Genomic DNA, 144,179 nt, shown 5'->3' with positions numbered 1-144,179 from the left:
ATTTTTCACAACTATCAAAAGTGTAAAAAAGTACCTCAACATCTGCTAAGACTTTCATGGGAAAATTGTATAAAAACCCATATGTTATAGATACAGAACGTTGTAGATTGAAACATTTTCTCAATAAACTCTATAATGTGTTATCATACATTCTTGTCCTTATCCACAAACCATACTATGAATCCGAAGCCAAATAACAATGACTGCACTACTCATAAATGTAGAGGAATGGTGGTGAGCAATTGAAATAAGTAGGGAAGCTTGTTCGATTAAGTCAGTAAAAGAAGAGTTGCTGGTATACAGCACCAATGGGCATCTCTGTGAGCTGCAGTGCGTGAGTACAGCTGTGACATACTGATTACATAAGTTAGGAATAATTAAATTTCCTTACTTCCAATAATAGTGTTAACATGTGACACTATGTAGTGAAGGTTACCTTTTGAAATGAAAGCATGAACTTCTTCGTAACACAGCCACCCTCTACACACATAATATGTTTTTCGCACTGCGCACCTATGACAGTAAAACTGAGACACCCATATATACACTAGCTGATCAAAAATATCCTGACATTCCTATGAAACTCGTAATCGACCACTAAATGTCACGAGAGGCAGACACGCCAGTATGAAAGGAGGTGGGGAATATTGTGTTGTCAGCAGACACCCGTAACATGAGAACGGACTGGGCAGCAGACCTCAGTGACTAGTCTCACTGGATGTCATCTGAACAAGAAATCCCGTATGTGACATTTCAACCCTTCGAAACCTGCCCAAGTCGATTACTGGTGAACTGATTATGAAGTAGAAATGCGAGGAAACAACCACAGGTAGAAGAAGACCGGGAAGACTGGAAGTACTGATGGACTGAGACCGTCGAGCACTACAGCGAGAGGTTGTACAAAATCGCATGAAAACAGTTGGAGGAGTGCCTCACGAGCTGCAAAGTGCTACCAGCAGTGCAGCTGTGCATAGGAAGCTAAAAAGAATGGGGTACAATGGTCGAGCAACTTTTAATTGCCGCTAGCCCCGCGGTCTGAGGCACCTTGTCACAGTCCGAGCGGCTCCCCCATCGGAGGTTCGAGTCCTCCCTTGGGCATGGGTGTGTGTCTTGTCCATAGCCTAAGTTAGTGTTAAGTTACATTAAGTAGTGTGCAGGCTTAGGGATCGATGAGCTCAGCAGTTTGGTCCCATAAGACATTACTACAAAATTTCCAAATTTCCAAACTCCTCATGAGCCACACATTTCTGTCGTTAGTGCTAAGCGACACCTGAGGTTGTGTGAGGACACTGGACAGTGGATGACCGGAAACAAGTGGTTTGGAAGATGACGATGATATTTGGTTTGTCGGGCACTCAATCGCACAGTTATCAGTGCCTACACAAATTCCCAATCTTTTCACAGCCCACTCATGCCACTTTTCCCGAATGATGTTGAAATGATGAGGCAACACAAAGACCCGGTACCCAGGTGAAATGATTTGCAATGATGAATCACGCTATACTGTGTGGCTCCAGATGGAAGGGTTTGAGTTTGGCGAATACCTGGAGAACGTTACCTGCCATGATGTTGTAATGATACCTGAAGTACGTAACCACTATGGCACCTCACCTCAACCTCTCGATACCAGCAATATTGTACTGTGTTTCTGTAAAGTGGTTAACATATTTCTGAGACAACATTCAGATCTGATTTCATTAATGTGGAAGTACTTTGATTCATCGATATGTTTATGTTGCAATGATATTATTCTTATGTGTATTCTTTCTTTTGTCGCTATGATCTTTGTCGTACTTGTAACTCTGATTTTTGGGCGCGTAAGCGGTTATTAGATAGTGAAGTCTTGGTCGTCATGTTGAAAAGACGCAAATTGTAGTCAGTTTATAAAATGTGAACTTTAACAGTGAGGAAGATATTTTCAAGTATGTTTTATATTGTGAAGTGATGTTTTGTGAGTTACGTGATATTGCAACAAAAGTAATAAAAAAGAAGTGTAACTTCAATTCGGAGTGCTGATTACTTTTTTACATCACCATTGTGCTAACTTGCAAAAGTTTAATCTTCAAGAATGGTTTATGAAACACATCTATAAAACTTTTGAATATCGCAGAATAACACCTAGGCCTTTTTGTATCCGAGCTTGGAATCATCACCACCTACATTTTCGACGATTGAACCATGAGTTCACAAGGAGATCAGCGTGGGAAACACAAAAAAATGAGTGCCTACTATTTCATGAAATAACTTTATTAACTGCGCTCAATGACACCTGCCACATAATGTAACTTTATTGTTGCCCGAAAATGCAATATTTAGCAGCGTGAGCAACACTAGAATCATAATTAAATTTTACCTTTGTTGTGGTAGGGTTGTTAGAATGTGCAATGCCAACAGTGAATTATGGAAGAAATGGGGTGTTTTTTGATGTAAGATCGTGGTCCCCTTATAGTTTACGCTTGAGGAAACGCTTATGAATAAATTTTACGGCACTGTGTGTTGCTTACGGTAGGAGAACAGTTTGGGGAAGATGACTGTACGAGCATGACAGTGCAGCCCGTCAAAGGCAGCATCCAGGGGCGCAGTGGTTTTCAGCCTGCCCAGAGTCCCGACCTGAGTCCAATGGAACACCTTTGCGACCAGACAGAACGTCGACTTCACCCCAGGCCCCACTGTCCTACATCGTTACATCCTCTGATTTCGGCTCTTGAGGAATAATCGGCTGCCATTCCTCCACAGACATTCATACACCTCACTGAGAGTGTCAGCATGATAGTTCAAGCCGTCATAATGGCATAACGTGGACAGACCCTATATTAATGTCCACTATTAGGTGTCCGAATACTTTCCAACAGATAGTGTGTCATATATGTTTTAATATTGCATAAAATGCCTTCACTGAGTTGTATGTAGTTCCTGCAATAGATCAGAAATTGTTTCATCATTGACTTCGTCAACAAGAAACTAACCAACCGACAGCACGTCACAACAGTAACTGTATAACGGTATGAACTGATGTAGGGTTATCGCATATTATTATTATTAGTGGAAGTCATCAAAAACAAAGCATTGGCATCCTGAAGTTTTCCGTTTCAGAGGGGAGTCCAGCAATCAAGTGATTTACAAACAGTAAATATAGAGCACAAATTGTAATTTGGTTCATTTCAATTGGGGATGCAGGAGGTGCGTGAAGCAAGTGTCGCTAGGAAGAGAAGTGGTGCAGAGGAAGCATGTTTTGCATCAATTGTCTACCCTGACTGTAAACAGTTAGCTTCGTTTCCTGAGAGGAGTCGTAGTAGCACTTATGATGTACTACGAATTGCTTCATCAGTCTAGTAAAGGTCGTTAGACATTACCAGTAGCAACTTTATAATTGACTCGTTTGGTCGTGGTTTGATGAAATACCTACATAAATTAAATAACATTTGTCTTTCAACATTTTAAAAATGAAAGGGATGAAAGGTAATTTTTTATATTCTAAAGTACAGTTAGCGTTCATTCTGTACTGCTGGCACAAAAGCGGAGAGGAGGCGAACTTTCTTCAATAGTTGGCTAAAAGATCGACAACCAATGGAACATGAACGAACAGCAGTACAGAACGCTTTCATCTGCTGCTTTCTTTACTTTTCTTGTTCTTGACACGAGTTCTGTGAGCGATACAGTGGTCGATAGAGAATGTCATGTTGCTGATAGAAGAGTACGTGGTGCTCGAATCCAAGAAATCCGTAGTACAAATTTCGAAGGAAAAGAAACGTGATGTTAATAAAATATCGGCAATATCGACAGCCGATATTTTTATTTTCCATTTTTTCACCATTTTCGGTAAATATTCGAATTTTTTAAAAAATTGTACTAGAATATAATTTTACTTTCACTGTGTGAAGGAGTCTTACTACTTTCTGAGCTTTCATCCCGTCCAGTCTTTCCCTCTGTGTGAAGCAAGTATAGGTGGTAGAAAGAAGAAACGCAAATGAATGAGGGGGAAGGGGGATGGTGATGTGAATGGAATAACGAGATTATCAATGTGAAGAAATAGCATACGCCAGCCGCGGTGGCCGAGCTGTTGTAGGAGCTTCAGTCCGGAACCGCGCAACTGCTACGGTCGCAGGTTCGAATCCGGCCTCGGGCATGGATGTGTGTGATGTCCTTATGGTAGTTAGGTTTAAGTGGTTCTAAGTTCTAGGGGACTGATGACCTCAGATGTTAAGTCCCATAGTGCTCAAAGCCATTTGAAATAGCGCACCAGTTACGTTAAAAAAATAAAAAATAATAAAATTAACGCGTCTAGTGTGCAGTGTCTTCTCATTAGCATTGTTCAAAAACAGATGCTGAAAATGATGAGCAAAAATATAAATGACAAGATTGGTCTTTGCAGTGGGCGGGACGTGTGAGGGGAAGTGCTGACGTAATCGGTACTCGGCTCTACCAACAGAAACTGCAACGTTTAACTTCTCCATCCAGTTTTGACACTACAACTGCTGGGTCTCTGGCGCTGAAAGAAAAAAAAAAAAAAAAAAAAAAAAACAGGTAAATCAACATGAAGTGTTCCGGACAAATCCGGTATGTGACGAAACCGAACGACGGACACGTTTTATTGTGCCACTTACGTGCAGTTACGATTGTTAGCAAAGTAGTTATCGCCAAGCGTGAACGTGCATTCGTTTTCCTTTAAATTCTTGCTCTAAGGGGATAAGCAGGCTATGACCTTGTTGATGTACAGAATATCTAATAATAAGTCAAAACTTAAATATACAACTCTAAAACTGGCAGTGTATTTACAATGTGGAGCAGATATATCTATAGGCCTGTATGTCGATTTTTTCGATATTTCGATATAGCCAGAGCCGATAATAAACTTCTTTATAATATCGACATATCGAAGGCAAAATATTTAAAGAATGTCACCAGTCCTAGACTGGGCAGTCTCCTTTTCCTTGAACACATCCGCACACTATATATTGTCCGCCACATTGATCCCCCTCACCCCCTGGCGTCTCCCTTCCTCTCCACCCCCAACCCGTTGCTGCTCCTTTACCGTTGTGTCCCACCCTCTCTCCACCTCCACATCCTCCACATCCTTTCCCAAAGCAACTTCCACCATCTACCCCTCCCGGATGATGAGCTTCGTCCTGACATCTACCTTTCTTACCAACTCTAACCCCATCTTCCTCCTGTCTCCTCATCAGGGCTCCCTCTCCTCCCCCTCCCTTCTCCTGAGCGGCTTCCTCCTCCTACTCCCCCCTCTCTTGTGCTCCCTTTCAGTGTCTCTGCATTCCCTCCTGCCTTATCTTCCCTCTTCATCTCCTGCCCCACCTGTCTTCTGCCTCTTAGTGTACCCACTGACGCCCGTACTCTATTCATCCTGCCACCTCCCCTGCTGCCTCTTGCTCCCCCCTCCTTTCCCATCCTCTCTGGCCTCTCCCTTGGCAGGTCCCACGTGGCAGTTCTATTCTTCAATGTGTGTGCTCGAAGTGGGTTTTAAATGTGTTGCTCTGGAATGTATTTAATACTATGACCGACTTTTAACATGTGCATGTGCATTCAGTGTCTTCTTTGTGTTTTAAGAATCGTCAACTGTGTATTTTAATTTAATGATGACTTTTTTAACTGTCCCCCCATGAACGTCTCCATGTCAGTGTATTTTTACCTCCATTGTCTCCCCTTACTCTGTTTTATGTTCCCTTTTTTATCGCCTTACATGTAACATTTTATTCTTGTCTTAGTTGTCATGTCCCTCGGCTGAAGACCGGCGGATTGTGCCGCTGACAGCCCTCCCCTGCCCATAGGGGGAATGAAATCACAATAAAGGAAAAAAAACTACACGGGGCAGTACTTACGCCTACGGAAGCGGCAGACAGCCCTGTGCCAGGCGCAGCAGTGGGGGAAGGTCTGCGGCTGTCCGGCCTCGCAGCGTGCGCACACCGGGTCGTAATTCTGCGCGCACTGCTCGGGGCACTCGCAGCGCACACACGCGGCACTGCACTTACTGCCGCAGTATGCGGGGCACTCCCAGTCTGGCTCGACCGGCCTGTAGAACCATGGCGGGGTGGAGTTGTCCATGTGGGCTGCCGCGTAGCACGCCAGCGCTCCTGCAGCAATGTGGGCCACGTGCAACAGCTGGTACACTGAGTGTAAGCCTTCTGCATACCAAACTAGAAAAGCAGCGCAACGTACCGAGGGGGCACCAGAGTACCCCAAAGCAGACTGTACTCTTATACGTGGTACACATACAGAAACGAAACTATCCAATCACAGTAATAGAGTAATGGAAAAAGAATAATCGTTTTGCGATAACAGTCTAACGAAAAACATGTCGCACTACAATTGTGTCAGTAACGAATTATGTAAATTAACCCGCCAGGTTACCCGAGAGCACTAATGCGCTGCTTCCTGGACTCAGGTATGCGCGCCGGCCCCGGATCGAATCCGTCCGGTGGCTTAACGATGAAGGCCAATGTGCCGGCCAGCCTGGATATGGTTTTTTACGCGGTTTTCCACATCCCACAAGGTGAATACTGGGCTGGTTCCCACGTCCCGCCTCCGTTAGACAGCTCGCAGACATCTGAACTCATTCGCACTATTCCATAGATTACAGACAGTTGGGGTACACTAATTCCGTCCCAGGGGGTACGGGGTGGCGGCAGGAAGGGCATTCGGCCACCCCTTAAATTAACCTTGCCATATCCGATTAACCATGCCGACACTCCGTCATTGCAGGAAAAAGGCACAAGTAAAAGATGGAAGAAGAAAAGAAAGAGGTAACGAATTATGTAAATTATTGTTCGTTGTTTCAAATGTAGCATCTGTTGGTAACTACTACTGAAAGGATTTCAACCTGATAGAACTCGCACATTTAAAAGTTACTCGACCGGTCGCCCGTCGAGCTTTTTGCTCACACTCAACAAGCAGTCTGCAATGTACTCAATATGTGTAAATTATGTAACGTCCCCTTAGAACAATTTATACATGACTGTGCTTAAACTGACATACAATATTTTTAGCGCAACGCAATCTGCCTATCAAAGATCCCTGCAAAAGAATGGCCCTGAGTAACATTAAACTATACCTTTCAGAAATCACTTACCTCACAAAAATCTTCATTACTCGAACTACTGCAATACAGCGAGCACCACTACTGCCAGCTAAATAAAAGATTCAAACTACGGAAGTCACTAACTACTGATAGGGATAGTTAGCAAATGAAAGATTTTAATAGAGAACAAACACTGTATTTACCTTAATAATCATAATATATATAGCAGTTCAATTTCAAAACTTCCGCCATCTCTCTCCCCACATCCACCACTGCTGGCGGCTCACCTCCAACTGTGCAACGCTACGCGCTGTTCACATCCAGCTGCCGCTGCCTAACACTACAATGGCAGACAACAATGCAAACTAGCCACAGACTGCACACAGCACAGCCAGTGATTTTCTTACAGAGCGCTACGTAACGTTGCCAATAAGAAAACATAAACAGCCTACTTACATAGCCCCCATGCTCACCACAAAAAATTTTACAAATTCTTTTGGGCAGTGGCCAATACAGATTTGAAAAAATTTTTCATAATTACAATAACCAAGAAATCAAATGCACACACTTATTTATATAATGTTGGTCAAACGCTAAAATTTTCTCACAGTCCATAAAGACAGTCCAGATTGTTCATCACAGTAAAATTTCAGTGTTTTTTTTTTCAAAGTCTGAGCAGTAAAAGACAATGCACACGGTAGTAGTGGATTTCCATGCAGTCTTGAAGAAGTAGTGTTGTCCTTCCAACTGAAAGACAGTGCTGACTCTTGACATGCAGACAGGTAATGGGCCACAACAGAACAAGCCCACAGCAGAGTCATTCGACGTTTTGAAGAAGATTGGTAGGTAGGTCATCACAGAGCAGACCCACTGTAGTCCTGGTAGAGATTGTGGTATTGGTGGGCCACCAGAGGTGCAGACCCACTGCAGTCCTTGTAGAAATAATGGTATTGGTGAGTCAGCAAAGGTGTAGACCCACTGTAGTCCTTGTAGAAATAATGGTATTGGTGAGTCATCAAAGGTGTAGACCCACTGTAGTCCTTGTAGAGACGGCCAGCAGCCATCTGTTGCGACTGTGCAGGTGCACAATCACCATCGAAGAGTCTTGCAGAGAAGATAGCAAGTCCATAAACCACCACTTGTGCACGCACAAAGTTTTTCGAATTGTCCTTAGAACCAGCAATGCTGTTATCCAGTCCCTTGCTGAATTATTAACACACGTGCAAACACTAACAGTCCCTACTTCTCACATATTGTCCATATACTATGACCAACAGAACGTGTACAGTGAAATGGAACTTACAAGTTACTTAATTAGATGAACTGGTGTCAATTACAATATTATAACATAAGAATACAATTACAAAGATACAAAATACACCATTAAAGAACATAACAATACAGATAACATTTGTAGTACAGGCTTTACAAAAGAACTGAACTAACATATACATCAGTGTTACAGGAATTATGAGATAAGTACATACATAAAAGATCAGAACCACTTTCGAAACATCAACTTCACACATGAGCATTAAAACAGAACAGAATACATAATGTCTAAACATCTTTACAAAGAAAATATCATATTATTAATGCCAATTATATTTGAGGATAACAGTATTCCTCATCATAGTGAATGTAGCTTAATATTAGAAGAAGAAAAAGTTCTATGAAACTACACAGAGACAGGAAGAAAACAAATACACAAGGGTACACAAACACGTAGTGGGATAACACAAAAGGAAAGGACAGGGTTTGTTTTACTGCAGTATTTTGCAAACAAAACTTTCTTTGCTTCTTGGAGATCTCCCTTCATTCATCATTATTCCCAAAAGTCCTATCTAAGCCTGCCTTTTGTATTCTGTTCACATCCTCTGTCAAAAATAGTTTTTCTCCACTGTACAGTATCCTTCTTTTTCGCCCAAACCATTTTCATATAGCTTCTCAATACATTTCTTCCAAGTCATCATAGTTAGTTTCTTATATAGTCTACCCCTCTTAAGCTAACTTAAATCTACTGAGCTCAGATATATATACCAAGGGTCGAGGCAATGCAGCATCACATAAAACAATTAATATAAACAGCAATGAAAAAAAACGCAGATTTGCGAAGCAAGCAGCATTAAGAAATTAGCAAAGCAAGCAGCATTAATTAGCAAAGCAAGTGCAATATTACAACTAATATAAGGCAATGCGCAGCAAACAATAAAAATAAGCTTAGAAGAGTAACACAAAGTCAAATTCAGTAACACTATGCCTGGCAAACAGCAGTAACTTATACCTAAACATGACATAGCTCAAGCAGAAAAAATATTACAGTAAAAACAACAATGCAGAAAAGGAAAATGTATATTCACATCTTAATGTCTATGTAATTAAAGTGGTGCTCCACAACAACTTATTGTAAAAAAAATATTACCATGTACTTGAAAAGAAAATTATGTGTCCAGTTACTGTTACTAGTCCCTTCTTATTGTTCTTTCCTTTCCAAGTGCTCCTTTTTTAAAGAATGTGGATTACAAAATGTCCTTAGGTTAGTAAGGATTAAGTAGTTCTAAGTTCTAGGGGACTGATGACTTCAGAAGTTAAGTCCCATAGTGCTCAGAGCCATTTTAACCATTTTTGAAGAAGGAGCCACTGGCTCCGAAAGCTTGCCTAATTATTACCTTCTTTTATGTGTGATCTGCCGTCGCTTGGTGAGTTGATTTTTTATCTATGCAATTACATTATTTTGTCAAAAACTGGCTGTTTTCGTTGTTATATTAGTATATTTTTTGTTATTTTTATAATAAAGCACTCATATTTTACAACTTAAAATATTTGTTATTTAAAATGATCAGTACATCTCTATTGTCCATAGTAATCTTAGAACAATTCAAATCGCCAGTCTTCAATGCACTTATAAAAAATTTTAAAAAAGGAACAAGTATTTCTTATTATTTAACTTTTGTGACTTGATCTTCGTCATATATCTGAGCTTTACACATATCAAATAACGTTACAGCATGTTCATTACACAAAAATTTTTGACAGTGAGTACATACTGGATGACAATTATTGTACTATACGGAATAAGATCGTCACAACTTCTGAACGGTTTGCGTTAGGACATTCAAACTGCACGGTTGGCCGATGTATGATTTGCTTCAGCGAACAGGCTCACTTTCGTTTGGATGGGTTCGTCAGTAAGCAAAACTGCCGCATATGGGACACTGCGAATCCGCATTTCGTGATCGAGAAGTCTCTTCACCCTCAACGGGTGACTGTATGGCGTGCAGTGCCCAGTCAAGGAATAACCGGTGCGATATTTCTTCAAATGTCCAAATGGTTCTAAGCACTATGGGACTTTACATCTGAGGTCGTCAGTCTCCAAGACTTAGAACTACAAAACCTAACTAACCTAAGGACATCTCACACATCCATGCCCGAGGCAGGATTCGAACCTGCGAACGTAGCAGCAGTGCAGTTCCGGACTGAAGCACCTAGAACAGCTCGGCCACAGCGGCCGGCCAATATTTCTTCATGACATGGTGACTACCGAATGCCATGTGCAGGTTTCGAAAGATGTTTTCATCCCCGTTATCGAAAGTGACCCTGCTTTCTAGATAATTTTGTTCATACAAGAGGTAGCTTGACCATATCGAAGCAGGAGAGTGTTAGATGTCTTGGAAGAGCACATTGCGGACCGCATTCTGGCTCTGGGGCACCGAGAGGCCCATGGCCTCGATGGGGCGCCATATTCCCTGGAACTGGACACTTGCGACTCGTTTTTGTAGGGCTGTATTAAAGACAAGGTGTAGAGCAATAACCCGAAAACCACCACTGAGCTGAAAACAGCTTTGCAGGAGGTCATCGACAGCATAGATGTTCCGACACTTCAGCGTGTCATGCAGAATTTCGCTATCCGTCAGCACCATATCGTCGCCAATAATGACAGGTGTATCGACCATGTCATAACCTAAGTCCGACTATTTGTAGTGGCGTGCGTGCACGCCGTAGCTTGAAACTAATTTACGTGTTTGTCTGTATAGTTCAATAATTGTCACCCTGTACATCTTTGGCTTTCGATTTTTGCGTCTCGGACAGATTTGACATACACCACTGGGTTTGCAGCGCTTGGAATTTCAGTTAGTGGGTAAATCATTTTACAACGTGCTGTAGAGGATAAGACAGATTTTGGATTGTAGTCCTACGCCGAAATTCTTTCTTCTTGTACATCCATCTCCAAAAATACAAAATAATGTTATTTTATTCATTTCATATATTCTTAGCCGTCATAATACACACATCAAAAAAGTTTTGCATCACCCCGTTTCCTAGAACTCCTCAAGACAGACGTTGACTGTGGATATTGTATTACAGACACAGTCCATTTGACTGTTCAGAGATGTCACTAAAACCGCCCAAAGATATAAACAACCATGCACGAGCAGCGCCTATTAGACGGAGGGAGTCCAACAGCCGATCAGTGCTTCACCGATGAGTGCCGCATATGCCTTCGACCAGATAATCGTCGGAGACGTGTTTGGAAGCAACCCGGTCAGGCTGAACGCCTTACGAACACTGACCAGCGAGAGCAGAAAGGTGGAGGTTCCCTGCTGTTTTCGGGTGCCATTATGTAGGGCCGATGAACGCCGCTGGTGGTCATGGAAGGCGCCGTAACGGCTGTACGCTACGTGAATGCCGTCCTCCGACCGATAGTGCAACCATATCGGCACCATACAGCCGAGGCATTCGTCTTCATGGACGACCATTCGCGCCCCCATCCTGCACATCTCGTGAATGACTTCCTTCAGGATAACGACATCGCTCGACTATAGTTGCCATGTTCTCCAGACATGAACCATATCGAATATGCCTGGAATAGATTGAAAAGGGTTGTTTGTGGCCGACGTGACCCACCAACCACTCTGAGGGATCTACGCCGAATCGCCTTTGAGGTGTGGGACAATCTGGACCAACAGTGCCTTGATGAACTTGTGGATAGTATACCACGACGAATACAGGCTTGCATCAATGCCAGAGGACGTTCTACTGGGCATTAGAAGTACCAGTGGGTACAGCAGTCTGGACCGCCACCTCTGAAGGTCTCGCTGTATGGTGGTACAACATGCAATGTGTGGTTTTCATGAACAATAAAAAGGGCGGAAATGATGTTTATGTCGATCTCTATTCCAATTTTCTGTACACGTTCATGAACTCTTGGAACCGAGGTGATACAAAACTTTTTTTGATGTGTGTAATAAAAAAGTCACAATAAACCAAGAGCAATAGACATAAAATGACATTTTAAAAAATATGAATAGCAAAATAAATACGTGCGTCGAGAACTGTGCCATGAGCTAAACGTCGCAAGGCGATAACCGGCGAGTGACACGCGCATACTTAGCAACTGTAACAAGTTTGCGCGGTATGGGAGACGTATGAAACCCAGCTGCTGAGGGAACGAGAATCCTATACGCATTATTGACAAAATGCCGAATGTTTTAAAATTTCTGTGTGCAAAGAGCTCTTAGAGCGAGAGTTCGCGCATTAAGGTACAAATTGTGGTCAGCTAATGTGAGAAAAAGGTTCCGAAAATATTAATACACGCAAAAGGGTGCGATAAAGCTATTGATGAGATTAATTTATTTAGATTTGAACCAGCTACATTAACTTTCTTCGTCCCATTTACATGGTTCTGTTATACTGGATCACACACATCGTTTCAATGTTTTTTTGACGCTGAGTCGCTAGTACTTTGAGCTCAACAGTTGCTAATGTATGGAGAAACTCAGCTCTGCGTTTATAGAAACGAATGGAGCATATCTTGTCAGCATCCGTAAAGGAGTTTTAGTGAGAGTTCCCAAGACTTCCACATCTGGATTGTCTTAAACTTTAATTCGAATCTGTCAGTAGCAAATCCATCAGGCATGTTCGTAAGATGCCTCAAGGTCTGCCGCTGTGCCTCCTACTACGTACCTTCATCTTCTAAACTCTGAATCACGTCAGGCAGATACTTTTAGCCACACAGCGCAAAAAAATTGTAACTCTAGGTCTTTGTTGTTGACCAATTGTTGGTCGTGCTTGATGAGTGCTGCGTTTATTGAGTCAAGGGCACAGAGGAAGTGTTTGATTTCATCGAAGTCTTCGCACAAGAAGACTGTGCATCTTGTCCACGTATCCCACCTTGTGATCACGGGAAATTGTGATTTCTGTCATTTCTTGATACAAAACTCGACGACTGGGAACCTTTACCAGAATCTTCTTCAGAGCAGCATTAATTCTCCCTAATACTTGCAAAAGACGGCCTACGCCTCACATGGCTGAGGTTGGGGTACGTACTCTTCAAGCGTTGGGAAGCCGAAATCCTGTAGCGTACTTGATCAGTCACCCCATGCCTCACTTGTTTGTGTTGTGTTTCTCCTGGTCACCCGTTCGTACATGGTTCAAATGGCTCTGAGCACTATGGGACTCAACTGCTGAGGTCATTAGTCCCCTAGAACTTAGAACTAGTTAAACCTAACTATCCTAAGGACATCACAAACATCCATGCCCGAGGCAGGATTCGAACCTGCGACCGTAGCGGTCTTGCGGTTCCAGACTGCAGCGCCTTTAACCGCACGGCCACTGCGGCCGGCGTTCGTACATGAGTCGGTGGATGACTGCATTAAGGTGCGTTTACACTGCCATTTGTATCAGCACATGTATGAGATACATGTATATGCGACTTTGCGAAATATATCGCGACTTGTATGAGTTGACAAGTATCAACCTCATACATGTATGAGCGTGCGTTTACACTGGTTGATATGTATCACTGTGCGATAGCTTTCGACGACGATTTGGAAGATTTAACATTTTTATGTGCTGGTACACTTGATCTTTTGGAAGATGATACGAAGAAAAGGCGGAGGAAGCGTAGATGGTGGCAGAGAGAGTTTCTCGCGAATTAACGCTAAAGGATGGCGCATATTTTTGAAATTATGTTAGGATGAGTATGGAGGATTTCCGTGGTTTGTTATCACTTGTGGCTCCTCTTGTGTCCAAAACCAACACAAACTTTCGGGAAGCGATTCCACCAGAGGATCAGTTGGCAGTAACACTCCGTTTTTTGGCCACTGGGGATTCCTCTTGAAACGAAGATTTCATTACAAAACATTTGCATTGTCGCGCGATTGCTAATGCCAACGTCTCACACACGATTGTCGGCATCCGTTGTCAACATTATCACACGAGGCCGCCGGAATAATAGCAAAAAATTGATATACGTGCCAGATGCATGAAAAAATTATAGAATGTATTACATACTCTGATATATATAAAACTTTTACCTTCACTTCTTGGAATAAAACTTGCACAATGGCCTCGCAAACACGAAGAATAATGTTGCATATGGCACTTTTTGATGTTCTATGCAGATACATTAACGTCAAAACAATAGTCGGCACCTCCAAAACTCAAACAGCCGCCAAAGAGCCTGGTACTACGCATGCGCTAATCGTCAAAATAAGCGGCAGACGACAAGACGACAGGAAATGATAGTACTGCGCATGCGCGAGTTCAAATGTCGCTCATACATGTCGTGTATATGGCCAAAAAGCGATATACAAAATGTATACGCGACATGTATGAGCTCGAGGGTCCGCATACAAGTTCCGTGAATTTTTGTATGAGGTGATGTATCGCGACATGTCAAATTGACATGTCGCTCATACATGTCGCGATACATGTATCCCAGTGTAAACGTACCATTACAGTGAGGTGACAAAAGTCATGGGACACCTCCTAATATCGTGTCGGACTTGCTTTTCCGCCTGTAGTGCAGCAACTCAGCGTGACATGGACTCAATAAGTCGTTGAAAATTCCCTACAGAAATATTGAGCCATTTTACCCCTTTAGCAGTCCATGATTCCGAAAGCGTTGCCAGTGAAGGATTTTGTACAGGATCTGACCTCTCGATTTATTTATTTATTTATCGTGTCAAAAGTACAGAAATATCAGAGACCTCTCGATTATGTCTCATAAATGTTCGAAGGGACTCACGCCGAGCGATCTGAGTAGCCAAAACATTTGCTTGAACTGTCCAGAACGTTCTTCAAACCAATCGCGAACAACTGTGGTCCAGTAGTACGGTGCATTGTCATCCATGAAAATTCCATCGTTCTTTGGGAACTCCGTGAATGGCTGGAAATGGTCTTCATAACCACTGCCAGTCAGCGATCGGTTCAGTTGCACCAAAGGACCCACTCCATTCCATGTAAACACAGCCCAAACCATTATGGAGCCACCAGCAGCTTGCAAAGTGCCTTCTTGACTACTTGGGTCCACCGTTTCATGGGGTATGCACCTTACTCGAACCCTACCTTCAGCTCTTACCAACTGAAATCGGAACTTATCTGACCAGGCCAGAAATCGGTAGTCATCTGACCAGACGACGGTTTCCCAGTTGTCTAGGATCCAACCGATATGGTCGCGAGCCCAGCGGAGGCGCTGCAGGCGGTGTCGTGCGCTCAGCAAAGGCACTCGCATCGGTCCTCCGCCGCACTGACCTAATGGATACATCCGTCGTACGTTCCATGTCGATATCTGCGGTTGTTTCACGCGGTGTTGCTTGTCTGTTGGAACTGACAACTCTGCGCAAACGCCACTGGTCTCGGCAGTTAAGTGAATGCCGTCGGCCACTCCATTGTCCGTGGTGAGAGGTAATGCCTGAACTTTGGTATTCTCGGGACACTTGTAAGTAGGCTGTTTATGTTTTCTTATCGGCAACGTTACGTAGCGCTCAGTATGAAAATCACTGGCTGTGCTGTGTGCAGTCTGTGGCTAGTTTGCATTGTTGTCTGCCATTGTAGTGTTGGGCTTATTGACCTGTAAGTTCCATATCACTGCACTCGTTTCTGTTGGTCATAGTATATGGACAATATGTGAGAAGCAGAGACTGTTAGTGTTTGCACGTGTGTTGATAATTCAGCAAGGGACTGGATAACAGCATTGCTGGTTCTAAGGACAATTCCAAAAACTTTGTGCGTGCACAAGTGGTGGTTTATGGACTTGCTATCTTCTCTGCAAGAATCTTCGATGGTGATTGTGCACCTGCACAGTCGCAGCAGATGGCTGCTGGCCATCTCTACAAGGACTACAGTGGGTCTACACCTTTGATGACTCACCAATACCATTATTTCTACAAGGACTACAGTGGGTCTACACCTTTGCTGACTCACCAATACCATTATTTCTACAAGGACTGCAGTGGGTCTGCACCTCTGGTGGCCCACCAATACCATAATCTCTACCGAGACTATAGTGGGTCTGCTCTGTGATGACCTACCTACCAATATTCTTCAAAACGTCGAATGACTCTGCTGTGGGTTTGCTCTGTTGTGGCCCGTTACCTGTCTGCATGTCAAGAGTCAACACTGTCTTTCCGTTGGAAGGACAACACTACTTCTTCAAGACTGCATGGAAATCCACTACATCCGTGTGCATTGTCTTTTACTGCTCAGACTTTGAGAAAAGAAACGGCAGTTTTACTGTGATGAATGATCAGGACTATCTTTATGGACTGTGAGAAAATTTTAGCTTTTGACCAACATTGTATCAATAAGTGTGTGCATTTGATTTCTTTGTTATTGTAATTACAATTATGAAAATTTTTTTCAAATCTGTATTGGCCAGTGCCCAAAACAATTTGTAAAATTTTTTGTGGGGAGCATGGGGGCTATGTAAGTAGGCTGTTTATGTTTTCTTATCGGCAACGTTACGTAGCGCTCAGTATGAAAATCACTGGCTGTGCTGTGTGCAGTCTGTGGCTAGTTTGCATTGTTGTCTGCCATTGTAGTGTTGGGCAGTGGCAGCTGGATGTGAACAGCGCGTAGCGTTGCGCAGTTGGAGGTGAGCCGCCAGCAGTGGTGGATGTGGGTAGAGAGATGGCGGAGTTTTGAAAGTTTGTAAAAATGGATGCCATGAACTGCTGTATATATTATGACCTTTGATGACTATTAAGGTAAATACATTGTTTGTTGTCTATCAAAATCTTTCATTTGATAACTATGCCTATCAGTAGTTAGTGCCTTCCGTAGTTTGAATCTTTTATTTAGCTGGCAGTAGTGGCGCTCGCTGTATTGCAGTAGTTCAAGTAACGAAGATTTTTGTGAGGTAAGTGATTTGTGAAACGCATACGTTAATGTTAGTCAGGGCCATTTTTTGTAGGGATTTTTGAAAGTCAGATTGCGTTGCGCTAAAAAATATTGTGTGTCAGTTTAAGCACAGTCATGTATAATTGTTTCTAAGGGGACGTTTCACACTCTTCACACCGTGGATCTCGCATTACTGAATTCCCTAACTATTTCTGAAATGGAATGTCCCATGCGTTTAGCTGCAACTACCATATCGCGTTCAAAGTGTGTTAATTCCACTGTTGCGACGATAATCACGTCGGAAATCTTTACGCATGAATCACCTGAGAATAAATGACAGTTCCGCCGACGCACTTCCCTTTTATACCTTGTGTAGCGGTATTACCACCCTCTGTATATGTGCCAATCGCTATCCTGTCATTCTTACCACCTCGTCGTATCGTGTGGGCATTTATCTTCTCGAGTTGGTACATCTTAAAAATCATAGGTTTTACCCATTCACCAAGTAATGAAAAAAAAAAACCAACACATTCAAAATATATCTGTGCAGCTGATCAGCAGTTTCATCTAAAAGAATACCATTTCATTTTTACCGGTAACCTCTTTTATTTTCTCTGAAACGTTCTCATCAAATGGTTGTATCTAACTTTTTCGCCGAGTGTATATCTTCGTATGTACTTCCCACTAAAGGTTTGACTGGGAGATTGTTTTCCATGCGAATTGCAGTTCCTGGCTGGACAAATACTACGGAAAGATCCGCACTAAACTCATTCAATGACCGTTGTTTTTCAGAACATGAAGTGAAGGCGTGTATCGGAGTAGTTTTCTTAGTTTTCGTCATGCGAAGTGGGGAAGTTGAGTGTTCTGTAAATGTTTGTTGTTTTGGATCTGCTGACTAATTTTGTTCAGATGGGTCAAATGGCTCTGAGCACTATGGGACTTAACATCTGAGGTCATCAGTCCCCTAGAACTTAGAACTACTTAAACGTAACTAACCTAAGGACATCACACACATCCATGCCCGAGGCACGATTCGAACCTGCGACCGTAGCAGCAGCGCGGTTCTGGACTGAAGCGCCTAGAACCGCTCGGCCACAACGGCCGGCGATTAATTTTGTTTCTTCGATGCTGCAAATATGGACTTCGCAGACGGCATATCGCAGTATGCCATATTCCATTTATATTGTACATTCCATATGCCATATTCAGTTCAGATCCTATAAACTGGTTCTTGAATTCTTCACAGTAATTCTCTTTCATTCGAATATTGAACAGCGCGCGGAAGAAACAAACACCTATATTTTTCCGTGAGAGCTCTGATTTCCCTTATTTTATTATGATGATCGTTTCTCCCTATGTTGGTCGCCGTCAATAAAATATTTTCGCATTCGGAGGAGATTGTTGCGAATGAAATTACGTGAGAAGGATCCGCCGCAGCGGAAAACGGCTTTGTTTTAACGATGTCCACCCCAAATTCAGTATCATATCAATAACACTTTCTCCCCTATTTCTCGATACACAAAATGTGCTGCTCCTCGCCGGCCGGTGTGGCCGAGCGGTCCTAGGCGCCTCAGTCTGGAACCGCGTGACCGCTACGGTCGCAGGTTCAAATCCTGCCTCGGGCATGGATGTGTGTGATGTCCTTATGTTAGTTATGTTTAACTAGTTCTAAGTTCTAGGGGACTGATGACCTCAGATGTTAAGTCCCATAGTGCTCAGAGCCATTTGAACCATTTGCTGCTCCTCTTTGAACTTTCGCGATGCACCCCGTTAATCCTACCTGGTAAGGACACCACACCGCGCAGCCCTCCAAAAGAGGGCGGGCAAGCATAGTGTGGACAGTCTCTTTAGTAGATCTATTGCATCTTCTAAGTGTTCTGCCACTAAAACGTAGTGGTTGGTGCGCCTTCCCCACAACATTTTCTATATGTTCTTTCCCATTTAAGTTGTTCGTAATTGTAATTTCTAGGTATTTAGTTGCATTTACAGCCTTTAGATTTGACTGATTTATCGTGTAAACGAAGTTTAATGGATTCCATTTAGCACTCTTGTGGATGACATCACACTTTCCATTATTTATGGTCGACTGCCAACTTTCGCACTATACAAATATCTTTTCTAAATCGTTTTGCAATTTATTTTTATCTTCTGATGACTTTACTAGACGATAAACGACAGCGTCATCTGCATACAACCTAAGATGGCTGCTCAGATTGTCTTCTAAAATGTTGATATAGATAAGGAACAGCAGAGATCCTATAACACTCACTACCTTGGGGTAACGCCAGAAATCACTTTTGTTTTACGAGAAGACTCTCCGTCAATTACTACGAACTGTGGCCTCTCTGACAGGAAATTACGGATCCATTCACGTAACTCAGACGATATTCGATAAGCACACTATTTGAGTACACGCCGCATGTGAGGTACAATGTCAAAAGCTTTCTGGAGATCTAGAAATAGGGAATCAATTTGATATCCCTTGTCAATAGCACTCAACATTTCGTATGAGCAAAGAGCTAGTCGTGTTTCACAAGAACGCGGGCATGACTGTATAGCAATAGACCATTCTCTTCGACTTACTTCATAATGTTCGAACACAATATACGTTCAAAAATCCTGCTGCATATCGACGTTAATGATATGGGCCTGTAACTTAATGGATGACTCCTACTACATTTCTTGAATACTAGTGTGACGTGTACAACTTTCCAGGCTTTGGGATCGGCTATCCGGCCGGGCTCATCCTGCTTACTTCATGTTACAGAAGACAGAAAGCGGTACCTAGCGTCATATCCTGCATGTGCTTGTGTTCAGGAGAAAACTTTCGACCGAAACTGTTAATTGTGATGTCACACCTCTCTCTCTCTCGCCAAATTAACTGTATTTTTATGACTTCCCAGCAGCTTCGTTCCGAGTGTCTAAATTACAAACATTGTATTTTTTAAAATGCTTCTGGCGACGAAACCTGTGATCCGGTCTCTACTAGCTCTTTTGGATCGACATGTCGCAATGTGGCGGCCTAATGACTGTAGGCCTCGTACGTTTTTGCCATCTCGTCGATTTAGTATATGGGGAACCGTGGTTTATGGAAAAAGATTAGATCCAACGGCTCCACATTTTTAAATTTATAACTTACTTCGATGTTTCCACGCTAAGTCCAATCATCTCATCCTTTCGATTTGCCATGGTAGGCGTCTTATCAACAATAACAGAATGGTTGGAAGCATGATCAAGAACAGTTGTTGACTACGTGTGTACGTAACGGTCAAACCATTTAGATCGACTGAAGTCATAAGCAAAGAACGACGTCGAAAATTTCCGCTGAAGAATGTTTGATAAACTTACTTCTGACATTGTTTTTCGGTAACTGCGTTTTGCCACAGTTTAAAATCGCAGTTTACGCGTTCACAACTTGTATCTCTCCGCAACCTTAAAATACGATTTCTGCTATTTATCACCGTAGTCAAGGAACTAACAGTCACTGGTGTTAGCAAGTACGAGGGTGAGCTGAAAAGTAATGCCTCCGATTTTTTTTTTGTGAATACTCTCAAAGCTTTTTAAATAAAGAAAACTTAATTAGCATTCTTCGTATTCGCCTGGACACTTGCAGTCCTGTGTCGCTAGGGGGCTCAGGATTGTAGCTTGTAATACGGCGGTGTGTAACGTAACTAACCCGGTGCGCGGGTGAAACAGCGTGCTGTAACCGAGTTTCGAATTCGCACCCTCTCCTTCAGCATGGGAATGCCAAACCACAAGCGAACGTTGCCTCATCTGCAATGATCCGACGCCTTGGCTTCACTGTCATCGATCATCCTCCACACACTCCCGATATGGCCCCATCCGATTTCACCTGCTTTCAAAACTTAATAAAACATCCCCGAGCACTTTGACAATGATAAACCAATGCAAGTGGAGTAGAGGTGATGTTGCGGGTCCGTCAACAAAGTCATACACCCTACAGTGACGGTATCAACAAACTGGTCTCTCGATGGGAGAAATGTCTTCGTCGCCAGGGTGACTATGTCCTGATACAAATATGTAGACATGAAGAATAAAGATGTAGAATGTAATGTGAATTACATTGAGGTGGCAAAAGTCATGAGATAGCGATTTGAACATTTACAGATGGCGGTAGTATCGTGTACAGGAGGTATAAAAGGGCGGATTTGTCGTTAGTATTCAGGTGATTCATGCGAAAGAGTTTCGAACGTGATTACGGCCGCGCGACGGGAATTACGATATTTCGAACGCGGAATGGTAGTTGGAGGTAGACGCATGGGACATTCCATTTCGGAAATCGTTAGGAAATTCAGTATTCAGAGATCCACTGTGTCGAGAGTGAGCCAGGAATACCGAATTTCAGGCATCATCCTTCAACACGGACAACGCAGCGGCCGACGGCCTTCTCATAACGACCGAGAGCAGCGGCGTTAGCGTAGAGTTGTCAGTGCTAACAGACAAGCAACAGTGCGTGAAATAACTACAGAAATAATGTGGGACGTACGATGAAGGTATCCGTTAAGACAGTGCGGTGAAATTTGGTGTTGATGGGCTATGGCAGTAGACGACTGACGCCAGTGCCTTTGCTAACAGCACGACACCGCCTGCAGCGCCTCTCCTGGGCACGTGACCGTATTGATTAGAGCCAAGACGACTGTGAAACCGAGGCCTCAGTCCCCGTTTCAGTCGGTAAGAGATGAAGGCAGGCTTTGAGTCTGATGCAGATCCTACGAAGTCATGGACCCAAGTTGCCAACGCGCACGCCATTGGAGACTCCATAATGGTGTGGGCTGTGTTTACTTGGGGTGGGCTGGGTCCTCTGGTTCAACTGAACCGATCATTGACTGGAAATGGTTATGTTGGGCTACTCTGACCGTTTGGAGCCATTCATGGACTTCATGTTCCTAAACAACGATGGGTTTTTTTTTTGTGGATGACAATGCACCATGTCACCGGGCCACAGTGGTTCGCGATTGGTTTGAAGAGCATCCTGGACAATTCGAACGAATGATTTGGCCACCCAGACCGCCGAAATGAATCGAAACGAACATTTATGGGACATAATCGAGAGGTCAATTCATGCACAAAATCCTGCACCAGCAACACGTTCGCAATTATGGACGGCTTTAGAGGCAGCATGGCTCAATATTTCTGCAGGGGACCGCCATCGATTTCTTGAGTCCATGACACGTCGAGTTACTGCACTATGCCGGGCAAAAGCAGGTCCTACACGATTTTAGGAGGTGTCCCATGACTTTTTGTCACCTCAGTGTGTGGTCATGCAACGGAAGTGATATGTTCTCGCTTGTAAAGTACGCAAACTGAATATATCTACAGTATATTATTGAAATCATTATGCTATTTGAGAGGCTTGGTAAATAACTGTGAAATACACTGTGTGTGAATAATGAACATTCCATTCTACTCTTGTTAAAGCCGCCACATACCTCTTAATTTTCTGCCAAGTCTTACTGATAAAGACTTGGGTAGGTGTTCTAAGGTTGGGGATTTTCAACTGAAAAGAGTGGGAAGTACGGATTTTCCAGTTGACGTCGGAAGTAGTTTAAATGCAATAGTTGATGATACACACCAAATCTTGTTTATTATAGTGCTGATAAAATATCCATCTTGTAAATACACTACTGTTAAAAGCTTGGTAAAAAGTTACGTGGTGGATTCCCGTTGCAGTTTTCGTAGTTTATGTACGATATATCTGTGCAATACGCGTCAAATTTCTTGTCGGAGCTTTGTCAAATATGTAATATACGTTTCCTGAATTTATCTTCAAATTTCAGTTTTTGTGGTGAAAAGAGACTTAAGTGTGTTTAAATAAGGAGCAAACGTACATCTTGAGCTAAGCTATAAGTCAGTTTGTTACCACAAGTTTTATTTGACATTTAGATTCGTTGGCTTCACCAACCCTCGAGCGAATAATCACCTTTCAACCTAACCTTGACCTCGGGCTACGCTACACGTCCAAGACTTAAGGGCGGTTGTGGCTGAGCGGGTGGGGGGGGGGGGGGGGGGGGGTAGTGGACACGTCCAATATCACACGCTAGCCAAACATGTCAACGCTAATGCTAGATAAAATTCCAAGGGTAAAATTTTTCTCACAACACATTAACTTCTTGGTTCATTTCTGCGACCGTAAGTAGATCATATGCGTACAGCCATAGCGCGAGAACGAAGTACGAACGTCAGTCAACAGATGTCACACGGCGAAGATTGTTATAATGCTCAAATGCTACTTTTAGTTGGTTCTTGTGACTTCTGGTTGTGACGGAAATCGCAGCCAGATACTGTAAGGTTGTTGTTGTGCACACTGCGCCTTCTCAGTCACTGACATAAGTAACAAATGCCTGATTTGTTGCACACCCCGAGTACCAGGACACACGGCCAGTGGCGCGATGTTTCGACGGTGCTCGGTTAGCCAATAAGAATTCGGGTAATACAACTTCTGTTAAGAGTTACTCAATCATGCAGCACCGGTCTTGCAGGTACTCATGAATCAGCTGTGGTCAGTAAGCTGCTTAGCGCGTTACAGGTACGCTACAGCACTTTAACGTTTCGGGTCTCCTACGGCCTTACACAGGATATCTAGCTTTTTATCAGGTAGCAACGTCTTAAGCAATGCAATGTACATTATGTGATCAAAAGCATCCAGACACCTGGCTGAAAATGACTTACAAATTCGTGGCGCCCTCCATCGGTATTACTGGAATTCAGTATGGTGTTGACCCACCCTTAGCCTTGATGACAGCTTCCACTCTCTCAGGCAGACGTTCAATCAGGTGCTGGGAGGTTTCTTGGGGAATGCAGCCCATTTTTTACGGAGTGCTGTACTGAGGAGAGGTATCGATGTCGGTCGGTGAGGCCTGGCCCGAAGCCGGCGTTCCAAAACATCTCAAATGTGTTCTAGAAGATTCACGTCAGGACTCTGTGCAGGCCAGTCCATTACAGCGAATGTTATTGTCGCGTAACCACTGCGCCACAGGCCGTGCATTATAAAACAGGTGCTCGATCATGTTGAAAGATGCAATCGCCATCCCCGAATTGCTCTTCAACTGTGGGAAGCAAGAAGGTGCTTAAAATATGTAGGTCGTGCTGTGATAGTGCCAAAAGAACAAGGGGTGCAAGTCTCCTCTATGACAAACACGACCACACCATAACACCACCGCCTCCGAAATTTTATGTTGGCACTGTACACGCTGGCGGGCGACGTTCACCGGGCATTCGCCATACCCACACCCTGACACCAGATCGCCACATTATGTACCGTGACTCGTCACTCCACACAACGTTTTTACACTGTTTAATCGTCCAATGTTTACGCTTCTTACAGCAAGCGAGTCGTCGTTTGGCATTTACCGGCGTGATGTGCGGCTTATGAGCAGCCGCTCGGCCGGGCGGAGTGGTTGAACGGTTCTAGGCGCTACAGTCTGGAACCGCGCGACCGCTACGGTCGCAGGTTCGAATCCGCCTCGGGCATGGATATGTGTGCAGTACTTAGGTTAGTTACGTTTAAGTAGTTCTAAGTTCTAGGGACCTAATGACCTCAGCAGTTAAGTCCCACAGTGCTCAGAGCCATTTTTAGCAGCCGCTCGACCATGAAATCCAAGTTTTCTCACTTCCCGCCGGTCATAGTGCTTGCAGTGGAACCTGATGCAGTTCGGAATCCCTGTGTCACGGTCTGGATAGATGCCTATTACACCTTACGACTCTCTTCAACTGTCGGCGGTCTCTGTCAGTTAACAGACGAGGTCGGCCTGAACGCTTTTGTGCCGTACGTGTCCCTTCACGTTTCCACTTCACTATCACATCGGAAATAGTGGGCCTAGGGATGGTTAGGAATGTGGAAATCTCGCGTACAGACGTATGACACAAATGACACCCAGCGTAGTGCCCCATTCTGCTCTGTCACGATGTCTAATGATTACTGAGGTCGCTGATATGGAGTACCTGGCAGTAGGTGGCAGCACAGTGCACCTGATATGAAAAACGTATGTTTTTGGGGATGTCCGGATACTTTCGATCACACAGTGTATATTTCCTATACCGGAAAGACATTTTATTCCGCCGAGATATGCTAGTTTTGATTGGTAATTTACTACCCCATCGGTTACTATAGCACTAATTTCTGAGTGCAACTCACCAAACACTAGCAGTGTACAGGGACCCATTGTGACGCACTGGCTGCGCCCTTCTGCCTCAAAACTGGAGTTATATGTGCCGAGGGCAGACAACAGTTTCGGTCGCGTTTAAACGTTTATGGCCGGCAAGTGGCAGGGCGTCAGGTGTGCTTTATCTGCAACCACAGGAGGTGTCCGGACTGGAAAGTTTGGAAACAGAGTTACTCGAAAGCATCACGTTTCTGAGACTATGGGTGATTTGACACAAACACTTTTTTTCCATGAAAGGCTTAAAAAATTTGTAGGAGAATTTCTCGCTCGAAAATATTGTTTTTGACATTTTCAGTGAATTCTGCTGCTAACTAATTTGGTTTGACACTGATGCAACGTTGCCCAAAATGATCGCGGTTGAGTACCTACCTCAAATAGTTACTCCTACAGTGCTCCTTCGTGTGCTCCTACAGTTCTGCATCAAGATCTGTGTAGATACTCCGCAAGTCATCGTACGGTGCGTGGCGGAGGGTGCCTGTACACTACATGCCATTTCCTTTCCTGTTACACTCGCAAATAGAGTGAGGGAAAAGCGACTATCTGTATTCCGGCGTATGAGCCCTAATTATTCGTATCTTATTTTTGTGGTCCTTACGCGCGACTTATGTTGGTGACAGTAGAATCATTAGGCAGTCAGCTTCAAACTGCGATTCTCTAAGTTTTCTCACTAATGATTGCCGGAAAATAACGCCGCCTTCCCTCCATGGACTCCCATTTGAGTTCCCGAGGCATCTTCGTAACGCTTAGTGTTCTTCTAACCTACCAGTAAAACACTTTCTGAGAATATAACCTTCCAATAGCAATTCCACGGTCACATGCAAGGTAACTGAGATTTCACCCAAAGTTTCCGCGACTGATACAAAACTCTCTGGGTCACTGTAGACCGGAACAGTCATCTCTCGGATTTTCGAAAAACATCTGCTGCGCACATCAATAGCCCAGAACGCGCCCTGCATCTTGGGTCGGGCCGTGGTTCAATAATCACTTTCCCCAGTATCGAGCACCGTCCTAAATTCTTTAACATTTCAGCCTTTCAGCTAATCAGAGCGATACCTTGCAGTTTCGTCGCTCAGGATTTTCTCACTTGTTCTGTTCACCCTTGCAGCAATCAAAAGCCTTTTGAGCAGCTCTCGTGCTTTTGTTTACCATTATAGCCTTACGAAACGTTTGTCTCACACGCGAGAAATTCCTCTGGTAACCTAGCCAGGAAATACGCCGGTGTCGAAAATTAAAGCAACAAATCGCTATTTTCCCGTCCTGTATCTAATTCACGATATAATCATACAAACTATCAACAGATGTACGATCGTATTGTGAACGGAAGATGGCAGTCCGGTCAACGGATAGCCTCCCCAACAATGATATCGGGGCACCTATCAAACGGGGTAATGTTTGCCACAGACGGTGCAATATTGCACAGAGAAGATGCCACCAGACGCTCTGCGATGGGGGGCCATGGAAAAAATGGAAGCAAGACAGTCGGAAAACGATGTAGCTCGATAGTTTAATGTGAACCGCTCTGTTGTTTCTTGGATGTGGCGACAGGTTATAGAGACCAAAAGTGTATTACAAAGACCAGGGCAAGGCCGACCACATGTGGCATCAGAAAGAGAGGACCCTTATTTGGCTGCAGGGCCACGATGGTAACGCCTTAGTGCTGCACGGCAACTGGCACCTGACCTCACAGCGTCCACTGGACGTGCTGTATCGAGACAGGCGGTGTACAGAAGGCTTCGAGAGAGTGGCCTTTATTGTCGGAGACCTGCTGTATGTATACCTATGACGCATCCACAGAAGGGAACGTCTAGAGTGGAGTCGTCAACATGCCATCTGGACGGTCGAAAAGTGGGCCCATGTTCTTTTCACAGATGAGCCCCGATTTGGTCTGGAGAGTGATTCTCGACGGGTTCCCATCTGGAGGTAACGTGGAACACGATTTTGAAACCCAGACATCGTGGAAAGAGACTAATATCTGGGAGGAGCGCTAATAGCGTGGGCAGTGATTGTGTTGACCACTCGAACACGTCTTTATGAAATTGTACGGGGGTATCGGCATGGTTTAACCACTGTCAGGTACCGCGACGAGATCTTGGGACCTCAGGTGCGGTTGTTGCGAAGTGCTGTGGCTCCAAACTTCGTACTGATGGACGATAATGCTCGACCTTATAGAGCCCAGGTGGTCGATGTTTTATTGGAAACGGAAGATGTTACACGCATAGTGTGGTCCCCTTGCTGTCCCGATTTGAACCCCCAAGGAACATGTCTGAGATGCACTAGGGACAAACAGCGTCACGTCAACATCCACCAATCACTCTCCAACGCTTGCGAACAGCTCTGTAAGAAGAATGAGCGCTACTACTTCAACATGAGATGATGACATCATTCAAAGCATGTCCCGCCATCGTCAGGCTTGTACTGCTGCCAGTGGTTGTCACACCCCGTACTGAGCACATTAACAAGTTGTCAGATTGTGGGTGCTGATCCGTTACGTTGGAAAAAACGAACAACATTTTCGTCTACCATTTTGCACGTTGCATTTGTTTACGTCCAGTATTATTTACATTGTTCCTACTTTACTATCAACTATTTATACTATTTTGCGCAAAAATAAACGCAACGTAGAAAAAATTCGTTTGTTCCTTTAATTTTGGAAACATGTGTAGTACTGGTCACTGATGGCAACTTCGAGCCAGCCTCGAGAAACCCAGGTCATTACTTAAGTATTTCTGGTGACGGCAGCATCCCAGACAGACCTACACTATCTCATGAAAAGTCTCCGGTTACCTGTTAGTGGATACTAATAAGGGATGTGTCCAGCCTTCTCGCTTTTATGACGGCTTGAGCCCTGCTGCAGACACTTTGAATGAAGAGTCTGAGTACCTGTGGAGGAATGGCAGACAATTGACTTTTATGAATCGAACTGAAGGAGATACACTGGGGTCTGGAGCGGAGTCGACGTTCTAACTCATCCCAAACGTGTTCCATTGGGTTTAGGTCAGGTCTGTGAGCAAGCCAGCCAATTTCAAGAGTTTCGTAGTCCAGAAACCACTGCCTCACAGATACTGTTTTATGACAGGGTGCATTGACATGCTGATACCAAGAGCCATCGTCTCTGAACTCTGCTGTACGTGATACACTATGCTGTAAAATGTGTTCGTATCCTTCCGAATTTAGTGTTTTCGTAAGTGCAGTAAGGTCTCACACCCCAAGCACTGAAGTTATTCCCAAATCGTACGATAACACCACCTCCTCCGCACTACTTATTACGGCAGAAAACGTTCTCCACGAATCCCCAAACCCAGACCCTTCCATGGGATCGCCTCAGGCTACAGCGTGAGCCGTCACTCCACATCGCTTGTTTTCAGTGGCGTCGAACTTGAGCGTAGCTTCGCATTGACTACAGAAATGTGTGGCATACGAGGAACTGCCCGAGTATTGTACTCCCCACTCATTTTAACTGCCTACGCACAGGCATTGCGGTAACTGGACTACGGGCAACGTTTTGAAGCTGACGAGTGGTTCTGTCTGCTGATTTATGTGGTTTTTTTCCCCACTGTCTTCTGCAATACTTGACAGTCCCTGTCTGTCAGTAATGAGGTCAGCATGGTTTGGGTTTGGCTGTGGTTGTTTCTTTGCATTTTGACTTCACAATCACATCACCAATTGAGCTCACCTGATCGACCATTCTGCTGTTACTGCTATTCTACCGACGATGCAGTACTCTCTGCTTCCTTTTATACAGACCAGTCGGACTCACCTGACATCTAGCAGTCAATTCTTCACAACAAAGTGGTGTCTGGTTACTTTTGATCAGATAGTGTTAGAGGTGGCATGCCTTTACGATGCACACAGTGACTTGCCCCCTCTCATATTTATATCTTACTCTGAGTAATTCGATTTGGGGAAGTATAACCTAGTATGATCATTACAAGGCTAGTATTGAGAACTCAGAAGTTATGAATATTTTCCTCTCTAATTGCATGCAGTGATAAGTTGCTATTCCTTCACACGCGGACTTCCCATGCAGCGTCTCTCGTTATCCGGGTGGCCCAGTGGCAGGCGGGTTCTGTCGATCTTGAAAGGGTTATGCCGACGGGTGTGAGGCAGTCGAGTGGATGCTGTCCAGACGCCGATATTGTCATAAGAGCGGGGGCGACACGCCCACATGGACCTGAAGGAGCGGCTGGGATTAGAGATTCCGTTACTTCGCAGAAACTTAGTGAAAACATTTTCTGGCGGGCTACCAGCGAGGCGTGGGAATGACTTGTGTTCCCAGGCAGTCTTGGCGGGCAAATTCCCGCATTTTCTGTAAAATCATAACTGTGATTGGCTTTCCCAGGGGATAGCTCCGTGACGTAGCATAATCGGCGCAGAAATTGGCGCCAAGTATCTCCATTGGTGTAATAGTAGTGCTTCAACAATAGAGTGAAATTTTCCGGCGGTTTTCAAGTTGCTGATTGGCTCGTTTAACCACGGCCACTGTGACAGGGGCGGTAACGTTGTGTACTCGGGTTGTACGGGTGCTCTTGGTAGGGGAGTCTCGCCGTTCGATCGGAGTAGGTTACAAGACTGAGCTCTCGCCGCTCTGGGCAACCTCCTTCCGTTGGCTGTTTAATATACGTGACGAAGTTGCTGAAGTTTCGACTTCAATGTAACTTTCCGAGTACAGTTGACAATTGAGCGTTCTGCGTACAAGCGGCCTAGGTTATCCGTCTTGAGCAGTTTTGGCTGAAGTTGACTGTATCGGAGTTATTGTGTGACCATCAATGATTGTGTGGCGAGCCTTCTTCGTCTGCCTCAGAGGCGCATTTGTGTTGCTAGGACGTCTTTAGTCTCTAACAACCAGACCAGGGTAATTTGTTCCGGGCTATACTCGCGACATTATCATCACCACGATGGGACGTCAAAGCAACCAGCCATTGCCTCCGGTACCCCAGATCGTGTCCTTACAGTTAAGAAGACAGCTTGGTAATGTATGTCCGCAGCACCGGCAGATTAGGGAATTCTGCTATGGGATAATGAGAGCTCAGCAGAGCGCGACTGATCCCGTCTTTTCTAACGTGGTCCTGTCTTGGGTGGTCACTGTCTGAGTTCTCACTACTGTAGCAGCAATTAATGTTGGGTTCGCTGGGTGTTTCTCTTAAGATTTGAGTTGCAAGGAATTGGCTCCACATACCACTTGGACATAAATGTCACAAGCTAGTTTATGGTCAACTTCACCTTCACAGCATTTATTTGAGTATCCAATTTGATGTATTGTAAATGTTTCATGTGTTTTGTTTATTATTTTGAGTTTACTCATAATAAATAAAATTGATGTTTTGGACAGAACTTCATTCTGTTAATCGGCAGAGCAACCCTTTCATTTCTCACTACGTTAATTAAACTTTCCTTTATCAAATTAATTTCTATCAAATTAAATTATTGCAGGTGCCAAACTCTTTCCTACTCCACTTGCAGGGTCGATTACAGTTCGTGTTTCTTCTTAATCCATGTGCAACAGCGAAAGTCGGAGTTAGAAAATGGGGGGCTTAGAGCATCCTTTACATATGAATATTCTAAAAGAATTTAGTGTTAAACACACTGCTAGCTCCGGCACCTCGCAAGTGTACACACAGGGGAAACAACAGCGGCGGTACTACTGATTCCTAAGGGACACCTTATCTTCTGTCTCCCCCCTGCTACTTCGAGATTTGCTTCATCACGCGCTATAGGTGGCCTGTAATACTTGAGTTTCCTCATAGAACACGGATTTCTAATGAGAGCGTTAAGAAAACAAAGTCTGAGCGGCTTACGAAAGCGAGCGGCCGAGCAGCGTGCGACAGCGGACGGTCACGCACGCGTGATAGCTGAACCGTGCTCGCCCGCTGTCTCCTGTCGACATAAGGCAGTGGCTAGCGCCGCGCGCGCCCACTGTCCCTGCAAACACCATGAGGGCGTGCATCCTCCTCGTTCTCGGTGAGTTCAAACGTACAGCAGCGCCTCGGCCCTCTTCCCTCACTCCGACAGTCTGTCCTGCTTTATATTTTGCACGGTACAGAAGGAATCCCTCAATGAACGTGACTAATGCACCGATGAGTCATCTTGATAGATGACTATCTTCATGAAATTGAGCAATACAAGTTATGAATTGGTAATTACTATTAAAAACAGTCTTGATCACGATTTATTTAACAAGATGACCGGTTTCGACCACTACTGTGGTCATCTTCAGACCATTGAGTAGGAACCTCTTTCTATTGGATTCTCCAACAGAAAGAGGTTCCTACTCAATGGTCTGAAGATGACCACAGTAGATTAGGGAATTCTGCTATGGGATAATGAGAGCTCAGCAGAGAGCGACTGATCCCGTCTTTTCTAACGTGGTCCTGTGTTGGGTGTTCACTGTCTGAGTTCTCACTACTGTAGCAGCAAGAGTAGGAACCTCTTTCTGTTGGAGAATCCAATAGAAAGAGGTTCCTACTCAATGGTCTGAAGATGACCACAGTAGTGGTCGAAACCGGTCACCTTGTTAAATAAATCGTGATCAAGACTGTTTTTAATAGTAATTATTTACAAGACATTGATCACTGCTGTTCCCATAATGCATTCAAAAGTAATTATGAATTGGTGCCAAAGCATTTAAATGACTCTTACCTATGCTCTACAGGGTGAAAACTATTTAAACCGACAAACTCTGGGAGGTAGTAGGGGATATCACAACAAATATTTTTCCCTAATGTAATTTTTTCCTATGAGGATTATTTAAACCGGTGGAGGCTGTAATACGCTCTTCAGTTGTTAGAGGCCGTATTACGATCTTTAGTTGTTAGAGGGCGTATTACCCTCTTCAGTTGTAGGCAACTGCTGTCCACCAGTGTAGTAGTGCATTGTCTCTGTTTACTAATGGAGCGATACACCTGGAGTGAGTACACTGATGCGGTTGGTGCGTATTACGTAGCGCACCACAACGGACGAGCCGCACAGCTGATTAATCAACAACAAGTGCGGTTCTTCGTTAATGTGTGAGTCGGTGTGGTTGGGGACTGTTTAATTGGGCCGTATCTGCTACCTAGGCCATTAAATGGCAGGCACTTTTACAATTTTCTCGGCAGAGCATTTCCAGACTTGCTGGAAGACGTCCCGCTCCCTACAACACAACGCATGTTGTTCCAACATGAAGGGGCGCCAGCACATTTCAGTCATCGTGTGCGTCGAGTCCTAGACCGACGGTTCCCAAAACGTGGATTGGCAGAGGTGTCCTGTACCATGAACTGCTGGATCCACAGATATGTCCCATCTGGACTTTTTTGTGTGGGGAGATGAGCAACCTTGTTTACGCAACTCCTGTTGCATCAGAAGAGGATCTGGTAGCCGGGATAGTAGCAGCAGCAGGAACAATTCAAGATACTCCTGGGGTTTTTGCCAGTGTCAGACAGAACATGATCCGACGGTGTAAACTTTGTTTACATGTCAATGGAGGCATTTTTGAAAATCTACTATAATTCAAATTGGGTTGTGTTAATGTGTTGTCTCTTGGTCATAAAAAAATGGAAAAGTGTTTGTTGGTTTAATTAATTTGCCGCCAGAGAAATCTTCCTCTACCGGTTTAAATACTCCTCATAGGTAAAAATGACATTAGGGAAAAATATTTGTTTTGATGTCCATTACAACCTCCCAGAGTTTGTCGCTTTAAATACTTTTCACCCTGTATAGTCCATACATCAGCCATCTACGAGGGAGAGACAATAAATAAGTCGTAAACTGGGACAGAGACATCAGAGCCACGTGTACGAGCCTTTCCAGCATACTACCCTTGTGAACATAAACACTTACCCCACCGACAAGGCGTTAAAAGCCTGTGTATAGGCTACCTTCCAGGCAACATGTGCTGCCACCTTCTAGATACGTACAGGCACGAAATTTAAAACGATATGCGGTACTCTGGCGTTTGCGACTTATTTGTTAACTCACCCTCGTACATCTCCAGGTGTCGGGCAGATATGTAGAAGCATCAAAACACATTTCCAGTTACTAAAAGGTGTATTCCACTGGCACTCAAAACAGCTTCCAGTCATCTCGGAATGGATAAACATGGTGGTCCATTGATAGTGACCGGGCCAGATATCTCACGAAATAAGCATCAAACGAAAAAACTACAAAGAACGAAACTGCTCTAGCTTGAAGGCGGAAAACAGATGGCGCTATGGTTGGCCCAATAGATGGCGCTACCATAGTTCAAACGGATATCAACTGCGTTTTTTTAAAATATGAACCTTCATTTTTTATTACATATTCGTGTAGTACGTAAAGAAATATGTATGTTTCAGTTAGACCACTTTTTTCGCTTTGTGACAGATGGCGCGATAATAGTCACAAAGTATAAGTACGTCGTATCACATAACATTCCGCCAGTGCGGACGGTATTTGCTTCGTGATACATTACCCGTGTTAAAATGGACCGTTTACCAACTGCGGAAAAGGTCGATATCGTGTTGATGTATGGCTATTGTGATCAAAATGACCTACGGGCGTGTGCTATGTATGGTGCTCGGTATCCTGGACGACATCATCCAAGTGTCCGGACCGTTCGCCGGATGGTTACGTTATTTAAGGAAACAGGAAGTGTTCAGCCACATGTGAAACGTCAACCACGTCCTGCAACAAATGATGATGCCCAAGTACGTGTTTTAGCTGCTGTCACGGCTAATCCGCACATCAGTACCAGACAAATTGCGCGAGAATAGGGAATCTCAAAAACCTCGGTGTTGAGAATGCTACATCAACATCGATTGCACCAGTACCATATTCCTATGCACCAGGAATTACATGGCGACGACTTTAAACGTCGTGTGCATGGATAACTGGCCCCCATTTTATCGATGGCAGTCTAAATGGTGCAATGTATTCTGATTTCCTACGTAATGTTCTACCGATGTTACTACAAGATGTTTCACTACACGACAGAATGGCGATGTACTTCCAACATGATGGATGTCTGGCACATAGCTCGCGTGCGGTTGAAGCGGTATTGAATAGCATATTTCATGACAGGTGAATTGGTCGTCGAAGCACCATACCATGGCCCGCGCGTTCGCCGGATGTGACGTCCCCGGATTTCTTTCTGTGGGGAAAGTTGAAGGATATTTGCTATCGTGATCCACCGACAACGCCTGACAACATGCGTCAGCGCATTCTCAATGCATGTGCGAACATTACGGAAGGCGAACTGCTCGCTGTTGAGAGGAATGTCGTTACACGTATTGCCAAATGCAATGAGGTTGACGGAGATCATTTTGAGCATTTATTGCATTAATGTGGTATTTACAGGTAATCACGCTGTAACTGCATGCGTTCTCAGAAATGATAAGTTCACAAGGGTACATGTATCACATTGGAACAACCGAAATAAAATGTTCAAACCTACCTACGTTCTGTATTTTAATTTAAAAAACCTACCTGTTACCAACTGTTCGTCTAAAATTGTGAGCCATATGTTTGTGACTATTACAGCGCCATCTATCACAAAGCGAAAAAAGTGGTTCAACTAAAACATTCATATTTATTTCCGTACTATACGAATATGTATAAAAAAATGGGGTTTACTATTTAAAAAAAAACCAGTTGATATCCGTTTGACCTAAGGCAGCGCCATCTAGCGGGCCAACCATAGCGTCATCTGGTTTCCCCCTTCAAGGTAGACAAGTTTCGTTCTTTGTAGTTTCTTCGTTTGACGCTTATTTCGTGAGATATTTGGCCCGGTCGCGATCAATGGGGGACACTGTATACAGGTACAGTATTCATGGGTATCTTGTACCATCGCTCCTACAAAATTGTCCCAAGTTCAGGTAACGATGATGTAAGTGGACAGCAATGACCAACCCTTCTCCCCAAAGTAGATCATGAAGATCAATAATATTGACATCTGGTGTATGTGGTGGCCAGGGGAGCTGCAAAAATTCATCATCTTGCTCACATCTGTGTGAACAGAGGTTCTAACATCTTGCAACACAGAGGCACTATTGGCGAACAAACATCGTACCATCAAATTGACCTTACCAGCCAAACCGGTCACAAAATCCTTGTCAGTAACGCGATGTTACAGTGCAAGCATGACGCCCACGGAGCATCACGACTGGCTGTCCAAATCCTCACCAAATGGCCGCCATATTTCACTTTTGGCGGCAAGCAGTCTGAATCGTAGACTTTGGACGACGTATGGCAAACGGAAACTTGGCTAGAATTTGGAAACAGTGTGAAACGAGACTCATCCGACAAAATTAATGTCTTCCATTGCTTATAGTCAGTGTTCAGAAGGGATAGATTAAATACAGTTGGTGGTGGAGTATTTATTGCTGTCAGAGGTAGTTTGCCTTGTAGTGAAATTGAAGTAGATAGTTCCTGTTAAATAGTATGGATAGAGGTTGTACCTGACAATCGAACTAAACTATTAATTGGATCGTTTTACCGACCTCCCGACTCAGAAGATATAGTTGCTGAACAGTGAAAAGAAAACTTGAGTCTCATTTCAAATAAGTACCCTGCTCATACAGTTATAGTCGGTGCTGACTTTAATCTACCGTCGATATGCTGGAAAAATTATACGTTTAAAGCCAACGGCAGGCATAAAACGTCATCCGAAATTGTACTAAATGCTTTCTCAGAAAATTATTTTGAACAATTAGTTCATGAGCCCACTCGAAGCGTAAATGGTTGCGAAAGCATACTTGATCTATTAGCAATAAATAATCCTGGACAAATAGAGAGTAACGTGATTAATACAGGGATTAGCGACCACAAGGCAGTTGCTGCTAGACTGAATACGGTAACACCTACAAACATCAAAAAGAAACGCAAAGTATATCTATTTAAAAAAGCTGATAAAAATGCTCTTAACGCCTTTTTAACAGACAATCTTCACTCCTTCCGATCTGATCATGTTAGTGTAGAAAAGTTCTGGAACGTTTTCAAAGAGATAGTATCGACAGCAATTCAGAGATATATACCACATAAGTTAATAAATGATGGTACTGATCCCTCATGGTGCACAGAAAGGGTCAGATCGTTGTTGCAAAAGCAACGAAAAAAGCTTGCCAAATTTAAAAGAACGCAAAATCGGCAAATTTGGCCAAGTTTTACAGAAGTTCGAAATATGGCGCGTACTTCAATGCGAGATGCTTTTAATAATTTCCACAACGAAATTCTGTCTCGAAATCTGGCAGAAAACCCAAAGAGATTCTGGTCATACATAAAGCAGACCAGTGGCAAGACGCAATCAATACCTTCACTGCGCGATAACAACGGTTATGTCACGGATGACAGTGCCACTAAAGCAGATGTAATAACATGGTTTTCCGAAACTCCTCCACCAAAGAAGACGAAGTAAATATTCTTGAATTCCAATCAAGAACAACTGTCAAGACGAGAAAATAGAAGTAGATATTCTCGGAGTAACGAAGCAGCTTAAATCACTTTATTCACCAGATTGTATACCAGTCAGGTTGCTCTCAGAGTATGCTGATAAAATAGGTCCATATTTAGCAATTATATACAACCATTCGCTCACAGGATGATCCGTACCTAAAGACTGGAAAATTGCTCAAGTCACACCAATACCAAAAAAGGGAAGTAGGAGTAATCCGCTGAATTACAGGCATATATCAGTAACGTCGATTTGCAGTAGGGTTTTGGACCATATACTGTATTCGAACATAATGAAGTACCTCGAAGGAAACGATTTATTGACACATAGTCAGCACGGTTTCAGAAAATATCGTTCTGTGAAACAACTAGCTCTTTATACCGACGAAGTAATAAATGCTATCGACAGGGGATGTCAAATTGATCCTATATTTTTAGATTTCCGGAAGGCTTTCGACACCGTTCCTCACAAGCGTTTTCTAACCAAACTGCGTGCCTACGGAGTATCGCCTCAGTTGTGCGACTGGATTCGTGATTTCCTGTCAGAAAGGCCACAGTTGGTAGTAATAGACGGAAAGTCATCGAGTAAAACAGAAGTAATATCCGGCGTTCCCCAAGGAAGTGTTATAGGCACTCTATTGTTCCTGATCTATATTAACGACATAGGAGACAATCTGAGTAGCCGTCTTAGATTGTTTGCAAATGATGCTGTCATTTACCGTCTTGTAAAGTCATCAGATCAAAACGACTTGCAAAATTATTTAGATACGATATCTGCATGATGCGAAAAGTGGCAATTGACCCTGAATATGGAAAAGTGTGAAGTTATTCACATGAGTAATAAAAGAAATCAGCTAAATTTCGATTACGCGATAAGTCACATAAATCTGAAGGCTGTAAATTCAACTAAATACTTAGGGATTACAATTACAAATAACCTAAATTGGAACGATCACATAGATAATATTGTAGGAAGAGCAAACCAAAGACTGCGATTCATTGGCAGAACACTTAGAAGATGTAACAGGTCTACTAAAGAGACTACTTACACCACGCTTGTCCGCGCTATTCTGGAGTATTGCTGTGCGGTGTGGGATCCGCATCAGGTGGGACTGACGTATGACATCGAAAAAGTACAAAGAAGGGCAGCTCGTTTTGTATTATCGCGAAATAGGGAAGATAGTGCCACGGACATGATAAGTGAACTGGAGTGGCAATCATTAAAACAAAGGCGTTTTTCGTTGCGACGGGATCTTCTCATGAAATTTCAATCACCAGTTTTCTCCTCCAATTGCGAAAACATTCTGTTGGTACCCAACTACATAGGGAGAAATGATCATCACGATAAAGTAAGAGAAATCAGGGCTCGCACAGAAAAATTTAAGTGCTGGTTTTTCCCGTGTGCCATTCGTGAGTGGAACGGTAGAGAGACAGCTTGAAGGTGGTTCATTGAAGCTTCTGCCAGGCACTTTATTGTGAATAGCAGAGTAATCACGTAGATGTAGATAGTCCAGGTTTTACGGCTTCGGCATTACGTTTTCCTGTTCAAATGGTTCAAATGGCTCTGAGCAAAAAAATGGTTCAAATGGCTCTGAGCACTATGGGACTCAACATCTTAGGTCATAAGTCCCCTAGAACTTAGAACTACTTAAACCTAACTAACGTAAGGACATCACACACACCCATGCCCGAGGCAGGATTCGAACCTGCGACTGTAGCAGTCCCGTGGTTCCGGACTGCAGCGCCAGAACCGCTAGACCACCGCGGCTCTGAGCACTAGGGGACTTAACTTCTGAGGTCATCAGTCCCCTAAAACGTAGAACTACTAAAGCCTAACTAACTTAAGGACATCACACACATCCATGCCCGAGGCAGGATTCTAACCTGCGACCGTAGCAGTTGCGCGGTCCCACACTGTAGCGCCTAGAACCGCTCGGCCATTTTCCTGTTACGTGGCTGTTGTGTGGTTTTGGCGTTCCAGCTCGCTCTGCAGTTCCCAACTTATGGAGCTCGTTTCGTTTTGTCTTGGTAGTGATAGTGTTGTGGAGTGACTTTTGCAGCTGACGTTCTCTTATTATTCGTCACGGTCCTCTTCAATGACTGTTTGTCACGATCACACTTTTGGTCACGTTGTGACTTAGCGGACAATGTTTTACTGCTTTCACTGTACACAGAATAAATCTTCGATGCGGTGTCTCTTGAAACAGCCAGCACTTTGGCTACTTTGGTTACAAAAGCACCTACTATACGAGCACCAAGAGTACGTCCAACTTCGCATTCACTGAGTTTCGACACAAAGTCCTCGCAACTACACAGAACGCTGTTCTGACCACGATTGGCACTTCCAGCAAATCGAGGGCACTGCACGTTTGCCGTTCGTGGTCAAGTACAACAGTGCAACGTGCTAACTCGGTTAGAACCTGCGTTTATATTCGAGCATGCATTGCTCTCTGTGTTTCCGTATTTCTGTTCAACCCCCGTATCTACAACCGTACTATGCAAAACGCTGTGAAGCGCTCGGCAAAAGATACTTTCCACTGTACTATTTATTAGGTGTTCTTCCCCTTCCATTCGCATACGGAGTGTGGATGAGATTTTTATTACTAAACATCTGAAATGATCACCCGGTCACGCCGGCCGGAGTGGCCGAGCGGTTCTATGCGCTACAGTGTGGAACCGCGCGACCGCTACGGTCGCAGGTTCGAATCCTGCCTCGGGCATGGATGTGTGTGATGTCCTTAGGTTAGTTAGGTTTAAGTAGTTCTAAGTTCTAGGGGACTGATGACCTGAGAAGTTAAGTCCCATAGTGCTCAGAGCCATTTGAACCGTTTGATCACCCAGTGACAGCTGCAGACTGCCTATCTAACGACTTCCAGGGGCAACAAAAACTAGTTTTTCAGTGTTTCATACAATTACTGTCCATACCCGCCAGGTTAGCCGAGAGCGCTAATGCGCTGCTTCCTGGACTCGGGTAGGCGCGCCGGCCACGGATCGAATCCGCCCGCCAGATTAACGACGAGGGCCGGTGTTCTGGCCAGCCTCGATGTGGTTTTTAGGCGGTTTTCACATCCCTCTAGGTGGATACCGGGCTGGTCCCCACTTCCCGCCTCAGTTACACGACTCACAGATATTTGAAACACATCCGCCCTTTTCCATGATTTACACTAGATGCAGACAGATGGGGTACTCTGATTCCATCCCAAATCCGAATTAACCACAATGCGGGACGAAGGCGCAAGCGATAGATAGATAGAATAGATACAATTACTGTCCATAGCTCGTAGTCTCTGGATAGCATCGATGCCGCTGGATCGAGAGGTCCCAAGTTAGATTCCCGGCCAGATCGGAGATTTCTTCGCTGTCCTAATTGTTTCAGCTGCTCTTCATCATAAAGACGCGCGAGTCACCTATGTGGCATCAAATACAAAAGGTTTACACAAGCCGGCTGAACATCTCTACACAGGGTCTCCCGGCCAATAACGTCATACAATTATCATTATTATTATCACTAACTGAAAACCCGGCGTTGCCCAGGTATTTAGTTATAGCTATGTCCAAAATTTCCCATGCTTGGAATTTATTTTTGATTTATAGAGCTCCTTTGTACGCAACATTCTAAGTTGTATGGCTGTAGACATGAACGAAGAGCTTGTTTGCTCCGCTAGCATGGGAGAGAGTCATGGAGACTGGCCTTGTTTGTAGTCAGGGCTTAACATAAGCTCAACAGGAACTTTTACACTTTGAAAGCGAAATTGTAAGTTGTTAGGAATAAGCGGGATTCAGGGTATAAAAGCATGCCCGCCCCTGCACCGCTTCCCGTCAAAATTTCCACTCCCAATATGTTACGTTGGATGGAATTAACTTCAAGCCTCTTTGAGTCAATGATTCTGAGGAACGAGATAATACGAGGGTTGTCCTGAAAGTAAGTTCCGATCGGTCGCGAAATGGAAACCGCTGGTAAAATCTGGTAAAGCTTTGCACCGGCAGTGTCTCTAGTACGCCCGTCTATCGTGTCGAGTCGCTCTTTTCAGTTTTGAGAGAACAGTGAGCATGTAGAGATGCATAGGGAATTGCGTCTCCCTCCAAGTATGAGGGCCTGGTTAGAGATTTCGCCTGTGTCAAGCAGCCCACATAACACAACTGTCGAGCAGTTCATTCTTCATGACACTTCTCGGCCGCACGCTGCAGGGGCAATGAAGACGCTCCTACAGCGTTTCCGATGAGAAGTGTTTGATCACCCACAATACAGTCCGTAACTGGCTCCCCCTGAGTTTCATCTCTTCTCACAAGAACCGCTGGCTATGAAGACACAATTTTTCCACAGACAGCGAGCTGCAGACCAGTGCAGATAACTGGCCGAAAGCACAGGCGGCTGCTTTCTACGACGAGGATATTGGAAAGTTGATACAACACTACGACAAAACTCGAAATTGGAGTGGCGACTATGTAGAGAAGTAGGTGGAAAGTGTACCTAACTGTTGCAAATAAAACATTTCTGGTTTTCACTGTGGTTTCCATTTCGCGACCGATCGGAACTTGCAGGGTGTTTCAAAAATGACCGGTATATTTGAAATGGCAATAAAAACTAAACGAGCAGCGATAGAAATACACCGTTTGTTGCAATATGCTTGGGACAACAGTACATTTTCAGGCGGACAAACTTTCTAAATTACAGTAGTCACAATTTTCAACAACACATGGCGCTGCAAGTGATGTGAAAGATATAGAAAACAACGCAGTCTGTGGGTGCGCCATTCTGTACGTCGTCTTTCTGCTGTAGGCGTGTGCTGTTCACAACGTGCAAGTGTGCTGTAGACAACATGGTTTATTCCTTAGAACAGAGGATTTTTCTGGTGTTGGAATTCCACCGCCTAGAACACAGTGTTGTTGCAACAAGACGAAGTTTTCAACGGAGGTTTAATGTAACCAAAGGACTGAAAAGCGATACAATAAAGGATCTGTTTGAAAAATTTCAACGGACTGGGAACGTGACGGATGAACGTGCTGGAAAGGTAGGGCGACCGCGTACGGCAACCACAGAGGGCAACGCGCAGCTAGTGCAGCAGGTGATCCGACAGCGGCCTCGGGTTTCCGTTCGCCGTGTTGCAGCTGCGGTCCAAATGACGCCAACGTCCACGTATCGTCTCATGCGCCAGAGTTTACTCCTCTATCCGTACAAAACTCAAACGCGGCAACCCCTCAGCGCCGCTACCATTGCTGCACGAGAGACATTCGCTAACGATATAGTGCACAGGATTGATGACGGCGATATGCATGTGGGCAGCATTTTGTTTACTGACGAAGCTTATTTTTACCTGGACGGCTTCGTCAATAAACAGAACTGGCGCATACGGGGAACCGAAAAGCCCCATGTTGCAGTCCCATCGTCCCTGCATCCTCAAAAAGTACTGGTCTGGGCCGCCATTTCTTCCAAAGGAATCATTGGCCCATTTTTCAGATCCGAAACGATTACTGCATTACGCTATCTGGACATTCTTCGTGAATTTGTGGCGGTACAAACTACCTTAGACGACACTGCGAACACCTCGTGGTTTATGCAAGATGGTGCCCGGCCACATCGCACGGCCGACGTTTTTAATTTCCTGAATGAATATTTCGATGATCGTGTGATTGCTTTGGGCTATCCGAAACATACAGGAGGCGGCGTGGATTGGCCTCCCTATTCGCCAGACATGAACCCCTGTGACTTATTTCTGTGGGGACACTTGAAAGACCAGGTGTACCGCCAGAATCCAGAAACAATTGAACAGCTGAAGCAGTACATCTCATCTGCATGTGAAGCCATTCCGCCAGACACGTTGTCAAAGGTTTCGGGTAATTTCATTCAGAGACTACGCGATATTATTGCTACGCATGGTGGATATGTGGAAAATATCGTACTATAGAGTTTCCCAGACCGCAGCGCCATCTGTTGTTGAAAATTGTAACTACTGTAATTTCGAAAGTTTGTCTGCCTGAAAATGTACTGTTGTCCCAAGCATATTGCAACAAACGGTGTATTTCTATCGCTGCTCGTTTAGTTTTTATTGCCGTTTCAAATATACCGGTCATTTTTGAAACACGCTGTACTTTCTGGACAACCCTCGTATACGACACTTTCGATGAGAGTTACGTTGCGCTACTTTCGGACGGAGTTTCCAGAGAGTTAAAGCCTGATGTTCTCAAGTTTCGCCAAGTCTCACATCACGATCTTCACTGAATTCGTGACGCAGCACAGTCCTCAGTCTTTTAGCCGTTCTGGTGTACACAGACAAGACTCGACGGTCGTCTAAGCATTTTTATTCATAATCAAAACGAAATAAAAATGTAATGAGTAGGCACCCAAATCACAAAGCCAACTTAATGAATTCGTTTTTAACTAGCAACGTATTGGAAGGGGAAAAGCAATGTCGTTATGTTTTTAACGGAGAAAGAGGAATTAGTAAATCCTGGCCAAGTAAGTTCGCTATTGGTTTGTATTCGTAAAGATAAGATTGTGGCGCTTAATTCTGGGATTAGCCGAGCGATCTGGGGCGCTGCAGTCGTGGACTGTGCGGCTGGTCCCAGCGGGGGTTTGAGTCCTCCCTCGGGCATGGGTGTGTGTGTTTGTCCTTAGGATAATTTAGGTTAAGTAGTGTGTAAGCTTAGGGACTCATGACCTTAGCAGTTAAGTCCCATGAGTTTTTTTTTTTTTTTTAAATTCTGTCACTGACGTAAACTTGCGAAGATAAACCTGTCACAGCGTTAAAAAACACATGTATTGGTTCTTTGGCGTACTACGCCATGTTGATTGAACATCTGATCTATTAAACTGTCGTGAGGTTACTTATTAAGCACTGCCAGACTGCGGCAGAAATCGTTATGGCTTCGACTTAACTACACAGTGAGGGTTCATCATACATAGCGGATCACCTAGACTTTTCTGAATTCTGTGTGGTGAGAAAATATGTTTGCATCTAGGTGCCTTTGATCACTGACTTTCCAGAAATTGCAAGGGAACGTGGAGCATGAGACGGTATAAGGTTAACACTGGATGAAATGTATCATAAAATATTGTTTCTTTAGGGTCCCTTACACACTCACACACACACACACACACACACACACACACATACACACACAGAGGAAATATTAATGAAATTTCTTATAGGCACATCGCGAAAGGATTAGGTCACAACTTCTGGTAACTATCGACGAATGAATAATTCTGTATCGTGCCTTGAATGATGATTCACACATCCGGAAATTACAGTAAATTACTACACAGTATATTAATACAAAAAATCCCTTTGATCACCTGAGTCACAAAGGAAGGATAGGAGTCGAAGACCATTACGCCCGACAAAAATGCTCCACCCCAAAACTTGAAATTAAAATATATATATATATAACAGCTATTTCACGTCTTTGGGGTGTTTACTCTTAGATTTGGCTGCATTCGAATTACAACTACGTCTACGAACTATTTAAAGATGGACAGCACGAGGGACCATGGCGGACCGACAGCTGCCAATGTGGTCAAGGTAATACCTGTCTATCAGAGACCTGTATCTGATAAACTAGTGGCAAGATGAACTCATGACAGGACACAAAATGTAAATGAAAGTTTGCACAGTGTCATTTTTCCAGACGTCCTAAAGGGAATAAAAGACCGTCTGTGTCTTGTAGATGTTGTTTCTCAGTTCAGTATGGCATGTTTGAAGACTGAAGAAAGCAAGAGTCCCAGCACTCCTTTTCACCCTCCCGGAAGAAGATCTGCTTAACTACAGATCAACAATGGAACGAGCAGTCCTCAAGATTCTGCCTGAGTGGAAAAATTCAAGAAAAAGACAACCCAGGTCTTGAAATTACAAGAAGAAGAACCCTTACAGGAGCCGGAAGGGAAAACGTATGGTACTGTTGAATCTTAGTGGGTATGCGTCTTTTACTTATGCCAGAAATTACTATGCCGCCAATAACCCATAGTCGAAGATAGCTGGACTAAATTCAACATTTCTACTTATGACTCCGCGCGCTTTATTCTCGGAACAACGAAACCAGGACGATGAAGGATCAGCAAAGACATATGGCTTTGGAACGAGGATGTTAAGGATGCCGTACGCAAGAAGAAAAAATTATACCATGAGTTTCTTGTAGACAAAACACTATCGCATTGGAATGCCTAGAAATAAGCCCATAGAGAGGCAACGAAGGTTATTGCAGTCACAAAAGCAGACAAGTATTCACATCTCTACACGAAACTAGTCACACGCGAACGAGAACGTGACCTTTATCGACTAGTCAAGTCAAAATCGGGAAAGAAGAATACATTCAAGAAAGAAGAAGACATTCAACACTTTTATGTCGTCTACGACGAAACAGGTCTGCTGTTTGTCGACCGGAAGAAAGCAAGGGAACTCTGGCGGACCTACTTTGAGAGAATTTTGACCTATAAATTCGCCTATCCACCAATATCAACCATGTCAGCTGTTGAAGGATCAGTCAAGGAAATTAATGATACCGAAGACGAGGCTGTTCTCAAGGAGATGAAGAGAGGGAAAGCCACTGGCGCCAGTGACCTCGCAGCAGTGGAATGTGGTAGGTTGGCTAACAGATCTCTTCAACCAGATCATCGAAGAAGGTAGAATACGAACAGATTCGCAGGGGAGCATCACTGTACCGATCATCAAAAAGAAAGGAATCCCTGCTTACTGTTCTAATTACCGCCCGATCAGATTACTGAGCCACACAATAAAGATTCTTGAACGAGTTATTGACAAAAGGATTCGCGATGTAGCTCAAATCACAAGAAACCGAGCCGGATTTGTGAAAAATTGTGGCAAAACAGATACAATCCACTCTGCGGGGCTGCTTGCTGAAAAACACAGCGAAAAGGAGAAGCCACTGCATCTTGCTTTTCTACATCTCGAAAAGGCTTGTGATCCGGTATCACATGCCCTTATCCAGTTAGCGCTTCGGGACCACGGCATTCCGGAGTACCTCATTAACTGGATACGACTTCTGTATGTAGAGCAGAGGAACTATGTCCAAGCGGCCTCAGGAGCGTCAGATGACTTCCACATCACAGTGGGTCCACCAAGTCTTGGCCTTACCACCACTGCTGTTCATTCTTGTGGTAGTCTCTGTTACATGAGACCTTTCATGGACACTTCTCTATGCTGATGACGTTGTGTTGGCTGCAGAGAAAAGGTTCGATCACCAGCACCAAACAGAAGAGTGGAACGATCGACTCTCGGTATATAGCCTGCGTGTCAGCAGAAAGAAAACTGAGCACATGACATTAGATCAACGAGAAGTTGGAGCTATCAACGTCGACGGGGAACACTCGTCGAGAGTATTAAAGTATAGTGTAAAGTATCTACCAACTCTAGCGATTGCCAGCTTACAGCCGATGTCAACGCAGGATGAAGTGGCGAAAGGCAACCGGCGTCACCTGCGATCGTCGGATTAAGGATCGTGTGAAGTCAGGAATCTATACCGGACTGTCACCCGTCCTGTTGCTCTCTACTGCACCGAAGGTTGGCGCCGGCCAGAGTGGCCGAGCTGTTCTAGGCGCTTCAGTCTGGAACCGCGCGACCGGTACGGTAGCAGGTTCGAATCCTGCCTCGGTCATGGATGTGTGTGATGTCCTTAGGTTAGTTAGGTTTAAGTAGTTCTAAGTTCTAGGGGACTGATGACCTCAGAAGTTAAGTCCCATAGTGCTCAGAGCCATCTGAATCATTTTTTGAGGATTGGCCGGCTACAAAAGAGGTGGAACGACAGATGGCGGGAGGGGGTAATGGAGACTAAGATCCTTAGACAGAAAGTTGGCATCACTCGACTGGATCAGGTTCCGAACGACTCTCTCAGGAAACGTTCCTGGGGTGCACCGATCCATAAGAAAATACAAGAAAGCTGTCTGCGATTTTTTGAATATGTGCTTCACGCGGAAGACGATACCATCGCAAAGGCAGCACACGCAGTGAAAGTAATGGGAAAGAAACTCAAGGGACTTCCTAGGTAGCCTTGGGACGACAGTCTGCACAGTGACCATAAGGTTTTAAGTCATCATCGTAAGTACCATTTTTTTATCCCACATATTAATCAGTCTCAATGAAATTTATGCAGGAAGTAGGCTCCAGATATTTGCATACCTCTATATATTAATATTATAAAAAATGTAGTTTGTCTACTTGATTACTATATTTATGTACCCACAATTAAAGAAAATTTGTTCCAAATTTGAAAAAATGTTGAAAGTAAATCAGTAAAATTTCTTACAAAATTTTCGCATAGAACAGTTCAACTATGTCTTGCGAATGCACCTAAAAATATCTGGAATGTGGAGCTTGAGGTCTGAGTATCAAAGCTAGTTATCAAAAATACGAGTAAAATCGTATCAAAAACTCAAAATTCAAAAACCAGTGACGTTCTGGACTTCAAAACTAGAGTATTGTTGTATCTTTGTGTGATAGACATGATTTAAAATTTCGGCTGAAACCGCCAAAATAGAAGAAAATTAAAATTTTATGGGTGAAGTCTCACCTTAAATCTGATAAATCTCGATGTATGGAAAACTACTCTACATATAGGGTTTCGTTTTGTCCAGGAAAATTGGCACTACGTGATCAGAGAGACAATTTCTGAAGTTATAAATGAAGTTCACAGCCAAGCGGTGAGAACAGAATAATTTCAATCAAACCTGATTCGTGTAAATGTTACCATGTTCGTTTTATTCAGTAAGTTTAGGACAATCTAATCGGATGTTCCCCGACGGCAGATAACAGATTCTGTTACGCGTGGTGGTTCGGCACCACTCAAAGGAACAGTCCAATCTAGAGAACGTGTGATAGTAAAAACATGATAAACCAGAGGGAATCGCACGTAAATGTTACGAGTAAATCGCTGAAGGCGATTAATTAACAGCATGATTAGAGAACCTTACTCTCAGTGCGGAATTTGAAACTTTCAGCACGGGACAGGAGCATGTAGAGGAACCATGGCTCACGTTTAAAAGAATAGTTGACCGTGCACTGGATAGGTATGTACCCAGTAGAACAGTTCATAACAGGAGGGAACCTCCATGGTATACAGTCACCGTAAAGAAACCTCTAAAGAAACAGAGCCTACTCCATAATATGTGTAAAACAAAGTGTAGGATGATGATGATGTATGGTTTGGCTCAAATGGCTCTGAGCACTATGGGACTCAACATCTTAGGTCATAAGTCCCCTAGAACTTAGAACTACTTAAACCTAACTAACCTAAGGACATCACACACACCCATGCCCGAGGCAGGATTCGAACCTGCGACCGTAGCAGTCCCGCGGTTCCGGACTGCAGCGCCAGAACCGCTAGACCACCGCGGCCGGCGATGTATGGTTTGATGATGTTTGGTTTGTAGGGCGCGGTCATCAGCACCCGTCGAAGTCCCAACTTTTACACAGTCCAATCTAGCCACTATCACGAATGATGATGATGATGATGAAGTGATGAGGACAGCACAAACACCCAGTCCCCGGGCAGACAAAATCCCCAACCTGGCCGGGAATCGAACCCAGGACCCCATGATACAGAGGCAGCAACGCTAGACACTAGACCATGAGCTGCGTACAAAACAAAGTGTAGGACTATAAGCAGAGTCATTGTCAAATGTAGAAGTAACTTCGGTTGTGTCCCAGGGAAGTGTGTTGGTGTTTATATTGTATATTAATGATCTTGTGGACAATATTAATAGTAATCTCAGACTTTTTGAAGACGATGCAGTTATCTGTAATGAAGGAAGGTTTTGATAAGATTTCAAAGTGGTGCACAGATTGGCAACTTGCTTTAAATGTTCAGAAATGTGAAACCGGGCAAGTCAGGAAACGAAAAAATATAGTATCCTGTAACTGCAATATACTGCAATATCAGTGAGTCACAGTTGGAATCGTCCAACTCAAATAAACACCGGGGTGTAACACTTTGTAGAGATACGAAATGGAGTGATCGCATAGGTTCAGTCGTGGATAATGCAGGTGGCAGACTCCGGTCTGTTGGTAGAATACTGAGGAAGTGCAATGTCAACAAAGGTAATTGGTTACAAATCACTTGTGCGACCCATTCTAAAATATTGCCCAAGTGAGTGGGGCCACTACCAAATAGGATTAACAGGCGATATTGAACATGTACAGAGAAGGGCAGCACGAATGGTCACAGGTTTGTTTGACCCGTGTGAGAGTGTCACAGAGATACTGAAGGAACTGAACTGGTAGACTCTTTAAGATAGATGTACACTATCACAAGAGAGTCTAGTAACAAAGTTTCAAGAACCGCCTTTAAATGATGACTCATGGAATATACTACAAACGCCTACGTATCGCCCAAATACGGATCGTGAGGACAAGATCAGAATAATTGCAGCACGCACAGAGGCATTAATCATTCTTCCCGCGCTCTGTACGTGAATGGAACGGGAGGAAATCCTAATAACAGGGGTTGTTGGACGTACCCTCTGCCATGAACTTCTCGGTGCTTTGCGAAGTATGGGTGTAGATGTAGCGATGTACATACTGCAACTCATGATACGTTAATCATGTCATGTCCGAAAAATGACATTGATATTACACACTCCAACAAAAGACGCGTTTCATGACCATGCGTTAATTACTAGACACAAGGGAAAACTTAGGCAAAACGGATATGCTGAGAGGACACGGTCTGTTCTGGACTACGAACAAAGCACAATCACAAGTTCGTGCATTATGAACCAGTTTTGTTAGAACAAAATGCAATCTTCACTACAAATATTGTTGACTGAAAAACCGATACAGCTGCATTGGTTCCCTCATGGCAAACCGTATTTTACACGACACAAAACAGTCTTACAACGGACCACGTTGGAAAGAACAGCAATACTCACGAGTCGGCGGCCGGAAGAATTGTGGATGACTCCATTTTGTGGACATAGCCAGTGCTTTTTTTCTAAATAAAAGTTTGAGGGTACTCCGACATGGGATATAATGTAGCGAAAATTAGTTATAACTGAAGCATGGGATACCACCCGTCTGCTTTTAGCCATGACGTCATCAACATGTCGAACTAAAAAAAAGTGGTATCGGACTCTTCAGTTGACTTTACTACAGCTCAAATGAAGCAGGCGGTACCGAGAAACCCACAAACATACAAGAGAATGTGGTATCGAACACTTCAGTTTACATCATCTCATATGAAGCATGCAATTTGAGCGTACGCATATCCGTTTAGCACTACCACCGCCCACTATTAGCAGGAGAGGGCACTACATGCTTGTCGAAATGGCTGCCAGCGATTTAGCTGTCGAGAACGGTTACCGCAGCTTCGAAATGCTTGAAACAGTCAATGACATCGATTTTTCCACCGAAAACTGCACTGGTATCGTTCGTATTGCAATTACCAAAATAAAAAAAAAGAATTTAAAAATTTACGTCCGTGAAATAAATCTTTGGCACTCTTCCAAGTTCTCAACATCGTAAAAAAATTGCATTGTGACGAAAAAGTTTAGGGGTACACATCCTCCAGCGTTCCCACAGAAAAACAGTACTGGACATAGCCTATCGAACGAACCAAACAAGCGGGAATGCTCTGAGTCTATAGAGCGCTAAGTTACTGGATATTTGTTGAATGGACCCAGTGAGGTTGGTACTCCTTTACCTTGACAAAATGAAACTTCTCTGACCCCCGTCACCAACGCAGCCACATACCACAGAAATCATTCAAGAAGCGGGGCAGGGAAAAGGAAGAGGTTGCTGATTTGAAAAGAAATGAAACAAGATCGCTCCGTCGTATTCTTTTCCTTAAACGAGAGATAATAAGGCATGATGCTAGAAATATTGTAAAAGGGAGGCTAAAACGTATCCCTTTCACTTTTCGACGGTTTCCTATATACGTATTGGAACTACCTACTCTCGTGTCATCTGTTCTTCCACATCTGACCATTTATCAGCTACTGACAAACTTCCTTCACTACAGCAACAAATGATCGTGTTGTTACTTACAATGTATCCGTAGTGCGGAAGATTTCCAGTATTTCAGAAACATCTGTACGCCGTAAGAATGCATCCACCAGTGTCTGCTAATGTACACCTGAACACATTAAATATAAGCAATATTGTAACAACCAAAGAGAAGGGCACAAATGGGCATTAAGGCGACGAACGTGTGGAACGTTAAATCAGGTACAAGAATGACTGAGTCAGACTGCAGAGTAGATATAAGGTGAGCAGCTCCTCTGTCTTGTATGTCAGAGTTACATGAACTTAATGAAGAGTCATTAAACAGAGTGGACCCGAGAAAGCAACATCCAGCTGACTTTCTCGACGTCAAAAGATCCAGTATCAGCTACATATGATCCGTGTCTAGGAAACGCGTTCCTCTTAACGTGATGTTTGGGCTTGTAGAGGCATAGTGGTATGGTATTAAAACATGCAAGCGACGTTCTCAGTAGGTTATCTTGAGCCGCCCAGACATGACTTGCTCAATTTTAACACTTTCCTAGCATACATAGTGAAAGAATTTAGTCTGTTTGACACGTGGGAGCAATAAAACGGCGAGGAGCCTGACTCCTCTTCTATTTTTTTTTTTGGTCATCAGTCTACTGACTGGTTTGATGCGGCCCGCCACGAATTCCTTTCCTGTGCTAACCTCTTCATCTCAGAGTAGCACTTGCAACCTACGTCCTCAATTATTTGCTTCGCGTATTCCAATCTCTGTCTTCCTCTACAGTTTTTGCCGTCTACAGCTCCCTCTAGTACCATGGAAGTCATTCCCTCATGTCTTAGCAGATGTCCTATCATCCTGTCCCTTCTCCTTATCAGTGTTTTCCACATATTCCTTTCCTCTCCGATTCTGCGTAGAACCTCCTCATTCCTTACCTTATCAGTCCACCTAATTTTCAACATTCGTCTATAGCACCACATCTCAAATGCTTCGATTCTCTTCTGTTCCGGTTTTCCCACAGTCCATGTTTCACTACCATACAATGCTGTACTCCAGACGTACATCCTCAGAAATTTATTCCTCAAATTAAGGCCGGTGTTTGATATTAGTAGACTTCTCTTGGCCAGAAATGCCTTTTTTGCCATAGCGAGTCTACTTTTGATGTCCTCCTTGCTCCGTCCGTCATTGGTTATTTTAGTGCGTAGGTAGCAGAATTCCTTAACTTCATTGACTTCGTGACCATCAATCCTGATGTTAAGTTTCTCGCTGTTCTCATTTCTACTACTTCGCATTACCTTCGTCTTTCTCCGATTTACTCTCAAACCATACTAAGTACTCATTAGACTGTTCATTCCGTTCAGCAGATCATTTAATTCTTCTTCACTTTCACTCAGGATAGCAATGCCATCAGCGAATCGTATCATTGATATCCTTTCACCTTGTATTTTAATTCCACTCCTGAACCTTTCTTTTATTTCCATCATTGCTTCCTCGATGTACAGATTGAAGAGTAGGGGCGAAAGGCTACAGCCTTGTCTTACACCCTTCTTAATATGAGCACTTCGTTCTTGATCGTCCACTCTTATTATTCCCTCTTGGTTGTTGTACATATTGTATATGACCCGTCTCTCCCTATAGCTTATCCCTACTTTTTCAGAATCTCGAACAGCTTCCACCATTTTATATTGTCGAACGCTTTTTCCAGGTCGACAAATCCTATGAAAGTGTCTTGATTTTTCTTTAGCCTTGCTTCCATTATTAGCCGTAACGTCAGAATTGCCTCTCTCGTCCCTTTACTTTTCCTAAAGCCAAACTGATCGTAACCTAGCGCATTCTCAATTTTCTTTTCCATTCTTCTCTATATTATTCTTGTAAGCAGCTTCGATGCATTACGAATATCTAAAAGAAAGGATATCTCTTAAATGACCACATTAAATATGGAACGACAAAGTACCCACCGAGCGCGGGGATATTGGAAAGTAAACGGGGCTCGAGCATGTACAAGATGCCACATGTCGTCAGCGGTTTAGCAATATTTGGGAGGAATGTCAGAGGAAATTTACTTCTTATACCTCTGTTCTGACAAGGAGCCTTCACTCTGACAAACCGAAATTAATCAAACTCTTAATGGACTATTCGCACGAAAAAAGCTTTTGAAACTGCAAACGGGAAAATTTTGTTACCAGTGTCTAAAGAACATCCATTAACTACACTGGTGTCCAAATTTAAAGTAACAAACCGCTATTTCCCCATCCAATGTCTAATCCACGATATAATAATATAAAATGTCCATAGCTGTCCGCACGATCGCGTTCTGCTCTATAGATGGCATACACCGTCAACGGACAACCACACCACACCAATGACGACGTCATGGCACCTATCAAAAATGGTACAAATGGCTCTGAGCACTATGCGACTTAATTTCTGAGGTCATCAGTCGCGTAGAACTTAGAACTAATTAAACCTAACTAACCTAAGGACATCACACACATCCATGCCCGAGGCAGGATTCGAACCTGCGACCGTAGCGGTCGCTCGGCACCAGACTGTAGCGCCTAGAACCGCACGGCCACTCCGGCCGGCTGGCACCTATCAAACCGGGCAATGTTTGCCGTGTAGCCCCACATCTACAGTCGCTGTTTACACAGTCACAGACGTTGCGGTATGGCACAGAGAAGATGCCTACTAGACTCCCCCAATGGGTCACAGGAAGAATGGAAGAAGAACACTCGCAAACGGATGTGGCCGACGGCTTTATGTGAATCTTTCTGTTATTTTGTAAGTAGGCTATTTAGGTTTTTATGTTGGCAACGCCACGTAACGCTCTGTATGAAAATCACTGACTGTGCTGTGTGCAGTCTTTGGCTGGTTGGACTCATTGTTGGAATATTCGCTTGTGTACCGTTGGGCTGTTGAATGTGAACAGCACGTAGCGTTGTGCAGTTGGAGGTGAGCCGCCAGCAGTGGTTGATATGAAGAGAGAGATGCCAGAGTTTTGAGAACGGACGATCTGGACGTGTGTCCGTCAGAAAAAGGAAATTTGTAAGACTGGATGTCATGAACTGATACACATATTATGACTTCTGAACACTATTAAAGTAAATATATTGTTTGTTCTCTATCAAAATCTTTCATTTGCTAACTATGCCTATCAGTAGTTAGTGCCTTCAGTAGTTAGAATCCTTTATTTAGCTGGCAGTATTGGGGCTCGCTATATTGCAGTAGTTCGAGTAACAAAGATTTTTGTGAGGTAGGTGATTCATGAAAGATAAAGGTTATTGTTAGTCAGGGCCATTCTTTTGTAGGGATTTTTGAAAGTCAGATTGCGTTGCGCTAAGATATTGTGTGTCAGTTTAGTGTTGATCGGAATAAGTAAAAAGGAAACTGTCTGAGTACGTTGAGTTTTGCTTAGCTGTTTGTAAATCAGATAACGAAAGAGGTTTACCAGCACAGTAATTCATAATTTTTCTAAATTTCTCAGATATGGCGACAGTTCGTAGAGATCGAAACTGTATCCTGAAGACCAGAGCAGAGCCGACCACGCTTGTCATCAGAAAGAGAGGACCGTTATTTGGCTGTAAGGGCACGGCATTACCGCCTTATTTCTGCTTGGCAACTGATGTCTAACCTCGCAGGATCCACTGGACATATTGTATCGAGGCAAACGGCGTACAGAAGGCTTCGGCAGAGTGGTCTTTATTGTCGGAAATCTCCTGTATGTGTAGCTCTGACGCGTCTTCACTGTAGGGAAGGTCTAGAGTGGAGTCATCAGCATGGCATCTGGACAGTCGAACCGCGAACCAATGTTCTTCTCACGGATAAGACCCGACTATGTCTGCAGAGTGATTCTCGGCGGATTCGCATCTGGAGGGAACGTGGAAAACCCAAGTATTGTGGAAAAAGACCGTTATCGGGGAGGATCCCTAATGGTGTGGTCAGGGATTATGTTGACCACTCAAACATCTCTTCATGAAATTTTACGGGTGCTGTCAGGTATGGTGACGATATCTTGGGATCTCAGGTGCAGTTGTTGCGGGATGCCGTGGGCCCAAACTTCGTACTGATGGACGACAATGCTCGAACTTACGAGGTGCATTCAAGTCCTAAGGCCTCCGATTTTTTTTCTAATTAACTACTCACACGAAATCGATGAAACTGGCGTTACTTCTCGACGTAATCGCCCAGCAGACGTACACATTTTTCACAACGCTGACGCCATGATTCCATGGCAGCGGCGAAGGCTTCTTTAGGAGTCTGTCTTGACCACTGGAAAATCGCTGAGGCAATAGCAGCACGGCTGGTGAATGTGCGGCCACGGAGAGTGTCTTTCATTGTTGGAAAAAGCCAAAAGTCACTAGGAGCCAGGTCAGGTGAGTAGGGGGCATGAGGAATCACTTCAAAGTTGTTATCACGAAGAAACTGTTGCGAAACGTTAGCTCGATGTGCAGGTGCGTTGTCTTGGTGAAACAGCACACGCTCAGCCCTTCCCGGACGTTTTTGTTGCAGTGCAGGAAGGAATTTGTTCTTCAAAACATTTTCGTAGGATGCACCTGTTACCGTAGTGCCCTTTGGAACGCAATAGGTAAGGATTACGCCCTCGCTGTCCCAGAACATGGACACTGTCATTTTTTCAGCACTGGCGGTTACCCGAAATTTTTTTGGTGGCGGTGAATCTGTGTGCTTCCATTGAGCTGACTGGCGCTTTGTTTCTGGATTGAAAAATGGCATCCACGTCTCATCCATTGTCACAACTGACGAAAAGAAAGTCCCATTCGTGCTGTCGTTGCGCGTCAACATTGCTTCGCAACATGCCACACGGGCAGCCATGTGGTCGTCTGTCAGCATTCGTGGCACCCACCTGGATGACACTTTTCGCATTTTCAGGTCGTCATGCAGGATTGTGTGCACAGAACCCACAGAAATGCCAACTCTGGAGGCGATCTGTTCAACAGTCATTCGGCGATCCCCCAAAACAATTCTCTCCACTTTCTCGATCATGTCGTCAGACCGGCTTGTGCAAGCCCGAGATTGTTTCGGTTTGTTGTCACACGATGTTCTGCCTTCATTAAACTGTCGCACCCACGAACGCACTTTCGACACATCCATAACTCCATCACCACATGTCTCCTTCAACTTTCAATGAATTTCAATTGGTTTCACACCACGCAAATTCAGAAAACGAATTATTGCACGCTGTTCAAGTAAGGAAAACGTCGCCATTTTAAGTATTTAAAACAGTTCTCATTCTCGCCGCTGGCGGTAAAATTCCATCTGCCGTACGGTGCTGCCATCTCTGGGACGTATTGACAATGACCGCGACCTCATTTTAAAACAATGCGCATGTTTCTATCTCTTTCCAGTCGCGAGAAAAAAAATCGGAGGCCTTAGAACTTGAATGCACCTCATATAGAGCACGGGTGGTGATGTTTTCTCGGAAACAGTAGATATCGCACAGGGTGGCCTGCTCACTCTGCCGATCTGAATGCCACAGAGTACGTCTGGGATGCCCTAGGAGACAGGCTGCATTCACCGTCCACTCTCCTAGACTTACGAACAGCTCTGCAGGACATTACTGCAACAACACGAGATTGATGACAGCATTCACAGCATGCCCCTTCGTTGTCAGGCCCGTATTCCTGCCAGAGGCGGTCACACCTCATACTGAGCACATGAACCAGATGTTGGAAGTGTGTGCAAATCCATTAAGCTGTAAAAGACGAAGAACATTTTTGTCTATTGTTATGCATGTTGCAGTTGTTCATGTTCTGTATTCTTTACATACTTTCTTGTTTACTATCATCTGTTCATACTGTTTCGAGGCAAAATATATGCAACCTTGCAAAATTTCCCTTTGTTCGTTTACTTTTGGACACCAGTGTAGGTACAACAGCGATCGGGAACTACGTCCAGATCAAGAAAACGAAACCAAAAATCTCGGCTTTGAAACAAACAATCAGAACGCCACAAAGTTCGGTCGAGAACACAGGACACTGCTTCTCGGGAAGAAACAACAACAAATGAATGATGGAACCGTTTCAACCACCGCGCGGGGTGGCCGCGCGGTCTGGGGCGTCTTATCACGGTCCATGCGGCTCCTCTTGTCGGAGGTTCGAGTCCTCCCTCGGGCATGGGTGTATGTGTCGTCCTTAGTGTAAGTTAGTTTAAGCTAGATTAAATAGTGTGTAAGCTTAGGGACCGATGACCTCAGCAGTTTGGTCCCATTACCACAAATTTCCAATTTTCCGGTCGTTTTAACCACCCAAAATGAGATTGAACGAGAAACAGACAGACGTTAACGTACAACTAATGTCCCGCAATGGTGTTGGTAATCCACAGGTCGAACTGTAAAGATTTCTTCAACGGGAACTTCGTGTTACAGCTTCAGACAGTCTTACAGAGGAGACTCTGCTGTTGCGGCACATGAACCATCTTCATCATACTCCGAGAAACAAATCATGTCGGCCAAATGGCATTACTGCAGAGTTTTACCGGGTCCTCCAGCCACAAACGACACATAAATTATTACAAGTATATAACGAACATATGAATCCTGACTTCTAAGTCCCAAAAGGTTTCTTGGAAGAAGCGATTGTGTTCGTCTCTAAAGGCCCACGAAGTATGGCTGTCGGAAGCCTACGACCCCTCACACGGCTTGACAGTGACTACGAAATAATAACCCGTATACTCGCACAAAGGCCCGAAACAATAATGCATGAGGTCACCGGATGCTGTCAAGCTAGTATAGAGATTATTGACCTTATAGCTACAGCAGACGTCCATGGATTTTGAAAAGGCTTTTGACTTGGTGAACCATCAGCACCTTTTAGAGACAATGAGCGCAATGGGGTTTCCACGTCCTACATAGAATGATTGTTAGATTTTGACGTGTCAAATATCACGATATTCATATACCACGCGAGTCTAAATAATATTAGGTAGTAAGCTACTGGTTGAGATGGTGAAGCTGGGCAGTGGTTATTGCAGCTCAAGTGGCAATAGCATCACAGGGATATTTCCACTCTGTGGGCGTTCTCGGCGGGTTCATCACGTACAATAATTCAGAAATTATCATGGAGAAGTTAAGACTCGATATTAGGCCTATACATGACGTGGTAATTTTTAAAAAAGTTTAAAAACAGTAATTATAAAATTATGAAAATGTGGTGCTTTACTCTGTTTCTCGCAGTCATTTTCTACTCAACATCTATGACGACAGCAGCACTAACTTATCGACTTTTTCTGTTTTCTTGGTTATGATCGGTAGATATCGATAAGTGTATCTAAATATATTTTTTTCTACTGTTAATTTCATTCCCTTTGCCCCATATGGACAGGGGTGGGCTGTCGCCTGTATTCTGCTATTCAGCCAAGAGAAATTTTAAAAAATACAACATGGATGAGATGAAGAACGACAGGGGTGATTAACTATTTTAAATTTAAAAAAATCAAAGACAGCCATCTAAAAATTGCCATCATTGCGAACATCATGTTGTCAAGTCGAAGAAATTTGTTGAGACACTCAAGAGAATTAAGATAGGCCCAAACGACCTAATGGTTAGCCTGGATGTCGTGCCACTTTTTAAGAGGGTGCCAATACAAGATACGCTGGATCTTTTGATACAACATTTTTCATCTGGAATCATTAAGTTGTTCCGTCACGTCCTAACGACAAAGTACTTTTTGTACTGCGTTGAATATTATGAGATGACTGACGGCACAGCCATGGGATCACCACTGTCTCCAGCAATCGCAAATTTCTTCATGGAGCACTTTGAGGAGCAGGCTCTGCAAACTGGGACATTACGGCCATCTTGATTTGTACGATACGTTGATGACACCTTCCTGATATGGCATCATGGTGAAGATACACCACAGCAGTTCGTCGATCATATGAACGGTGTCCATCCCAACATTAAATTTACTGTCGAGATGGAGAAGCACGGCAAGGTACCATTCTTGGATGTTTTGCTTGAGCGTAAGGTAGGAGGCCAGCTTGGTCATTCAGTGTACCGGAAACCAACACACACTGATCGGTACTTGAACGCCAATAGTTTCCACCACCCTGTACACAAGAAAGTTGTCCTGAACACGTTGGTTCATAGAGCCAAGAATATCTCTGACGACGACCACCTACAGTCTGAATTGCAGAACTTAAAACGTGTTTTCGGGCGGATACTGCAAAAGAGACATCGCAAACGCTTTCAAGGGCCGCCAACCAAAGACACCTGGTGAATCAGTAGAAGAGGCCACACTGATTGAATTCCTGACATACTGTGGAGCAACTACCAGTAAGTTAGGACGTCTGCTGCAGAAACATGGGCTAAGACCAGTGTTCCGGTCCGCCCCCAAGATACGAGATATGTTGCGCCCTGTTAACCCATTACTGGCCAAAACTCTATCATTTTTTGCAAACTTTTATACATAAATACGTTGCATTGAGTGATTAATTGAATAAAAAGTTGTTTTGAAAATTTTCTGTTTATTGGAACAAAAACTACAGACCGTCCCATTTTTGGGACATTGGCCAAATGCGCTATCCAAATTCACAACCTTATTCTCCATGCATAATATTCTAAGAAACAACACAAACAATAAATAAAGAATGTTTTAATATTACTAAATTTGTATTCAGTGTGAAATGAAGCAAAACACTTGTCGTGTACACCAACGTTGCACCTATCACATTTTTTTTTCTTGCAGTAAGCGCATCTTTTCTGTGTTTTACTCTCTTCTGTGTTTTACTTGACACAATGAAATGAATTCCTGGATCTAGTCGTACAACTGTGCTCACCCGTCCTCCCATCAATTTGCTTCCTTGTGGGCCTCTGCATTTTGGTACTGATCCTGTTTTCTTTGATAGGTAAAACATCACCATTCTCTGTCGGACATCCAAAAGTGAGAGCTTCTCTCTAAAGTACCGTCTACATCTTGTACAACAGACTCATTTTTCAATACATTTTTGTCAATGTCTTCTTCATCTGTTATTACATCTGCATCGGGTGGAATAATCGCCAATTCTACGTCATCATCTTCATCGTCACTCTCTTGATGGTTCGCTAGTTCTGCTAGAATTTCTTCAAGTGTAAGTCCACGCGGCATGTTTTTATCCTGTTGGAATCTTAAAATTCGAATAGAACATGAAAAAAAGCAGATATAAAGAACGTAAAATGTAATTCTTCTCTGTATAATAGATGTATACAAGAATAGGACACACCAACAATAAATGATAATGTAACATGCCATTGTCCCATTATTGGGACGCATAAAATGTATCGATATTGCACTTACTTGAAAAAATCTGAAGTATACTTAATCTTACATGGACGTCCATATGTTCATAACAAACACGCCCAGACAACTAAATCACAGCTCATTGTCGTCCAGGAACTACCAGCAGACATACAGTGCTGCCAAGTGCGAGAACAAAAAATCGGCAAGTTTATAATTTTCCTGGCGTGAAGTACTTAGAAAAAAGTTATTTATTTTACATTTACAGGCATTATAGCAGTTAGTTGAACCTACAGGTGCAACAATAAAGGCTAAAAGCTCCATTGTTTGCGTAGAAATAAGTAAAATATACACGTCCCAAAAAAGCGACAATGGCCAGCAATGGGTTAAAGACGACATTGCTCTTCGAGTGTCCGGTGTGTATGGTGTACCCTGTGAATGTGGCAGCATGTACATTGGACAGACAATTCGCACGATTGCGGAGCGTTGTACTGAGCACAAGCGCCATATAAAACAAAGGGAGCTTGACAAGACGGCCATAGCGGAGCATTGTCTAGAAAACGGACATAAAATACAGTTCGAAAATACAAAAGTGTTGGCTCATGCGTCTACATATTGGGACTCCGTTATAAAGGAAGCGGCCGAGATTCGTTTAAACAACAACAATTTCAACAGAGACCAGGGATACACACACAGCAGGGCATGGGGACGGGCGTTGGATATCGAAAGAAAGCAGAGACAGACGCGCGACGCGGGAGCGGCAGTTTCAAACGTGGAGCCTCCCCCTGGCGCCACCTGACGTCACCGGTGCTGCCACGAGCTGCCCAGGTCGACTTTCGCTCGGGCCACATTGGATCGATCTGATTGGCTGCTGATGATGTCATCATGCCTGTATAAGCGAGAGACCGTAACAGCCCCCCCCCCCCAAATTCTATCAGTCCCTCCAGATCCTTGAGCGTCATGCACTCCGCCTCGCCTTCCGTATCCGCCTCCCGTCCCCCACGCGGATCCTCTATGATCTCATTCCTTTCCCCCATCTGCTCCTATTCCTCGAACATATCCGCATCCTCTACACCTCCCGCCGTCTTGAACCCCCTCACCCCCTGGTTGCTCCTCTCCTCTGCCATCCCCGCCCCCTGCCACGTCTTCACCGTTGTGTCCCCCCTACCCTCCATCTCTACACCCTGCATCTCCTTTCCCAAGGTGGCTTCCATCAACTCCCCCTCCCGGATGATGCCCTCTCTCCCTCCATTTATCCTTCCTATCAACTCTGATCCTCTCTCCCCCTCCTTTCCTATGTCCTTTCCCTGGGCTCCCTCATCCCCCCCCCTTCCGTCCTGTTTCCTCCCCACTAAACCTCTCCCTACCTCCCTTCTCCCCCCCAGCCCTTTTGTATTCCCCTCCTCTGCCTACCCCCCTCCCTGTCGCGTCTGCCCCCCACCCCTCTTATGGGTCCTCATCCTCCATCAGCTCCTTTCCCGGTTCCCCCCCTTCGCTTTTACTCTCCTTTCCCCCCTTTTTTGTTTTCCCATCTTCTGTCCAGTTTCCCCCCACCTGCTCTCGACTGTGGTGTCACATTTGCCAACTTTTTCGTGCAGTGTTCCAGTGACTAATCAGTGTTGTTTGTCTTTCTCGTGTTGCGAACAGAAACCATGCTGTCGCTGGGTGTGAATTTTATGTCTTTTGCGAACAGAATCCAGACTCTCGTCGTGTTTTTTAATTGTCTATTGTTTTCCCTGTCTGACCCGTATGTATTTTTATTAGCATCATCATCCCTCTGTTGTTTGTTTTAAGTTCCACGATTTCTTTTCGCCTTGTTACTCTCTAAGTCCCCGATTTTATCGCCTGTTTTTTATTATTATTTGTTCTCCTGATCTTTGTCACAAAATCTGTAGGCTGAAGAGCGGCATACTAAGCTGCTGCCACCCCGCCCCCTTCGGGGGAATTGAAATTCAATAAAGAAAAAAAAAAAGAAAAAGAAAAAACTCCTGACGACAACGGCGGAGATGGCCATCGAAAGCTCGAGGATTTTATTTGAATTGACGCGGCTGGAAAACCGAGAACGTTCTATTCATGTATGCCGTCGCGAAAGAATCCGAGGACACATAGCCATCTAAAAAAACGGAAAAATACACATTTTAAAACCATATTACACAATGACGAAACGCCTCTAGGAAAAAGCACTGAAGTATTACACTTTTACTTAAAATCTGAAGGATCTACACGGGGAGAAAAGTATTTTGGGAGGAAAGAATGTGTTCCATAGCATTCAGGGATAGGGAATACTATGGAGATGAGCGTAGAAATTAAGCTGATTGAAGTGAATTTGGACAGATTTTTGGTATCTCTGGATTATTGGACCGAGGGCGAGGGAAGCAGTGTCATCAGGATACGGATGGAGGTGGACTGGTTTCAGCATATCACCAGCGTAGAGGAGGAGAGGACAGAACCTGGGGGCACTCCTTCAGTGGAACGGAAGGTACGGGAATTGGTATTGTTAACAGTGACAATGGATGGGCGAGTGGATAGGAAGGAAGGCGGGCATAGTTAACTGAAAGTGCATAGATCTGAATAGGAGAACAGAACGCCACACACTCTTCGTTTGGGCAGATGTTTTTTTTTTTCTCGTAGGCCTCACTTAATAGGCAGCTACTGTCATGATAATGGCAATTAATGGGCAATGACTATGATTACACTTACGATAATATATGGGCAACATGATGGCCCTGGCTTTTTGTTCACTCAGGTGTTCAATGCTTTTAGTCTCAAGTGATAACTGTCATTTTTAATGATGATAATTTATGACAAAAAAGGAATGATGCCCTCACCACCACCAGTGTACTGCTATTGGTCGTTTTCCTACCGCCATCACCGCCCCCATTGCCCCTTGGTGCCCCCAAGACTGTCATTCTTAAAGTGAACCTCATTCGAGCAACATTGCCACCACCATGGACCATATTCAATTTGCAGCACGATAATGCACGCCAGCACTATTTACCGATTTTCTTTAAAAAGACTATGGTTACGGAACTTAACACCTCAATGCACTAAAAAAAAATACACTCCCGCTACTCTAGTATAACGTTCGTGCAACTAACATCTCAATGCATAATCTGCAATCATGCCTAAAAAATGTCCAAGTAACGTCACACTGCACCGAAAAAGAAATACGCTCTTGCTGCTCTAAAATTACGGCAAATAACACTGGGATAGGTGAGCTATGCATTTTATTTTCTTCGTACAATGACACTGTGCTCGAGCAGTGAGCATGTGACGGGGGTGCAGGTGCCTCTGTTAGTGAGCTGCAGCTGCTGGCGGGTCAGCGGGGGTGAAAGCAGTGGCTGCTGGCACAGATGGGGTGGTCACCCTTCCTCCTCTACACTGGGCTATGAACACTCGGCCTCACCTCTACGCTGGGCTATAAAGACTCGGCCCCCGCTGTAGGATTTGAGCTTACCCAAAGAGCATACAGACATCCAAATATCTTAGTGCAGTCGGTAAGGTACTAGCAAATTCAGAAAAAAGGGAGTGGCCTCCATAATAAGCAGCTGATTGCAGCAAACCAGGCGTCCCCTTTATCCGTTTCCACGCTGGGAACAAAATTTTTAAACCTTTATCTGAAACATGCTAACTCCCATGCATTATGACCTGTGGAATCAGGTAAAAATAATGAAAAAATTCTCAGGGTGATAATTTTTCATGATCGTGCTGGTTAGGTTTTATCCCAGTCCAAATAATATGTATTTTGCTGTTCAAGAAGTGCTTTTATTTATTTTTCTTTCAGGACTGAATACAATAATATGACAAACATATATGTGTTGCAAAATAACCTACTCTCTTACAAATACCATGCACACACACACAGATCAATTTTGCATCTGGAATAAACGAAAGCAGTTTTTTTTCCTTGGATATGTACAAATATTGGTCACACTTGATGCAACATGGCTCAAAATCATCATTGTTGTCGCTGTTGAGCTCACTTAAATCGGAATCCACCAAATTAAGTTGTATTATTTCTTCATCTGTTAACCCTAAAGGGCAAAAGGATATTTTATTTGTATATAACAACTGTGCGTGTGAAAAAGTGCTTAGTGTCAAAGCTTGGCATCATTAATGCCTGAGACACGTGAGCATGCTGCTCCAAATATTACCATTTATAGAATCCAACTGGCACTTCATTCACTTATTTAGACACATTATATACGTTAAGGGAAATATTCTCAATCAAAAATAATGCAGCATTGCCTTAAATGAAGGTAAATGGAAGAAAATACATTGTATTTACCTCGCGGACGCGTGGCTCTGTCTTCTCGTCGAAGTTTGAAGTCATCTGCTGCCCTCTGCTGGTCTCATTATGAAACAAAACAACTACCAAATGCAAGTCGGAAGCTCGCACAGTCATTGCAGTCTAGAGCGACGCAGAAAAGTGATATATTTGAGGCGTTGCAAATTTAAAACCCAACTCGCACGATCGTGCGGGCCAGGGTCGAAAGGATTATATCAAAATAACGCAGTGTATTAAAATATGCATTTATTTTTCACTCGATCCCTTTTCAGCAGCCTTTATGTCACAGTTTAATAGACGGTGCACCATCAACTTCACGATCTCCGTGAAACTGAAAATGCTTGTCACAATAGCTGTACTTGGAAGTAAACTTGTCTCTCTGAAACACTGGCAGTAGCTTGTGAAATTTGTACAAAATATTACCTAAAGCAGGCATCAGTTCTGTAGGAAACAAGTAGTAATCCACTCCATTCAAATTATAGCGCTCGTCCATAAGTTTGTTATAAATAATAATATAAATAAATTCAAGAATCACCTTACATATACTTTTAGTTTTAATCATTTGAGAATGTAATATGCGTCAACACTCTCTGTCTTGTCGAATACATAGTCTTCTAGCTGAACCATCGTCGTATTACAATAATTTGGTCCATAATCGTTACAATGGCTGGACTTAGTAGGTTGCCCAAACACACCAATCTCCTGCAATCGTCACTCTCCATTAACAGACAACTAATGGTTGACTGCAGCATGTTGAAAGATGTTTCGATGCTCAGAACTTGCAGAAAACATACATTGCTTGAGTGTAAATTAACTACTAGAACCATTACTCTCTTCTCACTGCAGTTTAGCAGTGTCAAGACCTTATTCATCATATGTAATCCAATGAACTCACTGTGGCACTCTGTGCATGTTTAATTTTTTTGTACCTGAAACCATATACATAAAATTTTTTGGTTTTTCAATGTTCCATACTCTGCTGTCAAATATCTCACGAAATAAGCGTCAAACGAAGAAACTACAAAGAACGAAACTTGTCTAGCCTGAAGGGCGAAACCAGATGCCGCTATGATTGGCCCGCTAGATGGTGCTGACATAGGTCAAACGGATATCAACTGTGTTTTTTAAAATAGGAAACACCATTTTTAATTACGTATTCATGTAGTACGTAAAGAAATATGAATTTTTTAGTTGGACCACTTTTTTCGCTTTGTGATAGATGGCGCTGTAATAGTCACAAACAAATGGCTCACAATTTTAGGCGAACAGTTGGTAACAGGTAGGTTTTTTAAGTTAAAATACAGAACGTAGGTAAGTTTGAACATTTTATTTCGGTTCTTCCAATGTGATACATGTACCCTTGTGAACTTATCATTTTTGAGAACGCATGCTGTTACATCGTGATTACCTGTAAATACCACATTAATGCAATAAATGCTCAAAATGATCTCCGTCAACCTCATTGCATTTGGCAATACGTGTAACGACATTCCTCTCAACAGCGAGCAGTTCGCCTTCCGTAATGTTCGCACATGCATTGAGAATGCGCTGACGCATGTTGTCAGGCGTTGTCGGTGGATCATGATGGCAAATATCCTTCAACTTTCCCCACAGGAAGAAATCCGGGGACGTCAGATCCGGTGGACGTGCGGGCCACGGTATGGTGCTTCGACGACCAATCCACCTGTCATGAAATATGCTATTCAATACCGCTTCAACCGCACGCGAGCTATGTGCCGGACATCCATCATGTTGGAAGCACATCGCAATTGTGTCCTGCAGTGAAACATCTTGTAGTAACATCGGTAGAACATTACGTAGGAAAGCACTATACATTGCACCATTTAGATTGCCATCGATAAAGTGGGGGCCAATTATCCTTCCTCCCATAATGCTGCACCATACATTAACCCGCCAAGGTCGCTGATGTTCCACTTGTCGCAGCCATCGTGGAGTTTCCGTTGCCCAGTAGTGCATATTATAGAACGCGTGCAAAAAATCTGTCTCGTTCCGTAATTTCTCTTGTGCCCAGTGGCAGAACTGTACACAACGTTCAAAGTCGTCGCCATGCAATTTCTGGTGCATAGAAATATGGTACGGGTGCAATCGATGTTGATGTAGCATTCTCAACACCGAATATTTGAGATTCCCAGTTTCTCGCGCAATTTGTCTGCTACTGACGTACGGATTAGCCGCAACAGCAGCTAAAGCACCTACTTGGGCATCATCATTTGTTGCAGGTCGTGGTTGTCGTTTCACATGTGGCTGAACACTTCCTGTTTCATTAAATAACGTAACTATCCGGCGAACGGTCCAGACACTTGGATGATGTCCAGGATACCGAGCAGCATACATAGCACACGCCCGTTGGGCTTTTTGATCACAATAGCCATGCATCAACACGATATCGACCTTTTCCGCAATTGGTAAACGGTCCATTTTAACATGGGTAATATATCACGAAGCAAATAACGTCCGCACTGGCGGAATGATACGTGATACCACGTTTGTGACTATAACAGCGGCATCTATCACAAAGCGAAAAAAGTGGTCCAACTAAAACATTAATATTTCTTTACGTACTACACGAATATGTAATAAAAATGGGGGTTCCTATTTTTAAAAAAACGCAGTTGATATCCGTTTGAACTATGGCAGCGCCATCTAGTGGGCCAACCATAGCGCCATCTGGTTTCCCCCTTCAAGCTAGACCAGTTTCGTTCTCTGTAGTTTTTTCGTTTGACGCTTATTTCGCGAGATATTTGGCCCGGTCACGATCAATGGACCACCATGTATACTGACAGTCAGAAGTCGCAACGTCAAAAAATAATTACTTGAGAGCAAATAAATTTCGGGAATACATTCGTTTACGTACAATATTTAACTGATTAACATTGCCAGATGACAGGTTAATGTAAGTGCAAGATAAGCCATTGCAAATGTGAAATTCTGGTGCACTAATAACCGGTGTAACCGCCAGAATGTTGAATTCAAGCATGCAAACGCTCATGCATTGTGTTCTACAGGTGCTGGGTGTCAGTTTGTGGTGTGGAATTCCATGGCTGTTGCATTTGGTCGGTCAATACAGTGACGGTTAATGCTGTTTGTGGATGGCACTGGACTCGTCATGTGGTGTCCTTTATGTACTAGCCTAGAGACAGATCTGGTGATCGAGCAGGCCGTGGCAACATGTCGGCACTCTCTAAAGCATGTTCTGTTCAAACAGCGCTATGTGAGCGACCGTTATCCAGTTGGAAGACACCCCCTGGAATGTTGTTCATGAATGGCAATAGGTCGAATCACCAGAATTATGTACAAATTTTGCGGGCATGGTGCGTGGGATAAATACACCACATCTCCAGGTGTAGGTCCAGTGTGTCTAGCACGCAGAGAGGTTGGTTGCATACGTCTACTGACCTCCTAACCAATACACGACCATCACCGGAAACCAGGCAGAACCAGATTCCATCGGAGAACACAGCAGACCTCCACCATGCCTTCCAATCAGTTCTCGCTTAGCACCTCTGAAGTCGTAAATGGCGGCGGTTTGGGGTCAGTGGAGTCCACGCTACAGGGCGTCTGGCTCGGAGTAGTCCTTGAAGCGACAGATCTGTAACAGTTCGTGGTGTCAGTGTGTAACCTCCCCCTCACTTATCGACCCTAATGACAGTGAAAAATTAAACCGCGTGTACCTAATGGAAATTTGGGAAAAGCAATCGTCACCGAAGTTAAACTGTCGGTAAAGAGGGAGGAAAGGGTTACATCTAAATGAAAGGAAAAATGCAAATGAAACTGGTGGAAATTAATTTTGAAATAGGGGTAAAGTTAATAAAGAAAGTAAATGTGCGGCCGTTACGTTAACAATCAACTAGCGGTAATTAGATATTTGAGATTTGGGGGAAATTACGGTCGCCAGTCCTAAGGACAATTACTATAGTAACTGAAAAAGAAAGGTCATTACACATATAATTAGCACGAGAAGTGTGGCAAATGAAGGTTGACACGTGTAGTGTGAAAACTGAAAGTTTGTCAGAAGTAATAAATTTCGCTACACTCTGACTTAATTTAGCAAAAGAATTAATAAAACCGGAAAATCGAAAGTTAATTTAGTGACTGAAGTTAATAGTGAGCTTTTTTTCTGAAGCACATCGAAATTCAGTAAAATACGGTTAGTCTTGGACTACCTCAACAATCATTTCAAAAGCTACTTGAATCTACGCAATTTAGAAAGAAGAGATTTAAATTTGAACTTGAATTAAATGATTCTGAACAATTAACAATAGTAAAATTTAGTACGTACCAAGCTGAGCTGCAGTCACAGGTAAGCTAAAATACGGTAACAAAACTCGCACTCTTAATTCGTGCTTGTGTAATCTAAATATTGTAGCCAGCTATGAATACCTTAACTGAACTTTGAAATTAAAGCAGTGAAATGCTATATTATTATTTTAATGCTGGCGTTTGAATTTCAACGACACTCGGGTTCATTTCGGAAAAGGAAGGGACCCTGCTTGGTAATGCTATTGGGACAATGAGCAACAAAGGTTCATGCTACGTTGCTGTAATTTTGTGATTTGAACAGTTTTAAAAGCTGAGGTCTGCCATACAGTTCTAAGACTTTACGTGCTTCCAGACTTCCTTGTTGGTTGATTGAAGGTTTGAAGCCGTCGATCGAGGAGGTGGCGACAGTCACTCATTGTCGGCCGTCGCTGTTGCAGAAGCTGGATGTTGGCGGGCCTACTTCTCGACACGGTCACCAGGCGAAACGGGCTGTTGATGTGCGCCAGCTAATGCTTCCCGTCCGCGACACCATGTCAGAAACTATCATCGCAAGTCGAGCGCAATTACATGCTGCCAAACCCCGAAGGCGCGGCAACTTGCGGGTGCTTCACACAACACACCTGCTCCACTCGCTACTCCAGCCAGACTCCCTCTGCCCGCGCACCACGCGGCAGAGTTAACACTACCAAAGATCCTACACACTTTGATTCTTCACACGACCTATCGATGTAATCGTTCGATAGCAGTTTTCCCTAGGCAAGACCCAGCGTAAAAATACAAATAATATTTACGAAACAAACCAATTATACATCGACATAAATGGATAAATATATATATACAAATAGTAAAACAATTACAATATACGAAGACACAGAAATGTTATATATTCAGGTAACAAAAATAATGAAAACAAATTTATAGTACAATAAATGGAAATAGGAGGATATGCATTTCCGGCGTTACAAGTGTGGTGTCAACTACTGCTCAAATTGTTGCTACAGATGCAGTATGATGCGCCAGAGCCATACGCCCAACACAACGGTCTCCCCTCTTGGTAGTGCCACGTGGCCATCTGGACCCAGTCTCCTTGCGACCATACATTCTCATGACCACTGCTGCTGGAAACATGTACAGTGACTACATTCCAGCCGAGTCTTTCTGCAATATTTCAGAAGGAACACCCAGCTTCTCATAGCCCTCGTTCACACTCAGTGAGATCTTGATAATGGCGTCTTTGTTGCCTTAAAGGTATTCTTGACTAACACCAACTCACCACGTCCACTCTCAAAGGTAACTAACGCTCTTCACCGTTACAGTTGGTATTTAAATCAAACCTGATTTGCATCCTCATAGTGGCGCTTCTATTCCATTCTTATGCGACAAGTGCAAAATCTGAATAGACTTCATCTTTCAGATGTAGAAACATGTCTACCAAGTTTCGTTTAAGTCGCACAACTCCTTACTGGTGTTACGATTCTTTTTTTCGTGAGTGTATTAACGGTGCTTTAAAATAACTCTGAATTTGTCGAGTGAGAACTCTTAAAGGGAGAAGACGTCGAACCGCACATCTCAGCTCGCCTTCTCAATGCAGGCGACAAGTAAGTATCACTCAAGGTGGAGTTAGTAAAAAATAACAAAAAGAATAATGAGACCATACATCTATGAATCTGACACACATTTCTTTGTCTTCTTTTCTCTGAAAATTAATTAGAAAAAAATAGTTTGGAAGCCTGCTGACAATCTCCTCTTTGACGATGGCCACTTGGAAACTTGTATCGGTCAACATGAAGCAAATGTAATGACAACGCGTGCACTACAAAAATGAACTAAAACCAAATAGAAACATTTCTATGTTCAGTAATCTAGGCAGAGAGACAGCTACATCGAATCTGAAATGAAAACTCAAACGACTTAGTCCTGGAGTCAAGCAAGTGAAGGAACTGTGGCTCTAGTTTGAAGAATAGTTGACCAAGCAATGGATAGATATGTACCTAGTACAACAGTTCATGATTGGAGCGCAGACTACTTAGTATACAGCCACTGTAAAGAAACTTCAAAAGGAACAGCTTCTACTGCTCATAGTGCCATAGTAGAACATCATCGAAAGACCTCTTGCAGAACACAAAGAAATTAAAGTCATGTGAAAAAGCTGTGTAGACACTCCTAAATGCTACAGGAACCGAAATAAATTTGATCAAACCCTAAGCACAATTCTGAAGTCCATTTTCAAATCTTCAATAAAAGAAGTTGCAAGACTGTTATCCCGGTTTAATGTGCATTCCACTGGAAAGCCATCTGATCTTAAAATTATGTTATATAACGTAACCTGCAGTTTAACAACAGCCACAGGAAATGTGAGATTTTCCAGTGCTCGTTTTCGCATATCCTTAATGTAGTGATACCAGAGCCGTAATATCCCTAGATGAGTGGGTTTGCCTACACGAAATATCAATGGACATTACCACATGTTCAATGGAATTGATCAAGCTCCCTCCGCGATACTGGTTGGACGTACAGTTGCCTCAGAGGAATTCCCAAGCACATTAAAATTTATTACGGAAACGAATGCACACATCTACAGTAGTCTGAAGATGGCAAGTAAGAAACTTGCTGAAACGTTGCCGGAGAACAACGCATTGACTCGGCTGTCAACCCGACAAAGATTTTAAAATCATCAAGATTCGCCGAGAAAGCCTGTATTCTCGTTTAATGTTTGCTATTTACGCAACTCAGCATCCTCTAGACAGGATGCTAAGCTTACAGCCATACACGTACAGATTCGATGAGAAAATGGGAACAATTTGATGGAATTAGCGCACCAAACTTCAAAACCACCGGAAGAAATCATCGCCCAATTGTATCACGCATGCTGTGCTCCAACACATGGGAATATGTATGAACCAACCATGCCTGCTGTGGCCACTAAACTACGATTGTGTTTCTCGTTTGTAACGACCTGTAAATGAAAAAAAGTAAGAGCAATATGCGTCTTCTTTCTCTCTATAAATCCCCTGCATGCTAATGTCAGTTTGTAGTCATCAGCATAACTGAGTGGACAAAATATCCCTGCCACAAGAATTTCACAGTAAACGGCTGGTTTTTGCTGTGATACCGAGGAGATGATGAAGTAGGAGATCACTCCTTCCCAATTTCATTTGTACATTAATTATTGGTCCTTCAGGGTTTGGAATAACGAATTTGGTTCTATCACTGCTGACCCACCCTGAGGGAATCCACTTCGGGCATGTACAAATATTTTCAAAAACAATTTTTCAGCCCAGGCATCAGGTATTGCAGGAGATTCTGCGTGGCATTGATGGAGTAATGTACCAGATGTTGAGCGAAAGCAGCAATGTTCGCCTACCTGAAAAAGTCAATCACCGTTTTCATATCTGAAGACGTTGCTGTGCAGAACCAGAATGAAATCCGAAAATATTTCTGCTTTGGCCGTCATATGAAAGTCAATGTCTTTTATTTGAGCAGGACATATGCAAAGATCCCAAAGCAGCTGATTCAGGATAATACGAACATTATTATCACTTTCAAACAGGACCATCTAAATTTAAAGCACATTTACCAAGCTCATAGTAGGAATCACCATGCCATTCCATGAATTCGTCACCATATGTGGCGATTGCTGGAATAACTGGTAGGACGACTGTTAATGATAAATCTAGGAAATTGAAAGATAACCGGTACACTGGAAATTTTTGAGGCTCTTCTGCTTAAGAGATAGTGTACCAATACATACTCCTAACTGCATCTGTATATTGTTTGCTATGGACGGGTTCGCAAGGATACCAGAGTCATAATACCCCTAGATGAGTGGGTTTGCCTACACGAAATATCAATGGACGTTACCACATTCTAAGGGTGTTGAGCTGTGGCTGGCTCGTGTTATGCTTTGCATTAAACCTTGATTGCTATTCTGTGATAGTCTCCTGCGGTTATCGCGATTATGCTGTTATCCTCTCTCTCCGCGAGTCACAGCAGCAGCGTGTATCGATATTCGCACCCTTGTACTATTTTTCGCCTCGCACTTATAGTTTCCGGCGGTGCTATGTGCGGGCAGTTGGTCGGTTGGCGTGGAGCAGCGAGGAAGTCTCCGTGGCGCGTGTCCGGCCGGGACCGCCGGCGGCGTCCACGCGCGGTCGGAGTGTGGTGCTGTTCCCATTGCTACGAAGCCCGTGGCTCACCGATCCCGGACACGAAAGTTGAGTCTTTACTTAATCTACCAGCCAGCCCCAACTGTTCACAAACTTTCGAAATTACAGTAGTTACAATTTTCAACAACAGATGGCGCTGCAAGTGATGTGAAAGATACTGAAGACAACGCAGTCTGTGGGTGCGCCATTCTGTACGTCGTCTTTCTGCTGTAAGCGTGTGCTGTTCACAACGTGCAAGTGTGCTGTAGACAACATGGTTTATTCCTAGAACAGAGGATTTTTCTGGTGTTGGAATTCCACCGCCTAGAACACAGTGTTGTTGCAACAAGACGAAGTTTTCAACGGAGGTTTAATGTAACCAAAGGACCGAAAAGCGATACAATAAAGGATCTGTTTGAAAAATTTCAACGGACTGGGAACGTGACGGATGAACGTGCTGGAAAGGTAGGGCGACCACGTACGGCAACCACAGAGGGCAACGCGCAGCTAGTGCAGCAGGTGATCCGACAGCGGCCTCGGGTTTCCGTTCGCCGTGTTGCAGCTGCGGTCCAAATGACGCCAACGTCCACGTATCGTCTCATGCGCCAGAGTTTACACCTCTATCCGTACAAAATTCAAACGCGGCAACCCCTCAGCGCCGCTACCATTGCTGCACGAGAGACATTCGCTAACGGTATAGTGCACAGGATTGATGACGGCGATATGCATGTGGGCAGCATTTGGTTTACTGACGAAGCTTATTTTTACCTGGACGGCTTCGTCAATAAACAGAACTGGCGCATATGGGGAACCGAAAAGCCCCATGTTGCAGTCCCGTCGTTCCTGCATCCTCAAAAAGTACTGGTCTGGGCCGCCATTTCTTCCGAAGGAATCATTGGCCCATTTTTCAGATCCGAAACGATTACTGCATCACGCTATCTGGATATTCTTCGTGAATTTGTGGCGGTACAAACTGCTTTAGACGACACGACACTGCGAACACCTCGTGGTTTATGCAAGATGGTGCCCGGCCACATCGCACGGCCGACGTCTTTAATTTCCTGAATGAATATTTCGATGATGGTGTGATTGCTTTGGGCTATCCGAAACATACAGGAGGCGGCGTGGATTGGCCTCCCTATTCGAACATGAACCCCTGTGACTTCTTTCTGTGGGGACACTTGAAAGACTAGGTGTACCGCCAGAATCCAGAAAAAATTGAACAGCTGAAGCAGTACATCTCATCTGCATGTGAAGCCATTCCGCCAGACACGTTGTCAAAGGTTTCGGGTAATTTCATTCAGAGACTACGCCATATTATTGCTACGCATGGTGGATATGTGGAAAATATCGTACTATAGAGGTTCCCAGACCGCAGCGCCATCTGTTGTTGAAAATTGTAACTACTGTAATTTCGAAAGTTTGTCTGCCTGAAAATGTACTGTTGTCCCAAGCATATTGCAACAAACGGTGTATTTCTATCGCTGCTCGTTTAGTTTTTATTGCCGTTTCAAATATACCGGTCATTTTTGAAACACCCTGTACCTTCCCTGGCTGTTGACGTAAATTCAGGCAGTGTATTTTCGTCATTGTGTTGTGGCTGTCCAGGACGGCTTGTAGTTTGACAGCTGAATGTGTAATTCGTTGTGGGCGCCGATACCTTCTGCGTTGTTCCATTGAACCCCCTGTTGTGTCCCGATCGGGTGGAGCAGAAGTTACCCTGTCGCTTGGTCCGTTGACTGTCTGTCGGTTGGGTTGCCATCGAATTGAGAATTAGTTGGGCCGACTGCCTGTCTCACCTAAGCGGGCGTTAGTGTTTGAGATCCAGGCTGACCCTTGGAAACGTCTGAGCGCCGTTTGATGTGGTGCCTTTTCTTATTTGTCCTTGTTGTTTGTTTATGTATGGCTTCTAGCCAATTTTAAATTAAAGTTGTTTTGCCTTTAAGGCGTGAGATTGTTTGGGCCTTCAGCCTGATTTAAAGAAATTTTAGGATAACGCCTTCTGCCTTCTAAAATTCAAATTCCTGTTTTGAGCTGTAAGTTATTGGCCTTCAGCCGATTTTAAGTTAAAGTTGTTTTGCCCTTTCGGCGTGAGATTATTCGGGCCTTTAGCCTAGCTTAGAGAAATGTTTTAAGATAAGGCCTACTGCCTTTTAAAATTCACATTCTTGTTTTTGAGTCTTCAGCCGGTTTTAAATTAAAGTTGTTTTGCCCTTGAGGTGTGAGATTGAATGTCGCATTTAGCCGGAAATTAAGTTCTAAAATTAATGTTTGGCTTCCTCCGTTTTTAATGTTTTCTTTACTCTTGTAATGTTTGTCAAATGAATGAAGTAGTATTTTCGAGTGCAACTGACAGCCACTCATTTGGGCCCCTTTCCACAAATTAAACTATCTGTCCTGTCCTGCTGGTATAGCAGAGGATCTCAGGTGTGATGTGCAGACTGAACATCCATCTACATCTCGACACAAAAAGTGAGTCTTAGAAGCCCTATTGAAAAAAAAATCACTGAAACTCTTAAACGTTATTCTGTGGAAATGCAAACATTGAGGGATGTCCTACAAATGGTAACTGCAAAGGGTCATGAAACTGAAGTGACATTAGAAGATACGAAAAAAAACCCTCTTGTAAATGCTAAGGAAAGAAAACATTTGAACCATTCTGAGGGTAACCAGTCTATTAAATGCAAATGGTAATGAGATTGAACGAGTGCTATAAATCTGAAAGGGAAAACTATGCATTCCATATATTTAAGTTGTATAGCATCTTGAAGTCAGTGTAATACACAACAGTATGTCAACAAGACGCAACCATTCGGGTGCTTAAGGCTATTCGCCATAAACTACGATTGGTGAAATCAGGACGGTTGGAGCGAGATAATATTCAGAGAAATTTAGGCCAGTAACAGAAAGTGTTAAAAGGCTCTCACACACGGAGGATGGAGGCGCAAAACGAGTGAAGAAGTGAAGGAAGAGGAGAGGTGTACTATTACCGATTACACTAATCAGCGAAGTGCTACCAAAGTGACAGCACATGTGGAGTCACCTGTGAGAAAGCATATACATTAGAAAAGGATCCACGACGCTGAAACAGGTACTTAATACATGTTGGAGAGAAGGAGTCTGGGTGAACACCTGGTTTAGTGTATCTGATATTCTTAAAAACTTCGAATCCTAGCACATGTCTTCCCAAAGAAATCCGATCGCAGTTTGAAATATTATGCATGACTAATACACATAGACTTAAAACATGCCAGGTGAGCGAGTAAAAAACCCGAACAACAATAAATATGTGAATATTATTGAACCTGCATTTCAAGCTGTACATGGTGTGGGTAAAAGTATTGACATTGACCATAAAAGAGTGAACAAGCGACCTGTGGAATGCATACACTATGGCGACACTAAGGAAAACAAAGAACAAAGAAGAGTTACACCTGCTCACAGCATCATCAGCTGTGGGGAATACAGTGCACGTTAATAAAATTATACCAATCATCTCCGAACGAAGAGAAAGGCTTATTATTGCATAGTTATGGAAACAACTGTACAAGAGCTCCACAAACCAGTGTTAAACACATTTGAATATAGATGTGTTATTGTACATGGTTTGAATGACTTGTGTTAGGCAGACCTCGTGGATATGGACAATATTCACGCGCAAATAAATGTTCCAACTATATTTTAATGGTTGTAGATATGTTCGAAATTCGTCTGGACTTTAACCGATAAGGTGAAGACTGGTAAGGGAGTTGCAGACGTCTTTGAACAACTGCTGCAGACAGGGATGAATCGCTGCTCTGTCAATGGTTCAAATGGCTCTGAGCACTATGGGACTTAACTTCTGAGGTCATCAGTCCCCTAGAACTTAGAGCTACTTAAACCTAACTAACCTATGGACATCACACACATCCATGCCCGAGGCAGGATTCGAACCTGCGACCGTAGCGGTGGCGCAGTTCCAGACTGTAGCGCCTAGAACCGCTCGGCCACTCCGGCCGGCGTTGCCCTGACAATCTTCAAGCGATTATGGAGGCGAATTCTACAACCGCTATTTCAGACTAGTGATGGATTAGTCCAAAATACATCACTACTCGACACTTACTCACATGGAAACGAGTACTGTGGAACGTTTAAACAGAACAATTAAAAAAAACTCTATGAGGGTTTGCTTTCATCTTCGAAAATCTTATCTTGTCCATTATTCTCCCACAAATAATTGCACAATATAACAGCTCTCAACATAACAAAAATAAACTGCCCCTGTAGATGTCCATGATAATGAGTTTCTAAATACTGTATACAATTGCATTAAAATGCTGGACCCACACAGACAGAAATTTAATGTAGGCGATTCCACGCTTCTTTCAAAATACAAGACAGTGTTTGAGAAATCATTCCTACTGAACTGGTAAACGGAGATATTTACAGCTTCCAAAGTGTGACGTATAAACACAACAGCTTACAGTTTAAAAGACAGTGAAGGTGTAGAAACTGCCAGTAGTTTCAATAGAGAGGAATTACAGAGAAGTTCTAAACTTGACCTGTTTCTCAAAGAGCACATTATCAGATATTGAGATAGCATGCCAATAGTGAAATAGCTGGGCTTCCCTTCAAAGCATAACAGTTGAGTGGAGGCTGAAGACATGATATATAATAATTCGTGCATATCATCCAAGCACACACTATCATAATGCATATCTTAGGTAGTATTCCCGATAGTCTGCCAATCGAATTACATATGACATGTTCTCAAGGAGATGAAGAGAGGGAAAGCCACTGGCGCCAGTGACCTCGCAGCAGTGGAATGTGGTAGGTTGGCTAACAGATCTCTTCAACCAGATCATCGAAGAAGGTAGAATACGAACAGATTCGCAGGGGAGCATCACTGTACCGATCATCAAAAAGAAAGGAATCCCTGCTTACTGTTCTAATTACCGCCCGATCAGATTACTGAGCCACACAATAAAGATTCTTGAACGAGTTATTGACAAAAGGATTCGCGATGTAGCTCAAATCACAAGAAACCGAGCCGGATTTGTGAAAAATTGTGGCAAAACAGATACAATCCACTCTGCGGGGCTGCTTGCTGAAAAACACAGCGAAAAGGAGAAGCCACTGCATCTTGCTTTTCTACATCTCGAAAAGGCTTGTGATCCGGTATCACATGCCCTTATCCAGTTAGCGCTTCGGGACCACGGCATTCCGGAGTACCTCATTAACTGGATACGACTTCTGTATGTAGAGCAGAGGAACTATGTCCAAGCGGCCTCAGGAGCGTCAGATGACTTCCACATCACAGTGGGTCCACCAAGTCTTGGCCTTACCACCACTGCTGTTCATTCTTGTGGTAGTCTCTGTTACATGAGACCTTTCATGGACACTTCTCTATGCTGATGACGTTGTGTTGGCTGCAGAGAAAAGGTTCGATCACCAGCACCAAACAGAAGAGTGGAACGATCGACTCTCGGTATATAGCCTGCGTGTCAGCAGAAAGAAAACTGAGCACATGACATTAGATCAACGAGAAGTTGGAGCTATCAACGTCGACGGGGAACACTCGTCGAGAGTATTAAAGTATAGTGTAAAGTATCTACCAACTCTAGCGATTGCCAGCTTACAGCCGATGTCAACGCAGGATGAAGTGGCGAAAGGCAACCGGCGTCACCTGCGATCGTCGGATTAAGGATCGTGTGAAGTCAGGAATCTATACCGGACTGTCACCCGTCCTGTTGCTCTCTACTGCACCGAAGGTTGGCGCCGGCCAGAGTGGCCGAGCTGTTCTAGGCGCTTCAGTCTGGAACCGCGCGACCGGTACGGTAGCAGGTTCGAATCCTGCCTCGGTCATGGATGTGTGTGATGTCCTTAGGTTAGTTAGGTTTAAGTAGTTCTAAGTTCTAGGGGACTGATGACCTCAGAAGTTAAGTCCCATAGTGCTCAGAGCCATCTGAATCATTTTTTGAGGATTGGCCGGCTACAAAAGAGGTGGAACGACAGATGGCGGGAGGGGGTAATGGAGACTAAGATCCTTAGACAGAAAGTTGGCATCACTCGACTGGATCAGGTTCCGAACGACTCTCTCAGGAAACGTTCCTGGGGTGCACCGATCCATAAGAAAATACAAGAAAGCTGTCTGCGATTTTTTGAATATGTGCTTCACGCGGAAGACGATACCATCGCAAAGGCAGCACACGCAGTGAAAGTAATGGGAAAGAAACTCAAGGGACTTCCTAGGTAGCCTTGGGACGACAGTCTGCACAGTGACCATAAGGTTTTAAGTCATCATCGTAAGTACCATTTTTTTATCCCACATATTAATCAGTCTCAATGAAATTTATGCAGGAAGTAGGCTCCAGATATTTGCATACCTCTATATATTAATATTATAAAAAATGTAGTTTGTCTACTTGATTACTATATTTATGTACCCACAATTAAAGAAAATTTGTTCCAAATTTGAAAAAATGTTGAAAGTAAATCAGTAAAATTTCTTACAAAATTTTCGCATAGAACAGTTCAACTATGTCTTGCGAATGCACCTAAAAATATCTGGAATGTGGAGCTTGAGGTCTGAGTATCAAAGCTAGTTATCAAAAATACGATTAAAATCGTATCAAAAACTCAAAATTCAAAAACCAGTGACGTTCTGGACTTCAAAACTAGAGTATTGTTGTATCTTTGTGTGATAGACATGATTTAAAATTTCGGCTGAAACCGCCAAAATAGAAGAAAATTAAAATTTTATGGGTGAAGTCTCACCTTAAATCTGATAAATCTCGATGTATGGAAAACTACTCTACATATAGGGTTTCGTTTTGTCCAGGAAAATTGGCACTACGTGATCAGAGAGACAATTTCTGAAGTTATAAATGAAGTTCACAGCCAAGCGGTGAGAACAGAATAATTTCAATCAAACCTGATTCGTGTAAATGTTACCATGTTCGTTTTATTCAGTAAGTTTAGGACAATCTAATCGGATGTTCCCCGACGGCAGATAACAGATTCTGTTACGCGTGGTGGTTCGGCACCACTCAAAGGAACAGTCCAATCTAGAGAACGTGTGATAGTAAAAACATGATAAACCAGAGGGAATCGCACGTAAATGTTACGAGTAAATCGCTGAAGGCGATTAATTAACAGCATGATTAGAGAACCTTACTCTCAGTGCGGAATTTGAAACTTTCAGCACGGGACAGGAGCATGTAGAGGAACCATGGCTCACGTTTAAAAGAATAGTTGACCGTGCACTGGATAGGTATGTACCCAGTAGAACAGTTCATAACAGGAGGGAACCTCCATGGTATACAGTCACCGTAAAGAAACCTCTAAAGAAACAGAGCCTACTCCATAATATGTGTAAAACAAAGTGTAGGATGATGATGATGTATGGTTTGGCTCAAATGGCTCTGAGCACTATGGGACTCAACATCTTAGGTCATAAGTCCCCTAGAACTTAGAACTACTTAAACCTAACTAACCTAAGGACATCACACACACCCATGCCCGAGGCAGGATTCGAACCTGCGACCGTAGCAGTCCCGCGGTTCCGGACTGCAGCGCCAGAACCGCTAGACCACCGCGGCCGGCGATGTATGGTTTGATGATGTTTGGTTTGTAGGGCGCGGTCATCAGCACCCGTCGAAGTCCCAACTTTTACACAGTCCAATCTAGCCACTATCACGAATGATGATGATGATGATGAAGTGATGAGGACAGCACAAACACCCAGTCCCCGGGCAGACAAAATCCCCAACCTGGCCGGGAATCGAACCCAGGACCCCATGATACAGAGGCAGCAACGCTAGACACTAGACCATGAGCTGCGTACAAAACAAAGTGTAGGACTATAAGCAGAGTCATTGTCAAATGTAGAAGTAACTTCGGTTGTGTCCCAGGGAAGTGTGTTGGTGTTTATATTGTATATTAATGATCTTGTGGACAATATTAATAGTAATCTCAGACTTTTTGAAGACGATGCAGTTATCTGTAATGAAGGAAGGTTTTGATAAGATTTCAAAGTGGTGCACAGATTGGCAACTTGCTTTAAATGTTCAGAAATGTGAAACCGGGCAAGTCAGGAAACGAAAAAATATAGTATCCTGTAACTGCAATATACTGCAATATCAGTGAGTCACAGTTGGAATCGTCCAACTCAAATAAACACCGGGGTGTAACACTTTGTAGAGATACGAAATGGAGTGATCGCATAGGTTCAGTCGTGGATAATGCAGGTGGCAGACTCCGGTCTGTTGGTAGAATACTGAGGAAGTGCAATGTCAACAAAGGTAATTGGTTACAAATCACTTGTGCGACCCATTCTAAAATATTGCCCAAGTGAGTGGGGCCACTACCAAATAGGATTAACAGGCGATATTGAACATGTACAGAGAAGGGCAGCACGAATGGTCACAGGTTTGTTTGACCCGTGTGAGAGTGTCACAGAGATACTGAAGGAACTGAACTGGTAGACTCTTTAAGATAGATGTACACTATCACAAGAGAGTCTAGTAACAAAGTTTCAAGAACCGCCTTTAAATGATGACTCATGGAATATACTACAAACGCCTACGTATCGCCCAAATACGGATCGTGAGGACAAGATCAGAATAATTGCAGCACGCACAGAGGCATTAATCATTCTTCCCGCGCTCTGTACGTGAATGGAACGGGAGGAAATCCTAATAACAGGGGTTGTTGGACGTACCCTCTGCCATGAACTTCTCGGTGCTTTGCGAAGTATGGGTGTAGATGTAGCGATGTACATACTGCAACTCATGATACGTTAATCATGTCATGTCCGAAAAATGACATTGATATTACACACTCCAACAAAAGACGCGTTTCATGACCATGCGTTAATTACTAGACACAAGGGAAAACTTAGGCAAAACGGATATGCTGAGAGGACACGGTCTGTTCTGGACTACGAACAAAGCACAATCACAAGTTCGTGCATTATGAACCAGTTTTGTTAGAACAAAATGCAATCTTCACTACAAATATTGTTGACTGAAAAACCGATACAGCTGCATTGGTTCCCTCATGGCAAACCGTATTTTACACGACACAAAACAGTCTTACAACGGACCACGTTGGAAAGAACAGCAATACTCACGAGTCGGCGGCCGGAAGAATTGTGGATGACTCCATTTTGTGGACATAGCCAGTGCTTTTTTTCTAAATAAAAGTTTGAGGGTACTCCGACATGGGATATAATGTAGCGAAAATTAGTTATAACTGAAGCATGGGATACCACCCGTCTGCTTTTAGCCATGACGTCATCAACATGTCGAACTAAAAAAAAGTGGTATCGGACTCTTCAGTTGACTTTACTACAGCTCAAATGAAGCAGGCGGTACCGAGAAACCCACAAACATACAAGAGAATGTGGTATCGAACACTTCAGTTTACATCATCTCATATGAAGCATGCAATTTGAGCGTACGCATATCCGTTTAGCACTACCACCGCCCACTATTAGCAGGAGAGGGCACTACATGCTTGTCGAAATGGCTGCCAGCGATTTAGCTGTCGAGAACGGTTACCGCAGCTTCGAAATGCTTGAAACAGTCAATGACATCGATTTTTCCACCGAAAACTGCACTGGTATCGTTCGTATTGCAATTACCAAAATAAAAAAAAAGAATTTAAAAATTTACGTCCGTGAAATAAATCTTTGGCACTCTTCCAAGTTCTCAACATCGTAAAAAAATTGCATTGTGACGAAAAAGTTTAGGGGTACACATCCTCCAGCGTTCCCACAGAAAAACAGTACTGGACATAGCCTATCGAACGAACCAAACAAGCGGGAATGCTCTGAGTCTATAGAGCGCTAAGTTACTGGATATTTGTTGAATGGACCCAGTGAGGTTGGTACTCCTTTACCTTGACAAAATGAAACTTCTCTGACCCCCGTCACCAACGCAGCCACATACCACAGAAATCATTCAAGAAGCGGGGCAGGGAAAAGGAAGAGGTTGCTGATTTGAAAAGAAATGAAACAAGATCGCTCCGTCGTATTCTTTTCCTTAAACGAGAGATAATAAGGCATGATGCTAGAAATATTGTAAAAGGGAGGCTAAAACGTATCCCTTTCACTTTTCGACGGTTTCCTATATACGTATTGGAACTACCTACTCTCGTGTCATCTGTTCTTCCACATCTGACCATTTATCAGCTACTGACAAACTTCCTTCACTACAGCAACAAATGATCGTGTTGTTACTTACAATGTATCCGTAGTGCGGAAGATTTCCAGTATTTCAGAAACATCTGTACGCCGTAAGAATGCATCCACCAGTGTCTGCTAATGTACACCTGAACACATTAAATATAAGCAATATTGTAACAACCAAAGAGAAGGGCACAAATGGGCATTAAGGCGACGAACGTGTGGAACGTTAAATCAGGTACAAGAATGACTGAGTCAGACTGCAGAGTAGATATAAGGTGAGCAGCTCCTCTGTCTTGTATGTCAGAGTTACATGAACTTAATGAAGAGTCATTAAACAGAGTGGACCCGAGAAAGCAACATCCAGCTGACTTTCTCGACGTCAAAAGATCCAGTATCAGCTACATATGATCCGTGTCTAGGAAACGCGTTCCTCTTAACGTGATGTTTGGGCTTGTAGAGGCATAGTGGTATGGTATTAAAACATGCAAGCGACGTTCTCAGTAGGTTATCTTGAGCCGCCCAGACATGACTTGCTCAATTTTAACACTTTCCTAGCATACATAGTGAAAGAATTTAGTCTGTTTGACACGTGGGAGCAATAAAACGGCGAGGAGCCTGACTCCTCTTCTATTTTTTTTTTTGGTCATCAGTCTACTGACTGGTTTGATGCGGCCCGCCACGAATTCCTTTCCTGTGCTAACCTCTTCATCTCAGAGTAGCACTTGCAACCTACGTCCTCAATTATTTGCTTCGCGTATTCCAATCTCTGTCTTCCTCTACAGTTTTTGCCGTCTACAGCTCCCTCTAGTACCATGGAAGTCATTCCCTCATGTCTTAGCAGATGTCCTATCATCCTGTCCCTTCTCCTTATCAGTGTTTTCCACATATTCCTTTCCTCTCCGATTCTGCGTAGAACCTCCTCATTCCTTACCTTATCAGTCCACCTAATTTTCAACATTCGTCTATAGCACCACATCTCAAATGCTTCGATTCTCTTCTGTTCCGGTTTTCCCACAGTCCATGTTTCACTACCATACAATGCTGTACTCCAGACGTACATCCTCAGAAATTTATTCCTCAAATTAAGGCCGGTGTTTGATATTAGTAGACTTCTCTTGGCCAGAAATGCCTTTTTTGCCATAGCGAGTCTACTTTTGATGTCCTCCTTGCTCCGTCCGTCATTGGTTATTTTAGTGCGTAGGTAGCAGAATTCCTTAACTTCATTGACTTCGTGACCATCAATCCTGATGTTAAGTTTCTCGCTGTTCTCATTTCTACTACTTCGCATTACCTTCGTCTTTCTCCGATTTACTCTCAAACCATACTAAGTACTCATTAGACTGTTCATTCCGTTCAGCAGATCATTTAATTCTTCTTCACTTTCACTCAGGATAGCAATGCCATCAGCGAATCGTATCATTGATATCCTTTCACCTTGTATTTTAATTCCACTCCTGAACCTTTCTTTTATTTCCATCATTGCTTCCTCGATGTACAGATTGAAGAGTAGGGGCGAAAGGCTACAGCCTTGTCTTACACCCTTCTTAATATGAGCACTTCGTTCTTGATCGTCCACTCTTATTATTCCCTCTTGGTTGTTGTACATATTGTATATGACCCGTCTCTCCCTATAGCTTATCCCTACTTTTTCAGAATCTCGAACAGCTTCCACCATTTTATATTGTCGAACGCTTTTTCCAGGTCGACAAATCCTATGAAAGTGTCTTGATTTTTCTTTAGCCTTGCTTCCATTATTAGCCGTAACGTCAGAATTGCCTCTCTCGTCCCTTTACTTTTCCTAAAGCCAAACTGATCGTAACCTAGCGCATTCTCAATTTTCTTTTCCATTCTTCTCTATATTATTCTTGTAAGCAGCTTCGATGCATTACGAATATCTAAAAGAAAGGATATCTCTTAAATGACCACATTAAATATGGAACGACAAAGTACCCACCGAGCGCGGGGATATTGGAAAGTAAACGGGGCTCGAGCATGTACAAGATGCCACATGTCGTCAGCGGTTTAGCAATATTTGGGAGGAATGTCAGAGGAAATTTACTTCTTATACCTCTGTTCTGACAAGGAGCCTTCACTCTGACAAACCGAAATTAATCAAACTCTTAATGGACTATTCGCACGAAAAAAGCTTTTGAAACTGCAAACGGGAAAATTTTGTTACCAGTGTCTAAAGAACATCCATTAACTACACTGGTGTCCAAATTTAAAGTAACAAACCGCTATTTCCCCATCCAATGTCTAATCCACGATATAATAATATAAAATGTCCATAGCTGTCCGCACGATCGCGTTCTGCTCTATAGATGGCATACACCGTCAACGGACAACCACACCACACCAATGACGACGTCATGGCACCTATCAAAAATGGTACAAATGGCTCTGAGCACTATGCGACTTAATTTCTGAGGTCATCAGTCGCGTAGAACTTAGAACTAATTAAACCTAACTAACCTAAGGACATCACACACATCCATGCCCGAGGCAGGATTCGAACCTGCGACCGTAGCGGTCGCTCGGCACCAGACTGTAGCGCCTAGAACCGCACGGCCACTCCGGCCGGCTGGCACCTATCAAACCGGGCAATGTTTGCCGTGTAGCCCCACATCTACAGTCGCTGTTTACACAGTCACAGACGTTGCGGTATGGCACAGAGAAGATGCCTACTAGACTCCCCCAATGGGTCACAGGAAGAATGGAAGAAGAACACTCGCAAACGGATGTGGCCGACGGCTTTATGTGAATCTTTCTGTTATTTTGTAAGTAGGCTATTTAGGTTTTTATGTTGGCAACGCCACGTAACGCTCTGTATGAAAATCACTGACTGTGCTGTGTGCAGTCTTTGGCTGGTTGGACTCATTGTTGGAATATTCGCTTGTGTACCGTTGGGCTGTTGAATGTGAACAGCACGTAGCGTTGTGCAGTTGGAGGTGAGCCGCCAGCAGTGGTTGATATGAAGAGAGAGATGCCAGAGTTTTGAGAACGGACGATCTGGACGTGTGTCCGTCAGAAAAAGGAAATTTGTAAGACTGGATGTCATGAACTGATACACATATTATGACTTCTGAACACTATTAAAGTAAATATATTGTTTGTTCTCTATCAAAATCTTTCATTTGCTAACTATGCCTATCAGTAGTTAGTGCCTTCAGTAGTTAGAATCCTTTATTTAGCTGGCAGTATTGGGGCTCGCTATATTGCAGTAGTTCGAGTAACAAAGATTTTTGTGAGGTAGGTGATTCATGAAAGATAAAGGTTATTGTTAGTCAGGGCCATTCTTTTGTAGGGATTTTTGAAAGTCAGATTGCGTTGCGCTAAGATATTGTGTGTCAGTTTAGTGTTGATCGGAATAAGTAAAAAGGAAACTGTCTGAGTACGTTGAGTTTTGCTTAGCTGTTTGTAAATCAGATAACGAAAGAGGTTTACCAGCACAGTAATTCATAATTTTTCTAAATTTCTCAGATATGGCGACAGTTCGTAGAGATCGAAACTGTATCCTGAAGACCAGAGCAGAGCCGACCACGCTTGTCATCAGAAAGAGAGGACCGTTATTTGGCTGTAAGGGCACGGCATTACCGCCTTATTTCTGCTTGGCAACTGATGTCTAACCTCGCAGGATCCACTGGACATATTGTATCGAGGCAAACGGCGTACAGAAGGCTTCGGCAGAGTGGTCTTTATTGTCGGAAATCTCCTGTATGTGTAGCTCTGACGCGTCTTCACTGTAGGGAAGGTCTAGAGTGGAGTCATCAGCATGGCATCTGGACAGTCGAACCGCGAACCAATGTTCTTCTCACGGATAAGACCCGACTATGTCTGCAGAGTGATTCTCGGCGGATTCGCATCTGGAGGGAACGTGGAAAACCCAAGTATTGTGGAAAAAGACCGTTATCGGGGAGGATCCCTAATGGTGTGGTCAGGGATTATGTTGACCACTCAAACATCTCTTCATGAAATTTTACGGGTGCTGTCAGGTATGGTGACGATATCTTGGGATCTCAGGTGCAGTTGTTGCGGGATGCCGTGGGCCCAAACTTCGTACTGATGGACGACAATGCTCGAACTTACGAGGTGCATTCAAGTCCTAAGGCCTCCGATTTTTTTTCTAATTAACTACTCACACGAAATCGATGAAACTGGCGTTACTTCTCGACGTAATCGCCCAGCAGACGTACACATTTTTCACAACGCTGACGCCATGATTCCATGGCAGCGGCGAAGGCTTCTTTAGGAGTCTGTCTTGACCACTGGAAAATCGCTGAGGCAATAGCAGCACGGCTGGTGAATGTGCGGCCACGGAGAGTGTCTTTCATTGTTGGAAAAAGCCAAAAGTCACTAGGAGCCAGGTCAGGTGAGTAGGGGGCATGAGGAATCACTTCAAAGTTGTTATCACGAAGAAACTGTTGCGAAACGTTAGCTCGATGTGCAGGTGCGTTGTCTTGGTGAAACAGCACACGCTCAGCCCTTCCCGGACGTTTTTGTTGCAGTGCAGGAAGGAATTTGTTCTTCAAAACATTTTCGTAGGATGCACCTGTTACCGTAGTGCCCTTTGGAACGCAATAGGTAAGGATTACGCCCTCGCTGTCCCAGAACATGGACACTGTCATTTTTTCAGCACTGGCGGTTACCCGAAATTTTTTTGGTGGCGGTGAATCTGTGTGCTTCCATTGAGCTGACTGGCGCTTTGTTTCTGGATTGAAAAATGGCATCCACGTCTCATCCATTGTCACAACTGACGAAAAGAAAGTCCCATTCGTGCTGTCGTTGCGCGTCAACATTGCTTCGCAACATGCCACACGGGCAGCCATGTGGTCGTCTGTCAGCATTCGTGGCACCCACCTGGATGACACTTTTCGCATTTTCAGGTCGTCATGCAGGATTGTGTGCACAGAACCCACAGAAATGCCAACTCTGGAGGCGATCTGTTCAACAGTCATTCGGCGATCCCCCAAAACAATTCTCTCCACTTTCTCGATCATGTCGTCAGACCGGCTTGTGCAAGCCCGAGATTGTTTCGGTTTGTTGTCACACGATGTTCTGCCTTCATTAAACTGTCGCACCCACGAACGCACTTTCGACACATCCATAACTCCATCACCACATGTCTCCTTCAACTTTCAATGAATTTCAATTGGTTTCACACCACGCAAATTCAGAAAACGAATTATTGCACGCTGTTCAAGTAAGGAAAACGTCGCCATTTTAAGTATTTAAAACAGTTCTCATTCTCGCCGCTGGCGGTAAAATTCCATCTGCCGTACGGTGCTGCCATCTCTGGGACGTATTGACAATGACCGCGACCTCATTTTAAAACAATGCGCATGTTTCTATCTCTTTCCAGTCGCGAGAAAAAAAATCGGAGGCCTTAGAACTTGAATGCACCTCATATAGAGCACGGGTGGTGATGTTTTCTCGGAAACAGTAGATATCGCACAGGGTGGCCTGCTCACTCTGCCGATCTGAATGCCACAGAGTACGTCTGGGATGCCCTAGGAGACAGGCTGCATTCACCGTCCACTCTCCTAGACTTACGAACAGCTCTGCAGGACATTACTGCAACAACACGAGATTGATGACAGCATTCACAGCATGCCCCTTCGTTGTCAGGCCCGTATTCCTGCCAGAGGCGGTCACACCTCATACTGAGCACATGAACCAGATGTTGGAAGTGTGTGCAAATCCATTAAGCTGTAAAAGACGAAGAACATTTTTGTCTATTGTTATGCATGTTGCAGTTGTTCATGTTCTGTATTCTTTACATACTTTCTTGTTTACTATCATCTGTTCATACTGTTTCGAGGCAAAATATATGCAACCTTGCAAAATTTCCCTTTGTTCGTTTACTTTTGGACACCAGTGTAGGTACAACAGCGATCGGGAACTACGTCCAGATCAAGAAAACGAAACCAAAAATCTCGGCTTTGAAACAAACAATCAGAACGCCACAAAGTTCGGTCGAGAACACAGGACACTGCTTCTCGGGAAGAAACAACAACAAATGAATGATGGAACCGTTTCAACCACCGCGCGGGGTGGCCGCGCGGTCTGGGGCGTCTTATCACGGTCCATGCGGCTCCTCTTGTCGGAGGTTCGAGTCCTCCCTCGGGCATGGGTGTATGTGTCGTCCTTAGTGTAAGTTAGTTTAAGCTAGATTAAATAGTGTGTAAGCTTAGGGACCGATGACCTCAGCAGTTTGGTCCCATTACCACAAATTTCCAATTTTCCGGTCGTTTTAACCACCCAAAATGAGATTGAACGAGAAACAGACAGACGTTAACGTACAACTAATGTCCCGCAATGGTGTTGGTAATCCACAGGTCGAACTGTAAAGATTTCTTCAACGGGAACTTCGTGTTACAGCTTCAGACAGTCTTACAGAGGAGACTCTGCTGTTGCGGCACATGAACCATCTTCATCATACTCCGAGAAACAAATCATGTCGGCCAAATGGCATTACTGCAGAGTTTTACCGGGTCCTCCAGCCACAAACGACACATAAATTATTACAAGTATATAACGAACATATGAATCCTGACTTCTAAGTCCCAAAAGGTTTCTTGGAAGAAGCGATTGTGTTCGTCTCTAAAGGCCCACGAAGTATGGCTGTCGGAAGCCTACGACCCCTCACACGGCTTGACAGTGACTACGAAATAATAACCCGTATACTCGCACAAAGGCCCGAAACAATAATGCATGAGGTCACCGGATGCTGTCAAGCTAGTATAGAGATTATTGACCTTATAGCTACAGCAGACGTCCATGGATTTTGAAAAGGCTTTTGACTTGGTGAACCATCAGCACCTTTTAGAGACAATGAGCGCAATGGGGTTTCCACGTCCTACATAGAATGATTGTTAGATTTTGACGTGTCAAATATCACGATATTCATATACCACGCGAGTCTAAATAATATTAGGTAGTAAGCTACTGGTTGAGATGGTGAAGCTGGGCAGTGGTTATTGCAGCTCAAGTGGCAATAGCATCACAGGGATATTTCCACTCTGTGGGCGTTCTCGGCGGGTTCATCACGTACAATAATTCAGAAATTATCATGGAGAAGTTAAGACTCGATATTAGGCCTATACATGACGTGGTAATTTTTAAAAAAGTTTAAAAACAGTAATTATAAAATTATGAAAATGTGGTGCTTTACTCTGTTTCTCGCAGTCATTTTCTACTCAACATCTATGACGACAGCAGCACTAACTTATCGACTTTTTCTGTTTTCTTGGTTATGATCGGTAGATATCGATAAGTGTATCTAAATATATTTTTTTCTACTGTTAATTTCATTCCCTTTGCCCCATATGGACAGGGGTGGGCTGTCGCCTGTATTCTGCTATTCAGCCAAGAGAAATTTTAAAAAATACAACATGGATGAGATGAAGAACGACAGGGGTGATTAACTATTTTAAATTTAAAAAAATCAAAGACAGCCATCTAAAAATTGCCATCATTGCGAACATCATGTTGTCAAGTCGAAGAAATTTGTTGAGACACTCAAGAGAATTAAGATAGGCCCAAACGACCTAATGGTTAGCCTGGATGTCGTGCCACTTTTTAAGAGGGTGCCAATACAAGATACGCTGGATCTTTTGATACAACATTTTTCATCTGGAATCATTAAGTTGTTCCGTCACGTCCTAACGACAAAGTACTTTTTGTACTGCGTTGAATATTATGAGATGACTGACGGCACAGCCATGGGATCACCACTGTCTCCAGCAATCGCAAATTTCTTCATGGAGCACTTTGAGGAGCAGGCTCTGCAAACTGGGACATTACGGCCATCTTGATTTGTACGATACGTTGATGACACCTTCCTGATATGGCATCATGGTGAAGATACACCACAGCAGTTCGTCGATCATATGAACGGTGTCCATCCCAACATTAAATTTACTGTCGAGATGGAGAAGCACGGCAAGGTACCATTCTTGGATGTTTTGCTTGAGCGTAAGGTAGGAGGCCAGCTTGGTCATTCAGTGTACCGGAAACCAACACACACTGATCGGTACTTGAACGCCAATAGTTTCCACCACCCTGTACACAAGAAAGTTGTCCTGAACACGTTGGTTCATAGAGCCAAGAATATCTCTGACGACGACCACCTACAGTCTGAATTGCAGAACTTAAAACGTGTTTTCGGGCGGATACTGCAAAAGAGACATCGCAAACGCTTTCAAGGGCCGCCAACCAAAGACACCTGGTGAATCAGTAGAAGAGGCCACACTGATTGAATTCCTGACATACTGTGGAGCAACTACCAGTAAGTTAGGACGTCTGCTGCAGAAACATGGGCTAAGACCAGTGTTCCGGTCCGCCCCCAAGATACGAGATATGTTGCGCCCTGTTAACCCATTACTGGCCAAAACTCTATCATTTTTTGCAAACTTTTATACATAAATACGTTGCATTGAGTGATTAATTGAATAAAAAGTTGTTTTGAAAATTTTCTGTTTATTGGAACAAAAACTACAGACCGTCCCATTTTTGGGACATTGGCCAAATGCGCTATCCAAATTCACAACCTTATTCTCCATGCATAATATTCTAAGAAACAACACAAACAATAAATAAAGAATGTTTTAATATTACTAAATTTGTATTCAGTGTGAAATGAAGCAAAACACTTGTCGTGTACACCAACGTTGCACCTATCACATTTTTTTTTCTTGCAGTAAGCGCATCTTTTCTGTGTTTTACTCTCTTCTGTGTTTTACTTGACACAATGAAATGAATTCCTGGATCTAGTCGTACAACTGTGCTCACCCGTCCTCCCATCAATTTGCTTCCTTGTGGGCCTCTGCATTTTGGTACTGATCCTGTTTTCTTTGATAGGTAAAACATCACCATTCTCTGTCGGACATCCAAAAGTGAGAGCTTCTCTCTAAAGTACCGTCTACATCTTGTACAACAGACTCATTTTTCAATACATTTTTGTCAATGTCTTCTTCATCTGTTATTACATCTGCATCGGGTGGAATAATCGCCAATTCTACGTCATCATCTTCATCGTCACTCTCTTGATGGTTCGCTAGTTCTGCTAGAATTTCTTCAAGTGTAAGTCCACGCGGCATGTTTTTATCCTGTTGGAATCTTAAAATTCGAATAGAACATGAAAAAAAGCAGATATAAAGAACGTAAAATGTAATTCTTCTCTGTATAATAGATGTATACAAGAATAGGACACACCAACAATAAATGATAATGTAACATGCCATTGTCCCATTATTGGGACGCATAAAATGTATCGATATTGCACTTACTTGAAAAAATCTGAAGTATACTTAATCTTACATGGACGTCCATATGTTCATAACAAACACGCCCAGACAACTAAATCACAGCTCATTGTCGTCCAGGAACTACCAGCAGACATACAGTGCTGCCAAGTGCGAGAACAAAAAATCGGCAAGTTTATAATTTTCCTGGCGTGAAGTACTTAGAAAAAAGTTATTTATTTTACATTTACAGGCATTATAGCAGTTAGTTGAACCTACAGGTGCAACAATAAAGGCTAAAAGCTCCATTGTTTGCGTAGAAATAAGTAAAATATACACGTCCCAAAAAAGCGACAATGGCCAGCAATGGGTTAAAGACGACATTGCTCTTCGAGTGTCCGGTGTGTATGGTGTACCCTGTGAATGTGGCAGCATGTACATTGGACAGACAATTCGCACGATTGCGGAGCGTTGTACTGAGCACAAGCGCCATATAAAACAAAGGGAGCTTGACAAGACGGCCATAGCGGAGCATTGTCTAGAAAACGGACATAAAATACAGTTCGAAAATACAAAAGTGTTGGCTCATGCGTCTACATATTGGGACTCCGTTATAAAGGAAGCGGCCGAGATTCGTTTAAACAACAACAATTTCAACAGAGACCAGGGATACACACACAGCAGGGCATGGGGACGGGCGTTGGATATCGAAAGAAAGCAGAGACAGACGCGCGACGCGGGAGCGGCAGTTTCAAACGTGGAGCCTCCCCCTGGCGCCACCTGACGTCACCGGTGCTGCCACGAGCTGCCCAGGTCGACTTTCGCTCGGGCCACATTGGATCGATCTGATTGGCTGCTGATGATGTCATCATGCCTGTATAAGCGAGAGACCGTAACAGCCCCCCCCCCCAAATTCTATCAGTCCCTCCAGATCCTTGAGCGTCATGCACTCCGCCTCGCCTTCCGTATCCGCCTCCCGTCCCCCACGCGGATCCTCTATGATCTCATTCCTTTCCCCCATCTGCTCCTATTCCTCGAACATATCCGCATCCTCTACACCTCCCGCCGTCTTGAACCCCCTCACCCCCTGGTTGCTCCTCTCCTCTGCCATCCCCGCCCCCTGCCACGTCTTCACCGTTGTGTCCCCCCTACCCTCCATCTCTACACCCTGCATCTCCTTTCCCAAGGTGGCTTCCATCAACTCCCCCTCCCGGATGATGCCCTCTCTCCCTCCATTTATCCTTCCTATCAACTCTGATCCTCTCTCCCCCTCCTTTCCTATGTCCTTTCCCTGGGCTCCCTCATCCCCCCCCCCTTCCGTCCTGTTTCCTCCCCACTAAACCTCTCCCTACCTCCCTTCTCCCCCCCAGCCCTTTTGTATTCCCCTCCTCTGCCTACCCCCCTCCCTGTCGCGTCTGCCCCCCACCCCTCTTATGGGTCCTCATCCTCCATCAGCTCCTTTCCCGGTTCCCCCCCTTCGCTTTTACTCTCCTTTCCCCCCTTTTTTGTTTTCCCATCTTCTGTCCAGTTTCCCCCCACCTGCTCTCGACTGTGGTGTCACATTTGCCAACTTTTTCGTGCAGTGTTCCAGTGACTAATCAGTGTTGTTTGTCTTTCTCGTGTTGCGAACAGAAACCATGCTGTCGCTGGGTGTGAATTTTATGTCTTTTGCGAACAGAATCCAGACTCTCGTCGTGTTTTTTAATTGTCTATTGTTTTCCCTGTCTGACCCGTATGTATTTTTATTAGCATCATCATCCCTCTGTTGTTTGTTTTAAGTTCCACGATTTCTTTTCGCCTTGTTACTCTCTAAGTCCCCGATTTTATCGCCTGTTTTTTATTATTATTTGTTCTCCTGATCTTTGTCACAAAATCTGTAGGCTGAAGAGCGGCATACTAAGCTGCTGCCAGCCCGCCCCCTTCGGGGGAATTGAAATTCAATAAAGAAAAAAAAAAAAGAAAAAGAAAAAACTCCTGACGACAACGGCGGAGATGGCCATCGAAAGCTCGAGGATTTTATTTGAATTGACGCGGCTGGAAAACCGAGAACGTTCTATTCATGTATGCCGTCGCGAAAGAATCCGAGGACACATAGCCATCTAAAAAAACGGAAAAATACACATTTTAAAACCATATTACACAATGACGAAACGCCTCTAGGAAAAAGCACTGAAGTATTACACTTTTACTTAAAATCTGAAGGATCTACACGGGGAGAAAAGTATTTTGGGAGGAAAGAATGTGTTCCATAGCATTCAGGGATAGGGAATACTATGGAGATGAGCGTAGAAATTAAGCTGATTGAAGTGAATTTGGACAGATTTTTGGTATCTCTGGATTATTGGACCGAGGGCGAGGGAAGCAGTGTCATCAGGATACGGATGGAGGTGGACTGGTTTCAGCATATCACCAGCGTAGAGGAGGAGAGGACAGAACCTGGGGGCACTCCTTCAGTGGAACGGAAGGTACGGGAATTGGTATTGTTAACAGTGACAATGGATGGGCGAGTGGATAGGAAGGAAGGCGGGCATAGTTAACTGAAAGTGCATAGATCTGAATAGGAGAACAGAACGCCACACACTCTTCGTTTGGGCAGATGTTTTTTTTTTTCTCGTAGGCCTCACTTAATAGGCAGCTACTGTCATGATAATGGCAATTAATGGGCAATGACTATGATTACACTTACGATAATATATGGGCAACATGATGGCCCTGGCTTTTTGTTCACTCAGGTGTTCAATGCTTTTAGTCTCAAGTGATAACTGTCATTTTTAATGATGATAATTTATGACAAAAAAGGAATGATGCCCTCACCACCACCAGTGTACTGCTATTGGTCGTTTTCCTACCGCCATCACCGCCCCCATTGCCCCTTGGTGCCCCCAAGACTGTCATTCTTAAAGTGAACCTCATTCGAGCAACATTGCCACCACCATGGACCATATTCAATTTGCAGCACGATAATGCACGCCAGCACTATTTACCGATTTTCTTTAAAAAGACTATGGTTACGGAACTTAACACCTCAATGCACTAAAAAAAAATACACTCCCGCTACTCTAGTATAACGTTCGTGCAACTAACATCTCAATGCATAATCTGCAATCATGCCTAAAAAATGTCCAAGTAACGTCACACTGCACCGAAAAAGAAATACGCTCTTGCTGCTCTAAAATTACGGCAAATAACACTGGGATAGGTGAGCTATGCATTTTATTTTCTTCGTACAATGACACTGTGCTCGAGCAGTGAGCATGTGACGGGGGTGCAGGTGCCTCTGTTAGTGAGCTGCAGCTGCTGGCGGGTCAGCGGGGGTGAAAGCAGTGGCTGCTGGCACAGATGGGGTGGTCACCCTTCCTCCTCTACACTGGGCTATGAACACTCGGCCTCACCTCTACGCTGGGCTATAAAGACTCGGCCCCCGCTGTAGGATTTGAGCTTACCCAAAGAGCATACAGACATCCAAATATCTTAGTGCAGTCGGTAAGGTACTAGCAAATTCAGAAAAAAGGGAGTGGCCTCCATAATAAGCAGCTGATTGCAGCAAACCAGGCGTCCCCTTTATCCGTTTCCACGCTGGGAACAAAATTTTTAAACCTTTATCTGAAACATGCTAACTCCCATGCATTATGACCTGTGGAATCAGGTAAAAATAATGAAAAAATTCTCAGGGTGATAATTTTTCATGATCGTGCTGGTTAGGTTTTATCCCAGTCCAAATAATATGTATTTTGCTGTTCAAGAAGTGCTTTTATTTATTTTTCTTTCAGGACTGAATACAATAATATGACAAACATATATGTGTTGCAAAATAACCTACTCTCTTACAAATACCATGCACACACACACAGATCAATTTTGCATCTGGAATAAACGAAAGCAGTTTTTTTTCCTTGGATATGTACAAATATTGGTCACACTTGATGCAACATGGCTCAAAATCATCATTGTCGTCGCTGTTGAGCTCACTTAAATCGGAATCCACCAAATTAAGTTGTATTATTTCTTCATCTGTTAACCCTAAAGGGCAAAAGGATATTTTATTTGTATATAACAACTGTGCGTGTGAAAAAGTGCTTAGTGTCAAAGCTTGGCATCATTAATGCCTGAGACACGTGAGCATGCTGCTCCAAATATTACCATTTATAGAATCCAACTGGCACTTCATTCACTTATTTAGACACATTATATACGTTAAGGGAAATATTCTCAATCAAAAATAATGCAGCATTGCCTTAAATGAAGGTAAATGGAAGAAAATACATTGTATTTACCTCGCGGACGCGTGGCTCTGTCTTCTCGTCGAAGTTTGAAGTCATCTGCTGCCCTCTGCTGGTCTCATTATGAAACAAAACAACTACCAAATGCAAGTCGGAAGCTCGCACAGTCATTGCAGTCTAGAGCGACGCAGAAAAGTGATATATTTGAGGCGTTGCAAATTTAAAACCCAACTCGCACGATCGTGCGGGCCAGGGTCGAAAGGATTATATCAAAATAACGCAGTGTATTAAAATATGCATTTATTTTTCACTCGATCCCTTTTCAGCAGCCTTTATGTCACAGTTTAATAGACGGTGCACCATCAACTTCACGATCTCCGTGAAACTGAAAATGCTTGTCACAATAGCTGTACTTGGAAGTAAACTTGTCTCTCTGAAACACTGGCAGTAGCTTGTGAAATTTGTACAAAATATTACCTAAAGCAGGCATCAGTTCTGTAGGAAACAAGTAGTAATCCACTCCATTCAAATTATAGCGCTCGTCCATAAGTTTGTTATAAATAATAATATAAATAAATTCAAGAATCACCTTACATATACTTTTAGTTTTAATCATTTGAGAATGTAATATGCGTCAACACTCTCTGTCTTGTCGAATACATAGTCTTCTAGCTGAACCATCGTCGTATTACAATAATTTGGTCCATAATCGTTACAATGGCTGGACTTAGTAGGTTGCCCAAACACACCAATCTCCTGCAATCGTCACTCTCCATTAACAGACAACTAATGGTTGACTGCAGCATGTTGAAAGATGTTTCGATGCTCAGAACTTGCAGAAAACATACATTGCTTGAGTGTAAATTAACTACTAGAACCATTACTCTCTTCTCACTGCAGTTTAGCAGTGTCAAGACCTTATTCATCATATGTAATCCAATGAACTCACTGTGGCACTCTGTGCATGTTTAATTTTTTTGTACCTGAAACCATATACATAAAATTTTTTGGTTTTTCAATGTTCCATACTCTGCTGTCAAATATCTCACGAAATAAGCGTCAAACGAAGAAACTACAAAGAACGAAACTTGTCTAGCCTGAAGGGCGAAACCAGATGCCGCTATGATTGGCCCGCTAGATGGTGCTGACATAGGTCAAACGGATATCAACTGTGTTTTTTAAAATAGGAAACACCATTTTTAATTACGTATTCATGTAGTACGTAAAGAAATATGAATTTTTTAGTTGGACCACTTTTTTCGCTTTGTGATAGATGGCGCTGTAATAGTCACAAACAAATGGCTCACAATTTTAGGCGAACAGTTGGTAACAGGTAGGTTTTTTAAGTTAAAATACAGAACGTAGGTAAGTTTGAACATTTTATTTCGGTTCTTCCAATGTGATACATGTACCCTTGTGAACTTATCATTTTTGAGAACGCATGCTGTTACATCGTGATTACCTGTAAATACCACATTAATGCAATAAATGCTCAAAATGATCTCCGTCAACCTCATTGCATTTGGCAATACGTGTAACGACATTCCTCTCAACAGCGAGCAGTTCGCCTTCCGTAATGTTCGCACATGCATTGAGAATGCGCTGACGCATGTTGTCAGGCGTTGTCGGTGGATCATGATGGCAAATATCCTTCAACTTTCCCCACAGGAAGAAATCCGGGGACGTCAGATCCGGTGGACGTGCGGGCCACGGTATGGTGCTTCGACGACCAATCCACCTGTCATGAAATATGCTATTCAATACCGCTTCAACCGCACGCGAGCTATGTGCCGGACATCCATCATGTTGGAAGCACATCGCAATTGTGTCCTGCAGTGAAACATCTTGTAGTAACATCGGTAGAACATTACGTAGGAAAGCACTATACATTGCACCATTTAGATTGCCATCGATAAAGTGGGGGCCAATTATCCTTCCTCCCATAATGCTGCACCATACATTAACCCGCCAAGGTCGCTGATGTTCCACTTGTCGCAGCCATCGTGGAGTTTCCGTTGCCCAGTAGTGCATATTATAGAACGCGTGCAAAAAATCTGTCTCGTTCCGTAATTTCTCTTGTGCCCAGTGGCAGAACTGTACACAACGTTCAAAGTCGTCGCCATGCAATTTCTGGTGCATAGAAATATGGTACGGGTGCAATCGATGTTGATGTAGCATTCTCAACACCGAATATTTGAGATTCCCAGTTTCTCGCGCAATTTGTCTGCTACTGACGTACGGATTAGCCGCAACAGCAGCTAAAGCACCTACTTGGGCATCATCATTTGTTGCAGGTCGTGGTTGTCGTTTCACATGTGGCTGAACACTTCCTGTTTCATTAAATAACGTAACTATCCGGCGAACGGTCCAGACACTTGGATGATGTCCAGGATACCGAGCAGCATACATAGCACACGCCCGTTGGGCTTTTTGATCACAATAGCCATGCATCAACACGATATCGACCTTTTCCGCAATTGGTAAACGGTCCATTTTAACATGGGTAATATATCACGAAGCAAATAACGTCCGCACTGGCGGAATGATACGTGATACCACGTTTGTGACTATAACAGCGGCATCTATCACAAAGCGAAAAAAGTGGTCCAACTAAAACATTAATATTTCTTTACGTACTACACGAATATGTAATAAAAATGGGGGTTCCTATTTTTAAAAAAACGCAGTTGATATCCGTTTGAACTATGGCAGCGCCATCTAGTGGGCCAACCATAGCGCCATCTGGTTTCCCCCTTCAAGCTAGACCAGTTTCGTTCTCTGTAGTTTTTTCGTTTGACGCTTATTTCGCGAGATATTTGGCCCGGTCACGATCAATGGACCACCATGTATACTGACAGTCAGAAGTCGCAACGTCAAAAAATAATTACTTGAGAGCAAATAAATTTCGGGAATACATTCGTTTACGTACAATATTTAACTGATTAACATTGCCAGATGACAGGTTAATGTAAGTGCAAGATAAGCCATTGCAAATGTGAAATTCTGGTGCACTAATAACCGGTGTAACCGCCAGAATGTTGAATTCAAGCATGCAAACGCTCATGCATTGTGTTCTACAGGTGCTGGGTGTCAGTTTGTGGTGTGGAATTCCATGGCTGTTGCATTTGGTCGGTCAATACAGTGACGGTTAATGCTGTTTGTGGATGGCACTGGACTCGTCATGTGGTGTCCTTTATGTACTAGCCTAGAGACAGATCTGGTGATCGAGCAGGCCGTGGCAACATGTCGGCACTCTCTAAAGCATGTTCTGTTCAAACAGCGCTATGTGAGCGACCGTTATCCAGTTGGAAGACACCCCCTGGAATGTTGTTCATGAATGGCAATAGGTCGAATCACCAGAATTATGTACAAATTTTGCGGGCATGGTGCGTGGGATAAATACACCACATCTCCAGGTGTAGGTCCAGTGTGTCTAGCACGCAGAGAGGTTGGTTGCATACGTCTACTGACCTCCTAACCAATACACGACCATCACCGGAAACCAGGCAGAACCAGATTCCATCGGAGAACACAGCAGACCTCCACCATGCCTTCCAATCAGTTCTCGCTTAGCACCTCTGAAGTCGTAAATGGCGGCGGTTTGGGGTCAGTGGAGTCCACGCTACAGGGCGTCTGGCTCGGAGTAGTCCTTGAAGCGACAGATCTGTAACAGTTCGTGGTGTCAGTGTGTAACCTCCCCCTCACTTATCGACCCTAATGACAGTGAAAAATTAAACCGCGTGTACCTAATGGAAATTTGGGAAAAGCAATCGTCACCGAAGTTAAACTGTCGGTAAAGAGGGAGGAAAGGGTTACATCTAAATGAAAGGAAAAATGCAAATGAAACTGGTGGAAATTAATTTTGAAATAGGGGTAAAGTTAATAAAGAAAGTAAATGTGCGGCCGTTACGTTAACAATCAACTAGCGGTAATTAGATATTTGAGATTTGGGGGAAATTACGGTCGCCAGTCCTAAGGACAATTACTATAGTAACTGAAAAAGAAAGGTCATTACACATATAATTAGCACGAGAAGTGTGGCAAATGAAGGTTGACACGTGTAGTGTGAAAACTGAAAGTTTGTCAGAAGTAATAAATTTCGCTACACTCTGACTTAATTTAGCAAAAGAATTAATAAAACCGGAAAATCGAAAGTTAATTTAGTGACTGAAGTTAATAGTGAGCTTTTTTTCTGAAGCACATCGAAATTCAGTAAAATACGGTTAGTCTTGGACTACCTCAACAATCATTTCAAAAGCTACTTGAATCTACGCAATTTAGAAAGAAGAGATTTAAATTTGAACTTGAATTAAATGATTCTGAACAATTAACAATAGTAAAATTTAGTACGTACCAAGCTGAGCTGCAGTCACAGGTAAGCTAAAATACGGTAACAAAACTCGCACTCTTAATTCGTGCTTGTGTAATCTAAATATTGTAGCCAGCTATGAATACCTTAACTGAACTTTGAAATTAAAGCAGTGAAATGCTATATTATTATTTTAATGCTGGCGTTTGAATTTCAACGACACTCGGGTTCATTTCGGAAAAGGAAGGGACCCTGCTTGGTAATGCTATTGGGACAATGAGCAACAAAGGTTCATGCTACGTTGCTGTAATTTTGTGATTTGAACAGTTTTAAAAGCTGAGGTCTGCCATACAGTTCTAAGACTTTACGTGCTTCCAGACTTCCTTGTTGGTTGATTGAAGGTTTGAAGCCGTCGATCGAGGAGGTGGCGACAGTCACTCATTGTCGGCCGTCGCTGTTGCAGAAGCTGGATGTTGGCGGGCCTACTTCTCGACACGGTCACCAGGCGAAACGGGCTGTTGATGTGCGCCAGCTAATGCTTCCCGTCCGCGACACCATGTCAGAAACTATCATCGCAAGTCGAGCGCAATTACATGCTGCCAAACCCCGAAGGCGCGGCAACTTGCGGGTGCTTCACACAACACACCTGCTCCACTCGCTACTCCAGCCAGACTCCCTCTGCCCGCGCACCACGCGGCAGAGTTAACACTACCAAAGATCCTACACACTTTGATTCTTCACACGACCTATCGATGTAATCGTTCGATAGCAGTTTTCCCTAGGCAAGACCCAGCGTAAAAATACAAATAATATTTACGAAACAAACCAATTATACATCGACATAAATGGATAAATATATATATACAAATAGTAAAACAATTACAATATACGAAGACACAGAAATGTTATATATTCAGGTAACAAAAATAATGAAAACAAATTTATAGTACAATAAATGGAAATAGGAGGATATGCATTTCCGGCGTTACAAGTGTGGTGTCAACTACTGCTCAAATTGTTGCTACAGATGCAGTATGATGCGCCAGAGCCATACGCCCAACACAACGGTCTCCCCTCTTGGTAGTGCCACGTGGCCATCTGGACCCAGTCTCCTTGCGACCATACATTCTCATGACCACTGCTGCTGGAAACATGTACAGTGACTACATTCCAGCCGAGTCTTTCTGCAATATTTCAGAAGGAACACCCAGCTTCTCATAGCCCTCGTTCACACTCAGTGAGATCTTGATAATGGCGTCTTTGTTGCCTTAAAGGTATTCTTGACTAACACCAACTCACCACGTCCACTCTCAAAGGTAACTAACGCTCTTCACCGTTACAGTTGGTATTTAAATCAAACCTGATTTGCATCCTCATAGTGGCGCTTCTATTCCATTCTTATGCGACAAGTGCAAAATCTGAATAGACTTCATCTTTCAGATGTAGAAACATGTCTACCAAGTTTCGTTTAAGTCGCACAACTCCTTACTGGTGTTACGATTCTTTTTTTCGTGAGTGTATTAACGGTGCTTTAAAATAACTCTGAATTTGTCGAGTGAGAACTCTTAAAGGGAGAAGACGTCGAACCGCACATCTCAGCTCGCCTTCTCAATGCAGGCGACAAGTAAGTATCACTCAAGGTGGAGTTAGTAAAAAATAACAAAAAGAATAATGAGACCATACATCTATGAATCTGACACACATTTCTTTGTCTTCTTTTCTCTGAAAATTAATTAGAAAAAAATAGTTTGGAAGCCTGCTGACAATCTCCTCTTTGACGATGGCCACTTGGAAACTTGTATCGGTCAACATGAAGCAAATGTAATGACAACGCGTGCACTACAAAAATGAACTAAAACCAAATAGAAACATTTCTATGTTCAGTAATCTAGGCAGAGAGACAGCTACATCGAATCTGAAATGAAAACTCAAACGACTTAGTCCTGGAGTCAAGCAAGTGAAGGAACTGTGGCTCTAGTTTGAAGAATAGTTGACCAAGCAATGGATAGATATGTACCTAGTACAACAGTTCATGATTGGAGCGCAGACTACTTAGTATACAGCCACTGTAAAGAAACTTCAAAAGGAACAGCTTCTACTGCTCATAGTGCCATAGTAGAACATCATCGAAAGACCTCTTGCAGAACACAAAGAAATTAAAGTCATGTGAAAAAGCTGTGTAGACACTCCTAAATGCTACAGGAACCGAAATAAATTTGATCAAACCCTAAGCACAATTCTGAAGTCCATTTTCAAATCTTCAATAAAAGAAGTTGCAAGACTGTTATCCCGGTTTAATGTGCATTCCACTGGAAAGCCATCTGATCTTAAAATTATGTTATATAACGTAACCTGCAGTTTAACAACAGCCACAGGAAATGTGAGATTTTCCAGTGCTCGTTTTCGCATATCCTTAATGTAGTGATACCAGAGCCGTAATATCCCTAGATGAGTGGGTTTGCCTACACGAAATATCAATGGACATTACCACATGTTCAATGGAATTGATCAAGCTCCCTCCGCGATACTGGTTGGACGTACAGTTGCCTCAGAGGAATTCCCAAGCACATTAAAATTTATTACGGAAACGAATGCACACATCTACAGTAGTCTGAAGATGGCAAGTAAGAAACTTGCTGAAACGTTGCCGGAGAACAACGCATTGACTCGGCTGTCAACCCGACAAAGATTTTAAAATCATCAAGATTCGCCGAGAAAGCCTGTATTCTCGTTTAATGTTTGCTATTTACGCAACTCAGCATCCTCTAGACAGGATGCTAAGCTTACAGCCATACACGTACAGATTCGATGAGAAAATGGGAACAATTTGATGGAATTAGCGCACCAAACTTCAAAACCACCGGAAGAAATCATCGCCCAATTGTATCACGCATGCTGTGCTCCAACACATGGGAATATGTATGAACCAACCATGCCTGCTGTGGCCACTAAACTACGATTGTGTTTCTCGTTTGTAACGACCTGTAAATGAAAAAAAGTAAGAGCAATATGCGTCTTCTTTCTCTCTATAAATCCCCTGCATGCTAATGTCAGTTTGTAGTCATCAGCATAACTGAGTGGACAAAATATCCCTGCCACAAGAATTTCACAGTAAACGGCTGGTTTTTGCTGTGATACCGAGGAGATGATGAAGTAGGAGATCACTCCTTCCCAATTTCATTTGTACATTAATTATTGGTCCTTCAGGGTTTGGAATAACGAATTTGGTTCTATCACTGCTGACCCACCCTGAGGGAATCCACTTCGGGCATGTACAAATATTTTCAAAAACAATTTTTCAGCCCAGGCATCAGGTATTGCAGGAGATTCTGCGTGGCATTGATGGAGTAATGTACCAGATGTTGAGCGAAAGCAGCAATGTTCGCCTACCTGAAAAAGTCAATCACCGTTTTCATATCTGAAGACGTTGCTGTGCAGAACCAGAATGAAATCCGAAAATATTTCTGCTTTGGCCGTCATATGAAAGTCAATGTCTTTTATTTGAGCAGGACATATGCAAAGATCCCAAAGCAGCTGATTCAGGATAATACGAACATTATTATCACTTTCAAACAGGACCATCTAAATTTAAAGCACATTTACCAAGCTCATAGTAGGAATCACCATGCCATTCCATGAATTCGTCACCATATGTGGCGATTGCTGGAATAACTGGTAGGACGACTGTTAATGATAAATCTAGGAAATTGAAAGATAACCGGTACACTGGAAATTTTTGAGGCTCTTCTGCTTAAGAGATAGTGTACCAATACATACTCCTAACTGCATCTGTATATTGTTTGCTATGGACGGGTTCGCAAGGATACCAGAGTCATAATACCCCTAGATGAGTGGGTTTGCCTACACGAAATATCAATGGACGTTACCACATTCTAAGGGTGTTGAGCTGTGGCTGGCTCGTGTTATGCTTTGCATTAAACCTTGATTGCTATTCTGTGATAGTCTCCTGCGGTTATCGCGATTATGCTGTTATCCTCTCTCTCCGCGAGTCACAGCAGCAGCGTGTATCGATATTCGCACCCTTGTACTATTTTTCGCCTCGCACTTATAGTTTCCGGCGGTGCTATGTGCGGGCAGTTGGTCGGTTGGCGTGGAGCAGCGAGGAAGTCTCCGTGGCGCGTGTCCGGCCGGGACCGCCGGCGGCGTCCACGCGCGGTCGGAGTGTGGTGCTGTTCCCATTGCTACGAAGCCCGTGGCTCACCGATCCCGGACACGAAAGTTGAGTCTTTACTTAATCTACCAGCCAGCCCCAACTGTTCACAAACTTTCGAAATTACAGTAGTTACAATTTTCAACAACAGATGGCGCTGCAAGTGATGTGAAAGATACTGAAGACAACGCAGTCTGTGGGTGCGCCATTCTGTACGTCGTCTTTCTGCTGTAAGCGTGTGCTGTTCACAACGTGCAAGTGTGCTGTAGACAACATGGTTTATTCCTTAGAACAGAGGATTTTTCTGGTGTTGGAATTCCACCGCCTAGAACACAGTGTTGTTGCAACAAGACGAAGTTTTCAACGGAGGTTTAATGTAACCAAAGGACCGAAAAGCGATACAATAAAGGATCTGTTTGAAAAATTTCAACGGACTGGGAACGTGACGGATGAACGTGCTGGAAAGGTAGGGCGACCACGTACGGCAACCACAGAGGGCAACGCGCAGCTAGTGCAGCAGGTGATCCGACAGCGGCCTCGGGTTTCCGTTCGCCGTGTTGCAGCTGCGGTCCAAATGACGCCAACGTCCACGTATCGTCTCATGCGCCAGAGTTTACACCTCTATCCGTACAAAATTCAAACGCGGCAACCCCTCAGCGCCGCTACCATTGCTGCACGAGAGACATTCGCTAACGGTATAGTGCACAGGATTGATGACGGCGATATGCATGTGGGCAGCATTTGGTTTACTGACGAAGCTTATTTTTACCTGGACGGCTTCGTCAATAAACAGAACTGGCGCATATGGGGAACCGAAAAGCCCCATGTTGCAGTCCCGTCGTTCCTGCATCCTCAAAAAGTACTGGTCTGGGCCGCCATTTCTTCCGAAGGAATCATTGGCCCATTTTTCAGATCCGAAACGATTACTGCATCACGCTATCTGGATATTCTTCGTGAATTTGTGGCGGTACAAACTGCTTTAGACGACACGACACTGCGAACACCTCGTGGTTTATGCAAGATGGTGCCCGGCCACATCGCACGGCCGACGTCTTTAATTTCCTGAATGAATATTTCGATGATGGTGTGATTGCTTTGGGCTATCCGAAACATACAGGAGGCGGCGTGGATTGGCCTCCCTATTCGAACATGAACCCCTGTGACTTCTTTCTGTGGGGACACTTGAAAGACTAGGTGTACCGCCAGAATCCAGAAAAAATTGAACAGCTGAAGCAGTACATCTCATCTGCATGTGAAGCCATTCCGCCAGACACGTTGTCAAAGGTTTCGGGTAATTTCATTCAGAGACTACGCCATATTATTGCTACGCATGGTGGATATGTGGAAAATATCGTACTATAGAGGTTCCCAGACCGCAGCGCCATCTGTTGTTGAAAATTGTAACTACTGTAATTTCGAAAGTTTGTCTGCCTGAAAATGTACTGTTGTCCCAAGCATATTGCAACAAACGGTGTATTTCTATCGCTGCTCGTTTAGTTTTTATTGCCGTTTCAAATATACCGGTCATTTTTGAAACACCCTGTACCTTCCCTGGCTGTTGACGTAAATTCAGGCAGTGTATTTTCGTCATTGTGTTGTGGCTGTCCAGGACGGCTTGTAGTTTGACAGCTGAATGTGTAATTCGTTGTGGGCGCCGATACCTTCTGCGTTGTTCCATTGAACCCCCTGTTGTGTCCCGATCGGGTGGAGCAGAAGTTACCCTGTCGCTTGGTCCGTTGACTGTCTGTCGGTTGGGTTGCCATCGAATTGAGAATTAGTTGGGCCGACTGCCTGTCTCACCTAAGCGGGCGTTAGTGTTTGAGATCCAGGCTGACCCTTGGAAACGTCTGAGCGCCGTTTGATGTGGTGCCTTTTCTTATTTGTCCTTGTTGTTTGTTTATGTATGGCTTCTAGCCAATTTTAAATTAAAGTTGTTTTGCCTTTAAGGCGTGAGATTGTTTGGGCCTTCAGCCTGATTTAAAGAAATTTTAGGATAACGCCTTCTGCCTTCTAAAATTCAAATTCCTGTTTTGAGCTGTAAGTTATTGGCCTTCAGCCGATTTTAAGTTAAAGTTGTTTTGCCCTTTCGGCGTGAGATTATTCGGGCCTTTAGCCTAGCTTAGAGAAATGTTTTAAGATAAGGCCTACTGCCTTTTAAAATTCACATTCTTGTTTTTGAGTCTTCAGCCGGTTTTAAATTAAAGTTGTTTTGCCCTTGAGGTGTGAGATTGAATGTCGCATTTAGCCGGAAATTAAGTTCTAAAATTAATGTTTGGCTTCCTCCGTTTTTAATGTTTTCTTTACTCTTGTAATGTTTGTCAAATGAATGAAGTAGTATTTTCGAGTGCAACTGACAGCCACTCATTTGGGCCCCTTTCCACAAATTAAACTATCTGTCCTGTCCTGCTGGTATAGCAGAGGATCTCAGGTGTGATGTGCAGACTGAACATCCATCTACATCTCGACACAAAAAGTGAGTCTTAGAAGCCCTATTGAAAAAAAAATCACTGAAACTCTTAAACGTTATTCTGTGGAAATGCAAACATTGAGGGATGTCCTACAAATGGTAACTGCAAAGGGTCATGAAACTGAAGTGACATTAGAAGATACGAAAAAAAACCCTCTTGTAAATGCTAAGGAAAGAAAACATTTGAACCATTCTGAGGGTAACCAGTCTATTAAATGCAAATGGTAATGAGATTGAACGAGTGCTATAAATCTGAAAGGGAAAACTATGCATTCCATATATTTAAGTTGTATAGCATCTTGAAGTCAGTGTAATACACAACAGTATGTCAACAAGACGCAACCATTCGGGTGCTTAAGGCTATTCGCCATAAACTACGATTGGTGAAATCAGGACGGTTGGAGCGAGATAATATTCAGAGAAATTTAGGCCAGTAACAGAAAGTGTTAAAAGGCTCTCACACACGGAGGATGGAGGCGCAAAACGAGTGAAGAAGTGAAGGAAGAGGAGAGGTGTACTATTACCGATTACACTAATCAGCGAAGTGCTACCAAAGTGACAGCACATGTGGAGTCACCTGTGAGAAAGCATATACATTAGAAAAGGATCCACGACGCTGAAACAGGTACTTAATACATGTTGGAGAGAAGGAGTCTGGGTGAACACCTGGTTTAGTGTATCTGATATTCTTAAAAACTTCGAATCCTAGCACATGTCTTCCCAAAGAAATCCGATCGCAGTTTGAAATATTATGCATGACTAATACACATAGACTTAAAACATGCCAGGTGAGCGAGTAAAAAACCCGAACAACAATAAATATGTGAATATTATTGAACCTGCATTTCAAGCTGTACATGGTGTGGGTAAAAGTATTGACATTGACCATAAAAGAGTGAACAAGCGACCTGTGGAATGCATACACTATGGCGACACTAAGGAAAACAAAGAACAAAGAAGAGTTACACCTGCTCACAGCATCATCAGCTGTGGGGAATACAGTGCACGTTAATAAAATTATACCAATCATCTCCGAACGAAGAGAAAGGCTTATTATTGCATAGTTATGGAAACAACTGTACAAGAGCTCCACAAACCAGTGTTAAACACATTTGAATATAGATGTGTTATTGTACATGGTTTGAATGACTTGTGTTAGGCAGACCTCGTGGATATGGACAATATTCACGCGCAAATAAATGTTCCAACTATATTTTAATGGTTGTAGATATGTTCGAAATTCGTCTGGACTTTAACCGATAAGGTGAAGACTGGTAAGGGAGTTGCAGACGTCTTTGAACAACTGCTGCAGACAGGGATGAATCGCTGCTCTGTCAATGGTTCAAATGGCTCTGAGCACTATGGGACTTAACTTCTGAGGTCATCAGTCCCCTAGAACTTAGAGCTACTTAAACCTAACTAACCTATGGACATCACACACATCCATGCCCGAGGCAGGATTCGAACCTGCGACCGTAGCGGTGGCGCAGTTCCAGACTGTAGCGCCTAGAACCGCTCGGCCACTCCGGCCGGCGTTGCCCTGACAATCTTCAAGCGATTATGGAGGCGAATTCTACAACCGCTATTTCAGACTAGTGATGGATTAGTCCAAAATACATCACTACTCGACACTTACTCACATGGAAACGAGTACTGTGGAACGTTTAAACAGAACAATTAAAAAAAACTCTATGAGGGTTTGCTTTCATCTTCGAAAATCTTATCTTGTCCATTATTCTCCCACAAATAATTGCACAATATAACAGCTCTCAACATAACAAAAATAAACTGCCCCTGTAGATGTCCATGATAATGAGTTTCTAAATACTGTATACAATTGCATTAAAATGCTGGACCCACACAGACAGAAATTTAATGTAGGCGATTCCACGCTTCTTTCAAAATACAAGACAGTGTTTGAGAAATCATTCCTACTGAACTGGTAAACGGAGATATTTACAGCTTCCAAAGTGTGACGTATAAACACAACAGCTTACAGTTTAAAAGACAGTGAAGGTGTAGAAACTGCCAGTAGTTTCAATAGAGAGGAATTACAGAGAAGTTCTAAACTTGACCTGTTTCTCAAAGAGCACATTATCAGATATTGAGATAGCATGCCAATAGTGAAATAGCTGGGCTTCCCTTCAAAGCATAACAGTTGAGTGGAGGCTGAAGACATGATATATAATAATTCGTGCATATCATCCAAGCACACACTATCATAATGCATATCTTAGGTAGTATTCCCGATAGTCTGCCAATCGAATTACATATGACAAGGTATCAGTATTGTGAACCGGGAACAAAACTACAAAGGCGTGTGCTGCGTGGTGGTAAGTGGATTAATCTAATAGACCTGGCACGTGAGAAGCATGATTGAGCCTACTCTGCAAATGAAGATTTAGCGGAACGTCACTTCGCAGACCGAATTTTAGCCGATAACAAGACGTGGAAGAAGGAAGGGATAGAGCCATAGATCAACACTCTGCAGCACTTGCAGTTGCCTAAGGCAACCCGTGCCAAACTGAAACTGGGTGCTGCCATACAGGTTATGAACACTGCTCAGCGGCCCCTTAACAATGTGAAGAAACCCGTGGCATGTTTAAAAAATTGCTCTCAGTCATTGCTGCCGGAGTCTAAAAGTGTTTTGAAGCAGGAACGAGTAAGAAGAAGAAGAAGACGGCTTGAAACACCATGAATTCTAGCATTACTTGAGACATTTTTAATCCCAGCCCTGGCCAACTTTTGAGCCGTTGGGTCTGTTGCCAGCGGCGATGCTGCCAAAGTGTGGACACAGAGTGCAGAATGGCAACTTCAGGAATTGCAAAGACATAACTGGCTTATGGAATCTATCGCTGCTATATTGGGAAATGACTCTATTTCAAACCATGAAGGAAAGGCCTCGAATTATCCATGAGGGGGAAAAAACCTCATAGCCGAACTGAGAGACCACTTACAAATGCAGATCTGCTTAAGTTAGTCAAAAAAATCGTACATCCGGCGATTCCGTGAGGTCTTTATGAGAGATGTACTCCTGAATATGATGTGGAAAAGTGGAGAAGGCGGCATCATGAACCTCGATATTGCCTGATAATCTGAAACTCACTGAGCTACGTACTGATGTTAAGAAGACTTCGATTCGTATCTCTGTGGAGATATCTGTCCAATGTTTCTCCTGACGAATGCAAAGAAACAAACTGCATGTACATCAGTGTATCAGTTGATACCCATATCTTATGTCATACTTTGTAAGAACGATCCTTAGTATTGAATTACTTTCTGCCAGTTGACCTAAGCAAAAGACAACGTAGTATTGCGTTGATCGCACTTGAAACATACAATGTTATTTCGAATATCACTGAATTGAACAACAAGCTTCATTTAGCAGTTGGCGAAGCAGTGCAAATACCTCCCAACTCATACCATATTGACAATCTTAATGTGTTTCTAAGATGATTTGTAAAAGTGTTTGAGTCACATGCAAACATTAGCACGTTTTTAGCTGATTTAAAACATAGGCAAAACTAACGAAGTAGACTTTAAACTCTATCCAGACAGTTTCAATAGGACTACTGCTTGGTTTCTCAAGGAGCCAAGTTTTGAAGGTTTACAGAAGAAATACAATAAATTTTATAAGTCAGCAAGACTTGTGTATGGATTACTAGTAAACACAATCTGCGTCGAGCGTAATATTGTGAAGAATTCTTACTTGAATCAGCAGCTAATAAATAGTATCTATGAGTTCTACAAAGGCCCAAGATATGAGATTGTACGCATTCCTCACAACCCGATGTATCTTCCATTGACGGTCCAGACATTAGACCATCTCGAGATTAATAATTCTAGATCAGAACGAAAATTTAGTTGATTTTCGTGGTCAGAGATAGTTGCATGTCACCACCTGAGGCAATATGCATTTAAGATATAAATGTGACTCCCATAGTCGTCAGTACATCACTTCGAAACAGAAGCACAGTGCGATAACGTTGGATAATTTAAAATTTCTCAAAGCGATAGGTTTGAAACTGCATAATGACATCGCTCAATATGACAGCTCCAATTCAACATGATGAATGAATCATCCGTCGGGAATATCTTTCCCATAGACTGTTTGCTTCGGCGACATATAACCCTGTAGTGGGCGCGCCGCTTTTCATAATATTTGCGGGCACGTGGTGCACTTTGTACACATGTAAGGGATGGATGCATTTATTTTACCAAGGTAAATATGTATGAGCATAATCACAGTTTAATCTTAGTTCGGTTAAACAACGATAAAATAAACTTATATGTGCCACATCACTTTTTAAATAAACAATAAAAAAATAAACCTTTCATTATATCAGTCTGTTGACGCATACAAGCTACTCAAAGCACTTAACAGTGCATTTGCATCAGATCCCTGCCATTCGCTTATTTGATTACTAATTATCTCGTAGTTCACCGCTTCATTGTAGGTTTGTACTGCTAGCTTGGAATCTGGGTCATTTTCTTGCGGTTTATTTTATATTACAGCTGCTCATTTTGACGTAAGACAACACAACTTATGTTAGATGAAGCAATAATGAAGGAATAGATATGGGCTCGCAATTGTAAAACAACATTGGAATGTTACGAAACAAGGCACTTGTGATGGCGTACTTTATACAGAGGATTAATAGTAATGACGAAACACGAATATACGAATTTTAGTTCAGCACCAGGAAACGTTACACTTCAATACAACGAAAAACCAGTCCAAAGTCCCAAATTTTACTTTTTTTATTCATTTGATGACTAGTTTCGGGCCAAGATCCATTTTCAAATCGTCGTAACATAGTCAAAAATGGTTTTCCCGAAGATGTGAAAACCATCTCAAAAATGTCGAACGAACAGTTGCAGTGCATACGGATGACTGAGACAGTGAGTTATCTGTATACACTGTAACTGTTCGTTCCACATTTTTGTCATGGTTTTCACACCTACAGAAAAACCATGTTTGTCTATGTTACGATGATTTGAACATGGGCCTCGCCACGAAAGTAGTCATCGAGTGAACAAAAAAAAGTAAAATTTTCAAGCTCAGGCTGATTTTTCGTTGTACAGATTAAAAGAAACTATTGACTCACATCTACTCCAGCATGCAGCAATTTCCTTTATCTACAAGGACGTTTTTTAAAAGAAGGGTGGAGAGCCCACAACGACTTTACGACTCATGCACAATGCATTCGCCTTTCTGTTTTAAGTAATAAGAAGCTAACTGAACGGAATCGATAGCAACCAGTCAAAAGGTGGGTATCATATCAACACTTAAGACATAACGTTTCCGCATCAACTTGTGACGACAACTGTCTGCAGAATACTTTAGTGTATGCATACCGCTGCCATTCTCTTTCTGCTCATGGAATATATATGAGTAACTAGTTCTTCCGACCACTCGACGTCAGTCTTGGGCAGTTAAAACGAGTATTCAACTACACTCCTGGAAATGGAAAAAAAGAACACATTGACACCGGTGTGTCAGACCCACCATACTTGCTCCGGACACTGCGAGAGGGCTGTACAAGCAATGATCACACGCACGGCACAGCGGACACACCAGGAACCGCGGTGTTGGCCGTCGAATGGCACTAGCTGCGCAGCATTTGTGCACCGCCGCCGTCAGTGTCAGCCAGTTTGCCGTGGCATACGGAGCTCCATCGCAGTCTTTAACACTGGTAGCATGCCGCGACAGCGTGGACGTGAACCGTATGTGCAGTTGACGGACTTTGAGCGAGGGCGTATAGTGGGCATGCGGGAGGCCGGGTGGACGTACCGCCGAATTGCTCAACACGTGGGGCGTGAGGTCTCCACAGTACATCGATGTTGTCGCCAGTGGTCGGCGGAAGGTGCACGTGCCCGTCGACCTGGGACCGGACCGCAGCGACGCACGGATGCATGCCAAGACCGTAGGATCCTACGCAGTGCCGTAGGGGACCGCACCGCCACTTCCCAGCAAATTAGGGACACTGTTGCTCCTGGGGTATCGGCGAGGACCAATCGCAACTGTCTCCATGAAGCTGGTCTACGGTCCCGCACACCGTTAGGCCGTCTTCCGCTCACGCCCCAACATCGTGCAGCCCGCCTCCAGTGGTGTCGCGACAGGCGTGAATGGAGGGACGAATGGAGACGTGTCGTCTTCAGCGATGAGAGTCGCTTCTGCCTTGGTGCCAATGATGGTCGTATGCGTGTTTGGCGCCGTGCAGGTGAGCGCCACAATCAGGACTGCATACGACCGAGGCACACAGGGCCAACACCCGGCTTCATGGTGTGGGGAGCGATCTCCTACACTGGCCGTACACCACTGGTGATCGTCGAGGGGACACTGAATAGTGCACGGTACATCCAAACCGTCATCGAACCCATCGTTCTACCATTCCTAGACCGGCAAGGGAACTTGCTGTTCCAACAGGACAATGCACGTCCGCATGTATCCCGTGCCACCCAACGTGCTCTAGAAGGTGTAAGTCAACTACCCTGGCCAGCAAGATCTCCGGATCTGTCCCCCATTGAGCATGTTTGGGACTGGATGAAGCGTCGTCTCACGCGGTCTGCACGTCCAGCACGAACGCTGGTCCAACTGAGGCGCCAGGTGGAAATGGCATGGCAAGCCGTTCCACAGGACTACATCCAGCATCTCTACGATCGTCTCCATGGGAGAATAGCAGCCTGCATTGCTGCGAAAGGTGGATATACACTGTACTAGTGCCGACATTGTGCATGCTCTGTTGCCTGTGCCTATGTGCCTATGGTTCTGTCAGTGTGATCATGTGATGTATCTGACCCCAGGAATGTGTCAATAAAGTTTCCCCTTCCTGGGACAATGAATTCACGGTGTTCTTATTTCAATTTCCAGGAGTGTATAATCTCAACAGTTTATTATACTGGCGTTTCGGACCAAACATAAAGGATACTTGAAGAAAGAATTAGTTTTATTTAACAGCTGTAAATGAACAAATGCTAAGGTCTTTCTAAATGAATAATTCCAGCCACACGATTACTTACAGCTGAACTGGAGTAATAGAGTTTACAGTCTATTATATGACATGTATTCAAAGTTTCGTCCCTCCTATTACGAGTAGGATGATGAATCGAGTTGTTGTAGAAGCCGAAGGAGGCTATACGCGATACTAAGCAGCATCAGCAGAGGTGCTCTTTTTTTTTTTTCAGCCCTTCACCAATCAGCTGCAACAGGTGTTTCAAGGTGTTTTTTTTTCAGGCGTATATTTTATATAATTTCAAGGAAACGCAGTAAGTGGAATGTGGACAAACAAATTAATTCACAGCAAGATATGTAATATTTAATTTGATAAGAGTAGAAATACTCATCTTATATATTCATGCAGTCTCTAAAAAATACATGATACACGTGTATATGCAAGAAGGGTAGAAAACATTTCAGCACAAATGAAAAATATTGAGGCAGAGCTCGCCGATGAAGGCGTAATTGGAGAACAAAGGTTGGGCTAGAAGGAGAGGTAAGGAGGCTCGCAAAAGCAGAGAAAAATCAAATACCCAATAGACTTTGAGTCGTTGTCGCAGCAGAGGGCGGCTGGTATATGCGATTCGGAGCAACAGTAGAAGAATAGTTTTATTTACTGATTTTTGAGGCTTTATTTTGTGACGGCTAAACAGTGCTGCATCATGAGACCCACTATTTGTCCACATGTGGCTAAACATCAGAGGTGTAAAAAATTTTGAGAGGTGCCGAAGTTCTCTGGAAGAGTAACGTGTTTTAGATAAGAAGATGTATTTAGTTCATTTCATTTTAGCCATTCACACTATGCTTTGACATTCTAATCTTTGATTTCATTTTATTATTATGTATCTTTTCTTCAGTGAAAGTAAACGGTAGTAAATTTCAAGATATGAAGAATAACTGGAAGTTTTTAATTTGTGGAACAGCGTATTTAACAGTTAATATTTTCAACAAATCTCTAGTTATAGGACATATTAAGAAGCAAATCAAAAATGGCATTGTGGAAAGATCAGGTTGGTCTCTAAAGGGTAACGACGGTAAAATAGCAAATACGAAACTATGGGTAACAACTACTGTTGATGGTGAGGAGCCATAATTGATATTCCACTAGTCTGTAATTGTATTTCTGAAGTTTATCGTCAGTCCTAGGACTGAAACCGATACTCTGTTTTACGTAAAGAATATAACCTTCAAAATTTATTTAGCAGCGCAGAATATTAAATCATAGTTTATAGATCAGGAACCTAATCCAACTGCCTTTAATTTTATTCTCACGGATGACATTGAGACAGTAAATAACAAGAGAAATCGTCTGCCACCATTTCTTGGGAAACGAAATATCTCAAGTGTACAGTCTTAGACATAAAAACTGACCGCCGGCCGGCCACCACAGAGGGACTAAGTCCGAGTAGTTCACTTAAGGTGGCCAATAAAACTGAACGCCCCTGACAACTCTAAGTCCGGCCATCTGCACAATCTGGCAACACTGTTAGATGCGGAAGTGTTAGGAGGAAGTGTTGTCTACTTCCGAGATGTTCTCGGATTGTGTGAGCCCGTGGTATAGTGGTAATCTTCGTGCATTCTAAACTTATGGTCACCTGTTCGCGTCCAACTTTTTTTTTAACCACATTTCGGTCTAAAGTTATGAGGCTGATTGAGCATCGAAGATAATTCGCTTAACATTCTACCCACCAGCAATAACAAGTATTCCAGAAACCCCTCTGCAGGACAGCTCGTGGCTGCGTCGCCATAATAACAGCTTACGCTCGAGCGTTTCCTCGCGCTGCAGCGGCTACCGGCCACCGGCCAGACGCCACCCGCCGCCTGAAATCCGGCGCCGCCCATGTGAACGCGGCGCCACGCTGTCAGTGTATGTATCAACTGTCATTTTCGAATTTGAAGTTCTAGTTATCACCTGCAGTTAAGCATTGGATTTTGCATACTTGAAAATCATGAACTACAGTTAAGCATTGTAAAATTGAGTCGCAAGTCGAAAAAAGTGTGACATCTGCAACATCTGGAACCATTTTACCAGCATGCGACATTTGCATTCAACAGGCAAAGTTCAGAAGTCTGGTGTAGGAGTACTGCATGCTATAATTCGAAACAACAAAAATCAACGGAGTGACTATTATTGAACGTCATCAGGTCACTCATCGAGCATTCCTATGCAGTACTGTTACTGGTGACGTGTTATGATGCCTTTATCGTTAACTTCCTAAGAAGAAATGAAAGGCTGAGCCCCACCAAAAGACGTAAACTCGAGGAAAGAGTAGTGTGAACATAATATTTTACATCTGATAAATCCAAAAGTGTGTTTTGGGCTACGAATTCTGCCCCCAGGGTGTGTGCAACACGGCTGGAATTTGTTGCCAACAACTGAGACACCTTTCGGTCGCAGTGTAAGAAAATCGAGCAACAAAACTACATCGCCTGTGCTACTGCATGATAACGCACTATGTTGATTTGAGAAACAAAACTATCCAGGAGATTGGTAGGAAAGTCGTCTCTCAGACACTTGTATTGATAGGGAAGTCCTCTCTCAAGCACTTGCCCCTCTCGTCATATATTCGTAAAATTTTACCTTTCCCGCTCTTGATCGATCAACCGTCAAGGCAATTCATTTCTAGACGAAAATACTCTTAAAAGTACCTGGTTTAATGTCATCATTAGAACCAGTAGGTTTCTACAGGCGTAGAATTTGTAAACAACTTTAGCATTGTCAGATCGTTTTAGATATCGTGAAAGAAAATTCTGCTGCTGATTAATTTCTCTTTGATAATTACTGTTGCGTTTAGTAAACTAATGGAAAATGCAATTAAAATATTCACTGTACTAATACAAATTAAATTCAGCTTACTACAGAAACATAACGACGGCAGTCTATCTTAATAAAGCATTAAGTGTCTGTGAGACGATTGTGCCTATTTTAACACGAATTAGTAGGAGATTACCGACTTTTGACTTCGAAAAGATCTGTATTTATTTCATTTCCTGTACCATTCGTAAGTATTATGAAAATGTGACATTTCATAGATAAAATTATGTATTCACAACAACAAAAAATATGTCGGCAGAAAACAAAAGTGGCATTATGAATTTGGCAGTACCGTAAGGTTATCGCTCTGACACTAAGAGTTACTGAAAGTAGCAAGACGAATTTTGCTCGAGCGTTGTCTTAGGATTCCCTTATTGAGTTTTTATCTGCCTGCTTGTAGCTGTGCTACAAAAGAATTAAAAATCTGGCTTTCAGCGAGTCTCGAAAGGCGAACGAAAGCAGCTTGCACCTGGTAGGTGAGAAAGTTACCTGGGAACTGGTTTTTTCCTAAAGTGGGAAGACATCCTTTTGTGGTTGAATTGTTGGCAAATGTCAGTCAGACGTGTGCCGTTGGTCTAAACGTTTCGGTGTGTTGAATTTGTACTAATGATTTTTCTACAGGTTTTTTCTGTCCCAAATAGAGAGTTGAAGTCTCCCATTAGTATTTTCACGTCATCTTGGTGAATTTTGCTCATAGTATTTTCGAGTGTGTTCCAGAATTTTTCGACGTTTTCGGTGTTTTTCTTATTTTCGATGTTGGTGGGGACACGTGCATTGATGAGTGTATAATTTTTACTGGGTCTCTGAATGAGCATAGTCATAAGTCGCTTGTTGATGAACCGGCCGTGGTGGCCGAGCGGTTCTAGGCGCTTCAGTCCGGAACCGCGTGACTGCTACGGTCGCAGGTTCGAATCCAGCCTCGGGCATGGATGTGTGTGATGTCCTTAGGTTAGTTAGGTTTAAGTAGTTCTAAGTTCTAGGGTTACTGATGACCTCCGCTGTTAAGTCCCATAGTGCTCAGAGCCATTTGAACCTTTTGATTGTTGATGGGTGTGATTTCTTTGACAGAGTTGATGATAGATCTGTGTTCGAGAAATGCAGTGCCGAAGATTGGTACGCCTTTCGCTACCTTTTGTTGTATTTTGCTCTTGAAGATGCAATGGTTTCCCTAATGGAAGGTTTCATTGTCAGTTAGTCGTGGTTCTTGAAGAGCAAGGATGAGAATTTTTTGTCGGTCGATTTCTTTTGTGAGATTATTTAGTTTTCGTGTTTGGATCAATGTATCGATGTTTTAAATGCATGTTTTTGGCTTGTCGGGAAATTTACCAGAGATCTTCGATATTCTCTGCTGTGCTAACCTGGACTCCCCAGAATCCGAAAATCCAACTGCCGCCTGTCGACAGCCGGGTTGTGTACCACCTGGGGTAAAGTTGACTTTGCTTGCATAGTTCATGTTTGATTGTGTTTCATTGGTTTGGCTTGGGTGATACCAGGACCGGACAGGACCAGAGGGTGTTGAAGCCTTTGAAAGCAAATATTTTCAGCCAAGCTCATTGAGCTAACAGACGGTGACCAGAGTAGAGGTGATTTTCACTCAGACGTGTCTGGTTTTTGGGTTCAACGGATTGAGTAGCCGTTCAGAATTGTGTTAGAATTTGGTTCACCCCTAGCATTTGATTTCCTCGGTACCACCCATATTGGGGAGGGTTTCACCTATCCGCCACTCGCGATTATTATTATTATTATTATTATTATTATTATTATTGTCATTATGTCATCAGCAAATCCGATATGGTGTATCTTCCCACCACTGAAATAGATGTGTATTGTTCGATTCAGTATTTCCATCACATAAATGTGGGTTATAATTACGTTACATTGCTGCTAGTAGACATATTTCTCACTTTTTCTTAGACAGTTGCTACCTGTTACTCCATCATAGGAATTTATGTGCGCAGCATTGTTGAAATACAGACGTTCAAATTATCCTATTTCTGTAATTTCATTTCGATACCAGATCGTTTTAATCGGATTCAGCCAGGCAGTCTTAATGTGGATATCCGACTACGACTCTCATCATATGATAGACTGGGTAAACCACATTCTTAATCGGACTGTTGAATATAGATCACTTATCTATGACAGGGCCTGAATTCTTAAACACTGTGGAAAATAATAATCCAATGTGCTTATTACAAATACGTTATTTAAATATAAATATATGAACTAACGAGATAACAGTTTATTTACAGGAGCAGAGCCCCATCCATCATAGCAGAGCAGTGCGAGATTGGTTTCAGGGCCAAGAGAGGATAAAGTTGTTGCCGTTTGTTCCACGATCACCAAACATCAACCAGATAGAGAATATGTGGGCAGAGGTAACAAGGCCATTGCCACGTGGATCTACAAAAGCAAGCGACCTTTGGACAAATATAGAAAACATATGTTGGGAAGTAAACCATCACGCTACACTGTCGACGACTTAATGAAATCAATTCCCCTACGCCTTCGAGAAATATTACGTAATGATCGTGGGTGGGTTGGTTACTAAAAGTATAAAAAAATGTTCAATTGTGCGTGAAATCTTATGGGACTTAACTGCTAAGGTCATCAGTACCTAAGCTTACACACTACTTAACCTAAATTTTCCTAAGGACAAACACACACTATCCCATGCCCGAGGGAGGACTCCAACATCCGCCGGATTAGCCACGCAGCCCATGACTGCAGCGCCCCAGAGCGCTCGGCTAATCCCACGCGGCTACTACGAGGGCAGTTCAATAAGTAATGCAACACATTTTTTTCTCGGCCAATTTTGGTTGAAAAAACCGGAAATTTCTTGTGGAATATTTTCAAACATTCCCGCTTCGTCTCGTATAGTTTCATTGACTTCCGACAGGTGGCAGTGCTGTACGCAGCTGTTAAAATTGCCTCTGTAACGGATGTGCGTTGCAAACAACGGGCAGTGATCGAGTTTCTTTTGGCGGAAAACCAGGGCATCTCAGATATTCATAGGCGCTTGCAGAATGTCTACGGTGATCTGGCAGTGGACAAAAGCACGGTGAGTCGTTGGGCAAAGCGTGTGTCATCATCGCCGCAAGGTCAAGCAAGACTGTCTGATCTCCCGCGTGCGGGCCGGCCGTGCACAGCTGTGACTTCTGCAATGGCGGAGCGTGCGAACACACTCGTTCGAGATGATCGACGGATCACCATCAAAACAACTCAGTGCTCAACTTGACGTCTCTGTTGGTAGTGCTGTCACAATTGTTCACCACTTGGGATATTCAAAGGTTTGTTCCCGCTGGGTCCCTCGTTGTCTAACCGAACACCATAAAGAGCAAAGGAGAACCATCTGTGCGGAATTGCTTGCTCGTCATGTGGCTGAGGGTGACAATTTCTTGTTACAGGCGATGAAACATGGGTTCATCACTTCGAACCTGAAACAAAACGGCAATCAATGGAGTGGCGCCACACCCACTCCCCTACCAAGAAAAAGTTTAAAGCCATACCCTCAGCCGGTAAAGTCATGGTTACAGTCTTCTGGGACGCTGAAGAGGTTATTCTGTTCGATGTCCTTCCCCACGGTCAAACGATCAACTCTGAAGTGTATTGTGCTACTCTTCAGAAATTGAAGAAACGACTTCAGCGTGTTCGTAGGCACAAAAATCTGAACGAACTTCTCCTTCTTCATGACAACGCAAGACCTCACACAAGTCTTCGCACCCGAGAGGAGCTCACAAAACTTCAGTGGACTGTTCTTCCTCATGCACCCTACAGCCCCGATCTCGCACCGTCGGATTTCCATATGTTTGGCCCAATGAAGGACGCAATCCGTGGGAGGCACTACGCGGATGATGAAGAAGTTATTGATGCAGTACGACGTTGGCTCCGACATCGACCAGTGGAATGGTACCGTGCAAACATACAGGCCCTCATTTCAAGGTGGCGTAAGGCCGTAGCATTGAATGGAGATTACGTTGAAAAATAGTGTTGTGTAGCTAAAAGATTGGGGAATAACCTGGTGTATTTCAATGCTGAATAAAACAACCCCTGTTTCGGAAAAAAAAGTGTTGCATTACTTATTGAACTGCCCTCGTAAAAGTATACTCGTCCACAAAACCCATGTGGACAATTATCTGATAATCGGTCAAGCTTAGCTTTGTCGCAGCTCTTTAGCATACAAATCCATTTACTTTCAGGCTCCTCCTTACAATTCTTGCAATACAAGGTAATTGAAAAAAACTCATCCACTTGACGCTAACTGAGGAACTGACTGGTGCATGTGTTGTTCGACACACAGTAGTTGTCACCCTCACTGGAATCAATGACTGTGTGTGTGTGTGTGTGTTTTCGTATTCATGCACAATCTGAATCAATACTATTAACATTAGAGGGACAACCAACAATAAATATTGCATGAAATATGACTGTTAAGTATTTTAATGCGATGGGAAGTTACAAACTGAATTTTCACCCAACCCACGTTCTGCATATTACGTTAAGTAAGATGTATTAACTCCATAGTATCGTTAGCAGAGACAGTGCGCTCTTGTTGTCGAGGCTCGCGACAAGCGCAGCGATCAGCAGTGCCCAATGCCGCCGCGATTTGTTTATGTTGGCTGAGCGTGGACACTACAGCAGACGCTTCGCCATAAACAGAAAGAAATCGCCTTGGCTCTGACTGCAGTGAGCGGATATCACTGCCTGCGTGTTCTTATAGTAACCAACGTGAGACTCTACTCACAGGTGCCATGGAGCAATTGCAACGGGTATTATGTCATTAGTCATCAGAACATTAACCAGTGATGAAATGTCCACTCTATTTGAATCCCAAGAAAATAGGAACCTTCTCACAAAGGAATGTGAGGTGATATCAAAATTTATCCAACATACAAAAATTAACTGCAGGGCTTTCATGTATGCAGTAGTAGCACACAAGGAAATATTATGTCTTGGAAGCGTATGTTTCATTTCCTCTTCTCATATTAACGCCCTTGTTTTAGAATGAAGTGAGAAAATAAACACGAAAAACTTAAGTTCCTGAAAAGCATATAAGTCATTTCCTCTTCTCATATCATAACTTTTGTTTTAGTATGAGGTAAAAAAATAAACAGTTTAGGGTTCTGAAACATAATATGACACCAGATTCTTATCGTAGGCGCTATCGGCAACGCAAAAAGCAGGGAGCTGTCCATTCTTTTGTCCAAAAGTCTGTTTCCTTTCATGCATTACTCACGCTAGGAGATTCTTATTTAAGGACTTGTGGGCATCAAGTTCTTCAGCAGAACAAGCCTTATGTTATTGTGTAATTACGGTACGGAAAAAATGCATCAAAGACGAGTTCCCCTAGAGCAGTGAGGATATTTACACATGTCTGTAATCAGCAATGACTGCCAGCTGCCACAACACTTCACAGAATCCTTGCGGCAGGCAACACAACTGTACGTCCACTTCAGACTTCATTCAGTAAGACGTCAGGAGATGGATGGAAACGTCAAATTAACGTTGCTTTCCGAGTCGTATTCAATCCAGAATGAGGTGTTATTAAGGTAGTTGAACGTTCTAGCAATTACAATTCTATAATTCCCATATGAGTATTCCGATAGCCAAAAGAACCCGTTGGTGTGAAACCATCTGTAACTGCATTAACATCAAACTGCAAGAGCTTGAGACAATACGTGGACTCTTCTCTTCGCTAGATGACCTATTACAGATATTTAGGATTCTCTCCGTCCTAAGCGTAATGGAAATGGAACTTTAGAGGCGCTTTCCGCTATTCTTGACAAACACGAGAAACTTGTAATCACTGCGAGTTACAACTGCGTGATGATAATGGTTCAGGTTGTCAGTAGTTGTGGTGGTGTTATGCTGTCAAACTGCTTACAGCAACGTTAATGGTGGCGCACATAATTTAGCGCTGACTACCTACTTAAGCAAAGACAGTGTTGTGGCGTCGTCGCTTGTCTTTATTTGGCCTCAGCTTGAGTAATCCGATTTAACGAACATAGTACTACATTCGCGGGTTGCTAATGATACAGTAATCATCGTGTGGGTATTACATTAATTCTGCAATGAATTGCTTAAAAAATGTTACCCTCAGCTATGCAGCTGGAATGACTCATTACACAGGTACTTTATGTGGCACTTGGTGAAGTGATCAGTTCGCTGCAATCCTGCTTCTACTGTTTGTAAATACATGTATACTTCAAAAATGGTTCAAATGTCTCTGAGCGCTATGGGACTTAACGTCTGAGGTCATCAGTCTGCTAGAACTTAGAACTACTTAAACCTAACTAACCTAAGGACATCAGACACATCCATGCCCGAGACTGGAGTCGAACCTGAGACCGTAGCTGTCGTGCGGTTCTAGACTGTAGCGCCTAGAACCGCTCGGCCACCCTGGCCGGCGTACTTGTATAATGACCATTCGTTATTTGACTAAATATGAACTACAATTTAATTAGCATGTATGTGACATGGGTTAGCGACGGCACAAAGGTATGACTAAGGATTGGTTGCTGTTGGAGTCCCGTTATTTTGATGACAAGACAAATGTTCGCAAATCACCTCTATTGCCTCAAAAAACAATTGCATCTTAAATATCGAAGGACCGACGTCCACACTGTCACAGCGCGTTGAAAGACAGCAACGACGGCAGATGAAAATTTGTGACCGACTGAGCTTCGAACCTAGACCTCCTGCTTACTAGACAGACGTGATGATCACTGCACTATTATTTTTTTAAAAAGTTTGAGAAGACTTTCAGCACCAGATAAACGGAGGCAAAGAGGGCAGGGGTCGAAAATCCGAGGCCTGGCCACAATGCCTCCCACGTACCTGTCACTGAGCAGCTGCATTATTCACATGTATTCCATGTTTGCGCTCATATATTCCTTTAAATTGTAGAACAAAATTGAAGTAGTAATTAAGGTAAAATAAATTACAGATTGTCGCCTCCAATGGCGTGCGTTCCTTGTGGAACATAACTTATAACAGTGAACAGGGTGACGGAAAAATAAATAACAAACATTCTTTCAAAATTATATTCACAATTTAACTTATTATGCACTGGATGCATATGAGGTCTGTAAGGAACCTCTTACGTTGGTTCTAAAATCAGAACTGTTCTAATTTGGCAAAACCCCTCCGGCTCCGAAACTTCTTCCATTTGTGGAAAAATATATGGCTGGTTTGATGCAGGTCTCAACACTAGTACATTCTACGTGAACCTCTTTATCTCCGTATATTTACCACAATCTACCTATGTCTACAATTTTTACCCCCTCACTTTTCTCCAACACCAGATTAGCAATCCTTTGATGCCTCATGATGAGTAATATCAACAGAGTCCTTCTTTTAATCAAGTTTCTCCATAAATTTCTTTTTTCCCAAATCGGTTCAGTACCTCCTCATTAGCTACTCGATCTACCCATCTAATCTTCACCATTCTGTTCTGGTACCACAAACTTCTTTTCTCTTTTTGTCTGAACTGCTTATCATCCACGTCTTACTTCTGTACAAGGATACATTCCAGACAAATTCCTACAGAACAGAGATCCCAACATTTAAATTAATACTCATTGTTAATATAATTCTCTTTTCCAGAAATTCTTTTCTTGCTATTGCCAGTCTGCGATTTATATCGTGACTACTTCGACCATCATCAATCATTTTGCTCTCCAAATAGCAAACCTCATCTAATGCTTTCAGTGTCTCATTTCCTAATCTTAATCCCTCAGTATCGCCTGATTTAATTCGACCACATTCAGTTACATTTGCTTTACTTTTGTTGACGTTCATGTTATAACCTCTTTACAACTCACCGTCCATTCCACTCAACTGCTCTTCCAAGTCCATTGCTGTCACTCACAGACAGAATTACACTGTCTTTGGGAAACGTCAAGGTTTTCATTTCGTCTCCTCGAACATTAATTCCCTTTCAAGTTTTTCTTTGGTTTCCTTTACTACTTGCTCAGTGTGTAGATTGAATAATATCCTGGGTAAGCTAAAATCCTGTTTCATCTGCTGCTTCCTTCTGACGTCCTTCGACTCTTACAACAGTAGTCTGGTTTCTGAGCAAGTAGTAGATAATATTTCGCAGCCAGTATTTTATTCCTGCTATCTCGATAATTTCGAACACTGTTTTCCAATCAACATTATCAAAAGTTTTCACTAAATCTAAAAAATGCTGCATAGTTACCTTCCTTTTGTGGCTTGTCGGTTGAGCTGTTTAGCGTGCCCTTAGGATGTTATAAATCCGATCTACAGAAAAGGAAAGCTCCCCATAAGATCACACAGATTTTAAGGAAATGATAATACCCAAACGAAAATGTTGTATTGAATGATGATTAATAAGGGTGGCCCACTCAAGCTTGAAAATATGAGTACTGTGATATCCTTTGCTGAGTTCTGTGGCTGGACGTAGTGAAATGCACTCTTTGAAGTAACAACTGTTTTTTTTTTATAGGACGTAAACAAAGTATGCTTCTGAGAGTGAATATCTTCTCTACTTGCTAACAGAAAACTATCTGTCCTGGACAATGCCTCGAGGAGCAGGGAAGAGAGAATTATACGGTCTTACACACGAGGAGCTCATAGCAGGCACTGGTAATCACGGCGAGGTGGTGAACTGTCCGACCGGTCGTGACATGCCTGCTCGCTGTATTCAAATTTATGTCTGTGTCGTGGTGTAAGATCCGCTTGCAACAGCGAAGTGCAAGAACGAGAGCTCCGGACGTACGTACCTGCTATTTGTTCCATGCAAGTACCACCTGTTAGGACTTTTGCGTTCCGTTTGTGAGTTTTGACTCTTGACTTCCTTTGTTGTAACATAGTTCACATCCAATTATTTGTTTTTTTTTTCTTGTAACATAGTCAGTGGGAAAGAAATATAAACGGATTGAGTGCCAAATAGGAGGAACAAAGTTAGAACAGGTGGACGGTTTCAAGTACTTGGGATGCATATTCTCACAGGATGGCAACAAAGTGAAAGAACTGGAAGCGAGGTGTAGCAAAGCTAATGCAGTGAGCGCTCAGCTACGATCTACTCTCTTCTGCAAGAAGGAAGTCAGTACCAAGACTAAGTTATCTGTGCACCGTTCAATCTTTCGACCAACTTTGTTGTATGGGAGCGAAAGCTGGGTGGATTCAGGTTACCTTATCAACAAGGTTGAGGTTACGGATATGAAAGTAGCTAGGATGATTGCAGGTACTAGTAGATGGGAACAATGGCAGGAGGGTGTTCACAATGAGGAAATCAAAGAAAAACTGGGAATGAACTCTATAGATGTAGCAGTCAGGGCGAACAGGCTTAGATGGTGGGGTCGTGTTACACGCATGGGAGAAGCAAGGTTACCCAAGAGACTCATGGATTCAGCAGTAGAGGGTAGGAGGAGTCGGGGCAGACCGAGGAGAAGGTACCTGGATTCGGTTAAGAATGATTTTGAAGTAATAGGTTTAACATCAGAAGAGGCACCAATGTTAGCGCTGAATAGGGGATCATGGAGGAACTGTATAAGGGGGGTTATGCTCCAGACTGAACGCTGAAAGGCATAATCAGTCTTAAATGATGATGATGATGATGATGATGTTGTAACATAGTTCACACCAGTTTATTTGTTGTTTTCATTTCTGTGAGAGGTCAATGTGGCATCTCGCCTGCTCCCACTGTTCATCACATTTACTTGCGACGGTAATGGATTCTTACCAATGACTCATTTTCCACAACCAGTGTACAGTACGACAATTGCAAACACTGCAGAAGGAGAACAGACACGTCAGTGACCTGATGGACATATCATAATTTTGTGGGAAAAAAAAGTGGGAACCGATAGAGATTTGAATGCATATCTCCCGCTTCGCAGTCCAACATCGTGACCACGTAACCACGACCCAGTAGTCCTTAGAGTTCGCTCGATGTTTCATACCTTCCGCTTGGACCGTTCAGTGTCTTCATTTTGCTTCTTATTACAGCTGACTACACCTTCCTGTTTTCATGCTTGACCCGTGTTCAGTTTTTGACGAGCTATCCACTGGCACATTTTACAACATGTCACACCAATATTCAAGAAAGTTAGTAGGAGTAATCCACTAAATTACAGGACCATATCATTAACGTCAATATGCAGCAGGATTCTGGAACATACACTCCTGGAAATGGAAAAAAGAACACATTGACACCGGTGTGTCAGACCCACCATACTTGCTCCGGACACTGCGAGAGGGCTGTACAAGCAATGATCACACGCACGGCACAGCGGACACACCAGGAACCGCGGTGTTGGCCGTCGAATGGCGCTAGCTGCGCAGCATTTGTGCACCGCCGCCGTCAGTGTCAGCCAGTTTGCCGTGGCATACGGAGCTCCATCGCAGTCTTTAACACTGGTAGCATGCCGCGACAGCGTGGACGTGAACCGTATGTGCAGTTGACGGACTTTGAGCGAGGGCGTATAGTGGGCATGCGGGAGGCCGGGTGGACGTACCGCCGAATTGCTCAACACGTGGGGCGTGAGGTCTCCACAGTACATCGATGTTGTCGCCAGTGGTCGGCGGAAGGTGCACGTGCCCGTCGACCTGGGACCGGACCGCAGCGACGCACGGATGCACGCCAAGACCGTAGGATCCTACGCAGTGCCGTAGGGGACCGCACCGCCACTTCCCAGCAAATTAGGGACACTGTTGCTCCTGGGGTATCGGCGAGGACCATTCGCAACCGTCTCCATGAAGCTGGGCTACGGTCCCGCACACCGTTAGGCCGTCTTCCGCTCACGCCCCAACATCGTGCAGCCCGCCTCCAGTGGTGTCGCGACAGGCGTGAATGGAGGGACGAATGGAGACGTGTCGTCTTCAGCGATGAGAGTCGCTTCTGCCTTGGTGCCAATGATGGTCGTATGCGTGTTTGGCGCCGTGCAGGTGAGCGCCACAATCAGGACTGCATACGACCGAGACACACAGGGCCAACACCCGGCATCATGGTGTGGAGAGCGATCTCCTACAATGGCCGTACACCACTGGTGATCGTCGAGGGGACACTGAATAGTGCACGGTACATCCAAACCGTCATCGAACCCATCGTTCTACCATTCCTAGACCGGCAAGGGAACTTGCTGTTCCAACAGGACAATGCACGTCCGCATGTATCCCGTGCCACCCAACGTGCTCTAGAAGGTGTAAGTCAACTACCCTGGCCAGCAAGATCTCCGTATCTGTCCCCCATTGAGCATGTTTGGGACTGGATGAAGCGTCGTCTCACGTGGTCTGCACGTCCAGTACGAACGCTGGTCCAACTGAGGCGCCAGGTGGAAATGGCATGGCAAGCCGTTCCACAGGACTACATCCAGCATCTCTACGATCGTCTCCATGGGAGAATAGCAGCCTGCATTGCTGCGAAAGGTGGATATACACTGTACTAGTGCCGACATTGTGCATGCTCTGTTGCCTGTGTCTATGTGCCTGTGGTTCTGTCAGTGTGATCATGTGATGTATCTGACCCCAGGAATGTGTCAATAAAGTTTCCCCTTCCTGGGACAATGAATTCACGGTGTTCTTATTTCAATTTCCAGGAGTGTATGTTGTTTTCGAACATTATGAATTACCTCGACGAGAACTGTCAGTTGACACACAGTCAACATGGATTTAGAAAACATCGTTCTTATGAAACACAACTAGCTCTTTATACAGACGAAGTTTTGAGTGCTATTGATAGAGGATTTCGAATTGATTCCGTATATTTCGATGTCGAGAAGGATTTTGAGACTGTACCTCACAAGCAGCTTGTAGTCAAGTTACGTGCTTATGGAATATCGTCTCAGTCATGCGACTGGATTCGTGATTTCCTGTCAGAGAGGTTACATTTCGTAGTAGCTCACCCAAAGTCATAGAGTAAAACAGAAGTGATTTCTAGCGTTCCCCAGGGTAGTGTTATAGGCCCTCTGCCGTTCCTTATCCATGTTAATGATTTAAGAGACAATCTGAGTAGCCATCTTAGGTCGTTTGCAGATGATGCCGTCGTTTATCGTCTGGTAAAAAAAGCCATCAAAAGATCAAAACAAATTGAAAAACTATTTAGAATAGGTATCTGAACGGTGCGAAAATTGGAAATTGACTCTAAATAATGAAAAGTTGAGGTCATCCTCATAAGTGTTAAAAGGAATCCGTCAAACTTCGGTTACATGATAAATCAGTGAAATCGAAAGGCAGTAAATTCCACTAAATACCTAGGAGTTACAATTACGGACAACTAAAATTTGAAAGCACACATAGAAAATGTTGTGGGGAATTCAAACCAGAGACCGTGTTTTATTGGCAGAACGTTTAGAAAATGTAAGAGGTCAACTAAAGAAACCGCCTACACTAGCTTGTCCGCCCTCTATTGGAGTATTGCTGAGCAGTGTGGGATCCTTACGAGAGAGGATTAACCGAGTACATCGATAAATTTCAAAGAAGATCAGCACGTTTTGTATTATCACCAAATAGGGGAGAGAGTGTCACTGACATGATACAGGATGTGGGGTGGACATCTTTAAAACAAAGCCGTTTTTCGTTGCGGGGGAATATTATCACGAAATTTGAATCACCAAGTTTCTCCTCCAAATGCGAAAATATTTTGTTGACGCCGGCCTACATAGGGAGAAACGATCATAATACACTCCTGGAAATGGAAAAAAGAACACATTGACACCGGTGTGTCAGACCCACCATACTTGCTCCGGACACTGCGAGAGGGCTGTACAAGCAATGATCACACGCACGGCACAGCGGACACACCAGGAACCGCGGTGTTGGCCGTCGAATGGCGCTAGCTGCGCAGCATTTGTGCACCGCCGCCGTCAGTGTCAGCCAGTTTGCCGTGGCATACGGAGCTCCATCGCAGTCTTTAACACTGGTAGCATGCCGCGACAGCGTGGACGTGAACCGTATGTGCAGTTGACGGACTTTGAGCGAGGGCGTATAGTGGGCATGCGGGAGGCCGGGTGGACGTACCGCCGAATTGCTCAACACGTGGGGCGTGAGGTCTCCACAGTACATCGATGTTGTCGCCAGTGGTCGGCGGAAGGTGCACGTGCCCGTCGACCTGGGACCGGACCGCAGCGACGCACGGATGCACGCCAAGACCGTAGGATCCTACGCAGTGCCGTAGGGGACCGCACCGCCACTTCCCAGCAAATTAGGGACACTGTTGCTCCTGGGGTATCAGCGAGGACCATTCGCAACCGTCTCCATGAAGCTGGGCTACGGTCCCGCACACCGTTAGGCCGTCTTCCGCTCACGCCCCAACATCGTGCAGCCCGCCTCCAGTGGTGTCGCGACAGGCGTGAATGGAGGGACGAATGGAGACGTGTCGTCTTCAGCGATGAGAGTCGCTTCTGCCTTGGTGCCAATGATGGCCGTATGCGTGTTTGGCGCCTTGCAGGTGAGCGCCACAATCAGGACTGCATACGACCGAGGCACACAGGGCCAACACTCGGCATCATGGTGTGGGGAGCGATCTCCTACACAGGCCGTACACCACTGGTGATCGTCGAGGGGACACTGAATAGTGCACGGTACATCCAAACTGTCATCGAACCCATCGTTCTACCATTCCTAGACCGGCAAGGGAACTTGCTGTTCCAACAGGTCAATGCACGTCCGCATGTATCCCGTGCCACCCAACGTGCTCTAGAAGCTGTAAGTCAACTACCCTGGCCAGCAAGATCTCCGTATCTGTCCCCCATTGAGCATGTTTGGGACTGGATGAAGCGTCGTCTCACGCGGTCTGCACGTCCAGCACGAACGCTGGTCCAACTGAGGCGCCAGGTGGAAATGGCATGGCAAGCCGTTCCACAGGACTACATCCAGCATCTCTACGATCGTCTCCATGGGAGAATAGCAGCCTGCATTGCTGCGAAAGGTGGATATACACTGTACTAGTGCCGACATTGTGCATGTTCTGTTGCCTGTGTCTATGTGCCTGTGGTTCTGTCAGTGTGATCATGTGATGTATCTGACCCCAGGAATGTGTCAATAAAGTTTCCCCTTCCTGGGACAATGAATTCACGGTGTTCTTATTTCAATTTCCAGGAGTGTAATACAATAATGGAAATCAGAGCTTGCACGGAAAGATAAAGGTGTTCGTTTTCTCCGAGTGCTGATCGAGATTGGAATAATAGAGAATTACTGTGAAGGTGGTTCGATGAACCCCCTGCCAGGCACTTAAAGTGTGATTTGCCGTGTATCCATGTAGATGCAGATGTAGAAATCTGAGGACGGTGCGATAGGGGAAGTTCCCCCTGTTAAGTGCTGCCGGCGGAAGGATACAGCTTCGGCGTCACGAGGACAAGTGACCGCCAGGACGTAACTACGCTCCTGCGACCGCAGCGCTCCGCACAGTGACTTGTGCGCCACCTAGCGGTGCGTCTGGCCACTCTGGACTCTGTGGCGGCTGTGGGACGCTTCACTGTACACAATACATAGACTTCCGTTTGCACACGACGCCCCAGGTGAGGTAGGGCAACACCGACTCAAAGGAAGGCCTCGGCGCTTGTTAGTGACGTCACGTCAGCTAGGCACGGCGAACACAAGGTCTGTTGCAGGCATACTCATAATGGTGGTGTCTCCCTCTCTGACACAGGAAAATGTGAAACTATTGGCGGTAGTTGACCAACACAATGTTCTTAGAGATTTCTGCAATCAATTAATTGTGCAATTCATTACACTTCTTAACAAATAGTGTACTCCTGAACTTAAATTTCCACCTTTTTTAAGGATTGACATACAAAAACAACTTCATGGACCAGCACCAACAGAATTCGTGCTTCTTTACCTTAGTTGTAAATCTGAGGAAGTTGCGATTGTACTGGGTTGCTTTTACAAGAAACTGTGAACATATTGGTGCTCTTCTTTAGGTATCTTGGTTGACAATGGGGTGAGGAGCACTGAATGTCAATGAAATATCTTGCGATTGTACACGTTGGGGGAGGGGGTGGGGGACACAAGAAGAGGCAAAAGATACTTGTTTTATCAAATAAAATTTTTTTATCTTATAAAGTTTCTCCTTTCAGTTGCAAGAGGGGGATATTTTTCTTTTCTAATGTGCATGTTTAAAAAGTTTAAGCTCAGCAGTGTTTTCGATGTATGAAGCTATTTTGTTTCCTGTTTAGAATTCCTTTCGTTGAAAACGAATGTAATCTAATGACTGGCAACAGTTGGACATTTACACATGTAAATTAGTTCACATTTCCAGTGACGATGTCAAACGAAAATGAATAAATAAATAAAAGAAACGAGTTCATTGTAAGGGGGTTAGGGTAAGTTTCGATAACAAAATGGATCAAGTAAATATAGTTACTTGAATGTAAAATTTCCGAAGCTTGCAATGGAGCAAAGCATCTTCTCATATTGATCTATGTTTCTTTCGACAGGATTCAGCAATACAGAACTATGATCTTCATTTGTAGCTTTACGATAGTAAGAAAATCTTTCATCTAAATAAAACTGCAGAATCCAAAACAATACCAAACATTTTGTCCAAAAATAAGAGATTTATAGTGATAAGCACTCCCAGGCGTTTCTGCCTGCAACAGACCTGGCGTTCGCCGTGCCTAGCTGACGTGACGTCACCAACAAGCGCCGAGGCCTTCCTTTGAGTCGGTGTTGGGTAGGGGCCGTACCGGGCCCACGAAAGGTACATGTATGTATGATGACCGAAATATGTAGGGGGCAGCCCTACATACACCACAGGTATTACACCACACATGCATACAGGGTGTTACAAAAAGGTACGGCCAAACTTTCAGGAACATGCCTCACGCAAAAAGAAAGAAAATATGTTATGTGGACAAGTGTCCGGAAACGCTTACTTCCCATGTTAGAGCTCATTTTATTACTTCTCTTCAAACCACATTAATCATGGAATGGAAACACACAGCAACAGAACGTACCAGCGTGACTTCAAACACTTTGTTACAGGAAATGTTCAAAATGTCCTCCGTTAGCGAGGATACATGCATCCACCCTCCGTCGCATGGAATCCCTGATGCGCTGATGCAGCCCTGGAGAATGGCGTATTGTATCACAGCCGTCCACAGTACGAGCACGAAGAGTCTCTACATTTGGTACCGGGGTTGCGTAGACAAGAGCTTCGAAATGCCCCCATAAATGAAGTCAAGAGGGTTGAGGTCAGGAGAGCGTGGAGGCCATGGAATTGGTCCGCCTCTACCAATCCATCGGTCACCGAATCTGTTGTTGAGAAGCGTACTTCGACTGAAATGTGCAGGAGCTCCATCGTGCATGAACCACATGTTGTGTCGTACTTGTAAAGGCACATGTTATAGCAGCACAGGTAGAGTATCCCGTATGAAATCATGATAGCGTGCTCCATTAAGCGTAGGTGGAAGAAAATGGGGTCCAATCAAGACACCACCAACAATGTCTGCACAAACGTTCACAGAAAATCTGTGTTGATGACGTGATTGCACAATTGCGTGCGGATTCTCGTCAGCCCACACATGTTGATTGTGAAAATTTACAATTTGATCACGTTGGAATGAAGCCTCATCCGTAAAGAGAACATTTGCACTGAAATGAGGATTGCCACATTGTTGGACGAACCATTCGCAGAAGTGTACCCGTGGAGGCCAATCAGCTGCTGATAGTGCCTGCACACGTTGTACATGGTACGGAAACGACTGGTTCTCCCGTAGCACTCTCCATACAGTGACGTGGTCAACGTTACCTTGTACAGCAGCAACTTCTCTGATGCTGACATTAGGGTTATCGTCAACTGCACGAAGAATTGCCTCGGCAACTGCAGGTGTCCTCGTCGTTCTAGGTCTTCCCCAGTCGCGAGTGATAGGCTGGAATGTTCCCTGCTCCCTAAGACGCCGATCAATTGCTTCGAATGTCTTCCTGTCGGGACACCTTCGTTCTGGAAATATGTCTCGATACAAACGTACCGCGCCACGGCTATTGCCCCATGCTAATCCATACATCAAATGGGCATCTTCCAACTCCGCATTTGTAAACATTGCACTGACTGCAAAACCACGTTCGTTATGAACACTAACCTGTTGATGCTACGTACTGATGTGCTTGATGCTAGTACTGTAGTGCAATTAGTCGCATGTCAACACAAGCACCGAAGTCAACATTACCTTCCTTCAATTGGGCCAACTGGCGGTGAATCGAGGAAGTACAGTACATACTGACGAAACTAAAATGAGCTCTAACACGGAAATTAAGCGTTTCTGGACACATGTCCACATAACATCTTTTCTTTATTTGTGTGTGAGGAATGTTTCCTGAAAGTTTGGCCGTACCTTTTTGTAACATCCTGTATATTAAAGGAAAAGGCACCATCTATCTGTAAAAGAGCAAGTAGTCACTGTAGCCAACAGTTTTATTACCACAAAGCATCAATGCACGAATTACATTAAATAAACTGACAAGAGCATAATTATGAGAATAATTCATGGATACGACCAAATACTGCATGGACGGTTAGTGGATTAAAGAAAGAATATGGAAAAATAAGTATGAACAACAGAAAGATAGCCAGAGGGCCTGATTGAAGCAACTAGCTTGCTACGAAATCTTAAAACCATACAATCAGCTCGTAGTTAACTAATACTGCATTCCTAACGATCAGTGATTGCAATTCCGGACCATTCTTACCACATAAAACATGAAGGTGGAAGTCGGTAGCAGTAACAGCAGGAGATTCTGAGTCGAGATCGGCCTCTATAGTCTGCACTAAAATGGAGACATCCTTCTTTACGGCTGCAAGACCCGTTTCATCGATATCCTAACAGGAAGTCTTTGCTCTTCGGTCCCCCAGCGACAAGTGTTCTCTTCGAGCACCTAGCCGTTAGCGTTCTCTATCTTAACGGTCTGAAGCTTGGCTATTTCTGCCAGAGTAGGAATTTCATCGGCCAGTAGTTGCACTCATTGCGAGTTCTGTATGTTGTCTTGTAAAAAGGTTAAACAAACTTCTACTTTTGCAGATTTTGCTATAATTAATCTATAGCGCCGTGGTGTGAGGAGGAAACTGAAAACCCTCTCCCACTCGATGATACGATTCTGAAGCTGACAAACAGAATCGTTTACGTATAGACACGCACGAACAAGCACTCACTCTACAGAAATAAACACTATGAACCAATGAAAAGCCTGTCACAAGGACCTGAAACGAACGTTATTCTATGGCACGACTGCTGAAGCAGATGGCGGTTCTCACACTGCTGCATCCCTGAAGGGCTGAATCTGCCTTAGATTTTTATCCCTTGTATAAGCATTCTTCCCTGTGTCTCGAACAGTACTGTTTTAGGACAGATAGCTGAACCTCTGTACCGCTCAAGGCGCAGGAGTGACCGAAGAAAATTCTGCATTCGCCTAAAAGTTCTGAAGACAGTGCTCAGTCCCGAACGCGTTCGTGGCTTCTTTTGGCCCTTTTAAGTAAACTTCTATGTCGACCCAGCTAGCCTGGAAGCTTTCAGCTCTGCAGCAAAATAAAAAAAGCCCCTACCATAATGAAAGAAGGATAAAGAAGAATCAGTTAGTTGGACAGTCACTGACAGTACTCAATATTTTCTGCTGTTATAATGCAGCGCATGAGATCGAATACATCGACCAAGAGGATGTGCGTATAACATCACAAATTGTTGCGTGATAGTTTTGGGGAAAAGCTGTAATTACACTGCTGGAAAAAATTTTGTACACCCGTTTGGAGGTTTCCAATTCACTCAAGATTTATTCTTACAACGGCGCATATGGAGTACATGATACTACTACATTTACAGATCAATACTACAAGCGGTGCTGACTTACCGGGTATTGACACCAGGTGAAACACGCATGGTACTGTATTGTGTAGCCTACACAGGCAGCAATGCAGGTCTTTACTCTGGCATCCAGTCAATCGTACAGAAAGCGAATACTTTCCAGGAAAATGTTGTACCACGCCTCCCCGACCTGTCCACGTCGTTCTGTAAGAACTGTTGCTTGACGGGCCGCACGAGTCACATCTCGGCCGATCACACCCCACACGTGCTCAATTGGAGAAAAGTACGGAGACCGAGCTGGCCTGGGAAGTTTCCGCACATCTTGCAGAGGTGAGTTCCACGCGCATTGTGTGAGTGTACATTACCCGACTGCAACAACACATCACCTTCCTGTTGCAAGAGCGGCAAAAGACCGTGTGTGACAACGTTCTGCACGTACCGAGCGCTGGTTAGTGTCATCTCTGGAAACACGAGAGCTGTACCTCATCGCACCCTAGACCGTAATACCTCGGGCGGGGGGGGGGGGGGGGGGGGGGAGGGGGACCAGTGTGTCTTGGAGGATTGCACTCTACCAGACAGTGCCCACCAGGTCTACCTCGTACGCGCCAACAACCATCACTGACGGGCGAAGTGGCCGTGCGGTTCTAGGCGCTGCAGTCTGGAACCGCGAGACCGCTACGGTCGCAGGTTCGAATCCTGCCTCGGCCATGGATGTGTGTGATGTCCTTAGGTTAGTTAGGTTTAAGTAGTTGTAAGTTCTAGGGGAGTGATGACCTCAGAAGTTGAGTCCCATAGTGCTGAGAGCCATTTGAACCATTTGAACAACATCACTTGTGTGCAGGCAGAATCTGCTTTCATCGCCGATGACCACGGCGCGCCGTTCAGTCTTCCGAGTGACCCTCTGATGGCACCGGTCGAGCCGTGCACGTCGATGCTGTGGGGTCAGCGGAGAATGGACTAGAGCTGTGTGTGCCCTTAATAACCGGTTCGCTACAGCTCGTGTTGGCACGTCCGTGCTCACAAGCCCTCTTATGTGTGCCGTGGTAGTTGTTCGATCTGCCGCTGCTGCCCTTACAATATCATGATCCTGGCGGGAGTCTGCGTTGCGTGGACTTCCAGATTCTCGTCTCTGGGTGTGAGAATGTACACGTGACCACTGCTAACCAGCATCGTTGCACAACTGACGCAGCACATCCAGCTTGTGTGGCAGTTCACCGAACGGACCGTCCCGTGACTCGGGAGGCTACTATCTGACCCCTTTCAAAGTCGCTCAGTCGACTGTAGGAAGCACAAGTGCGTCTCCGTGGTATAGCTGCCTGCTTGCTTCACACATTTGTGCAACAATGAGCCTTCTGGTTGTGAGCATTCCATATCAGAGGGCAGGCACGGATGGCGCTCTCGTGTCTATGTCACTACGTCATCTGGTGGCGGGCGAAGTTGAAGCCACTGTCAGTACATATATACTACTGGCCATTAAAATTGCTACACCAAGAAGAAATGCAGATGATAAACCGGTATTCATTGGACAAATATATTATACTAGAACTGACATGTGACTACATTTCCACACAATTTCGGTGCATAGATCTCGAGAAATCAGTACCCGGAACAACCACCTCCGGCCGTAATAACGGCCTTCATACGCCTGGGCATTCAGTCAGACAGAGCTTAGATGGCGTGTACAGGTACAGCTGCCCATGCAGCTTCAACACGATACCACAGTTCATCAAGAGGAGTGACTGGCGTATTGTGACGAGCCAGTTGCTCGGCCACCATTGACCAGACGTTTTCAATTGGTGAGAGATCTGGAGAATGTGCTGGCCAGGTCAGCAGTCGAACATTTTCTGTATCCAGAAAGGCTCCTACAGGACTTGCAACATGCGTTAGTGCATTATCCTGCTGAAATGTAAGGTTTCGCAGGGATCGAATGAAGGGTGGAGCCACGGGCCGTAACACATCTGAAATGGAACGCCCACTTTTCAAAGTGCCGTCATTGCGAACAAGAGGTGACCGAGACGTGTAACCAATGGCACCCCATACCATGACGCCAGGTGATACGCCAGCATGGCGATGACGAATACACGCTTCCAATGTGCGTTCACCGCGATGTCGCCAAACAAAGATGCGACCATCATGATGCTGTCAACAGAACCTGGATTCATCCACAAAAATGACGTTTTGCCATTCGTGCACCCAGGTTCGTCGTTGGGTACACCATCGCAGGCGCTCCTGTCTGTGATGCAGCGTCAAGAGTAACCGCGGCCACGGTCTCCGAGCTGATAGTCCATGCTGCTGCAAACGTCGTCGAACTGTTCGTGGAGATGGTTGTCGTCTTGCAAACGTCCCATCCGTTGGCTCAGGGATCGAGACGTGGCTGCACGATCTGTTACAGCCATGCGGATAAGATGCCTGTCATCTCGACTGCTAGTGATACGAGGCCGTTGGGATCCAGCACGGAGTTCCGTACTACCCTCCTGAACCCACCGATTCCATATTCTGCTAACAGTCATTGGATCTCTACCAACGCGAGCAGCAATGTCGCGATACGATAAACCGCAATCGCGATAGGCTACAATCCGACCTTTATCAAAGTCGGAAACGTGATGGTACGCATTTCTCCTCCTTACACGAGGCATCACAACACTGTTTCACCAGGCAACGTCGGTCAACTGCTGTTTGTGTATGAGAAATCGGTTGGACACTTTCCTCATGTGAGCACGTTGTAGGTGTCGCCACCGGCGCCAACCTCGTGTGAATGCTCTGAAAAGCTAATCATTGGCATATCACAGCATCTCCTTCCTGTCGGTTAAATTTCGCGTCTGTAGCACGTCGTATTCGTGGTGTAGCAGTTTTAATGGCCAGTAGTGTACTAACCCCCAAGTAGCATATGCCAGATGCACTATTTTTTTTTTCTTCCAACTTGTGTATTATGAGTTCCATACCTGCAAAACTGTGTTATTGCCACAAATTGGTTTTGTTTTAATTTGTATTCTGATGGTTCTGACACAAATAAAAGAAAACTGCCACCTTTTTTCAGAGATATTGCACAGTGCGGCAAATATAAAACTGGCCCAGAAAGCATTTCGTACACCTAAGACAGGCAGCACGCTATCTGCACCTGGGGCACATGGTGTAAGTTGGATTGCCTGTTTGAGCTGTTGAGCAGTATGAAACAGTTTCCGGGCCACTTTTACTTTGCCCATCCTGTAGACTACCTGTTGTGGATTGGCAAGAGAGCCAACCCACTATGAGGAAGGCGAAAGGCACGCGTTTAAGCTCACACAGGCTGGCGTGAGGTCTGGAAGGACAAGGAATTGAGACTAGCAAAAAACGTACGTATCTTCTGGAATACTTAACTTTAATCCATAATTGGTGAACATCGCTCTTGACGGTACATGTTTTACAGCATCAATAGTAACTGGTAATGGCGCCTTGCTAGGTCGTAGCAAATGACGTAGCTGAAGGCTATGCTAAACTATCGTCTCGGCAAATGAGAGCGTAATTTGTCAGTGAACCATTGCCAGCAAAGTCGGCTGTACAACTGTGGCGAGTGCTAGGAAGTGTCTCTAGACCTGCCGTGTGGCGGCGCTCGGTCTGCAATCACTGATAGTGGCGACACGCGGGTCCGACGTATACTAACGGACCGCGGCCGATTTAAAGGCTGCCACCTAGCAAGTGTGGTGTCTGGCGGTGACACCACACTACCTGTGTACCCCACTGATCTCAGCATAGCACACACGTTATTTCGCGATTATATACGGATGCGCTGGTCTGCCCACAGCTGCGTCAGCGGCCGTGGCATCCGCGGGAGGGGTACCGCCCGACGCCTACCTGTCCATCTCGAACGACGAGTGCGACCAGTGGCGGCTGGAGTGGCCGTGCCCCGGCCAGTGCTCGCTGGAGATCCAGCCGGTGTACGCCACGTGCGAGCACGGCCGCCTCGAGGAGTTCATCAACTGCTGTACGTGGCACCGCGACGTCTGCCAGTTCAAGAGACGTGAGTACCGCCAGGGCTAAAGCCCCTCCCCCCTCCCTCCTCCCCTTCTCACCGAGCACCCTCTCACCTGCTCCGTCTCTTGTTGCAGCGTGCAGGTTCCACTCCAAGGGTCCTCGCGGCGGCGGCGCAGCCCGAGAGCCCTGGACCTGGCACAGTGGAGTGACCACATACTGACGATGACGGTTAAGCCTGAAACTACCAAATAAACGCCGGTTTCTTGCTATTTCACCAGTATTTTATCGTTCCAGTTTCGTTTTCTCTCCAACTTCCATTTTCCCTTCTGGTCCCCTGACTCCATTTTCTCTTCTGTACACACATACTGACAACAGGATTTCAATGTAATAGTGACAGTGAACTGGTTCAAATGGCTCTGAGCACTACGGGACTTAACTTTCTGAGGTCATCAGTCCCCTAGGACTTACAACTACTTAAACCTCACTAACCTAAGAACATCACACACATCCATGCCCGAGGCAGGATTCCAACCTGCGATCGTAGCGGTCGCGCGGTTCCAGACTGTAGCGCCTAGAACCGCTCGGCCACTCCGGCCGGCTGACAGTGAACTGGAACCACCAGCTTCATACACTGCTCAACTGCTTACTACTGTACAGGCCAGTCACACGTTTTGTTTCAGTTTAATGAACAATGCAAGGCCAAGCTCGGATTAGAAAGGGTAGAAGACATGAGTGTAATCTTTCCCTCTTACTGTTCAATATACGAGGATAATCCCAAAAGTGAGGTCTCCTATTTTTTATAAGTACATAGATCTGTTCATTTCTACAATGCTTTACATCAGTTTACAGCCTGAACATTTAGCTATTTTTCGACATCATCACCATTTCTGTCGATGCATTTTTGTAAACGCTGTGGCAGTTTTTGTATGCGTATGTCATACCAGCTCGCCGCCCTACTGTTCAGAAAGTTATGAACCTCTTCTTTCGCCTCGTCGTTGGAACTGAATCGATTTCCGGCCAAACGTTCTTTTAACCTAGGGAACAGGTGACAGTCACTGGGCCCCAAGTCAGGACTACAGGGTGGTCGGTGATTATGTTCCACTGAAACTGTTGCAGGAGAGCAACAGTGTGCCGAGCGATGAGTGGGCGAGCGTTGTCAAGGAGAATGTGTACGCCCTTGCTCAACATTCCTCTTCTCCGGTTCTGAATTGCCCGTTCGAGTTTTTTCAGAGTTTCGAAGTAACTGTCAGCGTTATTTGTGGTCCCAGCGAGTCAGCTCCGAGGACGAGATGAAAGAAGAGGTTGATAAGTTTGGGAACAGCATGGGGGCGACCTGGTATGACATGGAAATACAAAAACTGCCACAGTGTCTACAAAAATGCAACGACAGAAATGGTGATTAAGTCGAAAAATTGCTAAATGTTCAAGCTGTAAACTGATGTAAACCATTGCAGAAATAAACAGGTCTTTGTACTCGTAAAAAAATAGGAGACCTTACTTTTGGGATTACCCTTGTAAACATTGGATAAGCAAAGACGGAAATTAAAAAGAAGGTACAGTAGTGGGATTAACGTTCAGGGTGAAAGGATATCAATGATAAGATTCACTGATGACATTAGTGGAAGCGAGGAAAAATTACAGGACTTGCTGAATCGAATGAACAGTCTAATGAGTATAGAAAATAGATTTAGAGTAAACTGAAGAAATATGAAAGTAATAAGGAGCAGCTCAAATGAGATTAGTGATAAGCTTAACATCAAGACTGGGTGATGCGTTATTTCTGTTTTGAACTGCAAATTCCTTAACCTTTAACATAAAGGGAGTGGAAGGACTTGACCCACACAGTGACCATTTCATTTCAACATATTTATTTGCATCATCGATAAATCATTAAGAGAATTAAAATCATAAATGAGATAATAGTTTCTTTAAGAAACGCCATTCAGGCAAGCATTAAAAACTGCTTGTTATATAAAACCACAAATGAATTAATCTCTTTAAAAACATTTAAAAACCCGCCACTCAGGCCAGTTTTACAAACTGCTTGTTATATGAAACCACAAGCGAATTAATCTCATTTAAAAAACCGCCATTCGGTATAAGTAAATCATTTAAAATAAACTTTTCATCAAATAAGCAGGAAATCAATTATTATTTCCACATAGATCGTAAACCGCCCCTCCCAGGTGACATATTACCAAACAACTTTACAAGGTTATAGACAGTTTTATCAATAATAACCCAGTTATTTCCCCATCAAAACTGACATACTCCACTAAGGCTGAATTGCACCGCAATTTTAGAAACTGTTTCAATTCAGACACATTCTTCTAGAAATCCCTCAAAATTCTTAAGACAAATATTTAAAACACTTAACCCGGGCAGCCTTGCAGAGCCACCACAAGTATTAGAAAACTGCAGCTTGTACAATAACTGAGGCCCGAGATTATGAGACCGCGTCTTGGCCACGAACGGCGGAGGCGACTGAGTACTTATCTTAGAATTGAGATGTGGACTCCGTCTGTACTTCCACCCCGTTCAGAACACCGAAATCGGAACCAAACAGCACACGCGAGCTCAGGCGAAGTCCACCGCCCGTACGGCCGCTAGTAATTTAAAAGGGGAGGTTATGCACTTCGGTGGCCCACTGCTTCCGATCTCTGAAACATAAATCAGAAGCGACAACAGGGGACCAAACAACCCTTCCTTCACCTTATGTGGGCCTGTAAGGTACCACACGGCAATCTTTAGACACATAGATCGTTCGGTAAGGCTGCGCACACGTATCAATGTTTTAGACATTTGCCAGCTGAAGTAAGAACAATAGTATTAAGGAGCGAAGCACATACTTAATAAGAGGCATGAAATATCAGATTACAGTTCTTGCAACGCCTTGCTGCCTCGAGAGCAACCATCATTATATTTCACTAATCAATGGTAGGACTTGAATTACTTAACTTGATGCCAGCTGCTGGATCGATGTAGCGAAGGCACCAGACGTTGCTTAGTCCGATAGTAACAGCGTGTTCCTTCACGGAAGCGAGCACATGCATAGCTTCACAAGGTTGCCAAGAAGCCACAGCGCCGGTCCGCTGCTTCTGACCCCAGTACGATCAAGCGCCAACTGCCGCCCGTACTCGGGCACACCTTGCTCGCTTCGTCTCTCCAACGTCTCGCTAATACGCGCACTTCCGCGTGCCGTGCCCAACGTTGTTGTCCCTTCCCACTCCGTACTGCCCGCTACATCCTGAGCCGACCCGGGCTCCAAAGACAAAAGGGAATCGATAGTGCCTAACCAAAGATAGCTCTGGCACCAGTCCCGCCACGGCTCACTGGGGACCACGAAGCAGTCGAAATGAAGGACTTCTGCTACCTTGGGAGCAAAGTAACTGAAGGACAAAGTAGTGAGGAGACGAAAAGACAGCAGACTAGCAGAGGCAAAGGGAGCACTCTTAGCCAAACGAAGTCTGCTAATATCCTTAATTCGAGGAAGAAATTTCTGACAATGTACGCTTGGAGTACATAATTGGAAGTCAATCATGGACTGTGGGAAGAACTCGAACAAAAGAGAATCGAAGTATCTGAAGTATGGTGTTACAGAAGGTCGCTGAAAATTGGGTGGATTGATCATATAAAAAAATGACGATGTTCTCTGAAGAATCGGCGAGGAGGGGAAACATGGATAAGAAGAAGTGATAGGATGATAGTGGCAAGCGTTGTCGTCACGGGATAGCTTGGATGGTACCTGAGAGAGCTATAACGAATGAAAAGGAACTCATAGATTCGAACACATACAGCAGAAAGTTGAGGATACTGGAAGTGGGAGATGAAGAGATAAAGAGGTGAAAAGACTGGCACAAAAGAGGAATTTTTGGCAGGCTGTATCAAACCAGTCGACCGACTGATGACCAAAAAAAAAAAAAAAAAAATATGCCTGACTTAATACAGTGAAACATCACTGTTCACGGATTCTGACTGGGGCAGAGTAACTGATGCGAAATACACTGCCTAAACCAACCAGATGGCATTTTCAGTTGTCAGTGTAACTTCGCACACCTATACATGACCGGCAGGTATGTATATGATTAGAGTTGCAGTTCTTTGTGACAGGAACAACGTTTACCAGGGTGCGGTACTGGTCTTCGTCACTAGGGTTGATACCCGGCCTGGTAGGGTAAACAAGGAGCGTGAAAAGCGTCTGATTTTGAGAGATCACTGTGAAGGACACGAATGTGCCATGTTACTCGTATGGGACAAAGTTATCAGCACGCGACGGAATTTGAGAGTGGCCTCACTGTGAGTCTCCATTTGGCCAGCTGGTCGAACCGTGCAACATACAGGGTTGATAATGACCGGGCCAAACATCTCACAAATTAAGCATCAAACGAAAAAACTACAAAAAACGAATCTCGTCTAGCTTGAAGATGGAAACCAGATGGCGCTATGGTTGGCCCGCTAGA

General features: G+C 43.9%; 1 protein-coding gene across 1 annotated transcript; it reads left to right on the top strand.

The window, feature by feature from the left end:
- Positions 1-31,093: 31,093 nt before the first annotated feature.
- On the top strand, positions 31,094-139,971 carry LOC126188794 (uncharacterized). The gene is made up of 3 exons (XM_049930408.1): positions 31,094-31,293; positions 139,550-139,765; positions 139,854-139,971. The coding sequence occupies exons 1-3, from the start codon at positions 31,094-31,096 to the stop codon at positions 139,969-139,971; spliced, it is 534 nt and encodes a 177-aa protein (XP_049786365.1).
- The last annotated feature ends 4,208 nt before the right edge of the window (positions 139,972-144,179 follow it).

Source organism: Schistocerca cancellata, chromosome 5, assembly GCF_023864275.1.
Source record: "Schistocerca cancellata isolate TAMUIC-IGC-003103 chromosome 5, iqSchCanc2.1, whole genome shotgun sequence".
In the NCBI taxonomy this organism is placed as follows: Eukaryota; Metazoa; Arthropoda; class Insecta; order Orthoptera; family Acrididae; genus Schistocerca; species Schistocerca cancellata.
Note: the sequence above shows the minus strand (reverse complement) of the source record. Positions and strands in the feature narration are given on the sequence as shown.

Excerpts from the sequence above, each read along its gene's own strand:
- LOC126188794 (XM_049930408.1), top strand. The coding sequence starts at position 31,094 with ATGAGAGCGTTAAGAAAACAAAGTCTGAGCGGCTTACGAAAGCGAGCG. Across the intron at positions 31,294-139,549 it reads GTGCATCCTCCTCGTTCTCG|CTGCGTCAGCGGCCGTGGCA; the intron begins GTGAGTTCAAAC and ends GTCTGCCCACAG. Across the intron at positions 139,766-139,853 it reads CGTCTGCCAGTTCAAGAGAC|CGTGCAGGTTCCACTCCAAG; the intron begins GTGAGTACCGCC and ends CTCTTGTTGCAG.